Source organism: Platalea leucorodia (genome assembly GCF_965183815.1).
Source record: "Platalea leucorodia genome assembly, chromosome: 5".
Lineage (NCBI taxonomy): Eukaryota > Metazoa > Chordata > Aves > Pelecaniformes > Threskiornithidae > Platalea > Platalea leucorodia.
Genome location: NC_138827.1, coordinates 66,873,504 through 66,995,399, shown reverse-complemented (window position 1 = coordinate 66,995,399; position 121,896 = coordinate 66,873,504). Strand labels below are relative to the sequence as shown.

General features: G+C 38.0%; 1 protein-coding gene across 1 annotated transcript; it reads right to left on the bottom strand.

Annotated features, from left to right (window-relative positions):
• Positions 1-239: 239 nt before the first annotated feature.
• COL3A1 (collagen type III alpha 1 chain) lies at positions 240-53,908 on the bottom strand. Its single transcript, XM_082311442.1, has 51 exons — positions 53,754-53,908; positions 35,103-35,308; positions 33,252-33,290; positions 32,551-32,667; positions 30,325-30,396; positions 26,692-26,757; positions 26,031-26,084; positions 25,756-25,809; positions 24,978-25,031; positions 24,766-24,819; positions 24,268-24,321; positions 23,708-23,752; positions 23,453-23,506; positions 22,419-22,463; positions 21,626-21,679; positions 21,044-21,142; positions 20,880-20,924; positions 20,659-20,757; positions 19,844-19,897; positions 19,595-19,702; positions 18,334-18,387; positions 18,114-18,212; positions 16,867-16,920; positions 16,407-16,505; positions 16,228-16,281; positions 16,042-16,095; positions 15,447-15,500; positions 15,008-15,061; positions 14,751-14,795; positions 14,561-14,659; positions 14,355-14,462; positions 13,752-13,805; positions 12,704-12,757; positions 12,546-12,599; positions 11,871-11,924; positions 11,439-11,546; positions 11,212-11,265; positions 10,649-10,702; positions 9,079-9,240; positions 8,845-8,952; positions 7,887-7,994; positions 7,422-7,475; positions 7,126-7,233; positions 6,437-6,490; positions 6,219-6,326; positions 4,895-4,948; positions 4,539-4,646; positions 3,603-3,882; positions 2,919-3,106; positions 2,485-2,727; positions 240-1,402 (listed from the first exon to the last, which is right to left on the bottom strand). The coding sequence occupies exons 1-51, from the start codon at positions 53,830-53,832 to the stop codon at positions 1,256-1,258; spliced, it is 4,380 nt and encodes a 1,459-aa protein (XP_082167568.1). The 5' UTR covers positions 53,833-53,908; the 3' UTR covers positions 240-1,255.
• Positions 53,909-121,896: the final 67,988 nt, after the last annotated feature.

Sequence of the window (121,896 nt, the reverse complement as noted above, 5' to 3'; positions counted from 1 at the left end):
TCGAAAAAAAGAGCCACTGGATGGAGAGGAGTGGAAAAAGTAAGACACAAAATTTCATAGTATGATGCCATAAACTGCATCCCTTAGGATTACCAAGTTTTCCTTTAAAAAAATGATCTTAGAAAAATCAGCTAAAGTGGTACCAGAGTTGTGTCCTGCCTTATTCGTTCGAAGAAAGAGATACAAATAGTAAAATAAAATTTAAAAAAGTCGGTTTTATGAAACAACAAGGAGTTTTATTAGGATATTTTATTATGTGTCTCTGTAAGGAATAGACCAACGACCGTATGAAAGCTTACAAAGATGGTTAACCTTCAACACTATAAATGTGTTAACGTGACAGAAGTAGTTCACAATTTTGCATCTTTATTGACTTTTACAGAGTGAAGGGAGAAAGTTCTCAACTATGACATGCCAATGACGATCTTTGACAGGAGACATTTACAATTGCTTTAAATCCTTTACCTTTTTTTTTTTTTTTCCCCTCTAAGCAAGTCAATAACCCTGACTTGCAGAGTTAGGAGTGAAAAATACATTAGCACCATCATATTAGTCTTTTACACTTCCCTAATTTTAGTGGTCTTGACCAGCAATGACAGGAAAGTAGAGAAGCACCTTTGATAACAGAATACAATCCAACAATAAAATTATGGTGACTACTGCCATTAAGGTATTAAACTCTTAAAATGCACTGGACTTTTATCACAGCTAATCAATACAGAAATAGACAATTTTGCACCAAATGATTCCACTGAATTGACCAACGGGTCCAATGGGTTTTGATTGATTTGTTTGACTGATTTTTGGTTTGACTCATCAGACACATCCCAGTTTCTGTCCATGTTGAGGTAGTTGAAACAGGGAGGTCTTTCTAGCTTTATGGACTGCATCTTAGAAAGAAGGGTAAACTTTGGTACTGGGAGCAATCAGTGCTTTGTAAATTGGCTAACATTCAACTAATAGAACACAGTGTTGTTTTATTAAGTGTTGAAGTTGTATTATAGCACCACGGAGACATGTTTTGAAGACGGAATTTGGTAACAAAAATAGAGCAAAAAAGCATTTTTACTGTACTTTGTGTAATAGCGAAAAAAATAACCCTTGATATCGAATTGATTTTTTCCCCCAGAAATTTTGTTAATAAATAACTGGGATACAGATGGTCACCTGTACTAGATGACAAGGCTAAAACAAAGGAGCACAGTTGGAGTGTGAATCTGTTTGCTGGGGTTTCGGAAAGAGCAGGATCTTTGATTTATAAGAAGCAGACCGGGCCAATGTCCACGCCAAATTCCTGATCAGGACCACCAATATCTATGGGTGCAATATCAACCACAGGCAACCTCATTGTCTTGCGCGTTCTGTATTCAAAGACTGTTTTACCCCATTCACCAGTGTGTTTCTGTGAAGTTAAAAAGAAAAAAACAAACAAACAAAACACAACATGTTAGAGAAATCGGTGTTGCGCTATGTGAAAGTTATCCCACAGTTTACTGGATTTCATATTTTCTCTTTCCCTATTAACGTGTCCCTCAACACCATGAGAACTGGTTGCAGTCTCTGTAGACACGAACACGTAGATAGCCATTCTTAAGTTCTGGCCCTTTTAGGTGAGGTCCTGTGGGGTTGCAGACCTTGCGGCTCAGAAGGGATGGGATCCCTGATGGACAGTACTCGCTCTGGAGCAGCCCCAGCACCCTGACTTAGGACTGAAATGTGCTCTGCATGCTGGGAGATGTACATTTGGGTGCAAATGGCTACCCTGTTTGGAAAGAGGTTTTGGCCTCAGGAAAAAGTGACAGCAGTAATGAGGTAGCTTTTCATGTTCATGTTAAAGAACTGGTCACAAAGTGGCTGCGAAGTAGATGCGTTCATGCACCCTTAAACGGCAGGTCTGCCACGTGTGTTTGTCGTGCTTTTGGGACCTCAGACAGCAGGAGGGAGAAATTGTGGATGGTGTTACAGTGTTCTGCATTTGTTACTGGAAAGGCTGCAGATGCCGAGAGCCCAGCATGCTCATCGACGTTACTGCTCCTCTCCAGTACTTTCTGCTGCAGTGAGCAAGGCACCGTGAAGCAACGTTGCATCTGCGAAGTGACTCTCTTTGCCCCTTCCCATTATCATAGCACATGGCTTGAATCAGCTAGCCTTGACTTTTTTCTATGACTAAGATGACTCCTACTACTCTTAGTTTTAGAGTTGACATGGGATGGATCAAAACGTGGTCACTGTGACTTCACTGACTCTGCCTCTAAAGCGAGGAGATACCTGTAAAGCACAGATTTAAATGGGAGTGCACCTCACTTTCTACAGTTGCTACAGGAGTGATGCTTCTGGTGTACAGAATCTAAATTTCCCCAGTTAGGTGTAACTGTGTCCTTTGCTGACCCAGGTCATGCAAAGCTCTCTCTTCCTTTATTATGGGTCTAGTCCTCTAGAAGGAATTATTTATGAAACTACCCTACTAAAGTCTTGTTTACTTACAGTACAGCCATCTTCCAGAACAGCATACGTGAACTTGCTGTTTCCTTCAGCCTTGATCTCGCTTTCCATAGAGCTCATCAGTTTCAGAGCTTTTTTAACATTTCCACTGGCTTGATCCATGTAGGCAATGCTGTTCTTGCAATGGTAGGTGATGTTCTGGGAGGCGCGGCTGGAGAGGATGCGGAGGAAGGCCAGCTGAACTTCCGAGACATCCTCTGGAAGCTCAGGATCTCCATAGCTGAACTGCAGAGTGCAACACATAAGCAACAGTTTTTGTCTAATCATGTCTAGGGACAGTCCAAATAGTAACTATTTCACACACTAAATGTTTAGCTTAGTTTAATTTCAGGATTATTTATTAGTACGTTGTCGCGATGTACGTGAGTACAATATGTGTACTACCTTTTGGGCTGTTAACTGTGGTAATTTCTTACCTGGAAGCCTCCATTCATAGATTCTCCAAACCAAACGTGTTTCTTTCCACTGCTTTCGCTGGTCCACCAGTTCTTCCTTGGCACGGTGCTGGGGTTAGCACTGATGCATGTCTCACCAGTTTCCATGTTACAGTATACTTTAATAGCATCCATCTTGCAGCCTTGGTTAGGATCAATCCAGTACTCCCCTAGTGGTTAAAAAAAAAATGTGAAGGGGCTTAATATATTTGGAGAAGAATCTGACTGCATGATGGTGAAGCTTATTTCTATGCCAGATTCCTGACCCAAATTAGGAAGCATATTATTTTTGACAGAAGAGATGCCACAGAAAATAAGATGATATAAAAATACGTTGAATTCATGTGAATACTGTAATATGACTGACATTTGAAATAAATATAGAACTTATACTTTTCATGTTTGCTTTTCCATAAAATTTTTCAAACAAATGTTCATTTAGAAGCATGTAAGGAGTGGAGTTGAAGTCAGTGTATATACTGTGTAAATGCAGAGTAAATTAAAATTTAAAATTATTATTACATTTATCGTTTTTATCATGACATTTGTTTAAGAAAATCAATTTTTTATAGCAGATCTCTCCATTTAAATACTCAAAGACAATAGCATTCATGAAAAAAAAAATTAAGATCTGCTACCATTGGTGAAAATAAAAACCTAACATACCACTCTTGAGTTCAGGATGGCAGAATTTCAGATCTCTGCAGTTACGAGCTGGATTCTTCCGTGACCCATCAGGACTAATGATGTTTTCAATCTGGTTGTTAATTGATTTCATTGAAGATATGATGTCACCCAGATTGATATCGTTTTCTTTTGGCTCATCTCGATATTCATACCCATAGCCCACTGGACCTTTTTCACCAGCACCGAGGCCAGCCACACCACCACAACATGGACCAGGAGGACCAGCAGGACCAGGAAGACCAGGCTGGCCTGGTGGACCCTAAAAAAAATAGTGAACGTAGCACTGAGTAGAGATCACAGGTTCAAACTAAATGTCTGCGTGGGCCCTAATCTTAGAAAATGGGAATTCTCACATAAACGTTTAATTTACTTATTCATTAAATAATGGCATTTGCTATGTGTAAACATCTGTTAGACTTTCCAGGCCTTTATTTTCCTAAAATTGGATTTTTCTTTTCCTGATTTTGTCAAGCTGTGACGGCCCTTCTTCTGTCTGGGCTTTGAGAAGGAGAAGGAGCCTTTTCCACCAAAATCCAGAGAATAACCATTTTTTGGCTTTTGGAGAAGTGACTACGCCAGCGACCTTTGCAGTGCTGGCCTCTCTAGAGGAGTCTAGGAAATCCAAGACACAAAGGGCATCTGTGCTTTGAAGTGGAGACCCCGCCTTCCCGTTGTCCACAGAAAAGTCAATGATTATCTGAGCCTAACACAACGCCCACTGCACCGATAGTTACACTGAACTACAAATGATCTGTATTTTTTTGGATTTAGCCTTGATAGCTGGATACCTCCTACCACAAACTCTGTCAATGAAGTACAGGATTTTCTGAGGGAGATATTTAAATGGGAGAGCACCCTATGTTTCATGAATAATCCCTGAAGATTTGTTTGTTTGAGTGTGTACAATTTACTTACTGCAGGGCCGCTGTCACCTCTGTTACCGCGAGGGCCAGGAGGACCAATTGGACCTGGATAGCCACTTTTACCATCTTTTCCAGGTGGCCCAGATGGTCCTGGGGGACCCTAGAACGTTGTTGAACACAAATAGTATGGTCAAAATAGTTTACCAGATAATCTCAAATTCAGAAATACTCGATGAGAGATTGCAAACATTTCTGTAAGATCTATCAGGTGTCTTTCTTCAGCTGTTGCCTGTTAAGACGGCCAATTAAAAAAATGTGTGGTTTTTTTTTGGTTTTTTTTTTTTTTTTTTTTTTTTTAAACAGTCTGAATCTTCCTTCCAGTTACGCTAAGTAAGGAGTTTTTCTTACCCTTGCACCTGAAGCTCCTGGACTTCCAATTGCACCTTGTGGACCCAGGGGACCCTATGAAGAAAAGGTAGACAAGTCATACACCTCCCAGTAGTATTTTGTATCTAGCTGGATGTACCTTAAATAGAGACATTGAAACATCTTTAAGATGATATGAAACACATCCTTATAAAAAGCCTGTGTCAGATATGAGACAGAATGGTTGCCATTCTTTAACCAGAAAAAATTATCAAATGCTCCCTATAAGAAAAAATATCAGTGATGCAATATCATCCAAAATGCAAGAAAGCTAACAGCCATCAACGAGCTTTGGATGAGATCTTGTATTCATAAGAATACATAGCTATAAGCTCAAAATGCTGCATACTACCATAAAACCACATCACCAGTAAAGCTATTTAAATAATTTGACAAACACTCGGGTTTTCAAGTGCATTAAAAAAATTGCTCTACATATACACCACAAAGAACTAAGCCATATGTTTAAAAATGATTAGTCATCTCGCTGTCATAGGGTAAATGAGAATTTATCAGACTTTTTTTACTCCTGTTATAAGCGAGACAACAGGTTATACTGTGTTGTTAAATAGGTTGGTATTGGTGGCATTTATAGTTAACACTTCCGTCTTTTTGCCATCATTGGTAGCTTAACTAGGTGAATTTTGGTTCCTTGATTCTCACTTGTATCATAAGTGCTATTAATAGTTCTTTCCAATATAAATCCCTCTTAAAATGTTTACTTGTCATAAATACCTAAGGCATGCCTGTCTATTACCCTTCAATTCTTTTAGCCATTAAGAACTGGTCAAAATGGTCACGCATGTTTACAATTCAGTAGTTTACAAAGTTTACAATTTCGTGCCTATTTTGCCCTAATATTAATGACTGCAAAAGATGCATGACAGAAGAGAGGTATTTGGACTCTGAGTAGCTTTTTCATGGATTTAGATGTCTGTCTAGCACAGATTTCTAGCAGACAAATATTTCAACACCTATTTCTACCTTTTACAATTTAATCCGGAATAGCCTATATAAATGAATGGCAGAAGTGTTTGTTCCAGGCAAAGGCAGACATGTAGCTGCAAGGGATTTTAGCAAACCCGGCTTTAGCTCCTAGCAGCTTCTTCCAGTTCTTCATTAACACTTATTTCAGGCTGATTCAGGGAATCTGGACTTTTGAACACGTTCGACAATCAAATTACACAAGTTCTTTATACTTTTTTTTCTTTCCACAGTAAATTAGTTAAGGCTAACTAGTTGCCTGGGACCCAAACCACAGGGACTAAGAACAGCTGTAATTCCCAATCCAATGCAAAATACTCACAGGAGGACCAGGGAGACCGGGGGTACCGGGAAATCCTCTGTGGCCCTTTATGCCAGTGCTGCCTCTTTCACCGGTTTCACCTTTATCACCACGAGGACCTTGAGGACCCTTTAAGAGTAGATTTGCAATAAAAGAAATACATAAAGAAATAAGAAAAATGCCCAAATAACAGGAAATAGTGAATGTATGATATCACAAATACTTTAAATATGACTTACAGCAGGACCTCGAGCACCAGCAGGACCAGCAGAGCCAGGAGGGCCAGGTGGACCCTGTGACACAATAAGAATAAGATGACATGGATCATTTGGAATTGACGAGACCGCCTTTTTATTTCCAGATAAGCAGTGTGTTCAAAGCCAGCAGCTGTTTGGAAAAAAGGGGAAGCTCCACACACACTATATAATCAGCAGGAATTTTGGTCAGTTCCTTTTTCTACCAACGTTAGTCTTACTCAGCTGCTTGTAGGCACTGATACATACCACATGCACTAGACCCCTTCTTCATTTTGTGAGGTGCTCAGTGCTCAAGCTGCGGTGGTGTCAGCACTTCTGAGAAATAACTTGAAGACTTCCAAAGTTACTCCCTTAGTTTAAATAAATAACATTGCTTGTGCTGCATAAGCACCAGATGGGATGGAAATTAAGGTAGGGCCTGGTGGGATGATGTGCTTTTTGGCATCCTAAAGAGTACGTGGATTTTGAGCTTAATTTATATGCAGTTATCAGGAACATAAACTGTGATGTCTTTCCCCTTGATATTCTTATAAAAGAGGTCCTCAATGCCAAGAAACTATGACAGTAACAAACGTATGACTCTTCCAGACTTCCACTTTATTACAGCATGAACTGGACTTTGCATAGGAAAGGTATGTAAATGAGCAGTAAGCTATTTACTTTGGTCTTACCTGAAATCCTCTTTCACCAGCTTTTCCAGGTTCACCATTGCTACCTGCAGGTCCAGGGTGACCAGGAGGTCCCGGAGGGCCAGGAGAGCCACTTTCACCACGGTCACCCTGCAGATAGATAGTCGCAGTTGACAGGATAAGAAATTTAATGTTTTACGGAACTATAATGTAAAGAGTATATTCAGTGGAGCCTAAGAGATTCAAGGAACAAGTTAGATAGCACAGAACTAGCTACGTATATTGTTATCTCTACGTAACATTTGTTTAGCAATCAAAAGATATTGATGATTCCTTACTTTGCCTCCTGGGGATCCATCACGTCCAGGCAAGCCATCTGAGCCAGGATTACCCTGGAAAAAAAAGAGTGGTACAGGTTGTTCATAAGCTGGGTGATGAATAGACAGCTTGTTTTCCAGTAAGCTTAAAAAACGCTCATCAAAGAAAGAGAAAGTTTTCAAGAAGGAAGAGTTCGTGGAGGTGGAGGGGCCCATAAAAGATCTATCGGACCTGCATTATTTTGTAGGCGTACAGGCAGCACAGTCTCTTGTTCAGTTCCAAGTGAGACAGAGACGTGGTCCACGGGTAGTAAAAGGTATAGCAGAGACAGCAGGCTACACCATCATACATGAGGATGAAATCAGCCCGGGACCCTGTGCATCAGGCACTTGAGGGAGACTTTGTGAACCTTAAAGCATATCTAGTCCCCGAGTCTCCTGTTTGTAACTCACAAGCTAGCAGGAAGGTCTAACACATCCACTCACATCTCTGCCAGGCTCTCCAGGTAAGCCTCTTTGTCCAATAGGACCTTGTGGACCAGGAGCACCGCGTTCTCCTGGGATACCATTGGTGCCTGGTTTACCATCTTCACCCTGAACAAAAAGGGAAAAGATTTCATTGCGGATAATGTACTTATGAAATACCATCGTATTATACATCTTTAATTAAATAGGCAGTGATTATGAAGAAGAACTAATAAAGCAAAGGGCCAGTGTGACTTTGATATTGTGAATACTCAAAATAAAGAAAGATAAAAACTTGGCCAAACTTGTTTCTTTTCATCACTAGTAAATTCATGCAAGGCCACTGAACCCAAGGAACTTTCCTTATTGTTTTGTCAACTAAGAAATAATAAACGAGTGTCTCTTCTTATGTGCCCAAAAACAATAGCCAAAGCAGTTAACAAAAAATGCTGGTCTATCACAACCTTAGCAATAAAATACAAACTAAGCCTCACACAGCTTTTTCTGGAGGAAGGTGAAAGTATTTTCCTGTTTGGGTCATAATTTTTAAGCAAGAAACATACTGAGAATTAAGCAAAGATAAACAACTTGTGGAAGGTGAAACTATGACTCAGTTCTTGTCTCAAGGAGAGTTTATAGCCCGTTGCCCTCCTTCAGTGGGTGAAGCTATATAATATATTATATAGCTATATATTATATATAGCTTATATATATAATATATTGTATATATTTTATATATAATCTGATCCAGGACTCTTGGTAATAGAGATTGAAGGCAATCTTGCATCCCACAGCTGCTTGTTACCAGACATTTTAAAGCCTGATCTTACAGGTGTAAACAAAAATAACTGTAAATTCTGTAGTCTCTGGACTAAAAATACATTCAATTACTTTTGGTAACACAAAGCTGGTTTTTAGCAGCTGGATTACAGTTGTTGCGTTAGCTTAGAGGCTATTGCTGCAGTTAAAGCACTCTCACCTTGGCACCCGCCATACCGGGTGGACCGCTCGGGCCACGCAGACCTGGCAAACCTGTGCTACCCCGGCCACCAACGATGCCTTGAGGACCTGGTTCTCCTGGTCCCCCCTGTTTAGGAAAAGGTCAGATCAGTCAATACTGAGGATCTTCAACGTTCAATAGGTGGCTTCTTATTCTTGACAAACATAATCCCTGTCAATTAGTATAATGGTCCCTGGCTGAATATGTACTTACCCTTTCTCCTCGTGCTCCTGGTGCCCCTCTTTCGCCCGGTGGGCCGGGCTCACCTCTTGTTCCAGCAGGTCCTGGACTGCCAGGAGCACCAGCGCTACCAGGGGGTCCGGGAGGCCCATCCTTGCCTGCAGGCCCTGCGTTACCAGGAGGACCGGCGCTACCCTAAAAGGAATTTTAAAGATAAGAGTGTGAGCTGCGTTACCCAGAACAGTAGCACACATTTACTGGTGTTGATCTTTCCTCATGAAAGCCAACCAGACTTGATTCACTGCCTGAAGGTGGATTTAGGGTCCAACCTCTATGCACCCAAATCTGATCTGGTCTTATAAAGAGAATCCTTTTGCCTACCACTTTCAAACCTGATTTTTTCCTTCCTACTGTCCAGGCATATGGTTGGCATAATACAACACCTGCACAGTTTGGATGCCCAGTGTTTGTAATGCATGCAACACAGGATACACGTTCCTTACCCAGGGCTCTGCCACAGAAATTTGAAATAGTTGCAGACCCCACTGATTTCTTGAATCACTCATGCCAGGTACCTTTAAGGTGGTGTCTTGGACACATGCAGAATGAAGTGTCTTTCATTAAAACTCTTAGCTTAGACAATCAATGGAAAGGATTACGTTGACTATTAAAGTACTTTAAATAAAATCCTGCTTTTACTTTTTATTCAGCAATATTCTAATTTGCATCTCTCTCTAACTATAGGACAGAAAATAAACAACTGTTTATTCAAATATAAAAGTTTTCTTACTTTATATCTCAGTTACCATACAACAAAGCTTAACATATAATTTTGATTTTAAAATGGGTAAATCCATTGTATTCTTTGTGTTTTCTTAATTTTTAAAGAATCAAAAATCAGAATCTATTTTGCGAGTCAAAAGTAGGCGCATGTTGAACATGTAAGGATATTACGAAACAGCTTTTCTTCACACACAGATATTGTATAAAATATTGGAATTAGCCGATGCATCGGTATACATTTCTATAATAGGACACTGCAGACTGGTAGATTAAACTTCAGATGTAGGCCATATTATAAGAGACAAAATGTACCACAAGAATCTTTCCAAACTCCTGTGTCCCAAAATAATTAAATCTTATGCCATTCCATTCTACAGGCACTAAAAAAAAAATTCTCAACAGTGATCTACAAAATATAGTTTTGAAAATGCATACCAATTCATGATCCTGAATTGAATATTTCTAGCATCATAAAAGAGCAAGAGAGAAGACGGGCTGTCTGCCACTAACAGAAATACTCAAGGACCTGATCCAGGAGAAGGACTCCCCTAACTCTGATGGGCTTTGGAAAGCAAACCATAATAGAAGAAGGAGTATCAAGACAGTAAGTGAATGAATTGCTATTCCATATGAAATAAGAGGAGAGTAAACTCTCGTTTGCAGAAGTTTTTCCCTAAGTCCAAATATCATATTCAGGATGCTTTTGTTCATGTTATATTCCTGTCAAGGTACATACAGCTTAATATAGTTTAATACATTAATATATGTCCAATATATCCACGAGGTAAGAATAAAAGAAAAGGGGGATAAGATAACTTACAGTGTTGCCAGGGGGACCAGGCAGACCACGAGCACCAGGGAAACCAGCAGCACCCTGTAAGACATCAATACTTTTAGTTGTCATTTTCTGAAGATTGGAAAAAGATGAAAAAATTGATTTTTATACAACAGCTGACTTTGAATTATATTTAGCTGTTTTGCCTAAAACCTGAATTAAATGTCCTGGAACTGAAGAAGTGATTCACTTTTTTCTTTTTCTTTTTTTTTTTTTTAAGGGAAGGTCCCATATGTTGCTCAAAGGTGAACTAATGGGTTCTGACAAACTTGGCAAAGATGGCATGTAAATGTAATAACTGTTGAGATAAGCCATTTTATAGCTTTGGGTCATTGTGCCAAAAGCTATTTTGGCACCTTACTTACATTAAAATCAATGTAATCCAGATCACTAAACACCCCAACTTTAATTACTCCTTCTGGAACACTTTAATTATTCTTGAACTGCAGATATTAAAGTCATTGAAGGTCTTGTTTTTCATTTACATCACGTTTGTTGTTGTAGTAGTTAGAGTCATTTATCAGTGACTAAGTCAAAGAGACACTCACAGGGCCTCCAGGAGATCCACGTTCTCCTTTTATTCCTTGGGGACCAGGTGGACCCTACATGGAAGTAAACAGATAAAGCAAATGATTTGATAAACAAATTAAAATTAGAGGAAGTGTCATTAAGTTTCAGGCAGTTCAAATGCTTGCACTTGGGCCCAGCCACCCTGAGGCTGGGGGAGAACTGAAGAAACCTCTCTTTGCAGCAATAAGGAACAACAAAATCTTACCGGTGCACCAGGACCACCTTGTGGACCTGCAGCTCCAGGGGGTCCAGCCTCTCCTCTTAGACCAGGTGGGCCTCTTTCTCCTTTCCCACCAGGTTCCCCATTTTGTCCCTGTAGAAAAATTATATTGTTATATTATGACTCAAAAAATGCAGATATCACTGTGATGAGAAACCCTATCCAGATACTCTTCTGAAGGGAATTTAAATATTAAATTAAACGCGAATGCAGTTGAACTCTATTGGTCTCCCAGTACAGGAAGGGAGGGATAAAGAAATGTTGCCCTATGTGTGACTGAGTACAGAATGAATCAAATGTATGTAGCAGGTATGTATATTAAAGGGGTTACAGCAAGCCTTTCTGAGATGTGGATGAACTTAGAGAAATTAAAAAACTGACAATCACATTCAATTGCTTTTAAGTACTTATACTTACTGGAGCTCCAGGGAAGCCAGCAGGTCCAGGAAGACCTTGTTCTCCTCGTTCACCCTGTAGAAAACAACATGTCAGCAATCGAAGATGTTTGAAAGATAGGCTTCACTTTACAAGTTAGAGAACACTCCCATGAATACCGCTGAAGTTTCTTTGTCTTATCAGCCTTTGGAGGGAAAAAAACAAACCAAAAAAAAAAAACCAACAGTTGCTCCTGAGCTCTAAAAACAACTGTTCAGAAATTATCCGATAATTATCTGAAGTGTGACAAACTGATCTCAGTTACACATGCATAAGCCCTGAGCACAATCCATGGTGTTCCCCAGATCCAACTGAAATGCAAATGTGTTGTTTTATCAATGTAGAATATAAAGATAGGAACCAAGAGTATTTTTAAAAGTTTACTTAAGTGTAAGACAAGATGGAAACAACTATTGCTCACACTCTTGCCCTGACCTGTCACCACAGCCCTCCGACCCCTTTACAGGGTTAAAAGCACTGATTTTCTGAAGTCCTTAGCACCTATAAATCCCAAGAGTCAACAGGACTCGAACGTGCTTAGTTCATTTTGAACTCAAGCCACATGTGTTTCTTATAGGGTAGGTGCAACACTGATGTCTATACTAGGCTAGAGGAGCCATGATGAAGTTATACTGGAAGAAAAATACTACCACTTACAGGACCACCACGGGAACCCATTGGACCTGGGGCACCTGCTGGACCAGTCTCTCCCTGTAAGGAACAAGAATGGTTACTAGGTGTTTTTCTTCTTCCCATGAGACATCCACCAGTGTGACTGTTTACAGTATCAAATGTCATTACGGAGGATGCTTTACCTTATCTCCAGGTGGGCCGGCAGGACCAGGAGGACCGATGGGACCTACATTACCCTAAAAAATTAGAAAACAATATATTTTGTATCAAAATATGACAATGTTAATCCCTCTATTTTGATCAATAGCATTTATGTTTCAGTGTAAATAGACTGTTAAAGACATTTAAATGGAAGTCTACAATGCCAGTGTGTTGTTGCACACTACGTTTTGGAGTGACACTCTGAGATCACACCATTTTGTGATGCGAGAGATCTACAATTGATTTATCCTCTTTTTTTCCACCATCTAAACCTACTCTAAAATCACCTGAATTTAATGGGTCTCTTTCAATGGTAGAAAATAAGTTACCCATTGCCCTAACTTTTCATATAGATAATTGATCCATATTTCTTCAGTATGTGTTCAACATCTCTTGACCAGCTTCCTGAGTTTTTTCTTTCTTGAGAACTTAATGTGTACCTGATGGTTTGAAATAAATTTTTTTTCTACTTTCTCCAACTCATATAAGCTGCATTTTCATATTTGTTATCCCTCATTATTTTGATGTATATATGCTTGCATGTAGTCATTAGATATATGTATGTATTTCAAATGTCTGTTTTATCTGTATGTGCTCTATAGATGTATAAATATATCATATATAGTAACCTGTAGAAGTATTCTGTATGAGAATACTTACCATTATGAAGTCTTTTTGTGCTTCATTAAAACCAGCATTTTCCTCATCAGTCAGCTAAATTTAGGAAGCTAGTAACATTTTCTCTACTTTTGTATTGGTGCTTTCCCTCCAAAACATTGTCCCAATTAATTGTAATCTTCTGCTCACAAAAAATTCTATTATATCTACCCAAGCAGCTGTAATCACAAAAACTTGTATTAAGTCTAATTTAGTTTACAAAACCAGATTTGCACTGCCGGAATGAAATACAATGGGATTACTACTTTACCTCTCCTAGACAGTATTTATTCACAGTAAGTTTACTCATGCTCTAAGTGTAGACTATGTGAAGCTAATTCAGAAACTGTTAAATGTTTAAGGACTACTTACTCTCTCTCCTCTTGCACCAGGAATGCCATCAGCACCTTTGCCACCAGGTTCTCCCTAGCAAGCATAAGACATAAAAAGCATCAGCAAAAAGCAAGCATAAGACAAGCATAAGGGGGAAAAAAGAAGAAGAATTAAAACATGACTGAGGAGAGGATCTCATACTGAGGGTATCTCAATAACCAGATTTCCTTATTGTGATCCTACAAATCTAAAATTGGGGATGACATTCTGCCCAGTATTCAGCATCAGATACTGAATACTTTGATGGAAAAAACCCCAAATTGATTCAAAATGAAGTCTATGCCAAACTCTTTGCCCATGATATGAACTATTCCCACTGTTTATTAGCTCTATTAGAACTGTTTTGAAGTACCCCTCCCCCAAGAGTTCTAACGTAGCAAAATATCTAGCATATATTAAACCAGGTGAAAAATTGTGTATTTTTAACATATAGGACCCATATCACACTGCTAAATCAACAGTACTGCTACTCAGTCGGTACCTCTGAAATCAGGCCAAAAGTGAAGATGTGAAAAAACCCAGTGCCTTCTGGGAAGCTAACATTGAGCTGGCATTGGCAGAGCGTGTGTATGGGTGGGTTACCTTATCCCCTTTTGGTCCAGGACTTCCAGAAGCTCCTCTTTCTCCTGGCATTCCCTGTAAGCCAGGCAGCCCCGTGCCTCCAGGAGCACCAGGGGGTCCAGGAGGACCCTGAAGAGTAACAAAAAATAATTAGAAAAGATTAAAAAAAAAGAATATGAACCTGAATGATGAACATAACAGCAGGAAGCAAGCAAGTCTGTGGGTACCTTGGCACCTTCTGAGCCAGCAGGACCTGGCCCACCTCTTGTTCCAGGAGGTCCTGGAGGACCCTGTGCACCACGTTCACCTGGGATACCATTTTCACCCTGTGGCAAAGAAATGTGTTATTCTTTGTTGTCAGGCTCGTAGTTCATTAATTCCTTAATGTAATTATAGAACCATTGCTGTATGATTTACCTTAGGGCCTGGGAATCCGGGTCCTCCAATTTCACCTTTTGGCCCCTGTTTATGGGAAAATACATGCAAGTTAGCCATGCATTTTACTTACTAAATTTGCATTGTGGTTGGCACCCCATTTCTCTTGCCTATTATCCCTTAAAACAGACTTCTCTGTTCTGCAGAGTGCTGATAGCTGTCTGAATTTGGAAGCGTAATCTAGGAAGAGCTTTTCATATATTTTTTTGTTGTTTTAAAAAAAAGGAACTACTGCTTACCGGTTCTCCAGGCTTTCCATTCTCTCCAGCTGGTCCTGGTCCACCAGGCAATCCCTATATGAAGGAACAGTATTATCATCTCTGTTACACAGATAAATTATGCATTTTCCTATCTAGCAAAATTTTTTGACATGAAGATGTGTACCCAACTCATTCCAAATCTTTACAAAGTAGGAGGTGCTAATTTGATAGCTAGAGGTTTTATGTGATATAATCTACTGAGCTAACCATCTGCTTTGCAATTATGAAATACTAAGCAATAACTTTTGTCAAGTGATTGATCTGTCTTACTTCAAAATATGATGACATGCACCCTAATGAAAATGTTTAGATGCCTCCTTTTTTTTTTTTATTTTCTTTTTTTTTTTTTTATTTTTTTTTTTTGTGCATTAGTCTATTAAAAAGAATTGGAAACCATGAAACAATTAACACACAGCACCTGGAGGCCAGGTGGACCTGCTGGTCCTGGTTCTCCTCTGTCTCCAGAAGCACCCTAGAATCAAACAAAAGAGAAAAAAAATGAAATTGTCTGAGAACATTTCAACCTATAAACACCTCCACACCACCTCTAATCTATGCCTCCTTATCATGATCTGATGATGACATTGCACAATCCCAAAGACTAATCTATCTTGGTGTTCTGGTATTTGCTCTTTTCATTCCAACCGTTAGATGTAATTCAGCAGACACATTTATACTTGATACTAGTCTGAAATGCTAGCTCTAATAAACATTAAAGGGAGCAATAATATGCTTGAATTTGAAAAGGTGGTAGATACCCAAGAGCTCGAAATTGACTTTTCATTTCAACTTATACCAGGTATACCTGACTCAGGTTTCTCCTAACAAAGCTTTGAGTATTAATTTATTAAAATAATGGCAAAGAAGTGTTCTTTTATTTGTCTTCATAAAAGGAGATTTCTTTATATCATTAAAAATATTTTCCTTCCCCTAAATTCACAGTGTCTATCTGTAGATGCCAGACCACCTTGGCAATAACTGATAATTGCCTCTTATGGGACTACCATACTTACAGTAGGTCCAGGAGGACCTGGGAGGCCAACGTCACCATTCTTCCCAGCAGGACCCTACACAAAGAAAAAATTAGGCTATGGTTATGGGTTGCTACCATTTTTACAAGAGTCACAAAATTATTATTAATTAGTATTATGTCATTATTAAATTATTATATAATTAAACAAAATGTTAATGAAACTTACAGGTGTTCCAGGTGGTCCACCAGGGCCTCTTTCTCCATTTTTACCTGGTGCACCCTAGCAAAAGAAAAAGATCTGGTCAGCATAGAATAACTTAAAGCTGCAGCACCAGACAGCCCCACTATGGAGCAACATAGTTGACTGATCAAGCACAAGCACAGAAGTGGAGAAATCCCACTGACCTCATTGCCCTTAGGACCAGGGAAACCCATTACACCTGGCTGACCACGTGGGCCTGCGGGGCCAGGTGGACCAGCACGGCCAGTTTCACCTTGATTACCCTGGGATAAGCAAAAAAGAAATGAAGACATGGCATTTGTTAGGTGAAATAAATGAATATCCGTGACTCATTAAACAGTGAGGGAGGGTGAGATCAGGCTAGAGACATTGTCATTCAAAATTTATTATGTGTTTTGTATTTCAACTAAGCTTCAGTATACTCTGTATTTTAAATATTATTAAATGACAAGATTTACAGAATGTTATTATAATGAGACAGCATATAAAGTGCTCTGGTAATTAAAACAAACAGAACCAGAGACAATTAATCTGACTGTGATAACAACCTGTCATGGAGATACTGTGTGGTGGGGGTAAGGTCAGTAGGAGGACTAGCATAAAATATTTGCATAATGTACGTACTGGAGGGCCAGGTTTCCCATCGCTTCCAGGGCTTCCTGGAATTCCGGGCAAACCCTGCAATTGAAGAAAAAAAAGTGTTATTCTTCAGTTTAAAATGTGTAGTATTAAGTTACAATACATAAATGTAAATATATAAAAAGAAATTTTAAACTACTTGCTTGATTTTAACCTCTTTAATAAAGATTAAAACTCCTCCTATTTCCTCCCATCCCGTTAAAGGGAAAAATTGGAGAAAGCTAACAAATTCTTTTGTTAGGAGTTTATCGATTTCTCTGAGAGTTGTTGTATATAATCAAGGCATTGGGCATTAATCAATGTGCACAAAAATTGTATTCTTTTGTTATTTGGGAAGAAGACTAATTTCAGACTGTAAAAATCAAGGAATGAAACAATTTTGACTATGTACCTCTACTTAAAAGCAGCACAATTTATAACATATTTCAGTTAACTTGTTTTATATGTTTAAATATTATTTTTGTTATATTTTAAATAATTCATTTTCACTTCCAATAAAATCTTGTTTAGCTCCCAGAAGCCTGCAGTCAGGCTGACTTTTGAATTTCAATGTATTTGTTGTCAGCAGCTGCTCATTCTTAGTACAGCTCACAGAATGTTGTTACATTCTGTACATATTACACAATAGGTTATCTCTGAAAATATTCTTGATATGTGCTATGAAAATCTGACCAACAGCTTATTTGCTTTAATTGCAAATAATCAATAAGTTAAATACTTAAGTATATTGAAATATTTAAATTAATGTACATTTAAATGTTTATTATTTAAATGTTAAATTATTTATGTGTTATTTAAATGATAAATTTAAGCCTATTTAAATTATAATTTAAATATAAATACATTTAAATGCAGTAATCCGAATACCTATTAAGTATAATAAACATAATGTGCTTTATAATAAATTATAAAATTTGCTAAGATGTAAACAGACAATATAGAAAATCATCCAACGCTAATTCACATTAAAGCCATATCTCATGATAGGGCATGGCATACTCTGAGAACTGGGGAGCATGTTCAGCTTCATATAAGCTTCCTCATTCACTTGTGACAGATGTTCTCTGAATGCCCCCTGTACCTTCATGGCTATCTACTGCACTATGAATATATGTACTCTACTTAAAGGAATGAATAGAAAATGTTTCAAATTGGTCTCCTCTATTGTATCAGTTGAGATAAGGCATCTCTAATAGAGTTGATCTCATTTTCTTGGAGACATCCTGTCTTACTCTCATTCCAGGAAGACCTGGGCCTCCATCTTGTCCACGCTCTCCTGCTGGTCCACTGGGGCCAGGAGGACCTGGGCTACCACGTTCACCTGCAGGACCCTAAAAAAGAGATGTTGAAATTCACAGCAAGGAAATCAGCATCACATTGAATCTGAAATTGTCCATTCAAATTTACATGGATTCTCCAGAAGTTTGGGGTTTTTTTTAGAGGAAGACATACCTTTTCACCTGGAAGTCCATTGCTACCGGGTAAACCACGGAAACCAGGGGAGCCCTGCCAAGCAAAAGAATAAAATATGCATCACAGGCAATATGACTTAGGTAATGGCAACTGTTTTTTTTTCCTAAACTATTTACCATTAGACATATTATTATGAAAATTAATGAAAGAAATAGATGGAAATGACATTTCACTGTAGCAAGAAAGTTTACGGAACTATCTTCTCTTTGCATATAACCCTCCAGTTGAAATCATAGCCCATCCTCCATTATTTTTAACCAGCCCTGCATTAGTGACTTTATTCATGAGCTTTCTAAATTCATATAAAAAATAAAACAACAGATGCATTCTTGAACAATTATTTTCTTCTAATTCAACAGTGAAAAGAGCTCTATTGTATTGTTTCAATATTTATATTTACTACTATCTTCATTGCTTACAAGAAATTTGAATTATAAAATTCAATTTGCAGCCCCATTTATATATTTAATATGATTAATTTGTTCACTGTGCATCTTTGGTTTCCTTTTAGCTTCAGCAAATACTGCAATCAATTAGGAGTTATAAACAGATTGGCACAGTTTCCTTTGGTTCAGATGGGAACAGAAATCTAAAATTTGTAAGGGTGTTGCCATTTATTTCGTTGAATAAATCAATTCAGGAATTCATTTGTGAGAATGCTTTTTGGAAAGGTATCAAATCTACTAGCCAAAAAACCTGTTGGCAATAACGATATAACATAGAAGACATCCTGACAGTATCTTTGTTATTGACATTATTGACATTTAAGATCTATTGACAATCAAGATGTTGACATAAGCATATATCCTGAATGTAGAAGAGTTGGCATTAATTTCACTTTCCAGAGCTGAAATTTTGTGATTGTTCATTTTTGTTAATGGGGAAGTAATTTTGAAATTTGTATTTTTTTTCCCCCCGTATAGTTCTCACAATTTATGGTTCCTTTTCAGAACAAATCTTTCAATACAGCTTCCAGGTATATAAGATCACTGCTTCTTCAATATAAAAAAAAAGAAAGAAATTCATTTATTTCAGACTGAGATAGATCCAAGTGCTGGAATTCAGATGAGGAACTAGATAAGAATTCTCCCCAGTTTCGTAACCCAGTTTCACATCCAGAATTTGCTGAGAACAGATATGGAGCCAAATTTCTCCTCAAAGTATTTTGAACACCAGATTTTGCTGTCTCTGTACATACTCAGAATGTACTTTGTGTGCATGGTCATCTACAGCAGCTTACCCTTTCTCCAGGTGTACCAGGTACGCCATTCTGGCCGGGTTCACCATTTGCACCTCTTTTGCCTTCCTCACCAGGAGGTCCAGGAGCACCTGGGGTGCCATTTTCACCCTGGCAACAACAACAAAAAAGCGCACCAGTGAAGTTAGAAGTCTCCAAAAAAAACCCAAACCCCTGGGTTCTGTATGGGGAATGATTCATGGTTAGGACTTCCTTGGAAGAAGTCTCTGAATGCATTTTAAAATCACTTACACGTTCGCCTTTTGGGCCTGGATCTCCCTTTGCACCATTCTTACCAGGTTCTCCCTAAACAGGAGAAAATCCCATTAAAATTATGGATTGCAACAGGGTATTATTCTAGAGCTACTAGATGTACTAAAATACTAACAAGTATACATGATCTTTCAAATTACTGACTCATTATTATTTTACATTCTGCAAAGGAATTAGCATGCACTAGTTGAACCTGGATGGGGAATGCATGGGGCTCCTTAAAAATCCAGTAAAGAAAAGAAGTGATACAATCTTAAACTCCACTGAGTAAAATTTTATGTCTGTTTCTGAGCTATTTCAGACATCATTGCGACTTTTGCTTGAAGTCCCTGAGTATTTTCTCTGACAAAGAACTACGTGTGGTGTAAGGCTGTCAGGAAAGGGTCTGCTGGGGTAAATGACAGTATAAGAGTAGGTACAACTCACTAGGTGGAGTGGACTGTGGACTCAGCCCATGGGAATTTAAACAGGTGAAATTAGGATTTTAAAACAACAGATTTTGTCTAACATCATCATTTTAGACAAGCTATTTTTTTGTTATGTATTTCAGAATTGATAGATAATTTAGGAAAGCAAATAAATATTATCATGTATAATTTTCAATATGTAGCAATATATAAATGTGTGAAAGATAAATATATATTTATAAAAATAATTGCCTATTGTTATTATAAAATAATTTCTTAGACCATCTCAAGTGAACAGGACAAATTAAATGGGCTTTTTTAATGGTATCAGAACTACTTCCATCATATTTGTTTGTACAACCAATATAATGAATATTAGTAACTCACTGGACTGCCTTTTGCTCCAGGGCTTCCACTTGTACCTGGAGGACCAGGAAGACCACGGCCTCCTGGCAGACCAGGAGCACCAGGAATACCAGAAGGTCCCTGTAGAGAGTGAACAGCAGATGGGGATAAAGAGAGCATGACATTGTTGGACTCTACCCAGTCCAAACAGCAACCCTCACCAACGCAGTGCAGCAAAAGACAGTGATACGAAAAGTACCTACCATTTCACCCTTGTTGCCAGGGCTTCCAGCTCTTCCAGGAGGGCCCTGAAAAATAAATGTATAAATAACCAATGCTGCTAACCTAGGACTAAACCAAAGGATGCATAGGGCTTTGTGAAGAGCTGGTGGCACAACACTTCTCAGTTCCGATGTGGTATACACACCTGAGGCCCGGGTGGTCCAGCATGACCCTGAGGACCAGGTTCTCCTCTCTCTCCAGGACTACCACTAGAACCAGCAGGACCAGGAGGACCAGCTTCACCCTATGGAAAAACAGTAAAGGGAGAAAAATGAATGGATTTTAGACTTGTCTCCAGGGCAATCAGTATTAGCTTCATGGCTTCTTCCTCTACTGTGGCATCTTTGCATGATTTGGGAAGAAGGTTAACACCATCATCACCTGAGTGCAAGAGCCAAATCATCATGGCGACCGCAGTGCTGAGGCACAAGGTACCCATGCACTCCAGCCAGAACATACTGCACAGCTCCTCTAGTTGTGGGAAGTTCACTTGAGCCCCTCCCATAATGCAACATAAAGCACTGGATCTATCACTTAATGGTGTTTTGGGGTGGATATTCATGAAGGTAATGAGAATTGGGTTTGTCTCATGCTGCATATGAAAACACATCATTTCTAGGCTTGCAAACAGTGTAATAGCAACCAGAAAAACGAGGATTCTATAGTGACATAAGCTGGCTAACTAAAGGACCAAATCCTATATTAGTATGCATCTTTAGCTGAATACCTTAAAACCTGGAGAGCCTGGAAATCCTGCGGTTCCAGGAGGACCTGGGGGACCCTTAAAAGTGAAAGAAATACTATTAATGCAAAAGGTAAAAGCCATATGGAATTAATCTTAAGTTAAAAAAATGTCTGATTATGAGATTTTTCTCTGAGTAAGGAAACACCTGGCAAAACAGCAAATATAAATCATGCTGCAGAAGATGAAGTTTGGCTAGTCCTAAAATATCACACCTACATCTTCGTTACCCCAACTTTTACACGTTCAGCTAAATTTCTGTGTTGTAAATTTAAAAAAACATGAAAGCTATCATTAAAGAGATTGTTATAAAAAATATTCAAAATTTGTTCTAATTATAAAAAAGGTGTAGGAGAAAAAAAAGCCAAAAAAAAAAAAAAAAGCTGTTACACATACAAGTGGACATGCTCAGGTTTCTAGGCAGATGGAAAAGAAAAATTTTTGCCCAACTCAGACAGCTAAATAACGTATTTGACAAGACCATTCAAAATTTGATCTGCATAGAGAACAGCAATTCTATCCATCTCTATGTTCTCTGAGAATAATCTGGTTTGGGACTTATGCATTTTCTGATTTACAGTGTTAAAGCTCTCCTATTGCACTGTATGCTTCAAGTATCTTAACCAACACAGTTATGAAATATAATTAAATAAAATGCTCATTCTTAAACCAGTGCACTGCCAGTCTCGGGTTTGCTGGCACTGCAGAACATCAGCTAGAAGTAACTAGACTTGAGCCATAGAAGTACGTAAAGTCAAACATATGTAAGTTGACTTACAGGTGGGCCTGCTGCTCCTGGAGATCCGTCTTTGCCATGGGCACCCTACAGAAAGGAGAGAGGTGTTGGGTACAGAGCACTACCCTGGACACAGAACCCACGTGCTTTAATGCCCATGACTCACAGACCATCTTTGTGTGTCTGTACATTCCCACTTAGTTGACCAAGACTTAAGGATTCCTCAACTGAAATTCTAAAATAATAATTAACTAAATATTTTGCAAAGGAATATCCAACACTTTACGTGACTTGTACTGTAATGATGAGACAGCAAGATGCAAAACTGTAATCCTATTCTATTTCTTAAGGAAATAACAGTAATAAAGCATCATCTGTGTGGACAGTTCTTAAGGTTAAATAAATAAGATAGCAACAGATGTATATTTCAAAGTAACAGTTACTCCTGATTCACATAAAACACTAAAATTTCGCTCCAAAAGCCTAACAAACAGGGGTATGATTTAAATCCTGTTGCCTGTCTTGTAGACATGTTAGACCAGGTCCGCTGCTCAGATTTTATAGTGTTTGTACGAAAAAGTTGCTGGTTATTATACTTTAGGTATGCTTTGTTGATTGTGTTGGACGCTATGAACGATGACTTCCTTCAGAGCAAAGAATGTACCCCATAATCTCAGTCAAAGAGTAATTTTATCATTTTCCTGCAAGTTACTTCTGAGATTGCAGTTTTTCCTCTCTCTGCCTTCTGCTGCTGCCCTTTGCTTCCACTCCTCCTCCCTATTCCTCTTTGCTGAACCTGAGCTTATGCTGAAACACTGAACTCTCTCTCAATGTGTAATCTACTCATTTTAAAAAAAGGAAATAGAGAATAAGATGGTGAACATGTTGTGAGTTAATGGTATGTCTTTAATTGGGGACTGAAAAGTTTTTGTCTATGATTTTACAGATGCTATATAGTTTTCTAATCCTTTGCATTACAACTGTTTTAAGGTGAATCTATGAAGTAGGGAATTCTCAATATATCGAAACAAAATATATGCTGCTTCTGGATAAGAACAACAGCTGCAACTACTTACAGGACCACCAGGATTCCCAGGTCTTCCTCTTTCGCCAGCTGGACCTCTTGGTCCCTTGAAAACATAAGAAAACAAGTCTGTTAAATGGCTGCCAAAATAATATGGCCGAGCAAAGAGACACTGCTCTTATTTGCATATCTCAGTATTCAATGCATGTGGTGGGGTAATTAAAGTTAAAAGAAAGATGAGTAACTCAGTTAACTGGGACGTGCCATTGGCACTTCCATTTAAATACTACAGGATACACATATTTACCGGTTGGCCCGGTGATCCATTTGCTCCAGGAAGACCAGTTTCACCCTGTTATGGAAATAAAACACTAGTGACAGAATGAACTTTGGTGAGAACATTTTTTTGGTTTATCCAAGGGGAAGAGACATAGAAACGAGAAAGCCCAATCTGTTGCCCCTTTCTGTGTGGTGCTGACTGTCCTCAGCATGAACTGAGGTCTGTCAGGTCTGAGAAGTCTAAACAAGTGCCAGAACAAAATATTTAAATAGAAAAAAAAAAAAAAAAAAGAAAATCAAAGAGTCGGTCCTTTAATAATTTAATATTATACAATAAAGTCAGATGACCCAGGCATGGTCATTTCGTTTTGGAATCTCATCTTTGTTACAGCTGGTAAATCAGGACACATTGTGGTTCAGAAAGTCTAACTCCTTTGGAATGATTCTCATTCTTTTCAGAAGATATTTAATGAGTTTCTTTAATGCTTAATGGATTTTTATAATTGCATAATATGCAAGGCATAGCTATATAACAAATGATGGAGGGTATTACTCTACCTATTACAAAGATACACTACAGTTTTTTACCTTTGGACCAGGAGCACCGCTGTCACCTTTGGCACCATCTTTTCCATCAAAACCCTGTGGGAAAGGAAAACCATATCTGTGAATAATATTCCTTTTGCATTCTGGAAAACTTGATTCCTCTTGGCAAAATATGAAGCTTCATGACAAACCCAAATAAAGGGGCATATTTTTAATAACGAGTCTATCATCTATTGGAACACTTTTTGAAAGAAAATTCTGAACCCTCCATCTCTCCATGGCCATTAGTTAAGAGAGGATGCTTTTCTGGAAAGCATGCTTCAGCCCCGCATTCAGGATGGAGCTCTACAATTGAGGCAACAAGATAAAATTTAACAGTGTTTCTTACGGAAGGTCAGATTATGTTGTCTAGAAATTGATCTTTAATTCTATGATTCAGTCTTTTTAGCTGGCAATTCATGACTGAAAGAGCACAACAGTGCAACACTGTAATTCAAGTAGAGTAACCGACTCAGTGTACTCAATATACTGCGTACTTACTCGTTGACCTTTCATCCCAGGCATCCCAGGCATTCCAGGGTGTCCCTTGTGACCCTAAACACACAAATATAGAAAGATGAATAAATCCCATACTTACTGCATGAAGGGCACAAGCCAATGTTTATTATGTGTCATGTTCACTTGGCTAAGTTAAAATAGGAAAACAAAACCTTTGATTAGAAGACCATTGTTATTGGGGCCTTATTTCATACCGGTAATCCAGGCATTCCACGGTCTCCATTTCTGCCTGGTCTTCCTGGTTCTCCCTATTAAAAGAAAGTAAATTTTTTGATTACTTTGCTATTGCTTCAGTTACTGGCAAAGAATTACTCCTAGTAGATGAAGGTGAGTCAGAATGAGCAGGTGAAAATTCTACCAAATACAAAGGGGAGAATTATAGCAGGTGGTTCAGTATATGACTGCCTGCTGAAAAACAGTTGCCAGAATTTATAAACTCAATTTTTAACAGGATTTCGGTTAACATTAAATTATTTCAAGCCAACTTTTAGGAAGAGATGATCACAGAAAACTTATTTTTCATAATGAAACACTCAAAATGGACAAAAACTTTAGCTGATTGTCTTGGCTTGTACTATGCTTATTCAGGACTCCCAGCTGTGACACAAAAGATGGTTTTAACAGCCTTAACTCTCAAAGTAAGACTCAAAGGGAGCAGACAACTACCACTACTGTCTGCTTTTCTTTATAACTGCTAACTCATTTTGCACCAGATCAAAAGAGGGTATTTCATGCCTAGGTTTTGTTTTTATTTTTAAATTGTGTCAATCAAATTGCCTGTTAAAACTCAAACTTTTTTGGAATGGACATTTAAACCTAATGTAAGCCAAATCTAGTTTCTTACAGTCATGCTGTCAAATTGAGAAACAGGGAGAGGTTACAAATTCTTATGGAATGGTATGCTATCTTACCATTTAATGAACTAACTTTTTTCCCATTTATTAATCACTGGATGAATAATAGTGAACTTACATCTTTTCCTGGTGGACCAGCTGGGCCTATCATTCCAATAGGGCCTGGAGGTCCCTGTAGAAAAATAATTAATATTAACTATAATAATAAATATTAAGTCTCTTTCAAATAACAAATGCATTAGATGTCATAAAATACTTTTTGTACATTTGACATACGTGATAGTAAACAGACAGGATGAACTGTAAAATTTCAGTCCACTCCAGTGATGACACAGATTCACACTTGTAAGATCATGCCTTTAGCACATATAGTGATAGGTAATGTATACGTACAGGAGGGCCAGCTTGTCCTGGTTCTCCTGGGGAACCTTGGTATCCAGCAGAGCCCTATAATGCAGTAAAAAAAAACAGTTAAGAAGCGAACAGTTACATGCATCATTCCATGGTGCTACTATATTTTATAATAATCTCATAATCATAAGGAAAACATTAGTCAGAACTGTCGTCAAATGATCAAAGGTGAAATTAGCAGAATCAAGCAGAATACACCTCTATGAAAACAGAATTAAAACTACTGCTTTAAAAGGACACATACATCAAAAAACTCAGAGCCTTTGTGTGTTCATGGAACATGGATTAGGATTCCCACTTTCCTTTATCTCCTGCAAAATTTTTGTATGAATAAACATTTGGGAACTTTAACAGAGGATGATGGGCAGTGGCATGTCTTAAGACAACCTTAGCTGACACCCCACAGAATTGCAGAAAGTGCAGGGGACCACAGGGACCTAAGCAAGCACAATATGTAGCACTCAGCCATTGAGACTTGGTGGTGCATAGATGATACAGTCCAGTTAATAGAAGGTGACATTTATCCATAAAATTCTTCAGCATAGATTTAATCAGTTGAAAATGTACCTAATATTTATGACAGAGAAAATGAGAGGCTCGTATAAAAGAATGAGGTGATAATGAAAAGATTGATTTTACTTACAGGGGGACCTGGATGACCAGGTGGGCCAGGGGGGCCACTGGGGCCAGGGGGTCCTGGAAAGCCAGTCTATAGTGTAGATTAAAAAATAGTCATTATATTAATGTAATACAGCTATAAAGCTTAATGTAGTTGCAAGAGTCACCAATAACTGTGAAATAAAGTTTTACATATTAGCACAGGGAAAAATCCATGGTGACATGCACTTGGTGCAGTAAAAAAGACGAAACAGTATGTATATATACATTCCTAAAAACATTGTCTGGTACCTACAGTTCCTTCAGAAAAGGCTTCTCTTTGCAGCGTTAGCTAACATACTGAACAAGATCTTTTCAAAGCTGTAATTTTTTTCTTTTGAGTCACTATTCCACTTCTCTAGACCCCAGAAGTATGCTTGCAGCTTAGCTTTTCAGCTACCTAAACTGGCAGGATAGATAACTGGAACTCTTAATTTGTTAAACAGTGTAAATAAGCTTCAGCTTCTCTGCCATGTAACTGAGCTTTATTAGCCTAACCCTACATTTTCAGTGGTGGAGCCAAAGTGTACTAATAAACTTGCTTGCTAGTCTATTGATGCCAGATTTTGCTTCCTAGAACTAATTTTAAAATTTCTCACCTACTTTCAGGAGCTTTATTGCATATATGTATATAACCCACTAAAAGAACTCTGTATGATAAACTCTGTTTCTGACCCTTGACATCTTAGGACTTACAGGTATACTGAATTAAGGCCATATTTTTGTTACTTGTCAGTAAGGCAAGCATTTTCACCACTGAAACCTTTTCCGAACTTTTAACAGTACTAAGCCATATAAAATAAATGATGTCTGGACTAGCCAAAGGACTCAGAGGATGAAATCTCAATATACGTATGTTTCAACTCAAATCAGTAATACTATTCCTTATTTTAATTGGTAAAAAGGTAGTAAAATATTAAGAAAATTCTCAATTTGGCAAGAATGCTAATATTACTACTTCCTGTAGCAACAAGCACAAAAGCATTTGATACTGCAAAACAGAAAACATTTGAAAATTAGCACAGCGGTTTACTACCGCTATATGTGGTTCTTTAAAAAAAGCTTTTGTTGAATTAAACTCTTCATGGGTTTGATATAGCCAAAACAATTGCAATATATGAATTACATGAGAATCACTGTGTGCTGCAGTACTGGCAGTATATTCCATTGCTTAATATTGCACATGATGTGTTTCATGGGATATTGTCATATGGTGACAGAATAGGTCAGGTATTATAGATGTTACAGGAACACAATTTTGACAATACAAGATTCATAGTATAGCTATACTATACTGCTATACGTAGTATACTACTACACTACACATATACTACATTAATATTAGTTCACAGATTGTGTTTTGTCTAAAAAAGAGAATCATTGTAATATTTGCTATTTTCTAAGACAAGAAGTATACCAAGTGGCAGAGCAGTTAGCGTCTGGGTAAATCAGATTGCCTTCAATGTGTGAATACCATGAGCAATCCCTCACTGTTAATCATTAGAACTCATTTGGTACAAGAGAAGCTTGCACTTAGCATGAATTGGAACCATCAACTCATCAATTGCAATCAATCGATTAGACTTATGGCTATAAACAAACAAGATGTTATTTTTTTCAAGGTGCACACTGAGGAGATAAACTGATAGTTAGGTATAGCATTTGCTTGCTGCCAGCATCTCCAGACTGTGAACAAATGAGCATATTTTAGTTAGAATACGTGCACTGGTGGAAAGAGACAAAGACAATGTGTGGAGATAATATGAGCAAGTAAAGAGAAACTGAGATGTAAAGTACAACATCAGTCTACAAGCAGTAGAAAGCCACCGGGAAGACAGTAGTGGAGAGATGCGTGACTGAGGAAATACCAGGCACGGTAACCACCCGTGGACAAATGGTGGTGCTATAGCTGGCATTTTAAATTTTATTACTCTTCCAAATTATTTCAGTTTGGATATTTATTTAAATTGAAAGTTTAAGTTGAAAATCGATAAATTAAATTTATAAATTACTAAATAAATTAATCTATGGAATGTTAGTGATAAACATTATTTAGTTCTAGTGAGTTTAGTCACATCCACCTGTAACTGCTCTGTTACTGGCTTTACAGTCATGCATTGCATGATGCAATATAAAAGAACATATGACCTGAAAGCATACAGACAATTCTGGCTGAAAACATTCTAGGGTGCCCAATTAAATTATTTTTTTAACCCAAGTCAGGGATCAGAGTGCAAGAAATCACTAAGCACCTCAAGGAAAAATGCCAAAACCCATGTTTGTTAGCTGAAAGGTATCTCGGTTATCTGCCTGGTTCAGCACATCCCGTACTAAGACATCAAGTAGCAAAATATAGATGATGTGATAAGCTGTGGGCAACAACTGTGAGGAGCTGAAAACAAATAAAGAATAAAGAAATACAAAAACAGATGGTTGAAGAAGACCAATGCATGGATGATCATATTAGCAAATGAACAAGCAATAATGAACAATAATGAACAAGCAAATAAACAAATGAAAATAAAGGTGAGAAAATAATGAACTGGATTTCTGGAAAAACAGCTGTCATGATTAGTAAAATTTATTTCACAAGATGATCTGATGAAACCCTGAGAAATAACCCTGAGAAATAACACGTTTGGTTGGAACTGCCTTGATATGTTACAACACATGATACTCAAACCTTGTTATGCGGCATTGGACTGAAAATAATGATTACGCTTAATGAAGCAGCAGCCAATTTCAAATAATAGCAATTCACCACATCCTCTATATAGCACATTGCCTGAATCAAGAACACTCCATGTCATTGGTGACGAATATCTCTAAATCCTAGTGCCTAAAAGGAAAATCATGAGGTGCAACATTTAACTTTATTTTATACAGGAAGCATAGCTCATGCATAACTCTTTGAGGCAATCCATGCTTTATCTCACTAAAAAAACTGTGAAAAGCTTGGGCCAGGCCTAGCAGGCAGATACAGCATCCTTAGTACACAGTCTGAATAGCTGCGGGTAAAAAAATTACAATTGTAAAAAGAAAAAGTGAAAAGTTTTTCACTGCTTCTGGGATGAAAAAAAGATTATAAGAGGGGTTTACCCACTCGTTATCAGGCAAATTTGAGTTGTGGAAAAGTAAACAAGTATGGAGCATCATACTGAGTAAAGACAGGATCCTGCTGAATGGATAAAGGAAGATTAGGGACAGTGGAAGATGTAAAGAAGTGGCAGAAGGGGTGGAAGCAATTAGCAGCAGAATACCAAAGCAGATAAATGAGCAGGGTATGGAAGGGAGAAAGGGATAAATGCTTAGGTAGTGTAAGAAAGTGAATCAGAGAGAGATTAGGAAAAAGAAGGTAAGAAAAGGAAAGAGGGTAAGAAAAGGAAGAAAGAGAGAGAAAAGGCAAAAACCCCAGATAATCTCTAGTTACTTTCTAGAATGATATTGCCAAGTAAACTGCTGCCTTACATCTCATTCCACTTGCAGGCAACAATTAAATTAAAACTTATCTTGTTAAATTAAAATCAGGGTACATACACATCCAAGGTATAATCTACAAGCAGAAAATTTGTTCTTTAAAAAAAAAAGAAAGGACAGAAAAAAGGCTATATCATCTTACAATGGCCTGTGGGTAAGCGATACCACCTGGACCGGCCTTCACATCATAGGAGTCATACTGTGGAGAAAAACTCTGTAAAAGAAATAGAGAAGAACAGAAAGAAACAAAAAAAAAAAAAGAAAAAAGAAAGAAAAAGAAAAACAGGTGATTGCTACAAATCAAATAAGTCTTTTCTTACATTGGTATGGCAAATGTATGGAAATAACTCATTTGTATCTATTGAGTAGTACTTGTTTGACACATAGCTGCCATATTTTTAAATCATCCATAAGAGAAGCCCAGCCAATATCTTTCTTTTATGGTCATGGTAACGTTAGCTCCCTATGTTGTGTGCATCCAGTTTTCATCTTGACAGCTGGGCCTCAGCTGAGCCAAAAAATTGCCTTTCTCTCTCCTTTTTTCATTCCTGTTTGACTCCTTTTAAGCTTTCCCCCCCATTTTCTTTATCAGCCTCTTTTCTGTTGGCCTTAGTTGTCACTCAAGGAAATTGATGAAATATTTTCTGTTGCACAGTTCTTCATTTCTGAATGCAACAGCTTAACAGCTTATTATTAGTCTCCTCATTTCTTTTACCTGTGACTAATGAATGTCTCAGAGTATTTTATAGCAAAAAATCTCTTACATATAATACATATAAGTCTGTCCTTCCCTGAATTACAAATAATTTTTTTTTACCTCATGCATGGGAACTTACACATCTCAGAAAACTGAGTGTTACACTTTTTTCCTAATGCCATTTTCCATCTTTCCCTTTCTCCCTTCCCGTTCACTATGTCACTCCAAATAATTCAAATACAATCATCACTTTTGAGCCCAAGCAGCCAAGCCTCAATGCTTTTGACAATTTATCTTGAAACAAATGGAAGCTCAGTCCAAGGCATGGAGTGAAAACATGTCCTGTGGGCCTTTCTGAGAGCAGATAGCTTCTTTGACACACACATTTACTTAAAATGCTGTTTAAAAAAAAGAAAACTATAAAAGTCAGTTTTTCAAGGAATTCCCATGTAAACCTCTTAACTGGCATGTGTTGATTTTATTATGCAGATGTTAGCAAACTTAGTTGAATAACATGGCATTAATGTAGTTTATGCATTAATGGCACAGAGGTGATTGAGCAGGAAAGGTCGAATACATGCAGTGTTCTACCTGATAACCCAAGCCACTGTGGACCCAGCTCCTTTGCTGACCAGGTACCAGAAGATTCCTGTGCTACCGATACCAATTTTCTCGTCAGGATTCAACAGCGCATCTTTGATACTGTGTTGGAGTGGGTGACTAATTCAGCCTGTCATCCCCTCCTGTGTCTGCATCTGCCAACCCAAACCCAGTAGCTCTCTTGGTATGTTATTGTGATGTCCATAGAGACTGGTTAACTGATCCGTGGGTACCTCTCCCAGAAGCTCAGTCCTTCACATGCAATTCCCTTTCAGAATTAAATAAGACCAAGGCATCTTTCCTTAGTTTTTGGCTTACCTGGGAGTGGGAAACATACATGGAAGCTACAAACAGTGGCCTATGTTCAAAAGTAGCAATTGTATTAGCATAGAATTTTTAACAGTTTTGTGCTAATGCAATCCCATCTTGTAAAGCTAGGCTTGCTCGATTGCATGGGAGACAATGCCATCTCTAAGCACTAGCTGTGGCTCAGCTCCCTTAACAAATCCAACTGCACAGAAACTTTAGTTAAAATTAGTTCTCTTGCTGAGTCCGCCCAACGCTTCAGAAGAGAATTCACAATTCAGTCGTCCAGAAATAAAGCAGGAGCATGACAAATAGTACTTACATGGCACTTCTCTGCAAGCAGAGGACCTGTGTTTCAATCTAGTCTCCTGGGAATGTTTCTTTATTAAACATGCATTGGGTAAAATATAGGAAAGCAAGAGAGTTCCCTAACCATTGAGCCTGAGGGGACATACTTCCTCCTGCACTCTTTCTGGTCAGATTATTTCTGAGTTATGTAAGTCCTTCATCAGATTTGGCTCCAAAAGTTTTAAAAAATAAGATAAGGCAGAGATTTAATTGCACTCCAGCCAAATTTTGTGGACAAAACCCCAAAACAACAACAAAACCCCACCTACTACTCAGCTGTGTTTTTCAAAGGCACAAATGAGAGACAGATGCCACTGAAAGCAAAGCACGTGTGAAGGTGCAAAGGCTAGGTGCCTACAGTTCTGCTTTCTATGCTTATGAACAACAAGGTAGAAGCTGAACGTAATGATGACTTACACCTCCGTTTATACTGGGACACGACTGGCAGATCCCGGGGGGGCCAGGAGCTCCAGGACTACCTGGCTGTCCTGGAGGGCCAGGGGCACCGTTTCTGCCTGGAACTCCAGGAGAACCCTGCAAAGACACAAACAGAGCAGATACAGACATCAGCACTTGCCTCCAACTGCAAGGGCATTGCAGGACAAATCCTTCCATTTGTAACAAAGTCTGTGTCATTGTGATGGGAAACGTTCTCTGTTAAACATAGCTAAGACCGCAACTGAACATTCAGGAAAGACATAGTAGACAAAATTCACACATGGAAATACATCTTAGTTGCTGGAGTCTTATTGCAGCGGGTATTTGATCGAACACACTAGAAATATTAAACAGGTCAATTCCCGAATCTAAAATTAATACTGCTAGTGCAGTCCATATTTTTTTTTTTTGCCTACTGGGAAGAAAAATAACAAACGTAATACAATTTGGACTAAACTCTCTCTCTCTCTCTCTCTCTCTCTGTTTTTCCAGTTTAAATTTCTGAGAGTTTTGTTGAAGCGAAAGGGCTACCTGAAAATAAGTACATGGCACAGTCCTGCAGACAGTGCAGACATCAATGAAAGCTGGATATCTCAGCAGCTTGAATGGGATATATAGCACTACAGGAATTGGCTCTTGATTTGGTTAGTTTCCTTGGGAAAAAAAAAAGCCACACTTACAGGGTCTCCTTTGGGGCCTCGGGCAACTGCTGAAGGAGTCTAGAAAAAAAGGAAAAGTAATTAAATTAAGAAAGAAAATCAAAATAAAACTGAAAACTGAATATATATATATATAAACAAGAGGAAAGCACATTTAAACATTGGAATATAGTTTTATCAAATGAATTCCATTTATTCTTATACAGTATATTTAAAAGCTGTGGGGTTTTTGGTCAGTCTTTCGTCTGTATTTTCATGGTTCATCCATAAAGCTACACCTCTCCTGTAGGCAAAAACATGGCACTAATGAAGTCAGTAGAGCTTTGCCATTGAGTACAATGGAGACAGAAGTCCACCGTGGAAAGCTGTAAGGGGCAGTTTTCTTGTATCCTTCTCAATCCAGCATGTTAAGTGTGATAATGTAGCTAATTTTAATTTCTCAGATTTACTCCTCCAATTTATTTATTTTGCAAATAATAATTCAGTTACATGTTACTATCTGGATTCTCAGTTAAAGTTCAAATCAGTTTTTATGTATTCAGCTGCTAGTGGCAGCAAAGAATATTCAGCTGAAATTACCTTGGATCTTTCAAGGCCACATTTCCCTATACACCATCCAAGGTCAGCAGGACAGCTTCCAGTGGGCTGACCAAACTCTTAGATATCTAAGACAGAGGATGGAGGAAGTAGTCGACATGTTGTTTATTACCAGGAACCACAGAACTGCTAAGAGTCTCTAGACTCAACAAGAAAGGGAGCTGTGCTTAAAACTCCAGCATGCTTGTATGCATCACTTGTTTATACCTCTAAAACTGTCCAGTGAAGTAGCTCAGGTAATCCTGGAAGCAGTACAGTTGTGCTAGTGTGGTGAAACTAAAACTAGGTGACGTATTTCTATATGACATTTCATGTTTAAGCAGATATACCATAGAGCTGCAGAAGTACATCTCCCTTTCTTTTCCATATACACATCTCTCTCACTCTCTTATCTTCTGGATAAGAATCTTCAATGTGCCTGTGGGAATCTGTGTACTTTAACAGAATCTCATGGATCTTGAACAAAGATGAAATGTTCAGATAACCTTAGAGCTCAGTATAGCTGGCTCACCCACTGAAGCAGTTTAGGCAGGGGACTTGGCATGCACTAACATTCTTGATTTTCCTGAGGTTAAGTTGCTGCAACTGGTTTAGATAATGTTGGTGGCTATAAACAAGATGGTGATAAATTAGAGATATAGGGCTTGAATCACCTTTCCTTTACACGGCATTAAGTCAGCAATAACTCTGCAAAAGGAAATTTACTCTGCGATGATGTGGAATTGAGTTGATAAGAAATGCACACTTGCAGTATGCTGTGAAAATTGTCTAACTTTCTTTAACTCTGTGTTGGCATTAGTTTCATGGATACAGATGGAGCATGCAGTCAACAAATAAGCTGTTTGCATTATTCCTATGCTTCTCTGTAAAATGAAAAATGTAATGGCTAATTGCTGCCCTCTGTCCCTTTGTACTATTTATCTGTGCTTGTTGTCTACGTAAAACTGGACTTCATGCTTTCAGCTGCATAGCCCAAAGCACTAACAAGTATTTTATCAGATCTGGGACCAATTCTCTGACAGAATACAGAAGTATTCTTGAATTTCACAAAAAAAAAAAAAAAAAAAAAAAGATAAAACTCTGTGAAAGTTCAAGCTGTTTTTTTATTTGATTTGGCAAAATTTGCCCATCCTAAGTATTTGCTTAGCATCAGAAAGTGACAAGCTTAGCATTTAAATCAAAAGTGTTTAAAAGCATCTAAAAGAAAATGAATTGAGGTTGACATGGACCAAGAAGACAACAACACCAAAGTAACGACATTGAGAACAAACTTACTGTTGTAGGTTGTGGTGTTATTTGTGGACAAACTGGACAGCACTCTCCAAAGGGAATCTCTGGGTTGGGACAGTCCAGCTCCTGATCGTCACAGAGGATGTCATCGCAGAGAACAGATCCCGAGTCGCACACGCAGATTTGGCATGGCTCTGGTTTCCAAACATCCCTGTCAGCATAAACCTGCCCAAGATGGGTACATCCTGCGACTGGAAAGAAAGACAAAATAGTGTTCAATATTATTTCAAATGTGTTTTCCAAATCAAAGATGAATAACGTGAAAGCTGTTGGATAGTCTGTTTTGTTTTCTACTGTAATATAGTTTATGCACGTGAAGTAAAAGACTAAATAGTTCTCTTCAGACACTGGGAGGATCTGTTACATTAGTTGCAGAGTCTGCTCTGAATCTATAAATAGACATCAATGGAAACCTCCTGGAGCTGATCCAAAGCCCAATTAAATATGTGATAATCTTCTGTCTCGACTAATTTTAGTGTCAGACTGAGTTACTCTGTAATTAGCAATTGAATTCTCTGCTGCAGCTAAAAAGCAACCGTGCCAAGTCTCTCAAACAAGTGTATCATTGGCCCCCCTGTGCCAACATGAGCACTTACACATGGATGTGGAATAAGCCGTCTGTCCAGCATGAACTCTTGTCGCTAGCATCTTGCATTAACAGCTAGCACCAAGTGTTTTCAGAGTGTTTTTTGAAAGCCAATGTATGCAATAGATCTAAAAGAATGTTCACATTAATTGCCCAAATGGTTTGCAACTAATGTGTCATCTGGCCCGCTCAGATGTTACAAGTGTCTGTATTTTCAGAAAAAAACATTGTTCATCTGTAATATTCATGGCTTTGTGAATTCCTTCCAACAGCTATTCTACTGATCAAATTTGTTGTAGATAATGAATTTGAAGAGACTGATGAAAGCCAGCTTCAAACATTACATTTTGGATTTGTATTTTCTTAGAGAAACAAGATCCAGAAAGCCCAGTCATTTAAGCAACCAGTAGCAAAATAACACTACAAAGTTAGACAAGCTCCTTGCAAGTTTTGTAGAAGTTATTAGAAGTCTCAGATTGCAAATATAAGTATCAGTGAATGTCTTGAATAATGGAATAAGATTTTTTCCCATCAATAATTCAAAATAATTCGGTTTACAAACACAAAATTCCAGAGAAAGAGCTATTTGTGTACCTACATCATCCTTAAATCTTTAATATCAGAATAAGTTACCTATTACACATGACCTGTCAAAAAGAAAAAAAAAATTCCAAAAGATGTAATTCGAAGCTCTGACATTAAAATTACCACTGGCTCCAGGCAGAAAATTCTGAATGTCATCAAATTGTTGTAATTGTCATAACTATGTAGTACAAGACTGAGTCCAAATTTACAGTGCAGTCCATTCCTATGGGTTATGCAGTCCCTTTTTCTTGTCTCACATGTGGCATCTTTCATCTCCATTTTTTCTCTTTTCCACTACTGCGTTAGCACACTGGTCTCTTTTTTCTCTTTACATTCTTTGTTTTTCTTTCTCTCTGTATTTGTGGGTATCTGTTTCCATACAAACACCCATGCTCTTTAGCATGGTACACACTTGGACGTGTTTCCTCTTTTCTCATGCTGCTTCTGCTTCAGTCCCTTTTTTCTCTATTTGGTTTCATCTTTCCCATAACACATAACATCCCTTTTCATCTCCCCTGAATCCTCTTGTCTTTTGTACCTGAACCGTTCACCGTCTTTACTGCCATGTACTCAACTGAGCTTAGTTTTTCAGGCTCTGTTCCCTTCCCAGTGTCTCACTCAGGTGCTTTTCCTTGTCCATATTAACCCAACTTCTTCCTCTATGTCATCCATGAAATTCATCACCTCCGTGTACGAGCTTTGTCAGGGCAATGGGGAAGACATCCAAGACCTCCTGGCTCACTGAGTGGAGAACCAGAGTGGGGATCTCGGAGCAGGGCACTGCATGGGACAGGAGGCTTCTTTTCCCAATTCCAACCCTACCACAGGCTTTCTGTGTACACCAACTTGTGTTATTTCTGCACTTCAATTATAAAAGAAGCAAACAGGAAAATGTTGACTTGTCAAGGCTGACATTACTTATGGTTAAGAGTTGGTTTTGACCACCAGCTTGATTAGAACAACAACAAGATGCAAAAAGCTTCAAAAATCCTTTTCAGACACTTTCAAGCCAACATTTTTTCCTGTGCCTGATATCAGGCTGGGAGCTAGTATTTTACCTTTCTTTGACAACACAAAAAAATCTTAAAATCTAAAACATTCCAGTGGCATATGAAAACTAATCCCCCACAGACATTTTCTATCACTTGGAAATTCACTTTTTCCTTTTCCCTTCGCTTCTCCACCTTTTGGGCCTCACCAGAAACTTCAGATCCTGCACAAGAGAGGTGGAGAAGAACTTCTTATTTCCAGGACAGCATCTTCCTCACACCCACCATGACACTGGGTCACGACATCAGATGCTGCTTCAAAGGACACCGCCTAACAGCCACCACCTCTGAAGAGGATCTCGACATCCCTTCTTAGTCTGCCAACCTAGATTTAGTTTCTAAAAAAGTTGCTTGGTTTCCCAGCTCTCACGCCACAGAATCATGTCAGTGGATCCAAGGTAAATAAGCTGATTCTCTGCTTAATTAATTGCTGACTGTTTCTGCAAGAAACATTCTCCTCCTTTATCAAACCAGGCACTTAGGAAAAAACCAAACTGCCCAGCCTTGACAAGAGTAATGACAAATGTTTCCTGACAAACAAAAAGGCTGAAATGTATTTTAAAAATGAGAAGTGCAGTGTTATGAATGAAATCTTGTTTATAGTCTCTCTAATGACTCATGAAAAAACCTGAATTATAAAGTGGCAAAAGCCGAGTAGCTCAGTGTACGAGTGGTTTGCTGTATACACAAAGACCTCGAAAGCAGTATACTGTGGGAGGCAGAATACCATCAAAGCTACCAAGGAGGTTAGAGCTTGTTATCCGTCTAAAAGGAGCTGGCTGGATACACGCTAGAGAGCATGGGTGGGGGTAGGTCCACTTCACCTGAGAGTGATGTACTCAGCTGTCTCTCTGCTTAAGCGCTTCCCAGATCCACAGGTTAAAACGTCCTTCTCATTTACAAACATAATGAGGACGGGAAGAGATGATTTTTCTTTAGTTTAGTGCAAAACATAGTTTATACATAATTGTTAAATAAAGGTACCATGATACAGATCTAAAAGAATTAATACTGTTACTGTGTGCATATGTAATGTACAGTTATATGAATTGCATACACATATAAAAAAGGCATAGTGTAGACACACTTCTGTACCTGTAAGATATGTTTGATTATTTTTAATATTCAGAGTTTCAGCTCTCGGTATCACTCTCTTATCCTTTCAAAACCACAATTTTTTTTAATTATGTGTTTAAGACAGCAGGGTTCTTATTCACTAGGAAATTCATATCCAAGAATTTGCATTTTCATATGTCATTTTTTTCTTCATCCTCGCTTCATTTCTTTAATTTTTTTTTTGTTGTTTTGTTATTTCCAGAGATGTGATCCTGCTGCCTTACAGTGAAGAGGACAGCTCAAATGGGGAACAGAAAAGGGCCATCTTTCCCATATTTTTGCACTGCTGGTTAGAAAAGATTCTGTTTTCAAGACAGCTGTTCTTTTCTGAAGCAGAGGCTTTTCTCAGTGACCAATTTTTCACATGGCGAATACTCACCTTTCCATATTTTAGTCAACAATATTGATGAAAATCATGGAAATTTAAAATGTGTCACAAAATGACTGACATAATTTTACAGTAATAAGAAAATAAAGCAGATTTCTCTGCATTTTCACAAGATTGTCATTCAGTTATTCTACAGTAGATGGCAACATTTAACAGAAAGAAAAGAAAAAATTGCAGACATCTGGATATAACGACACTCATATTTGCTTCTAACTTTCTGGACATTGTTAAATGGATTAAGAAATAAGCTAGGAGAGCTGCAATGAAAATCGTTGCGGCCTTTGGCAGAATGAAAGTATTAAATAGGCTTCCAAAGGAAACTTACATCTGGGAAGATTTAGTCTGTTCGAGACACCCCCTCTGTGCTCAGATGTAGATCTGTGTGTCAGCATGTTATGACATAATGCATTTTGCAATGCTCATAAAGATTAACTGTTAGTTCCAAAATCCTTTGGAAAGCTGATTTGTGCTAAGTAACATATAGGAATAATAAGGCTGTAAAAAAGCTGACTTGCCTATTTCTAGACTTGCAATAAAACAGTCACATACTTGCCTTAGCCAGCTTTTCTTATTGATTCCTAAACATATATATTAGCCTAAGATTTAAAAAAATATTAAAACTCAACAGTATTCGCCTGTGGCAATGCAAAATCTTCTTCTTCTTCCCAAAGCCCTAAATATGGTGGCTATACAGCACTTCACTTCTATGGCAGTTATTGCAATAGTTTGTTGGAAGCTGCGTCAATCTCCAATTCATTGTACAAAACATTAAAGTTTAATATTTGAAAGCCTCAATAACTTTGCATTTATGCTGTTTACTGAGCATTCACATTTTTAAAGATTTTCCTGTGAGCAGCATTTCCCTGGACCAGCCTAAAAAGTGAAGAAAAGTAAAAAAGGCAACACAATCTTTGTCATATGCTGGTTTTGAATTATTTCCCATTTTCTAAGCAGACTAGCAGCTGTATGTAAGCAGACCAATAGGGAAAGCTGAAAGGAAAATCACCATCTAGTCTCAAAGGACCTATAAGTGTGGTACATAAAAGAGCCCAAATGTGTACAGGGGAAAACAAATATGGTCATTGTGGGCCTGAAGGATGACAGATGTCATATGGGACATAATCCCGATTCCAGTAAGGTGAATGGGAATTTGTTATCGAGTTGAGAAGCTGACCTGTTTTGCAATTGCTTTTGGCTTTGCATTTGTGCAAGCACTGTGATCATGACTTAATCACAGTTATATTGCAAAAGGAAAAAATCTCCTAACAGTATCCTCAAAAACCACAGGCTTTTCCACTTTGGACAAAGCAAATGTCCAGCTATTCCATTAGTAGCAGGCTCATATATCCCATTTGCAGATGTGACTAAACGGTTTGAAATTCAAGAACATCTTGAACTTGTCTTGTTCTGCCTCAGAAAGGGCAATAGTCCACACAGAGGTGACTCACAATCCTCCAGCAGCCGCTTGATGATGGCATGGGAAGCAAAACTGAGGAGCTTTGATCTGTGAGAATCTGATCACAAACAAAATGAGTCAAGCAAACAGTTTTTGCTCTTATTTAAAGTGAATCTGGTAAAGGCTAAAGCACTGAGATGAAGGAGGCCTTCCCTCTAACTTTGACTGGATCCAAAGTCTGCTGAAGCTAAGAAGGGTCTTTCTGTTGCTTTTTATGGATTTTTAACTGTACAAAGCTTGTGCTTTCTTATTCTGACCTGGTTTTGGTCATTTGCTTTACAGGATGGTTACTTCAAAAAGTGTTTTTACATTTCTTCTATAGCAAATACATCTATTTATTGTGTATTCCAGCACTGTTTTATACATTGTTTAACCAAAGGACAAAGTAGAAAGGAGATCTGTTGTTCATTTGCAATGGAAATGCTACAATTCTCCCTTACGCTGGAGTAGATGGAGGAATCCATCCCAGCGTCTGCAGCGTTGCTGCTTTCCATTTACTGAGCAGAAAAGAATGCCACAGCGTCTACCTTGAAGCAAATGGTTTGGGCTCCCTGCCTGGTACTATGATGATGTTTATAAGAAAATCAAACATGCTCGTTCCATCCTGTGAACAGTAATGGAAACAAACGGACTCTCATAATGAAGTAATTGGCTTGCTGAGCCAGAATGGCCTGGTTTGTCCGCATGTTCTTCTGTCAGGTAAGTGCTGAGTACTCGAAAAGTCTGAAATAGTGTCTGTTTCATAAGAGTCAGGAAAAAAAAATGAAAATGTAAGAAAAGAAATGGTTTAACAAGATTTTTTTTTCAACTGCAAGGCCTACAGACATTCTTTCAGCTGGAACTGTCTTAAAACAACCAGCTAATTAATCGAATCCATTTCACACGGTGCATGAAGACACAAGGGCCAGTTTGGGCATACTTACCTATTAGGACATTTTCAGATTTAATGGCACTGATGTAATATTTTGTAAGGCTTGACACCTCAATTGATAAAACACTTAAATGCAGGCTTTGAAAAATCAGAGTGGGTCCATCTTAAAAATCCTTTCCTACTCCATGTCCTGTAGGAGGAAGAACTGCTATTGGGTGGAATGGAAAAGGAGTATGAATGAATGGTTCACAGATCTCCCAAGTTTCACACCAAAAAGGATGCATGCATCCTGTGCTTTCAGACTGAAACTGAAGCTTTCTTACTTCTAGGGATGCTCATCTGCCAAAAAACCTGGCATTTGAACAGTTCTGCCACTGCGCTAGTCCTAGACGTTTTCCTCTTCACTCAGATGCACAGCAAGAAAGAGAAAGCAGCATGAAAGAATGCTAGTTAATCATAATACTGTACTTCTCTGGCAGAGTTATTGTGGAAAGGAGACATGCACTGTTTCACTGGCAATGTATAGAAGAGACTGGATTCTCAGGCAAAGGATCATTATGCCATGTAGCCAAACTGTCCTTGCTCTGAGACTCACCCAATCTGTCTTTCAGATTACAAAATGGAAAATACTCCAGGCCTGCACTGGTACAAAGAAGTATTTGCATTTTAAACAAATCATTGCTTGTTCCCTTCATTCATCTTTATAAGCTCCAAATGCTGCAACCTTTCTGCAGCTTTTAGAAATTTTAGAAATATCAGGATTAAAAAATATCCTTATAGCATATTTGCTATCAAGTAAAACACAAAATGCCTCTATTTTCCTTGTAGATTATTGGCTTTTTCCTAATCTTTCAAAGTGTGATTTATGTTAATTTTTCTCCTTTATCTTCAGAGGGCTATTGTTCTTCTCAAAGGTAATGTGGTCTAAAGTGGCTGAATCTGTCACATTGTTCTGTCTCACCATTTATGTTTCTCTATTCAGGCACGCATGGTGACATCCTTGAATGATGTTCTTCATGCAGCTTCTAAAGGTCACCCTGCCACATAAGCGTTGCTTTGAAATAGGGATCAGCGATATCCCATCAGCGATGTTACACAACAGCCCCACTGGCTTCAGCTGGTGTCCAGCATGAAAAACAATGGCAGAAGAGTTTTCTTGTTTCAAAATTGTTAACAGGAAAACAAAGTGCAAGAAGGGGTTTTTTGTTTGTTTAGTTGGTGGGGGTTGTTTTTGGCAGAACTTTCATTTCAAACTGAGTCATACAAGGGGCAGGATAGAGCAGATGGCTGTATGTCTGTCACCTTGATTCTTTTTTGGGGTTGCCTAGACAATTGTTATACCTGTTTCTGAACTTATAAAAGTCATTTTGAGAAAAAACATCTGATAGATGCAAGGGATGGTTATACTCCTTTTGTTGTTAGCTATTCCTCAGCAACATCATGGCCTAAATTGTTTTTTTAAGGGAGGAAGATATTCCTGAATGACCATCTCTACTGAGATGTTATTCTGGGTCTTCCTCTCCAAAGACCTCTCTCAACAGGTTGACTCTGTAACTCAGACAATTATATTTATACTTCTGTCTTTTTAGTAGCGATAGACCTCTTTTGCTATAACCTGCAGAATGTGCATAATTTATTCCTGATGAAGGTTAAGCACTGCCTGATCAGAACTTCCCTTGATTTTGCTGGGCTTTGGATCAGACCTAAAGAACATCAACTTCTAATTATTCTGGTGGGAACTGAAGGTCTTCAGTGCCTGACAGGCCAAACCTTTTAATAAGGGTAACCATTTGCATTAGAGCAGGACACACAGTAAGTATTTAATCTTAATTCAGTGCATTCAATGCCTTTTAGAGGGACCATTGCATAATTTTTCAGTCACTATTCCTATTATTGGTAAAATGCCTATGAGATTTTTCCATTCCCTCTGTTCTTACATTACAGTATTTTTTGGCACATCACCTTTTGTGCCATTTGGTGTCACTCTAAAAATAAGCAGCAGGCTGCAATCACTTTATTTGTGGCTATTTAGTTGTAGCACTGGCATAAATTCTCACTACTCTGCACTAACCTGATTTTAATGTGCTTCTTGTCTTCAGAGTGAATGATGCCAAATGGCACAAAGACTTGTGTCTTAAACCAAGCAGAAACTGACATAAATTCAAGGTCTGATGTGATTACTGATGATTTTATGAATTTATTAGTTTCTTTAAACATACATCCTGCCCACTCCTTGGGCAGTCAATGAAGACTTCTACAGCCAGAGTCCAAGTGTCAAAGTAATCTTAATTTTGAACACTTGAACATATGAACACTGCCAATTTTATTCCATAAGAAGTCGGCCTAACATATTTCTAAAGAAAAATAATAGCTTCATGGTCAATATTATTAGGATCAATTAAGTGGAAAAATTTACCAAAATCCAGCACATTTTGTCAGAACTTTTAAAAAAAATATCCCTAAGGTATATCTCAAAGACATACTTCTGCATTTCTGATTTTAGCAAGGACCAGGAATAGTTTATAACATTGGAGAGTTCTTTGCAACATTTCTTGCAGTAGATCTGTCCTGGCAAGAATAAAGAAAAACTGGAAAAGTCATTGTGTACAAGCAGGTTTCCCAGACTGTACAACCAGTCTGACAGATCCAAAGCATCATGAAAGAGAGATTCAGCTTCTGAGCCACTAAGTGAAAAGGAACCATTGAAACTGGTAATTGGTACAGCTTGCTCTACATAGCACCTCGTGTAAAACACTGAACTATAACTACTTAATTCAGGATACTTTAAGCTTCTCACAAGACAAAACCCAAAGGCTGCGAGGGGAAAAAATGTATGATTTTTGGTTTTCATTGCCTAACTTTGTAATTAAAACAATTTTTATCAGGTGATTAAAGATTCAAGTGGGACATGATCTTATCTTTCCCCTTAGCTCAGTGAGAGGGCTAACAATTTTATGCAATGCCATTTCTGTGGTTTGTCTTGGAAGAAATCAGCTTGATTCAATGCTTCTCTCCTGCGACTGAAACAGATGGGAAATGTTACAATGCAGTATAGTACGTATGGTAATATCCTTTATATTTTCAGATATGTTGGACAAAGTCAGCCCCAATATAACTCCATGGCCATAGCGAATCTACATCAGAGATGAGTAAAGCAGCAGGGGGTCAAATTCTACACTAACACAACTCCCTGCACAATTTTACTGATTTCCCTGTAATTTCAGAAGTTGGAAGTAAATGAAGGGTTTGGTTCTTGTATTTCATATTCCAGTGATGGATTAAAGAACTCTGGCGTATTGTCTAAAGAAAAGAATCATATCTTTGGCTGCCAATAAATTAAAGGTATTTGTAATTCAGAAGGGGGGGCGGATTCTGAATGCACAGAGCATTGTTAGCCTAGTTGCATCTGCAAAACAGTTTGTATTCATTCACTCCTTATTCCAGTTTGTACTAATTCACCCCACATCCATTTTGGACAGTTTGTTGGATACAGATGGCAGTATTTGAAATTCTTCTTAATCTGCCTCATAGAGGATATTAAATGGCTATTTGTACACTGGATACAACGTTCTTATTGTCAACTTCCTAAGGCTACTAAAATGACTACTGTGAGGGTTTTCTCAGGGTACCAAAGACAACTTTCTTAATTTTTGGGCCACTTTTGAGTATCAAGTTCTATGCCTATTTTTCAAGCATGAAGACCTAAGGATCTTCCTAACTAATTCCCGTGTCAGGTGGAAATCCACACTTTCGGTGTGGTAAAGAGCCTGCAAGCACAGAGCTGACTTTTTATTAATATCAGAGGTCAGAAGCATTGCTACTGAAGTGGCTGCCTGAAGCCTGGCACACAGTTAGCTCTCCCTGCTCTGTGCAGCAACAACGCCTGCTGGCACAGGGTGAGAATAAACAGCGCCGCGTAGCAGAAGAGGGCAAGAACATCTTCAGCAGACACAGCCAGATCTACCAGAGTTTATCTGCCAGAGTCCTTAAAAGGTATGAGTGGAAGAGCCTGAGCCAGAGAACACCTGATAAATGAAGAGGCTCCGTACTTTTTTTTGATTCTTCACTGAAAGAAGTTTACACTGCTCTTTCTCTCTTCAGCTGGTCTAACAGGAAAAGAATCAGTTGAACTTGAATGCCTCTCCTTTCCTTTTTCTTTTTTTTTTCCCCCCTCCATATTTATGCTATTCTGTTCATACAAAAAAGAGAGATCTACAAAGAGGACCACCCTGCTAATGACTAAGCCACCAACAGTCTTAGAATATTGTGCAAAGAATCTTCGAAATGTCTGAGCAGATTTCAATTACTCTTTTCAAAGATCTGCAATTCCCACTACACAGCCTATTGTTTGCTTTCACTAGGACATTCTTCTCTTAAATAGCTGGCACAGAATGACTACTGCTCTGCAGGGAAACAAGCAAACACCATACAGTGGATTTAAAGCCAAACACACAAAAAATATAAATTTTTTTAAAAGAGCCTCTCACGAACATAGAAGTGTTTTCCAAGATATTCTATTTTTGCTGCTTATAGCCAAAGGAAAGCATAGGGATGTAGTTCATTCTCTTTTGATTCTCAGCGTGGCTATTAGACTGAACATCAAAGGAACAATGAGCAATGCTTCCCATATTTTCCATTAGCTGTGTTCGGGTGAGCAATTGTTTCTCCTGTGTCTGTTTGAAAAAGGAGCTGCAGTTTTGCCCTTGCCTCTCTTCCTAAAAGAAAATGGAGAGAAGGAAAAGAGAGAGAAGAAGACAGAAGAAAAGAGAGAGAAGAAGCAGCACAAAGGGAAAGAGAGGTAAAGAGATGCTTGCAGCAGACAGTCTGCTAATGCACTGATTGGTCACTGGGCATGAATTGCGGGGAATTTCAGTGGGAACTACTTATGTCCAGAAGTTTTCCAAGAACTGCCAGTGTTGAATTGCTGCAAATGTGCATGGGGTGTTCCTGTGATTCTGCTGCCCTTCACAGTGCTGGGGCTGGGAATAAAGCGGTGCCTGAAGCCACCATAGCAGCCCACAGAAGTTTTGCACATGGAAGGAAATCTTTTGTGGCCTGGCAGGAGAGCAGAGGTGCCTGTGCCACCCTCCAGGGTGGGATACACAGTGACTGAAAGAGAAAACCAGCAGCCGAAAGGGATGGGTTTCCTGTGGCCATGGATAGCTTTGTGTTATGCTGAAGGCCATTCTGGTACAAACTCAGCTAAAGTCTTAAATCTAAAAGTCACGTCCTCCATTTCTTGAGAGTCATTTGGGTGCCCCTTTAGCTGTAAGAGAAAGCCTAGGCTTTCAAAATAACAAAACACATTCAGCCTTAAAATATATATCTTTCCATTATCATCACATTCTTCCTGTTCAATGTCCTGTGCATGCTTTCTCCTCCCTGGCAAACATTTCTTCATGGAGTACTTGTGTGAATCAAAGCAAGACAAAAATATGCAGACATTGTTAAAGGAGGTACCGTTCCTATTCTGATAGTTCATGTTTAAATGAAGGGTTTGACGTAAATGAGGGAAAATGGAAGTAGTCTCTTAGCTAATCTGAAAGGAATCTCTTTTGCTGTACTTTCACTAAACAAAGCCAGAAGTCCCAGAGCTGAAGTTTATCCAAACTAAAGCCAACAAACGGTTGTTGTTGGAGGGGGTTATATCATGTTTTCCATTGTCATTTTGACATGAAACAGGCAGAGCCTTCAGCTTTGCAAACTCAGAGACAAGAATATTGGCTCTGAAGTGAAAATAAATAAATAAAAGCAGTGGTTGGAAGTAGGCTTTCTCAAAGCGAAATGGAGGGAACCTTTCCTATGAAATACAAGGTGAGAAAAAATAATGACTGCTTGAAACTATAAATGCAAAATATAATTTAGTATGCCTCGGTGTGAAAGATGTATTGCTCTACAGTCACCAATGGAACTCATTCCTCCTTGCACTCTTCCGGCATTTGAGATAGGGTAAGTATACCTCTCTATCTCTGTTACACTTACAGAAGAGACTTTCTGACTCTTGTAAAATGTAATATTTTACTGCCTGTAGAGATGACCAGTTCATCAGCCACAGCCAGGAGCAACGTAAGGGCTAATCTTTGAAATTGTTATACAGTCTCAAAGCAATGTGAGAAATATTAATGGCATGGTCTCTACACATAAATATGGGAATCCTATTTCCCTGAAACACAAAGTGTCTGGCTGTACTGAATGGAGAAAGATTAGGAAATTCTATGGGAATTCCTTATAGATTTTTCCAGGGACAAAGCATCTCTTGTCAGGGAAGCCATGGAGAGGACAGAAAGCAAAGCTTCACAAACCCTGTGCATCAAAATGTTCAATGGAAGAAAGAAAATCCATAGAGGAGTAGCTGTCCTGCAGCAGTAACTAAGCAAGAGCACTGGATCCCATATCTAGCAGCAGCATGGCCATGGGAAGCCAACTGCAGTGAGTCACCACACGGCATCTCTGTAACAGAAATAACATCACTGTGAGCAGCACAGCCCCAAACAGCCTTCTCTCCTGGAGGAATCCACTGGATCCCCTGGGCTGGAGATGGGCAGCATGCTTAGGGCCAGGAGCTGTAGCATTCTTCTGCACCCATCCACACTCCTCTCCACAGCCTGACCTGAAGGTACAGAAGCAAAATAACACTTCTTGCGTCACTCATGGAGAAGGAATCACATCTGTGCCCAGTTCTCCTTCTGTACAGGGTATATTATCATGGATGTGTTGAAGGAGGGGTAGGCTGCTAAAGTATTGCAGCAGGTAAAACGATGACACTAAAATTTTTGTTCCATTTTGGGTTGAAGGTTACTTATCATCTGCCAAAAACAAACTCAGAACATCTCACAACTGTAGACGTACAAGTAGTAGGTACTGAACTCTAAACCAAGTTAAAGTTGTGCAATCTACAATTTACAAAGCTACCACAAGGAGAATGAGCTAACAGTTGTCATGTTGAATCAGAAAAGATTTTATTATACCCTTTTCAAGTTTGAGTTTTATTTTTTTGGCTGTTGCCAATAATAAATTGAATTTTGCTCCATCACATCAAACTTCTGCAATGATGTGGGAATCTAATCCAGTTACTTCAAGGCCAAGAAAACTCATTTTGTTAACAACATATCTTTACCATGGACAACAGTTTTCCTTTTCTTAGCTGAGATCTTTTGCCTAGTTTCTTAAACAAGCATGACTAAAGGACAGCATAATCTGGAGTATTAATGGACATGACCATTGCACTAATTTCCACTTCTGTGGGTTATGACAAATTATTACTTCTGTGCTGGTTTTGGCTGGGATAGAGTTAGTTTTCTTCATAGTAGCTAGTATGGGGCTATGTTTTGGATTTGTGCTGAAAAAAGCATTGATAATACAGTGATGTTTTCAGTATTGCAGAGCAGTGCTTAGACAGAGTTGAGGCCTTTTCTGCTTCTCACCCCACCACACCAGCGAGCAGGCTGGGGGCGCACAAGAAGCTGGGAGGGGGCACAGCTGGGACAGCTGACCCCAGCTGATGAAAGGGCTATTCCACACCATATGACATCATGTTCAGCATATAAAGCTGGGGGAAGAAGAAGGAAGGGGAGGACGTCCAGAGTGATGCTGTTTGTCTTAAGTAACCGTTATGCATGATGGAGCCCTGCTTTCCTGGAAATGGCTGAACACCTGCCTGCCAATGGGAAGGAGTGAATGAGTTCCTTGTTTTGCTTTGGTTGCGTGTGCGGCTTTTGCTTTACCTGTTAAACTGTCTTTATCTCAACCCACAAGTTTTCTCACTTTTACCCTTCCGATTCTCTCCCCCATCCCACCATGGGGGAGTGAGTGAGTGGCTGTGTGGTGCTTAGTTGCTGGCTGGGGTTAAACCACGAAAATTTCAAAACAACAAATTAAAACTTGCAACTGTTAGAGCAGTTGTGGCTTGTGATCTTCTCCAGACTACTAACTTACCATAAAAACATCAAGAGCAATATGGTTTTCATGGTTCCTGCTAGCCTGGTAAAGCATGGTTCGTTATTGTTTCCCCCTACTGGTAGGCTGAATCTTTGAATTCTGAAGAGATTGCTTTTAATCCAAAATGCTAAATAGCAGTCTGCATCATTTCCGTTACTGACCTACAGCATACCTTCCCAATTCTGAATCCAGGTATGTCCCATTTTCTGCATATTTCTGATTAAAACAAGATTTGAACAACATTAGCACATAACTGGGACAATGACTAATAGATCCATGTCAGTCTGGTTTATCAGCCAGTCTGTGAAACAAAGAAGTGATAGTAATTCATTCCTTTCTTACTCTTGAATAGCATTAATTAAAACTAACACCCAGCTGTTGTGTAAGGTTGGCATCAGCTAAGATTTTGCAAGTGACACCTGGCTGCCTATTGCAACCCTCAAAACTTTGGCAGAAACTGGAAGAGAAAATAGGATCTGCTTGTAATCTGCAGCACTAAGAAGGGAGCAAATGTAATGACTCTGATTGAGGCATCAACAGTAATGTTCATGCCAGAGACAACGCTCTTCTGCCTCTGCCTCTTCCCCCTGTAATAAAGCAGTGGATGTTTCCAATTCCACCTCCTCTTTTAAAAAATCAGTCTACATAGATTTGGTCTCAAATCAAAAACTAATCTGGAAAATAACGAAGGGGATATATAATGGTCTCATTTTCCTATGGCTAATGTCTTCCAGTGATGTGTGATCTAAAATGTGTTTATGAAATTTGTCATATTTCCAAGAACATTATATATAATGTTTAGAGGGGGTGGATTCCCCAGGCTTTCATTTAGCATGAATTTTCCAGACCAGAAAGGAATGTTTCAATTTTCCTAAGCATAACCTTGCCTGCCATGTGCTTGGTAAAAAACAGTTAGGAAAAATGGAAGAAGAGCAGTAGGCCCCTGATCTTTCATACCTTCACACAGTCCAGGTTACTTATGATGGTGTAATTATCTGTTGGCACACAGACATGCATCATCTGGTTTTACCTTCAAAACTCTGGCGGCCAACTTTTCTGTGTTACCAAAACCTTTGAGGAAAGATAGTTCTGACTGTCATTAGCATTACCCTTAAACTAGCTAATTTATCAACAAAGAATGCATATGTGCAACGTTGCATATAGGTAAGTGTTAAAAATGTCAGTCTGGCAGTCTCACAAATATACTGCATCTGTGCAGTACCCATCTACTTCATTACCTATCTAATTCTTTCCAATTAATCAAAGAAGAAAGCAAAATGGCTAAACCAAGCTGTTTATCAGTTTTCCTAAAATACCATCCTTCTTTTCTGGGGGATCAGAAGTGGGTGCTCAGCATAAACGGTTCTTTGCATGCTGCCTCCTGAAACCTGCGTGTAATGGTTATATTTCATTTTAAAACTGTAATTTGGGACTGAAAGTAATATGAAAGGTCAATAAGTCTTCTCAGAGATATTTTAGGATTCAGTCATTACCTCAGAAATTAGCTTCCTGACCAAACATCCAAGATAATACTTACATTACAAGGAAAACACTAGACTACATTAGAGCAAAAAATTATTTGGAATAATAATGAAGGGTTTCTGGCTCTGCTCTCACACTGCTTTTAGAGTAGTAGAGTTTTCCTGATGACCTCAGTGAAGTTCCTCAAGGACTATGGGGTGTACATATGAGAAGTGTCATGCTCCAGGTGACTGAGATGTCCTTTACCCATCTCAGATGCAGCTGAGACAGGCCCAAATCCATCTGACCTCCCTTTTGGCACTGATGTGAACGGGACTGTGCATGTGCTGAATACCTCCAGTCTGTCTAGCTAAAATTTATGCTGTCTTCTGGAAGTAGTTGTCTTGATTGACTCTACAAACTCAAGATAAATGGGATGAATGCAAGCTGTAAGACTAACAAATGCTTGCACAAATCGTGCTGGCTGGGTAGAGGATGGATTTCTTTCCTAAATAAGCATGTAAAGTTCTTACACTTTTTGGTAGTTTAATATGCAGGATGTAAAGGTGCCTTCAAGTGGTGGAACTGAACATATATTGCTGGAATCTGAATCATCTGTCATGTCTGAAGCACCAGCTTCATGTCATGTCAGGCACCAGGAGGCATTTTATCTTGAACACAGTCAGGGCTTGCAAACGCCTTACATTAACTTGACATACATCAGAAAACCTGAATTGTGTCAAGACGATTTAATTTGCAGGCTAAAAGCATCCTAGGGGGTTACCAGGACATACAGCTTTTATTCATGGAAGTCACAGACAACTTCTTGTTCCACAATATCCAGACCCGGAGCTTTTGAAGAGGCTCAACCTGAGGCTGTACTAAAATCTCCATTCCTAGCTATTATAGCAAGACAAAGAAACACATAGCCCAGAAGTACCTCTGACTATCCTAAACTTAGTGTATACCGAGCAGTTTCCTTTATATCTTGCCAAGTCTTGTCTCCTGGCAGGCTTTCCCAAGGAAAATTTTATATTGACTTACATTTGATACTAACCATATAAATGTTTTTCTTGACAAGAGAGAGCATTTTAGCATGTCTGGAAATTCTCTTTTGAATCGTGGAAAATTTGGCTTCCCAGTCTATCACTGCCCTGCACATGAATTAGTGATACTAATAATCAACTCCTTCAATTGTTGTTTTCTTTGAGAAAAGCATATTCAAATGTGTGGAAAGGAACATTCCAAAGAGAGGACAGAACTCAATATTTTAACGGATAACTAGTGTTTCATCAGTCCCTCTGTGTAACCTCATCCCTGTAAGTAGTGTGGAAGTTAGCCCAGTAAGGAAATGTTACTACACCATGAAACAGGAATGTGGCAGAGAAATGAGAATACTCCCTCACACTTTGTTCGTATATTGTTCTTCCACCTGAAATTTACCATTTCTTGAGTCTAATATATATTGCACCTCAGAAATGTCCAGGGATATGACCAGAGTGAGGGGAAGAGACCTGGCACTCAGGGGGTATTTGTTTATTGGGAGAAATAAAGCTGATGTTCCTTCTTTTTATATGGGATAGTGCCTTCGTCCTTATCCCTCTGAAGATATATATATATATATATATATATATAAAATTACACATATTGCATATTAAATATATGCAATATGTATATTATTTGCTGCTGTAAGCAGGGAAAACTCACAGCACATGTTTGCTCAAATTTTGTATTTTCTTCACTGAGGATTACTGAAGAGACAGTTTATATACTAGAAAAGCAGAAACAGAAAAGCATCAGTTCACAGTATGTTATGTTTATTCTCTACAGAATACCTTTATATGCACTGGTTTTTTTCAGATACTTTACTTTAAAAGGCTCAGCCTGTGTCTGTGCTTGGTGAGGGAGGCTGGTATTTGGGCACGCTGCTGTTGCAGATGATGTTACCTGATGTGCTCATGCACAGAGCCCCCTGAGCTCCAACTGCTCCATTGCCAGCAGCCTGCTGGTGGACTCACAGTCACCCCCACGGCAGAGGTGCCTTTCCAGGTCTGCTGAGGCAGACAGATTTGCCATGAAATGGCATCGTTTTCATGATTTGTATCACACAGACTAGGGTGGGGTGTGGTTTTAAAGGCATTTGGCTTTCCTTTACCGCACTACATTTTATTTGGCTGCTGCTTATCAAGTTATTTGTAAAGTTATTCGTTGCCTCAATGCAGGAATATATACTTTGCAGATCTTTTATATTTACAAGAAAGAAAAATGTTTTATCTTAAGGAAGGTCTGGTTTACAATGTCTGGCAAGCAGGAACAGAGCACATCCAAAAAAGGTCAGCTGTACTTGTGGAATGTCATCTGTTTAACTTAAATACTCATACCACACTTATCTTCGCTCTAAGTTGAATTATTGTACACAAAGTAATTTTTTTCCCCTCCAAATTCCATGTTCCTTTGGTTTTTGGTGTTCTCGCTCTCTGAAAACATGCACACACATACTCCCATGGACTCCCAGATACCATCAGCTGCGAATCAGTCTCGTGAGGGACCGAAACAGCTTGCAGATGCACAATTCAAACTGTTTCAGCCGAGGGAATTAATTTACCCTCCTACTTTATGTCAAAGTAAAAATCCCATAAGCTGACATATTTTCATATATCAGTTTTAAAAACTGTTTCGTCAAAACTGGTTAGAATTTTAAGGCTGTTTTCTGCACACAAATTGTTTAAACAAACCCCCACGCTGCCTGTGGAAAACACACAAGTACAAAGGAGAACTCCAAGTAAAAAAGCTGGAAGCAAAGACTTATTTCTTGTGACAACTTCCAGGCAGCACAGAGCTAACAGTTAAAATGTTATTCCAAGAGTTAAAAGAAATAGTTTAAAAACTCTCTGGTGTCTGTAATAGAAAACAAGTAAGAACAAGAACAAATGCAGCTAAGGCAGACAGCACTGTACAGTCCTTTTAACCACAGAAGCAAGCAAAGCGAAGAGAAACCTTTGGGATGGTAAGGCAAACGCCTGCAGCTTTCAGCTTCAGCATTAAATATCTGACTCTGCTGATTTAGTGAAGGAAAAGTGTCCTGGTGAGATTTGTGAATACACATTTCTTACAAGCGATTAAAATCATTGGTGAAAATAAAAATAAAATAAAAACATTAAATCATAAGAAGCTTGAATTACTCACCGTCTTGTTGTGCCAAAATAACTGAGGGTTGAAACACGGCAAGAATGAGCAAAGTTACTTTTTGCACAAAGCTCATCATGTCTAAATATTAGACATGAGACTCTCTGTGCAAAAATAAAAATGGGGGGGGAAGAAAAATCTATTCAAAATAGCAACATCGGTTGTTCCCTGCCCTTCCAGCACCGGGCCATGTACAGAACTCAGCCACAAGCATTCCCCAGCTTTGGCCTTAAATAGGAAAAAAATTGGCTTACTTTACTTTTCCACCCCCTTTACTGAAACATGAGAAGAAGACCCATCCCCTAACAGTCAATGAATGATTAATATTTCTCTTGGCTTTACAGTAGAATAAAGTCAACTAAACAAGATACACAGCACATCTGGAACTTTCGTGTGTGTACGAAATGCACGCTGAGACTGTATATGAATAGTTAGTGTGCGCTGTATGTGAGATATATGCACGTGAAAAAAGAAGTCCTGTGGTAAAGCATTTTTTCATGTTAATTAGGAGTCAATGGGTACAGCCCAAAGAGGATTTTTAATTCTTAGTTCTCCCTAAGAAAGATAAAAGGTAAGTACCTGATGTGGATGCACAAACTGAAAGAATCCCAGAAGTGGAGGAGCTAACCTGGGTATTTCTGCTGATGTGCAATCAGAGTTAATGAAAGGGAGGCCTGAAAATTGCAACACTTCTGTTCCATCACTTTTCTCACCATCTCTGCCTCACACCATGATTTTGTGTGATCTGGGGAAAAAGCAAACATTAAAAAAAACATGAAGAAAAGATCCCAAATCAGAAGCACCAATCTCCCAAACTAAAACTTTTCAAATAATTCAATTTGATGCTGTCATTACAAGATTTGAAAGGAATGCAGAACAAGTATGACCTTTTTCTTTACTGTTTGCTCCTCAAACAAGAAGGTATAGCAGACAAAAAAAAAAAAGAAATTTTGGGACTACTAATCCCTTTTAAGCCTAGTTCTTTCTTTATACCATGCAAAACTTCACTGAGAATAGGGTCAGAACACACAAACTTATTTTCCAAATCTGATGGCTTAAGCAGGTTTTGTTATGAATGTAGTTTTGCTGGGAATGCAGCTTTAAGTACAAGTTTGGGAGACTCCAAAGTGAATGCAGAAAGCTGTTACAGTGTGCATCTCTGCTAAGACAATGACCAAACTAATTGCCACTCTCAGTCGATTAATTTGATCCAGATCATTAACTGCAGGAGTGCTCATTCATTTGTTCTTAAGTGTTGCTGAGATTACAGTGACCCAGGGAACTATCCCTCCTATCAATAATTCACTAACGTCATGAGCTGTCACCCCAAAAAAGGGACCCATGTCTCTGCATGCATAACAAAATAAGAGCAGCTTGAGGTTACCTTTTAATCTAATAGGTATTGGGCCTCATTTCAAAACCAATTTATCTGAAATATATTTGCACTTAAACTGGAAGGCCCTCTTCTGCTGGGGTCACCTGAGGTGGAAGAGGTAGAAGCAAGCATGAAGAGGTCTTAAATAATTTGATGCCACTTTCTACGTACCCTGAGGGTCTCTTCTGTGTCTTATACACTCATAAGGTATGAACGTCTTGATACATTTCAAAGGAATTACACACCACTTTTGTGCATGAATTAAATAACCCCTAATTTTCCACGGTATCTGTGTTGGGATGGCAGAATTATTTCACGCAGTTTTGGGTTTTCATATCCAGTATCATATTACTTAACAGGTTAGGTTATTTGGTGTATAAACTTCAAGTAGCTACAATCAACAGACAACCACCTCCTGTTGCGCTATCCTAGAACCTAAGACAAAATGCTTCAAATTTTTATGCACGAGCCTGTAAGGTTTTCTTCACTTTTGGAGTTATGCTCAGGACATAAGTTAGAACCACAATATCTAATAATACCTGGACTGATTTGTCTGGCTCTCTTCAACAGAAATGTAGAAACAGACCAAACACTGGATCCAAACCCTTCTCAGCCATGGAATGAGAATTAAACTAAATCAACTGTTTATCAAAGTTGCATGCAGATAATATTTTATTGCCGCTCTCTTTTCTGTATTAATGCCTACATGTTCATCACAGTAATTGTTTAATTTACATGAAACTTAATAAATTTTACATGGTAAGTGTTCACATTTAAATAGCCAAGGAAAAAATAAGAGAAATTTGATCACGGTCTTTGACTTGAAGCCACTTTCATATTGAATTCTACAAATTTTTGAGCCCATTTGACCACAATAAACATTTCTCTGTATTTCTTAAGTTTATCCTTTCAAAAAAAGAGAACACCCTTGATGACTCCCTTATTTTCACTAACGCTTCCCTTCAATTTCTACAGAACGCCACCTGATTGTTCAAGGAAAATTTCAATTCTAAGAACATTTCTGGAATGTTCACCTTGGATATTAAACCAGCATCTAACTAGATTATGAAGCCAGATTTATCCATGGCACGTACTATTTCCCATAGGTATTGGAGTATCAATCTGTGTGCTTGAATTTGTACAGAAATAAATTCTGAGGTTTTTGTATAGAAGTATAACCGATATCATTTAATGATTGCATCCCATAAAAAACAAAATAACCTATGGACTTTACCTTCCTTGGGTTCTGCAGCATATTTGATGTAATTCAGCAAATAATGAATGGCAATGCTCAGCTACACTGGAATTTCTCATTAGTGCTATCTTCACATAACAGTGGTTGTAGAATTGATTTTATAATTCTAGTGTAAAACCACGAGGCAATTGCCTTTTACCGTCATGAGGCAATTCCTTTTAACTAGGCATTCACCGTTTTGTTTTAATTTCCCAGTCTGAACAGACTGTGGAACAACAACTTTCCTTGAACATCCATGGACACTTTATGATCAAAGGCTTAATTTTCACATCCTCTGCACAGAAACAGGCCCCCTAGAAACCCAGCTGGCTTGATTCTTGAGTCTTGCAGGCAGTTTTGGAGTATTTAGTAAGTAGCTCTTGGTTAACACTCACCTTCGCAGGGATGTAATGACTTGGCATCTGGACTGAACTGAAAGAAGGTACTTACATCAGAATCAGAGCATTTTTGCATGGGGGGGACCTGGAATAATTACTTGTAAAAGTTATTGAACGTATTTGTGCTTTACTGCAGATACCATGAAAGATGTGTAGACCAAAACTATTGACCAACCTGTAAATCAGGTGACTGGAGTGCTCGTGCTGCTTCTGCAATTTGAGATTCCTTCTGTATGTTTGAGTCTTGTGGTTAGTGACATTCTGCCTCAGAAAGACAAATGAGATACACGCTCTTACATATTTATCAGGTGACCCCAGTTCCACCTCCCTAAAAGGTCAGTTCTTAAGCAAATTATCTAAGTGTTATTTTAAAAGTTCCCCAAAGTTCTGACCTGTAGAGCAGGCTCTCAGCTATCCCTTGTTTCCAAGAGAGCTTAATCTGAACTAAGAATCTTCAGTTTCTGTTGTTGCAATTACCCCTATGTCAGGAATACAACATGGTGTTTTTTTTCTCTGTGTGGATTTTAATTATAGTGAAGAATCTCTGAACTTAAAAAGGAGCGTGTAGTTTCACAGAAATAAACCACTGCAAATAGTGACCAAAAGCACAAAGTGGGGAAAGAGAAAAAAAAAAGCCTGCATTAAGAAATTTTTTTTTTTTGGCCCAAATTGTACTTAGTGAATCAACACATGCTGCTAAGATGTATCTATGAGATTGTTTTCTCTTAAAGCCCACTTTTTAAAAACACTTGACCTACAGGAAATGCTGAATCTAGAGCCACTAAACAACAAAACCCCCCCCGTGCACTTCTTTAACCATTCCTGTTTATGAGCTAGAAGTAATGCAAATTATGACTGATGTCTTAACGGACGATTACAGGAACTAAGGTGGCCAAGTCAATGAAATTGTTTCTTTCTTCTCCCATCCTTCCATTTCCACTGAAATTATTTCCTAAGACAATGGGAAATCAGCTTTTGAGAGACAGCCTCCTGTTTACATGAGCTCTGTTTTCAGCTTCACACAGCTTCAATGGTTTTCACAAACGAAAATTCTCTTTTTTTGCAACAGTCCTGTGCAGATTAAATAAAATCCTTCATCTGAGTCATGCTGGGAACTAACTGTGTTACAGCACAGCTGTGAAGGCTCTTAAGGCAGAGCCAACATTATGACTGCATATGGGTGAAGCAGGCAGCACCCACAGCATTTTCTCTTCACAGCAGGAGGGACACAAGCCAGACCAGTTTAATGACCTGTGGGTGTACCGAATTCAAAATCTACGGCCAGGGCGTGGTTTTTCTGTACTGAACACGCACCTACTCTTGTCGCCAATGATGGAATCTGTTAATTTAGAACATTGGCCCAACGCCTTTGTGAGGATGCTCCTCTTTTTCTCTGAGGTGTCAAAATTATTTTGCAAGGAATCCTTTCTTCTTGTCTCTAGTTCAGATTTCCACTGTACAACTGACAAAAGGCAGACTTTCACTTTTTAAAGAAATACCACAGTCCTATCCACCTAAGGAAGTAGTTAATGAAATGGCTAAAAGACTTTGTGGCACGAGAGTATCCTGTAAAGGCTTTTGTGCTCTACAACTTGTGGTTGTTGGACATCAAAATAACATGAAATGGCAGAAAATATTTATAAATTTAAGAATAAACTTGGTTGTGAATGTGTCTGGTTTTACACAATCACAAAAAATCATGTTTCTCTATATGTCTGAGTAACAAAATCCTGTTAAATCCATCAGAGTCTGTGAATGAATTATCATAAAAAGCAGGTTATCCTTTCTACCATGGGGTTTGTGTAGAAAGAGGGGGTGCATCATGCAAATCAAACAGTCGGCTCTGTTGTCGGCTCTGCTCAGGGACCGGTTGCTGTCTCTGTTGTCTCTGCTGAAATCACTGTTGCTCCAGACAGTACATGTAGTTCCCAGAAGGGCTCAAGTGTACAGTACTTCAGCTATTGGGTCATATGGGACCTCAGTATAGAAAGGTTCCAGGTTTAGGCTTCAGCACTAGCAATCCAGCATATCTTATGAACGCCTTTTTTTTTTTTTTTTATCTTTTTAAATAAAAAAAAAGAACAATAACTGTAAGATACAGCCAAGATTTTTTAAAAATTATTGTTTCACATTTTTCTGTTTGCTGATTTATTGTTTTTCTAATGAGGGAATAAATATTCTTGTTTGAGTTTACTAAAGAATAACAAAAGGCCATCCGTACTCATATGACTCATTCTTTAGAAAAAACAGAAAACAGAAGAACACAGGATTAAATGTTTTAACTCTTGATCTGTTCAGTATTAACATGATTGGAAGCAAAAGAAATTACCAAGGCAAAACAATCGAATTTTTGAAAAAAAAGGTATTCTAAATTAAGGCCACTGGAGATGTGCAAGTAGGTCAGAGAACATGGCAATACAAGAGTCTTCCACTAACAATGAAATCCCATTCTGAAAAAAAAAAAATGAAATAGCTGTCTTCAGGAGTAGTGTCAGATCAGTTTTCACTGGTCGATGGTATGAGGCAGGTATGACGTGCTCTTCTGGACTGTGAGTGCTCCACGTGTCCCAAAGAGCACACTAATTTCCTAGAACGGAGGAACAGCATCCAGCTGCTTTTCTGGAAAGAGGGGAAGTGTACCACGCTGGGGCCAGCCCTGCTGCTGCTGGCGCCGATGGGTGGGTGGCCTGGGAGGCTGACTGCAAGGATTCTCTTGACATCTATTTTATGGGATTTATTCTGATCCATGACCTTGTCACATTCTTTTCTCTGCTGTTAACTCTAGTATATTGTCATAGAGCTCATCATACATCTGCTATTGAAAAGTGGCAGCACTTACAAATTAATCTGTCCAATGTCATGCATAGAAGAACAACTCGAGACCTTAGTTTGGATATATGGTTGGTCTGTTCTGCTTTTCAAAGGCAGCTTTAAAACTACCTTTCCTTTCAAGATGAATCCTGTCCTAAGAACATTAAATCGCCACCTTGTATTTGACAGCCTCAAAGTCTGTACTAATAACACCAGGTATAATGGCAGATAAAGAACATAGAAAAATTATAAATAGGTATGTAGTTATACTACTGATCCAAACTCATTTTATGGCTAAGCTTTATATGGGCTTGCACGTTTTGTTTTAGTATTACAGAACAGAAAACCCTAGTTCAAACATATCAACTGTATGTCGGTAAGAACTGTTTGGGCTATGATAGGCAAGTCTGGGAAAGTCTTGTTAGATACTCTGAGTAAAAAGATACCACAAAACCACCTCACAGTAGTAACAACAAAGTTGTGGTGGACTCTGGTGACCAAGTTAAATAGTTAGGAAGAATTATCTGGAAAAGAGAATGAAAATACCACACATTCATACTTTTTCATCCCCACAAACTCTGTGGCATGAAGAGTGGTAATAATATAATTATTTTTATATTTTTACTTGAAGCACTTACGTTAATGAATTGGATTTAAACTATTCTGTGAATCAAAAAATTCTTATGCCTCATTTGAGATCCATCTACTTTTTGTTTCTTAAAGACAAGAGATGCTTTCTATCTCCTTTCCTAACAATTGTGTCTCATGGAAAAGTGGAAATTAATATAATAGAAAAAACTATTTTTTTATTGGAACAATATAACATTTTCTTTTAATAAACAGCTTTGAGGTGTGAAATCTTATTCCTTAATATAGGAATGTATTCTTCTCAGCAGATCATCTACACACATGGAAAATTCAGAAAAGTGTCTACTCTAATTAATTAAATCCATATTTGAATGTATTAAACATCCTTTTTTCAAATGGCAGAACAGTGAGTAGCCTAGTATGAACATACTGAAAAACAAGACTACAAGGCTAGTATTGTGGTTACAGAAGAGTACCATGGTCATGATTTTGAGAGCGAAGAATTAAGAGTGTGCCTTTAAATGAAAACACACATAACCCCACCTTCCCAGCCCCAGCTGAACTCCCTGTCCTCAAAGGAATATTTCACCAAACTCTTGCTAGAGATCAGTCAAGCTCCAGGATCCACACTATCGAAGAAATCTTGCTTGCAGAAAATTAAAAGCAGCAGCAGTGGAAAGAATATCTCAGTGAATGCCACTATATCTGATTAGTATTTATTTTAAGATTAGAGATCTGGTCTGGGTCATTCTTTCCTGATAGTGGCAGTACATTTTTTACTGCAGTGGCAGTGTTCAGCCAGTTCAGCAGACATTGTAGGAGAGAAGGAGGGTCTCGACTGCAAAGAGATCCCCCAGTGGGAACTGAGGAGTATTCAAATCCCCCCTCTCCTGGGTGACTCTGCATCTCATTGGCATGGAAAGGGTGCCAAACCCCAGCCACCCACCCTGCATCTACCCCACTGGCTTCTGCTTGTTCCCAAGGCCAGCCGAACACACAGCTGTCAGGAATTTATGAAACGAGCAGACACATACACAGGACTGAAAATCTGACCTGCTGTTATGGAAATCTTGGGTTCTGTGCACAACAGAGAATTAAGCCTGTTTCCATTCCCAGAGCTTCTGGTGCTGTTTTTGATTTAGAAATTGCACTTCCTAATTTATAAACGTCAGGAGGTCAGTGTTGTTATTGTACTATCTTTCCCATAGCTGCCTTACTGTGCCTCTTTATGTTTTGCCACTGTGAATAAAACCACTGCATACTGTTATTTTTCCAGCTCCTAAGATATCACGCATGACCATTTTAATTACTCAGAAAGCGGAGGAACGATTTTCCTTTGGAAGAGTAATGAAATTTGAAAATGACTAACTGCTTTACATATACCATCTCTAGATCTCTGAGAACTTTATCAAGTGTCATCTTTGCATTAACCAAATGGTTAAACATAAAGGAGAGAGAATATTTTCTAAAAATACAAACTAAAGATATGAACAGAATCCTGGTCTTGATCCAGTGTCATATTTAATGAATTATAATTTATGGAAGTTTTCATGTACCTCAAATGTGGTCCTCACCAGCCAAATGACACTCACCATTAATCCTCAGAAACATAACTGGCATTCCCATCAAACTCTCGCTACCTTTGGAACCAGAGTTGTGCCACCAGTGAGTGAAACAGTAAATCCTTTTGAACCTTTATGCCCCTGAACTGTTAGTCCTCTACCAATGTCCAGATAGTGCAGATCACCAGATTCACCTTCTATGCTTTTGGCTGCATTTCTGAAGAAAAAAAAAAAAAAATTTCTTAAATACAGGCACAGTGTAGAACAAATCTCTGAGGAAGCATTTAATTAACATTCTTATAACGATTAACATCTGTAAGAATTTGCATGAATACAATCTATAGAGAGCTGTACAGCTGTTAATGTTTATGTTCCGAGCTAAATCAGGCATTGCAATACAAAAGCTATCAACAAACTAACAGATTTCACTAAGTGATAAAAAAAATTTCAATAAAAATAAAAATAAAATTGATTTTTTGCCCCATGCCTGTTCTTCTCAGTAAGTGGAGTCCCTTCCATTTTGATGATTCAAGGTCACTGCCTTAGGGAAACAACAAAAAAAGAGGCATTTTGGTTGATGCTTTCTATCAGTGTCTGCTCTATTACTTTTTAGCCTGGGGCAAACTCAAGATGAAGTTTTATAGTAGCCTTCTGCGAGTGCATGCATGCACATTTGCCTGGGTGCGACATATATTTTGGAGAACAGTATGATACAAAACAAGCACATGGTAGGTTATTAATTATGAAAAATAATACTGACAAGCATATTTACTTGTTCCACCTCGCAAAACAGAATAAAAGATCATTCCCTTTTAAACAGCCTTGCAGCTTTCTCTTACACACCCTTCACACGCACAGCCAAGTGGCAAGCTGCCTGGCTCTGGGACCTGGGCGCTGGAAAGCAAAAGACCCGTTGAGGGCTGCTGCACGGGTGCAGGAACGCACAACAGCACTTTCAAATGTTAGCAGAAAAAAAAGTAGCAAATTTGCCACATGTTGCAACAGGTTGTCACACGATACAGCGTTGTTGCCAGACTTTTGTACTATTTTATAGTCACCTTCTGTTGTAAAATGGTGAAAAGTGCGTGTGTGTTATGCTACTACTGCATGTCAGTGTTAAAACTTGACAAAGAAAGATCAAGGAAAGGCTTATGAGCTTCTACTGGGATAGATCCCGACTGTCCTCAAGTTAGAGCTGCCCCTGCTTTCTGTGTTAGCAGCTGCCTCGAAGACAGTTACCCCCTCCTGCCACGCCAGACTCCTGGCTGCTGCAGGGGTCATGCACTTCAACAGAACCAACTGCAAGGGCACAAATCATCAAGAAATGTCAATAAAATGGAAGTTGCATGATATATTTGCTAATAATTTATAACAACTACACTGTATAGTCTAAAAACTGATGCATGGGGATGTTAACACAAAAGAGTTTTGAATGTCAGTACCTCCCATTTAAAATAAAATCCCACAAAATATATCATAGAATCATAGAATGCTTTGGGATTTACATATACCATCTCTAGATCTCTGAGAACTTTATCAAGTGTCATCTTTGCATTAACCAAATGGGAAACTACAACATAAAGAAGAGAGAATATTTTCTAAAAATACAAACTAAAGATATGAACAGAATCCTGGTCCTGATCCAGTGCCATATTTAATGAATTATAGTTTGACCTTTAGAGGTCATCTAGTCCAACCCCCCTGCAATTGACAGGGACATCTACAACTAAATCAGGTTGCTCAGAGCCCCGTCCAGCCTGACCTTGAATGTTTCCAAGGATGTGGCATCTACCACCTCTCTGGGCAACCTGTTCCAGTGGTTCACCACCCTCATTGTAAAAAAGTTCTTCCTTATATCCAATCTGAATCTACCCTCTTTTAGCTTAAAACCATTACCCCTTGTCTTATCGCTACTTGCCCTGCTAAAAAGTCTGTCACCATCTTTCTTATAAGCCCCCTTTAAGTACTGGAAGGCTCCAATAAGGTCACCCCACAGCCTTCTCTTCTCCAGGCTGAACAGCCCCAGCTCTTTCAGCCTTTCCTCATAGCAGAGGTGCTCCATCCTTCTGATCATTTTTGTGGCCCTCTGCTGGGCCCTCTCCAACAGGTCCATGTCTTCTTCTATTGAGGACTCCAGAGCTGGAAGCAGCACTCCAGGTGGGGTCTCACCAGAGCAGAGTAGAGGGGCAGAATCACCTCCCTCGACCTGCTGGCCACGCTGCTTTTGATGCAGCCCAGGATACGGTTGGCCTTCTGGGCTGCGAGAGCACATTGCTGGCTCATGTCCAGCTTTTTGTCTATGAAAAGACATTTATCATAGTAAAAAAAAAAGACATTTATCATAGTAAAGCCTGGCTGTACCTGCCCCTCAATGCAGATGACATTATGATACAAATAAAACATCAGTTACAGCATTATTCTTGTTTGTGCTGAGGTAGGTACTCAGATCCCAGAGAACTTGCCATCCAGTAAGATGGCAAGCTATATAAAGTGACATATGATCTGAACACGACTCTGCAAAGACTCAGAGTTGCAGCATACAGGTATTATTCAACATACTTACCATAGGCTCATGATAAAGAGCAGTATGAACAAGCTTACTTAGCTATGCCCTTTAGTACAAGGTGTGTACATGTTAAGTGCAAACTTACGGCACCATCATTTTAGTGATTGAGGATTCTCGGATTTTAGCTTAAAGCAGGTTCTAATGAAGATGAATGGACAGCATTCAAAACTTTGACACTGGATTTTGGTAATATTCTTTTTTGTTAACGTGTGAATAAAATGTCATGGAGGTGAAAAAACATATATTTAAATCAAACACCTATTAGCAAGCATGGGAGGAGGGGGGAATGGGGTCTTTCCTATTTATTTTTTTTAAAACCTTTTCAGAGTTAGAACGAGGTGTCTTTTCAGAGCTTTTCTTTAAAACCTTATTGAAACACTGTTTTCAAATAAATGACAGTTAGGAAAATTCACTTCATCAGTATCTTTGGAAAACTGCAAAGCTGTCAGCAGCAATACTTTAATATTCATGAGATGTTTCTAATGTGGTACTTGTAAAAAATATGCAAGTAGTGTGGATTGCAATTTCTGCTAGGCAAAGACTGAAAAATAATTCAAACCATAAGAATTCAAAGAATTTGACCTTGAATAAATTCTAATGTTATCAATCTAACAATGTGTGCTAGTTTTCCTTTTGACCTAGTGCATTGGCTATTTTGGAGTACAATGAGCAAGACAGTTTTAATCTATTTGTGCAGAGCTAGTAGCCCCGCAAAAGGGAAAAATAGCTATCAGTCCTTCCCAGAAACACTGCATCTGGTTCTTTCTGGAACTGATATTGATGTCTGATAGTCTGATAGGTTTCAAGCTGAAAGGAAATTTTGAAGATTCTTTTTAGAATAAATCAGAAGTCCAAAACATATAGATGCTCACTATACAAGTGTTAAAGTAGATATGAATTACATTTATAGACACATCAAGGTCTTTTTAATGAACTGAACAGTGGAAAGAAAGCATAAACAAGCAAGAATGTTGCTCTGTTTTCTTTTTCTGTGGAAGAATCAGGCAAAAATGGCACATGAAAGAAATAATATTCTCTCACTGTAGAGTTATTCCTTCCACTTCAGGAATGACTGTGGGAAATGATATTGGATGTAGAAGAAAATGAGAAGAGACTGTGTTCCGCAATTTTTAAATGCAGTGTATTCTTTTCAATGAGCTGAATAACACATAAGCCAGACCCCTGAATACATCAAGCACAGTATAAACATTACAGCCCTATCATGTCAACACAGAGACTTACCACATTCCTTACTGTTGAAGCACTTTTGACTTCCCAAAAGTTACACTTATGCACTTATGTATCTAGGCTGGCTTGACCTCCTTGGGAATCCAGGTTCAAACCCATCCAAATTGTGCCTTGCCAGGCACAAAATAGATTTTTTAAAAAAAATTACTATCAATTTATCTCAGGAGACCTCCTACTAGGAGGCAGAAATAGGACCCCTATACATATTAATGTATTTCCGACAGTAGGAATCTGTGGCCACCTCTAAGAGATAAGGCTCCCAACAGCATTTGGATGGTGTATATACCTGCCGTTTTCACTCACTGCATTTTCTTTTTTGGAGCTTCTCATCTGGTTCTCACTCCAATTACACATCATTTGATTAACAGAGCGCACCACTAACATCTGGAGTCAAGTTGGACAAAAGGAAAAACCCCAACAATAAAGTTTAAGACGAGCTATTCGGACCTGTGATAGCTGAAGAGCCTGGCTTCCAACCTCCTCACCCCCTGTCCCCGGAGAGCTATAAAGCAATCCCAGAGTCAGCCAGCAAGGCACAATCTAGACACTTTGCATCAACGAGTCACTACTTGGCTGACCCTGCAGGCTCTCAGCTATCTTGAGGGAATCGAGAGCTAGAAGCTGCTCTTTCTTTTACCATTTTAGAGTTTCACAGTCATCACACTAATGATTTTTTTTTTAACCGCTTAACACAATAAAAAAATAAGGACATCTAAATCGGTGCTTCCTTGTGTGCTGCTATTTCACTGCAAGTACATTTGTAGCATGAACAGAAAAGTTTGCCCTGAAGAGCTTACAGTATTTCTTTGCCTTTTGCTTTGACAATTAGGTCAAATTCAAATTAACTACGCAAGTTTCATGTTTTTAGCGTTAATTTCAGATATAAGAAATATCTGTGTTTTTAAGGACGCCTGGTAATTTTTAAGACATAAGTATTGTAAAATGGTCTTCACATGTGTGAGATTGTAAAGTATTGTAAAATGCTCCTATTACATGTGATATATTCACACATTTAATACAGATATTTCGAATATTTTCACTAGTGATCTTGATCTTTAGACAGCTTTGTTTCCATGAAAGAATGTTTGTCTGCAATGAGTTACCACCTAACCTCTGTTAACTGGGCAGTTCTGCCTTTTTGTTGTCCCTTCAAACATGACTAATGATCACTATCAAAACAATTACCTGTCAAAACAGATAACCAAAACGTACAGAGAGAGTCAGCTACTCAAGGAATGAGCTAGCAACGTGCGTAGGATGGGTCTTGCTGGAGCGACCAGGAAAAGGGATGCAGGGACTATGAGACTCTTAGGTTTTGGTAGGAAGCAGGCCAGACAGTTATGTAGGCAAAGGTTGACATCTGAACCATGGATTCAGTGAACGGAAGAAAACTAGGACCTCAGATCACACTAGGACAGAGCAGAAATGCAGAAGGGCTGACACCTCAGCCCTGCCAGCCCCCTTGGACCCCTTCTGCTCTGCGAACGGAGAGGCATGGTGGAAGCATGCAGGAGGGCAGGAGCAGCTCTGCTGCTGTCTCCTGTCTCCAAACTCATGGGGCAAAGCCAGCAACAACAGAGCAGCCACATTTTCTTTAGCACATGACAATATCCACCCATGGAACTGAGCTGGAGTCAGACATTTTGACAAATTAATAAATGAAATGTATCATGTCTGAAATATATTAATATAAGGACTGACCCATTTGTGCTCCGGAACACACTCTGCAATGAGATAACTCTACAACAAAAACAGTTCCTGGAGCTTTAGCCTTTGCAATTTAGTGCATCCAGAAGTTCAGGGATGTACAAGTTTTGAGCTTTTAAAAATTTTCTTGATAAAAGGACCCTGCAAATCAGGTGTGGTTTTTAATTCCATTGATTTTTGTAATGATAAAATTATATATTTGAATATCAGACAAATAACTCATTTTCTTAATGAACAGGACAGTAACAGTTATATTTCTCTGCAATCTTGAAAGCCTATTTATACCATTTTATGTTTTTAGCATATTCTCTTGGACCAGATCTTTTTTCTTAATTGTCTTTGACTCATCTACCTGAACATAAAATTCCTTATCTGAAAACATTAACTCCCACTCTGTTTATCCTAATGACACAAACCAACTTTTTTTAAAAAATGTAGCTTAAGGTCTACCTGCCCTTTCTGCTTTTTAGAAGTCTTTTTATACATAATATATTGTAAAACAATATGTTTTTATATAACATATTTTATTATAAACTGGCCTTGCTTTTCAAAGGTTTGGTCTGTTTCATGAGATGACTGCCTCGGAAAGCATATTTGGATGTCCAAGTTATTTTCACAGTTGCTAGTTATCCATTCCCCAATCTCTGTGTACTTTGGGAAGTACAAGGCCTGGACAGAATCATAGCTATTCAGCTGAGATTTTGAAAAGCAAAAGAACCACCCACAAAATGACCAGCCAGTTACTTCAGACATTGCTGCAGCAGAAGCAGGGAGATACTGATCTGTCTGCTAACCTTTCACTGATGCACTCACATAAGCAAATTTCTGGCATGTCTAGGAATAAAATGACCTTACAGTGAATCTGTTTTTCTGGATATGATCTTCCTGAAGGACACATTTATTTAAAAGCTGCTTTGATGTTTTTGGAAAATTTATGGCCAATGTCTTGACTGAAAAACTGCCTGGAGATTTCTTTTATAGGGCATGTATTTTTTGCAACATTTTTTCATAAATTTATCAAGAGCAAAAATTATGTGGGTGCACTCAGGGATTATTCTAACTCACCTGGATAAATTGGTATTTTTGGTGCTGCAGACATATGCATATGTAGTAATGGGGAGAAACTTTTATGTTATGCAATAGGTGGACGTTAGTTTATCTGAAAACCTACATTGATTAGTTACTGAGTGCCTAACTAAAATCAGGGTGAAAGCAGGTTAGGAATTTGCATCAGGATTGAATGTCTTTGAATTCTCAACTTTGAAAATCCCTCTGATGATGAAAACACACAGAACTGAGCACTAATTATGTTGGGGAGTGTTTGCAAAAGCTGTTGTGCATTTCTCTGGAATGTTTGGATTGCCGTTCCTTTATCCTGGCCACATCTGCCTTTTCCATTCTGGGCTGAGTTTTACACCTCTGCCCTGTTCACTGCACTGCATTGTTTTATTTCTCTCTTCTGTGTTCCTATTTTATATTTTTTATTCAGATAACCCAAGCAAAAATGTAACTGATATTTTTTAAGAAAATACTACTAATGCACCGTTTCCTGCAACCTTTTCAATAAAAATATTCCTGGTATTTTCTAATTAGAAAATTTCAGACTATAGTTGACTGAGTTTTCTGAGCCAGTTAAAAAATCCAGGTAACTAGATACCTACATTGCATCTGCAAAATTAGCTTCTGCCTATTCTGGCATATATAAAATTATGGTTTTGTTTACTATGCTTAAGATTTTTTTTTTTTTTTTTTTCCCTAAAAACACCTGTAGTAGTATCTGGACATAAAGTTAGTCATAACTCCTCAGTTTTTGGTTTCATACTTCATCACTTTGGTCTTCCGTAATACCATAATCTTCAACTGGCCAAGCATCCTTTTTCTTACAAAACATTTCACTGTCTTCCTCTACAATGTTAATTTTCAAATGCTCTTTAAGTACCTTTACCCAGCTCATTAAAAAAAACACTTTCCAGGCTTTTTTCTTAGCTTCTGTGAATTTAAGCAAAAGAGCAATGTTTAGACACAACTTTTTCTGCATGTCTACAAAAGTTCTCACTAACACTCCTCTCTTTTGTGGAAGTCTTAATGTCAGAGAAGCATGAAAGTTTTACAAAAATCATACAAAAGCTCTCACAAAAGTCAAGACACTTCTCTTAAAGCATTTTTTTTTTTCTTTTTCTGGAAGAAGTGAAAAAAATTTTCTTCTTGACCTCTGCATTACATAATAAACATTTTGTTATTGTACACAGCACCTCTTTTACTTTCTGAATTCACATCTGCTGAAAGTATCATCAAAGCCTCTGTACAGTCAGCAAAACTGTAGACTTCATCAAAGAAAACAATGCAAAGTTTATAAAGTCCCATGAAAATTGATACATATGGAAAGTTTGCTATAAATTAAGTTGGAAAGACTTGTGTAGAAAAAAATTTGAATCTTCAGTGTTCTATCTGATACTGAGGCTTCAGTGTTTACTTTACATCAGTCTGTGTTTACAATGGGTTTGTGGACATTAGATTAGATAGCAATAAGATCTGTAAAAGCCTGGGAAAAAATGAACAGTTGACTTCTTATTTCTAGAAAACACTTAAACTGTCAGGAACTTTCGATACTGTAATGACTACTAAATGTGTGTTATAAATAAGGTGAGGCAAAAAAGTTTCAGCTGTTTCAGCTGCTGAACAAAATAAATCAATTCAGAATGAATCACATTGAGTTTTTTGCGGTTATTTATTTTTTTTTCAGCTATAGGGTATTCTTTTTAAGGGACTCACATCCAGAAGAGCTCCTGCCCCTTTTCCCACAGCCTGAAAAAAATGGACTAGAATTTGCAGTTTGATGTCTTAGATTTACGTCCTAACTCAAATATAAAAATAAGACATTTTTATTATTATAACTAATATATTAGAAGATCAAAGTTCAAAACTACTTTCTTGATTCAGTGCAATGATTTGAACTAAGGTCTCCTGCATTCTGGGTACACGTCCTCCAAGGCTAACAAGGTATTTTGAAGTAAGTACCTCTCAGTTCCTGTTGTGGAATCTGTTTCACTTGCTCTCATGGAGACCAAGCAACCAAGGCAACCTAGAAATTAGCGTTAGGAGAGGTTGTGAGCGATTGAATTAAAAATGTAACTGTTTGTGGAAATACTGTGTTTATAAATGTCACAAACAATTACTTCTGTGTATAAAGTATATTTTAGCATAAACATCTTTTGACATTTAACGTGTTTTCTAACCATGTGTAGAAAGTGTGTTCAATTCTGTAACTGTGCTTTATATAATTATGCATTTATGCTGAGTCTTTTTCTTTTCCTCCAAGGCTTTTACAATAGTTAAAGACAACTGAAATATAAGATACAAGCTGTTAATAGTACACAGTATGTGTCCACGTTAGGCAACTGATTTGGTGGATAAACAGCAAAACTTAGAGGAGAGCAGTTTCTGAGGTCTTATATCCTAACTGAGTCTTGAAATAAGAAAAAGTTGCTCAGAATCCCCAAAGACACTGAACAGTTACTTATAGAACTAACTTAGTGTTTTCTCCATTTTGGAACAGATCAGTAGCAGTTTGTTTACAAATGCCTTAAAAGATGCAGGAAAGATGAAAGAGCAGACCCTGGATACCTATGCAGATATTAATATACCAAAGCATTTGTGTTTCCTCTACAACTTTGGAAGCATAGCAGCAGAAACTTTGGACCTACTATGTACATCCAGCTAGGAAAAGACATTCATACAATCATAGAATCATTTAGGATGGAAAGGCCTTTAAGATCATCAAGTCCAGCCCTTAACCTCGCACTGCCAAGTCTACCACTAAACCACGTCCCTAAGCACCACATCTACACGTCTTTTAAATACCCCCAGGGACGGGGACACAACCACTTCCCTGGGCAGCCTGTTCCAGTGCCTGACCACCCTTTCGGTGAAGAAATTTTTCCTAATATCCAATCTAAACCTCCCCTGGCGCAACTTGAGGCCATTTCCTCTTATTCTATCGCTATCATCAAGATTCCACTGACAGGAACACAGTAATTGTAAGTCAGTCAAAATCCAAAAACCATCAGCCCTTGTGCAGGAAAAGAGAGCTGAATCAGGATTGAGATAGTAGTGTGGGAGATGGCCCATAGAGCCTCATCACCACATTGTTATGACTTCTTGAAGACAAGAAAAGCTCTGGTCTAGATACTATGTCAATAAAGGCATTAGAGACTATGTCAATAAAGGCAAAGCTCTGCTAAAAAAAAAAAAAAAAAAAAAAGAAGAGAGAGAAAACTTTGTGTTTCTGAACAGTTTAAATTGTTAATTTTACCCTTTCCCTTATTCTACCACCTAAAACCTAAAGAGCGAACTATGAAAGTTCTGGTGCAAATGAATTAGATGAACAATTGAAGAATAAGCTTCAAAAATTTTTTTTCAGTTTTGATGTAATTTTAAGCCAAAAATACTGGTTGTGGTCTCAGTCTGAAAGAAGAACATGCAAAATCTCCCAGTTTTTATATTGGCTAAGGTAAACAAGACACGTAGAATCTGCAAATGAAAGGACTTTCTCCATAGAATTTTTGTCTCAACTGATAAATCCTGGTACATGGCACAAAGTGCCGATAGCCAAAGAATGAAAAACTGCACTGTAGTGCATAGCCATGCACTGGCAGAAGGGTAAACTAGATGACCTAATAAGCCCTTTCCACTGCTAGCCTCCAAGATTATGTGACTATACTCAAGAGAGTAGTCTTTTTATTAAAATGCCAACTGAAGGTGAACTTGTTTGGAAAATTATCAGTTTTTGTAAGAGAGAGGAATAATTCTCCATGCAGGCTTGTAAGCTGTTGACACAGCGTTTGATGGCATCCAGAGCAGTAGGCAATGTCCACAGGCAGGCCAAACTAGAGAGCTGTTTTGACTACAGCATTTAGCAAACTTAATAAATACTTCCCCCATATATGCCAGGGTTGGAACAACGGAGAACAGCATGACACATCATCTTTTTCAGTTTTCAGTAATCTGGGTAACATTTTGTAACGGTTCACATAATATTTGATACAAATGCAATGCTCTCCTTCACTTTTCTACTTTTATTAGAAATTTAGACTTTTAGCATACCGTTACATGTGAAGACCAGTCAAAATAATCCTTTGCTAAAGTACTTGCCAAATTCTATTAAAATGTTTCTTTCTGCACCTCGTCTTTGTAGCATACTAACAAGATGAAAATGAAAAAGTGTCAGAAGACCTTACAGGGATTTGTGGACTATTTAGATTTGGAGTGTAAAATCAAATTAAACTATCTGGTTACATCTAGCTTAATTGTTTTACTGGAGCTCTTGAGCAACTGTACTATTCCAACTGACATCTCCACTCAGGAGGGCTGCTGGTCGTGTTCTCATTGCCTGGATTAGAATCCACCAATTTAATAATTTCAGGAACTATTACATGGTAGATGCAAAGTCTGTTTCTTGCATGGTACATATTTTGCTCCTCAAAAGAAATGTGCCTTCCTGGGAAATTGGCTAATGCTTACTTTGGATGATTTTCATTGCAAATAAATGATGTGAAAATCTTTGTTAAATGATTTTGAAATTTTCTTAGATAAAATTCCTTCAGTCTTCGCGTGCTCCCTGATTTCTGAGTAGTGCGAACCACTACCGTGTGCTGATGCGAGCTGGCTAACACTCAAGGAAGGCTCTGCCTGGCACATATCTCTATGTGAAGTGGAAACACAAGACTTGAGTGAAAGCAATGAAAGTTTGATGGACATGAGCAGACCATAGAAAGATGTGAATACTGTTACCATACTCTAAGAATGATAATCACTTTTAGGTAAACATGCTCTAATTCAGTCAAACTTTGTGCCATAGATGTTTTGGTTCCCTGAAGACTTCCTATCCGCTTCCTACCTGGACTGCATGGCTGTTGAGAAAATAGTGCAACAATTTTTGTTCCAAATGTCCAGAGTTTTAATAAAATGGGATGCTTAAAAACTGCTCGTGTCCAGTATGTTCCACTGATAATACTTCCACTTTCTACTGCCTATGTAGTACTTGAAATATGAACTGAATGTAATGGTACTCCGAGGTGCAACAGTCAGAAGTCTGATCTTTCCACAAAGAGTGGGCAAGAAAAGAGGTACTAATATTAGGATACACTAGAGCTCATTCTGTACATGATTTGGCTCAAAAGGAGTGAATAAATTATTCAGTATTACCATTTCCAGTTCCTACTTGCTACTTTTTTTCATAATACTGTAAACCAAAAGTCCAGTGGCATTTTTCACATGCAAGCTTTATGACATTCAGTTACAACACCATATGCTGCTGGCAAGAAAAATAATCTTCACCAGAGACAATGAATGGGTTCCTTTTGTTTTACAGATCCTAACACACAACTGTCTTGTTATTGGTTTGGTTTTTTTATTTTTTTTTTTTTTTAATTTTTTTTTTTATTTCTGTGCCATCATTGGGCCCCATGGAACAGATTCTGGATTGGAAGATGTCTATGTAAAGCCAGTCTTCTCAGATGGGACCGTTCTGCAGCTGTGAGCAGCTACGGATGATGATAATGTATAGTGTGGAAGTGTCCTTCCACTGAGGGTTGAGTTTTCAACACTGAAAACCATGAAGGAAGCAGCTGCTGCTGCTTGGTTTGGCACGAAACACATTTACCAACTTAAAAGATTTCTGAAAGACGTTGATTTAGAAATAAAGACTCAAAGCTTCAAAGTAACAGGACTACGTTACAAACTTGTGTAGCCTATAAATATAAACAGTTAAACTAGGGCTGGTCTTGATGAATTTAAGGCAACATGATGTGGTCTTAAAGGATTGTAGTTTTTAGACCACATGTTTTCTTACGGGATGTGAGATGCTACCTAAGGGAAAACATATTTCCTCTCGGCGTGGGTAGCATTAAATTTTATATTGAACCTTTTGTAAAGCTCTGTGTCATAGAAGCCAGTAAAAACCATACAACTCTCAGCTTTGCTGGAGGGTACTGCTCCTTGAATTGGTGTTGCTTTCCTTGTTAGAGAAGAATTCTCCGCAAGGATGGTCAAGGAATAAGATTTTAGTAAACGTATGTTTTACACCAGAGACCATCTCAGTATTTGTTTATGATCACTTAGGATGTAAGAGTTGCTTATAAAACACACACAGATATTCACTGTGTGAGTACCTTCATATTCACACTTCATAGTTCAGGAATCAGGAATTAAAAGTAAATAAACATTGTTCCACATTATTACGTGGGTACTTACGTATCCTAATCTTCATAGTGGGGTAAAAAGACATGAACTAATCCAACGGGTGACATTGCAAAGCATTAAACTGAGTATCAGTATAACAGAAAATGAAAGGAGATACCTTGTCTCACTTTTGATGCTTGACTCCACATAGCATCACAGCACATGTGGGTAGGTTGGGAGTAGATTTAAGCAACTCTAAACCAGAGGTGACGGTGAAAGGACAACGGGAGAACAGAATATGTAACCAGCAGGGAACGTTGGACTATGCAAAACGCATTCCCTTAAAAAACAGCTGTTGTCACAACTCAGTATTAACTAGTCGTAAAGCTTATATCAGTCTATCAAAAGAAAGGGACCTAATTTTAAAACACAGACTTGACATAAACAACAAAAATTGCCAATTCAGAATCTTCTCCTCAGGCAGAGTAGATAAAAGTTTTAAATCAAAAGGTACCAATCAATTAATTGGTAAGGAAACAGAATAGGACTCTAACTCAGAAAACAAAGGGTATGAGATCTACGAGTGGTTGACTACTAGCTTAACTGCTTTTTGGAGCAGGATTACTCTACTGTGAAAATTGCAGGGGCTTAACACTTCCATATTCTCAACTGCACGTCATTTAACCAAAGACTTGGTTAGAAACAAAGAAAACAAATAAAAGAAATCATCATTAGCCCTTTAGTCTTGTACAGAATGAAGAAAAGTATGAAATGGGTCTACTCAGTAAATTAAAAGAACAGGCTGAAAATCTTTTCTGAATTACAGCCTTTGGAGTGAATTAAAAAAACATACTGTGCATATTTGCGTGGTCTGCGTCTTGCTCTCTCTGTCTCCATAGCAAATTTCATCTGATGTTTGCTTCTATGCAGGCAAACAACTTCATGTCTTAAGCTGATGACATAAACTCATTACTAAAAATCAGTCTCCTCTTTTCTCCAAGAGCTTCAATTTTATTCTGTTTTTACGTATTCTGATTTCTGCAAATTCCTGTAATTGTGAAAAACAATACGATGTGTTATTGCTATCTAAATACACTGATAACAGTAACAGCAGCCTTTTAAATACCCTGGTCTTGTTCTTGTCACCATTAACTGTGATTTACACAAAGCCCTACAAAACCTATGAACTCAGTGCACATTTTATTTCTGCAATCATAGATATATGGTTACTACATTATATACTTATGTATCCTCTATAGTATGTAAATAATTTGCTTTATTCCCTCCCCATTTTCCTCCCTGTATTCCCTGAAATAATCTGCTGTCCTGAGACTTCAATTTCAATTTTAAGAACTCAGTAGTGAGAGGGACTGCTTCACTGTGCTTCAGGCAGTCATCCAAAATCTTGAATGCTTTTTGTTATAATAACTATTGAGTATTTATATTTCCATGTAGTCCTATAGTTGCCCAATGAGGTTATTAACACTTGCAAATTTAAATGAGCTGTAAATACTAGATGCCTGGAGATTTACAAGAGAAGTCACCTGCATCATAAATATTTCTAGCCATTTAAGGCTAACACACAGACTAGCATTCTCAGTGTGGCCTTATTTCATGAAGAAACAAACATAAAAGGAAATCTAGGTCACAGATAACCATCACTCTCCTAGGCAAAACATCTTTGTAAATATGTAATGTGATATGTCCAGCTCATGCCTTATGTTAAGAGATGTTTCTACACAATTATCAGGCAGTTGCAATTTAGCACTGAGATAATTAGTCTGACCGCTGATTCACTGTTCCATACCTTCATTGAATGTGTTCTTTCCTTCATTGAATGTGTTACATGGTCAGAAGCATATTTAACTTCACTTAATACTGCTCTTTTAATGATGAACCACTGTGTATCAGGGATTTTTCTGCAAAATACATTATGCACCACTTAAAACAAGAAGCTGGTGAAGGGTCTAGAGCACAAGTCTTATGAGGAGCGGCTGAGGGAGCTGGGGTTGTTTAGCCTGGAAAAAAGGAGGCTGAGGGGAGACCTTATTGCTCTCTACAACTACCTGAAAGGAGGTTGTAGCGAGGTGGGGGTCGGTCTCTTCTGCCAAGTAACAAGTGATAGGACAAGAGGAAACGGCCTCAAGCTGCGCCAGGGGAGGCTTAGATTAGGAAAAATTTCTTCACCGAAAGGGTGGTCAGGCACTGGAACAGGCTGCCCAGGGAAGTGGTTGTGTCCCCGTCCCTGGAGGTATTTAAAAGACATGTAGATGTGGTGCTTAGGGACGTGGTTTAGTGGTAGACTTGGCAGTGCTAGGTTAAGGGCTGGACTTGATGATCTTAAAGGCCTTTCCATCCTAAACGATTCTATGATTCTATGGTTATTTTCCCTGTATTGGATCAGACTAAAGGCCCTTTTAGCCCTATATTCTAGTTTGAGCAGTGACCAACAGCTGATCCCTCTGGAAGAGTGTTAGAGCAGGGCAATTACAAACTGATACTCTCCCAGAGTAAAATTGCTTCTAGCTATTTACAGCAAAGGCATTTCCTAAGCCACAAGTGATGTTTTGTGTTTAATAGCTTCCAAATGTGATTTTCTCCCTCCCCCGCCCCCACCGGCCCCGAGAGTCCTCCGGGAGCATTCTGAACCTATATAAACAGCATTCAGAGCATCCCATGGCAAGGCCCACAGCCTTGGCAATTTGAACTGTGTTGTGTTGTGTGAAGAAATAATCCTTTTGTGTAGTTTGATTCCGTATTTATCTCTTTCATTCTTCTCGTTATTTTATAAACCACTACAAAAGCTTCCTCCAAACATTTGCCGTTCAGGCTGAGGAGTGTTGGTCAAATCGTTGTCCTCTAGACAATGTGTGATCTCAATGCCTCCTCTGGCAACTGGGAGACAAAGGTATGAAATTGCTCTGTGCTCACGCAACAGGGATCTGGAGAGAAACAGAAAGTTTCCCTTCCCTTTTTTTTTCCCCAAAAAAGTTCAGCTTGTGACCTGTATGGTCACTATTTGGTGGACAGCACATTGGTCATCAAGCCAGGAATGAGAATTACCATCTGACTTTTGAGATAAACTTAGAACTTACCCAAAGCAACAGTGAAGGCTCAGTCAGAAATGGGCAGAGAAGTACCAGAATATTTCATATAAACTCTACCTGAACTTGTTCTTTTCAGAATTGTTTCAGTTGTTCCTTGTGACTTTTTTGGGTGATTTCTTTTTTTTTTTTTTTTAATCTTTAAAAATTATAATGTAAGATTGCATTAACCATAAAGGTTACATGACTGTTCGAAACCTTTATGTCGCATAAAGGTTCCAAGCCTTTAAAAAACAGAATGAGCAGTTTGGTACTATGGACAACAATCACTAGAAAGTCCAGAATATTTTCTTTTGCAAACATTAGCTAGTTTGGTTATGGTTGTTGGAAATAATTGGGCTGAAAAGGAATCATCTGACACACTCATCAGAAGATACTAAAACAAAAACAATTTTCTGAAAAGAAAACCTAACAAGATACATTTAATTGTTGCTTGCTGTGTATTTCAACATCATATAACCAATTCTTTCACTCTGTTCATTCAAAATACTTCCTAACTTTTCATTTATTGCTCAACACTGAAACTTCAGGCCAGTCATCAGCTAGAGGTTCAGCAAACTTTATTCACACTGAGTGACAAAGGTGGGGTGACATCCCTTCCGTCTGTGTGCTGCCTCAGCTAAACTTCATCCTTTAGTTTAAAGTGCTGTGTTCATAAAGGGAGATGGACATTTCACATCCAAGCCTTACCTGTTTCAACTCAGTTCTCCATTTCAGGCTCTGCTGCATATGCTGGCTAACTTCTTTGAGAAGTTTAAACACCAAAATGATATTTAATGCCATAAAAATGGCCAATTTTAAGGAAGCAGAGAATCACCACAGGCTGCAAAAGCATGACTTACCACAAACAAGTCAGCCAGCACCACCTTGGTTGAGCTATATTTTTCTACATTTGGCAAATTAGAAATCAGGATATACAGGAAGAACAAGGATTTCAAAATGCTGAATGAATAATCAGGCTCAGATATCTGTTGGTACATGGATTTATTTACTTATAACTTAAACACTAAGAAATGTGTAGCTTTAGAATTGCTTGTTCTTCCAAGGTTGTCAAAAGTTCAAAATTGTTTAAATGAGCCAGTGCTCCTGCATTTTTTGCTGAGATTGCCTACAGTAAATGCAACAGAAAACTATGCTTATTGTTCTCAAAACTGAAAAATAAGATAGGAGATTATTTATGGCTGAGATTAGGAAAAGATGCTATGGGAGTCTTATGGATTACAGAAGACTTGAGCCTTGCCTTCCAAAATTGGAAATAAAAGATTATGATACTACTAAAACGACACGGGAAAGAAAATATACAGAAGTCCCACACAGGAAAGGCATCATAACACCAACCTTCCAGTTTCATGTGTCTTAAATGCAGGGAATTTATTTGCAGGAGCAAAAAAAAAACATTCAAAATTACTATGGATTATTTTAAAATTAAGAGCACATCACCAGAGGATACTGTGGCAGCCTTAACTACTTCTTTTTTTAGAAACACTTACTCTGTGTCTGCAAAGAATTTCAGCCTCACAGGCTTAAGCCTTAGTTGCAATGTGGGTAAATAGGGGCAGGGAGATTTTTGAAGCTTGTAATGCTAAAATAACAACAATAAAAAAAATATTAAACCATCTTTTTATTCTATATGGGCTATTGGGATTTAATGTTAATTAGAAACACAAAAAATGTCTCTGGCTTAAACATATTCAAAAGATTTCTGTGTCATCTTTCAAGAGAAGCCTTTTACTCACATTCGCCTTGAATTCCATTTCTCAGGTGTTGCTTCTGGTTTTGTTTCTCTTCTTTGTCTACAGATTAATATATCATGGAAGTTGCATAGATCCTATTTGAGGTTGTCTTGTTTAGTTTTCCCATATTTCTCCATAATTCTGTAAAAGCAAGAAAGGTATTATGGTTAAACAATGTCCTAGTTCAGCAAAGCTTTTACACTTAATGTTAAATACCTGAATAATCCTAGTTCGGTCAGGACAACATTTCACAAAAGCACTCTGCATGGTCTAAAGCCCTACCTTCTGCATTTTCACCTAACCTGTTTAGCCTAAATTTAACATAATCTATTAGGCTAAACTTAATACTCTAAATTAAATACTCTAAATTGAATCTTTATTAGGATATGAACAGTTCTATGCAAAGAAAAAAACGTGTACTGAAAGAATGGAATTAAAATACTGGCATCATGATGTGGTTTCACTAAATGTTTTGTTAGATGTATCAGTAACAAAACATGCAAGAAGAAATATGGTATCCTACAGGAATATTCTTCCTTTTGTGTGCAGATAGCACTCAACAGGCAACAGTGCTGGAGTATAACACAGATTATCAAGAAAGTTATCCTTTAGAGCTCATGCAGACATTGTTCACTATGTATAACACAACTAGCAGTAAAATACAAGCACATGATCTAACCAGTAAAAGGTGTCCTTTCACAGTATTATTATTTATTGTGTATCCTGACAAGAGGCTAAAAAGAGGGCTAGGATGAAGGACTGTGATAACTATCAGTATGGTAATTCATAAATGCACAGCAGATAGCACGGTCTAAGGGTCTTAAGGACTTCCCTGCTGTTCCAGTTTGGTAAGTACTTGAAAGAGAAAAAGAATTTGTGGCAAAGAAGAAATTAAACTCTATGGATTTCTGAATGGCAAATGAACACCTGAAGCAAAAAGCCTGCATACAGTAGAAAAAATTTTTTTCCTCTCCACTTAGTCCAAGATTTTTTGGAAGTATGTTTTGTGAAGACCGAGATGCTATTAGCAGAGACTAGAAGGAATGAATGGAAAGATCAGTCATGCGCAGCAGCAATAGTTTCTTCTGAGAGCCTCCTGTTTTGGAGGACTTATTTGCTTTCTCCAATCACAGTCTTTTAAATCAACCTATGTCAGCTGCATGGCTGCCTTCCATGCATTCTGGCTCCATAGGAACAGGAGTTGGTTGACTTGCCAGAGACGTGAGCTGAAGTGTGGGAAGGTTTGTGTCCTATAAAATAATTCAACTACGCCAGAGAAAATAGCCAAAATCAGAGGAGTCTGTATTTTTTAAGGTGAATAAAGCATTGAAATACCTATTGGAGAGGCTAAGAGTACTTTATAGCCTCGTTCATACAGAACTGCAAGGCTGTGATATGAGAAGCTCTAGCCACAACAGTGGTGCTCCAAGCAATATTGAGCTACTATCCTTATTCCCTACAGAGATGCTCCTTGCATGATTTTTATGCAGTGCAGATAACAGCTAAAATTAATCAACTCAAAAATATATTTTAATAATGAACTGAAAACTTTGCAGTATCATTAGCCTTCTATGCTTTATTAGAGGCTAACGTGGAAAGGCTGGAACTGCCATAGTGATCTTGCATTGTCTTTCAACATGCCTTCACTGCAGTATCTCAAAGTGTGTGTGTGTATATATATACACAGACACACACGTATATATATGCACACAATTCTTCCAAACATCTATGTTAGAGGTGTGCTAATGGAAGAACCAGGTTTTAAATGGCATACCTACGTTAACACAAAATGCCAGGCAGAACAATAGTCATAGATGCCAGAGCTCCTTCCTCTCAGTCACGTGCTTTGTTCCTGGTCCTCGTTATACAAAAAAGATGTGGACAGGCTGGAGGGGGTCCAGAGAAGGGCCACCAAGATGATCAGGGGTCTGGGAAGCCTGCCGTATGGGGATAGGCTGAGAGAGCTGGGCTTGTTCAGCCTTGAGAAAAGGAGGCTTAGAGGTGATCTCATCACCATGTACCAGTGCTTAAAGGGGAGCTACAAAGAAGACGGAGACTCCCTTTTTACAAGGAGTCACATGGTGAGGACAAGGGGTAATGGGTACAAGTTACTTGCAGGGAGATTCCGATTGGACACGAGAGGTAAATTTTTCACAATGAGAACAGTCAGTCATTGGAATAATCTCCCCAGGGAAGTGGTTGACTTTGCTATGCTGAACACGTTTAAGACTCAGCTGGACATGGTGCTGGGCCATCTCATCTAGATTGTGCTAGAAAGGTTGGACCAGGTGATTCTTGAGGTCCCTTCCAACCTGGTATTGTATGATTCTATGATGATTCCTAGCCAACTCTATACTAAGTAATGAAAGTACTTAAGATATTATCGTGGAATTCAGTTGAATGTACATACAAATGCAACAAATGGAATTTAGGGCAATCAGTTGTTTCACATATAGATATTAATACAGGCTGAAATTTATCCGACTATATTTATAATCAAAATGACTGGTGGCTGTTAGCTATTACCGGAACCAAGAGACGATGAGTGGGAAATTCTACGAGTGCAAAGGCAAGACAAAATAAAACAAAATCATAAGGATATAAGAAACAAGAATGTATTTAAACTAGTCACAGGGAGACTTCAGAAAAACTTTCAGGTAACTGCTGTTAACAGAGCGGCTTACTTTTTTCTTTCTGCCTACCTGAAAGTCAAGGCAGAAACCTTGGGTCTTCAATTTGCACTCAGTATGAATTTTGTCTTTGCAACCTTGGAAAATATAAAGTATATACATATATGGATTCTTAAAGCATTTGAAGAACAAAGCTTATGTACCTCCTGAACAACTTCACAAACTCCGAATTTTTACAGGATACCAGAACAAGATTTATAAATAAAAATAATTTACTTCAGAAAACCAGCCAATTCCTTCTACTCTTTACTAAGTATGCCAGTTTTCTCAGCTAGAACTCTGTCAAGACTCTTTTAGGATGGCGTTTACCAAGAGGATTAGCTTCTGAAATTAATAACTAGGATCTGAACCTGACAGATACATTATACATTTTAGAGAAAAGTTTGTGTGTTCAGTATCATTTAGGTTTGGTCCATCAAAAGGTAGTATAAACTAGCTTAGGTTCCTGAGAGAAAATACTTTCAGAAGAGCATTCTGAACATAGGGAGCAAAAGATGATTTTAAGGAGAACAAGGGTCTAAAGAAAATAACAGAAGCAAAGATAGAGTGAAGGAAGAGAGACAAGGAAGTCTGAATTATTCAGAGGACTTCTGTTTTTTCCTCTAAAGACTTCTGAGAGTAAATGCAGTCTTCTACATTAGTAATCAATGGGATATCTGTTACTTTTTGACTCAGGACAGGAGAAAGCAAGTAGCGTCAATAAGAGGAAACAAAACTAAAAATATTTACAAAACACGTATCTAAGTTTGGAATAACAACACTGCGGAATAAATGAATAACACACATTTCTTCTGTATTTCATAAGTGATGAGTGGATTATAACAAAGTATGCACAGAAGATACCTTTAACATTTATAAACTGGCATAAAGAACTTAGTCGTGAAAAAAATTTTCTGATGAAAGCACAAAAGTTATAGCATCGTTGTTTTGAGTTAGTTACATAATAGTCAACTATCCCATGAAACTCTGCTAGAAGTCCAATTTCATATTTTCTTTTTGTCTCCTCAGGCATGACCAAAAACTGGGCAAAACTGAATAAAGCTTTGTTGCGTGGAAAGAAAATGGATATTACAATAGGATGAAAAATCTTTTTTCCACTCATACCCTTGTCCAAGATATGGAGCTAACTTCCCAGTAATGAGGGATGAACACAGTACCCAGCTCAGCCTGACAGCCAGCAATTCTGAGTGGCTTGAACTGAATCATGCTCTACTGTAAAATAATGTAATGGCAGCAAGCATCTAGTGTTTGTCTCACTTTACAAAGAAACGGAATACCTGAACAGCTTCCCTAACCTGAGCAGAGCCAAGCTTCTGCCCACAAATCCTTACCTCTGCATGGATTTCCACTGACATCATTGGACTGTGTAGGTAATTGTCCATGCAAACAGATTTATCTGCAGTTTATGGTCCAGAGTTCATGTCTGCTGGGTTGTCTGGTTTGCTCTATTCACCTGGGAGTCTTTTCAGTTTTGGATATTAAACTTTGCTGCTCAGTCCCCAGAAATTTTCCCTTCTCATTCCTCTCTCCAACTGACTGCTGAATTCTTGGGATGGAAAATACCAGAGAGAACAAGATTTCTGAAAATCATACTTTGTGAAGCAAGACTTTGGCCTTATCCTATGCCCACTGAAATCTTGCTACGTATATGAAGGAAGACAAATACATGAACACAGAGAACTAAATTCAGATTTAGACTTAAAAAAAAAAAAAAAAAAAAGGAGAGAGATGATAAATGCTACAAAGACTGTTTCAATACCTAGGCTTCACCTCTGTTAAAAGGGAGCCCTGAAAGAAATTCTAGTCCTATTGTTCCTTCCTGTGTTTCCAGCAAAGCAGTAAATCAGAATGTGCTCCTTGGAAAGTTAGTTATACAAGTCCAGGTTATTTGATGGCATTTACAGAGATTTGGCTTATACTTAAATTATATACTGTATTTAAGTACTTAAGAAAGGGAGATTCATGCCACGATACATGATAATTATAAGCAGTATTAAAAGGAAAAGGTATTTTAAAACAAGAATTCATTATGATTTTCATAAATTTGGAAAACAGTCTCCTAAATGACAAAATAATGCATCAAGAAACGTATTTCATTTATGCTTAAAAAAACGCACAACCAAAAAAAAAATCCCATTAAAAGCAACTCTTCAGGCATGCTTACTTATATTACTTGCAGACAGTATCCTAATGAGAGAAAAGGGAATAGAAATGTTTGCCTTTGAAGATTTGACCAGTTTTACATTCCTGAGCATTTTGCATTTGATCCTGATTTATGATTTCAGAAGGTAGGATGATTCCTAAGTATTTTCTTCAAGTGCTTCATTTCTACTCTAGTGGCATATCACGACAGAGTGTTTCTGGTTTCTCATTATGAGACTGATAATTTTAAGTAGGAAATCAGTGAGCAGTAAAACTAATGATACATTTCTGTTATGGCTGTACTTTTAGAGAGACAGAGAAAAAACACTAGGAGATAACCAGAATCTAGTACTGAGCGTGACTTCTGCTGTAGCACAGATCCTTGTACATTCCTTGAATAAATACCCAGGTCAAACCAAATACTTGCCTGGAAGCTATGACACTTTTGGCATTCATGGATACTCTGAATGATTTTTCACAATCTCTCAAGTATTATGCTGTGTAGACCACTTCGAAGCACGACAGGCTACCGTGCAAGAGCTGAAGTTTGCCTCTTGGAGACGGAGCAAACAGTACTTACACGTCTCCTTGCTCTGGACTGCACCCAGAGCATTCTGGGTGCGTGACTTTGAATGAGGTTTGTGCTCCCTACGACCATACTGTCAAGGGCTGCTGAAGTAGTGCATGCCTGCCCTGCTAGTGCTCTCCTTCTGGCATAGCTGCTCTTCTGCAAGTGCTGCTGTTTCTGTCTCACTCCCGTTTGGCCTACAAGTCATGGAGACTCAGCTTGCCAGATTAGAACTCTGTGCTGTAAAAGTGTGGTTTTTACATTTGGGTTACTTGGCTAACTGTGTCTGTCATTCTCCAATCACGATAACTGTTAAAGGTTGAAAAACCAGAGAATAGAGCTGATGGTTATACTTGGCTGATATAAGAGCTTTCCTATACCTCTGCAATGGTCACTTTTAATAGAAAAAAAACAATAAAAGATGCAGCGACTGAGAAATCACATGTAGATGTGGACTTAAGCCTGTGTTATATTTCAGTTCCTTCCCATACAAATTTGAGAATGTTTAGCTCTGTGATTCAGCTCATGGTAAAGCGGAGGAGAACCACGACTTTCAGCTGAAAATACAGTAGTCCATGTGAAGATGAAAACCAGGGTTTGATCTCTTCTCCTTTGCAGTAAAAAGGCTTAATGCAAATTAAAGTGGTGCTGAGCATGAAGGCATTGTAAAGGCTGAAATTAATGTTCACATCTGTCCGTTCCCACTTACGTGGAAGTGCAAAACTGTCTCAGAACTCCAGATCTGACAGAACTATGTTGTCATGAGGCAGCACATCAAAGCAGCAGCTGTAGCTTCAGCCTGGTTTCCCCTTCTGTTTACTTCTGATGTAAATTGGGGGGTGGTGGTGGTCATGACTGAAATCAGAGTAGTATGAAATCTTAAGAGAAATGTGTGATATTTGTTTGGGATATTCCCAGAAAAAAGAATGTTTTTAAAGTAATGGAACCTCAGACTATCCTTTTTCCTTCCCAGATGCCTATTTTCATCCAAATATTTAAAAATTTTTGCTTTGTCTTCCATCTTGCTTCAGAGGAATTTCATGGGGCCTGCCTAGAGCCAACATACATCAAGAAGCCTCATTTCAAAGCATCACTGTCATACCACGGGAGACTGGCTACTGCAAGGAAGTACAGCTGTTTGTTAGTGTGCATTAAAAACAAAACAAAACCAAACAAAACCCAAAAAAAACCCCAACAGATAGTCAGAGAAAATTTTAAATTGGGTTTCACTGGACATAAGCTCTGAGTATTTAGGACAAAGTCCTATTGGTTTCCGTCAAATCTGGCCGCCTAAGTAAGACTGAAGTACTGAAAGGATGTGAATCAAAATCCTTTTATTCCTTTCTCAACTACTTATCAAGAAAAGATAAGGTAAATCAGAACAGATGCGTGCACCTGTTCAAGTGCTAGAAGCAATGACACATTTGGGAAGCGAAAATGAGAGAGAAGCTTGATCACAGTATCCAAATACACAATTATATATGCCAAAAATCCAAAAATTTGAACAAAAGTACTGAGACAAGTAATTTAACTGTAAACATCATATTATGTAAATAGATAAGAGAAAAAGAAGAAACGAAGAAAAGTACAGAGAGGAGGGAAGGAAACCAAGTACACTTAGCCAATGATCTAAACTAAGTAGTAGTTATGCCTGGTTATGTCTGAAATTATAAACCCTTCTGTAATATTAAAGTACACTTAAAATAATGCAGTGAAATTAACTTTTGTTCCAGGTAGAAAGCTATGAAATATTTAAATGTAAACAAATAGGAAATTATTTTAATTTATTAAAAATTTGCAGAATATGAGAATGAACCTTTGTCTCCTAGATGGCAGCTTTGAAACATATACTTAGACCAGACAGACTTCATTTCAAGGGGAATAAGAAACAAAATAACCTAAACAGATTTAAAGTATTATTAATTCCAAGAATAAATACATTAATTTTATTTTGTGCCCCTGAATAAATCTTTTCCAAGTTAAAGTATAAAAATGTGCTTTTTTCTCATTACTTGATTACCTAACATAGACTTCAGAGAAAAAAAAATTCAGGCAAAAACATTAAAAAAAAGCAGAAAGAGAACATGCATCACTCGAGGGAAATGAGTTGATTCTGTAACTCAGATCAAGTAACATAAAAAGTTACAAAGGATCTAGGCAGTCATTTCTTTCACTGCTGAGTAAGAAAAACTCTCAGTGAAATTGTTTGTATCTTGCAGTGGGAACCCGGGTCTTAGGCACTTTGAATCTTATTTTTATGTAAATTTTACTTCAGCCACTCATAAAAGATTTCATTGGATTTCATTAGAGTCCATTGACACCACTGAGGGCAAAATTGGACTAAAGACAGACTGTGCAAACAAAATCCATCGAAGAGCTTGAGAGCTGTAGCAAACAAAGTATGATAATTGAGTTTCGATGGTAATATCCTTTACAAAAAGGATTGCTTGCTATATATGGACTGCATCAGTATTTCTTTTAAAGCAAACAAATTTTCTGAAAACCAAATTCGCTCACAAAGCACTGTCTCTATATTAGACTGATTTTGTCTATTGCCATTTTAAATGCCTGTCAGGTGGACCACGATAAAATTTTCAGTGCTTTTATTTTAAATAATGACTTATGTAACTTCAGATATCATTGCAGTGACTTAATGTTCTTTCTATAACTGTTATATATATATATAACACTACTTTTCCAGATCTGATTACATCTAAAAAATACCATTTTATGCTAATGAACATTAGTGTCTCAGTAAAGGTGTCCTCCTACTTGCCCAAATAGCAAAGTTGTGGAGATTGCAGTAGGAATAAACCAAGAACCTCTGGTATATAGTGGTGCTAATGAAAGCACTAAAAAGGCCCAAGGCAACCCAAGGTAAAAGTTTCTTCCTGGAGAAATGAAAACATAAGTCCTTTCAGGCTGATAAGGGAATGGAAATCTCATCTGCATCCACTTACAGCAGAGCATTCCTTAGAGCTTTTAAAATAAACCTGTATGAACAGAAGTCAAAAGTGGTCCCCTTCAGTACTTGTACTTCTGCATGCATGTTCCATATAGCAATAGGTAACTCTCTACAACAACTATTAAAACTGGAAAGTTATCTACTTCCGAAGAATATGTAATACATGCTCCTAGAGCACATCCTGCACTGGGGCTACCTTGTGTTTAGTTGTTCAGCTGTCTAGTTCTTGGATCCAAATCAAGTCTGGGTAGAAATCAGGCTCCGAGTTATCCAGATAAAGGCAGTTCTGGAAATGCCCTGGGTACATACGGAATTGTAATGTCAAACAAGAAGGTGCCTAGGTGATAGCTGGCAGCAGCTTTTACTCTCTCTTTTTTTTTTTTTTTCCCCCTCTTTTTTTTTCCTCTCCTTTTTTTTTTTTTTTTTTTTTTTCTTCCCAGTAGAGTTCTGGTCTTAGAAGGCTCAGTTTACCTAGGTCTTTCTTAGGGTGCTCAGTAGTACTTAATGTGAGACTTACATTCTGATGCATATGACCCTAAGCCATCAGCATGGTTAGTCAAGCAATGCTTGAGAAAAGTATAGCACCAGGAGAAGAAGCAATTTGAATTTCGGGCACTGTTTCTATCTTGCTGATTTGGTGAAACTTTGGCCTCCTCTAGTCCTGCCAGCCAGCAGGATTCAGTACCCAAAAGTCTTTCATCTTCCTCCTGGCAGCAGCAGGCTAGGTACTGCGCAACTGTTCCTAATGAATAAGTATTTCCTTCCTATTTCATATAAAACTCTCATTTTTTAATCTGAGCACTGAAAAATTAATTGCTTCACCATCTGTTACAGGGTCATACAGGTTTTTGACATTTTTGCGTGCTTTTCCAAATGCCTTCTAAAGTATGCCTGCCATTTTAACTAGTATTAGATATATGAGTATATATAATACACAAATTAAAGAGGTGAAACAGTCTACATTTATTAAATGTTTTAGAAATGTTGATGTGATATTATCATATGACTCTGAAAGAACTCTTGCGCATACTCCAAATAGCTTATGCAACTGGAACACATGAACAGAGGAAAGTCCAGTGTCATGCTTAAGGTTTGCTCATACCCAGAGCTGACCTTGCAGTGAAACTGAAAAACAGACAACTTTCTCTCAGATCAGCCCTCCTATAAATCATACAAACCTCTCAAACTCTGTAACAAGAGTTGCTTGTTCAGGAAGCTAAAGTGTTTATTTAAAGCTGCATGCACATACATGAAAAATTCAGACCATAATAGGATACCCTATTTTACATCCTGCTTTGCTAATCAGTTATCTACCTTGGATAAAAATAAGTGTTGATTTATTTGTTCAACTTTGCTTAAGACATTCCAGACTGAAGCTAATACCACAACTAATATCAAATATGAAAGGCAAACTAAACAGACTTAAAAAAAAAAAAAAAAAAAAAAAAAAAAGTGCTCAAGACTTTGCTCTTGCTTCTCAGAATTAGTCATGCAGAAAGTGGTATGATTCTTGAACCGTGTTTTTACTACTGCTAGCCAAATCAACAATTTGCATTATTTCTAGTGTTCAGCATGTGAAGCAGAGCACACAGATGTATGCCTGTCAGCTTTTCCAGTGCAACACACAAATATTTTCCTTCCACAGAGAACTAGGTCCTTGACTCAGTGTCTTAGTAAGCAGACGTTATTCATTATAACACAACACAGCTGTAATTCAGATTTCATTTACATTACTTTCTTTCAATGAGACAAGATGCACATGGAGATGAACAGAATACCATACCCATAATACGTTTTATGGAAAAGAATGGAAAATTACTCATGCTTTTTAAGGGGTTCAAAGGGTTACAGAGATGGCTTTCTCAGCATGCCTAACCTAACTGCACTTCATTTAAAGATACTAATAATGCTGTTTACGTGTATGCCTAACACTGTCGTGGCATATTGATCATAATGTTGAAGATTTAAGTGTGTTACCCCACACAACCTTTACTATCACTGTGCAAACAGCAAGACTATTTTCTTTCTCTTGCCTCAAGAACATGGAATATACTGGGTGGGGAACTATTTTGGTTTTACTTCTTTTGCCAAAGGGTTATAATAATAATGGATAAAATGAAAACAGCAGAATTAGTAGAGACATAAGTATAAAAGCTAAATCAATCTTTGCCTATTAGGTAAAATTCCCTGTGTCCAGCAGAACACTGGGGATAGGTTTGCTAATGTTTTCAGTACCTCCTGTTACTTCTACAGCATAATGTGCTGATATCAAATAGTGGGTTCAAGATATTTTTTAGCTATGGCTTTGAATAAAACTAGGGCTTCAGCTATATTAAAGTCAAACTAAACACCACACCCACCTCCCATTATTTTCAGTTTTGATTCAGTATGTGTTTAATCAAAGTCTCCTTGAAGTAAAAGACGACTTTAAGTAAAGTTGCAAAATCTGAATGAATTCAATAACTTGCCCTATTTGATTTGTGCCTAACGTGACATCAGTGTGTAACATTAAATAATACAGATCGTTCTTAACTTTCAGTGATTTTAAAAGGTTTATGTGTTTCCACTTGCAAGTGTCAGAGGATCAACATTACAATAATGAAAGACATAAAAGGAAAACGGGTTTGAAAATGATGCTCCAAAAATGGTTCTGAGAAGGCTGACTACAGAACCCAACATCAACCTTAAAATGTGCACAGCAGGGAGCACATATGCAGTGTGAGCCACAGCTGTTCTAGAAAACGCAGAAAGAGTTATAGCTTCTATGGACATTACTTAAACCTCCTATAGGTTCAAGATACTGCATATCATCTGTAACACAGCAGCCATCACAGATGGTCAAGACTATCTGAAAGTCCTTCTGGTATGAAAGACACTTACTGCTTTCAACAGGGAATTTGGAGGTGAGGACCAGGCAGCCTCACCTTGCTGCAGCTCCCAAAAGCATGCTGCATTTGCTTGCCCTTCACCTCCCACCACTACTGAAGGTGGCAGGTCTGGCTCGAAGCTGCCCACAAAATATATTCCCGCCCTCCAGCACAGTTAGGGCTCCCATACTGCACAAAACTCTCTGTGAGATGGGCACAGTACAATGGCAAACTTACCTACGATTCAAGACAAAATGCAATTTTCATTCTATTTCATGCAATACATGTTCAGGCAACTTCAGGAGGGGATAGAAGCCCAGAACAGGCCAGAGCAGGTTGCAAGGTGAGCTCTATAAATGCTATACTGTACTGGTCTGAAGCATGAAAAAAGGGGATTTTGGCTGGGCAAGGGCTAGGCAGTGTCAACTTTTCCACAGTATATCAGGCATCTCTCTGACTCAATAGCTATAGTATAGCACCTATACTGAAGCTCTAACAGCCTCTACCGCTGGTCTGGTAGACACCTATTAGGAAATGTAACCCTGAGGTCAAGCAGTTCACCTAAGTATCAAAGATCCTTCATTTAAACCAAGGGGCATAAAGGTACATTTTTTTAATCTCCTTATGCCAAGGACAGTGGCTGCAGGCTGCAGATTTGAGTGGTGCTTCAAAATTGTTCTGAAAAGTGAAAACCTGCCACAGGTTATCACCTTCAACTGTGTACAAATGTGAGCAATGCATACAATGCAACAGATGTTCCTTCAGCTGTTCCAGGTGAGGGAAAGACAGGATTTAACCAAGTATTCATTACACCCAGAGGCTGAAGATGCTGTGATCATCTCAAGCATAGCACTTCCCACAAATGTGAAGGCTCAGTATTATTCTCAGGAGGGACTTGGATGGCTGATACTATCAGAAAGGATGTGGGAAGTGTGCATGATAATGGTAATACTCCACAGGATTTAGGAGAGACAGTAACTCAGACATGGTGAAGCACCTGGGTTACAAATCCATATGGCATCATAACTCTAGATCAGTGAACAATATACGGAACTTCCAGCTGAAACCCAATTCATAAATGCATGAGAATGGAAAAGATAACCAAACCCACAAGTAAAATTCCCCAAGCTTCATAATAAAACAAATCAGTTAATGAATTTATTTATTACTTCTGAAAAAAAAAAAAATCTTTAAAGAGATCTTTTATCAATTTCCAGTTTCAGAGGCAGTCTACCCTACCTTATTTCAGTTTTACAGTTTTACCTATTTTAAACAGCATTAATATTATAAGTTCTGGTTATCTAAACAGATGCAGTTACCCATAAACTGTTAAAACTGACTTTATGAAGTCCCTACTTTTTGTCTTAAATCAGCAAAAGAAAACTAAACTTTTAAAAGACAAAGGATTTTGGCATTAAAATTGCTAATCTGAATAATATTCGACACTGAGTCTGTCCAAACTCAAGTGTAATTCATGCAATTATTTCATATACAGTTAGCTTAAACATATGTAAAACAAATCCTGTGCAGCAAAACTCTGTATTAATGCCCCTCAGGAGCTCAAATAGACTATCCATCCCATCTCCACTTGGACCTTATTTTAATTTAAACCTTCAAAAAATGAGAAGCTAATGAAGAAGGGCTATAACTAGGAAGACCAGCCTAAATCATACCGACAGTCTTTGCAAAAAAATGTGCTACCCTTTGAAATCATTAGGAAGACTATTTAAGAGTTCTATTTTCACAGACTAAGATGGAACCTGTAAACACTTAAGGTTATTTTCAGGGAAATGTTTTGATGTGATGCTACTCTTCAGTCTCTCCTGGCACATACTGTGTAATGTAAGCCTAGAACCCAGCCTTATGGATTGCCAGGCAGATGTTAAGCATGCTGTTACCTTTTAAAATTTAATCTTACACACCCTAGTAGAAAGGATTTTTTCCTCCTTTATATCTCAGGACTGTTTATCTTCTCTCAGGCAGCTTCTGCAAACATGAGATTGCGATGGCAGAAGAAGTTCCAAACTTAGATTGTGTTTACTTTTCATTGTGCAACTAATTAGTCTATGGATTAGTCACAAACCGTAGGGGATCTTCTATCACTCCAGAAATCTGCATGTTCAGGAAGATCTTTGGAGGTTTTTTAATTATAAAAACTAAACAAGCTTAAGATTTCTCAATATTCATTCACTGAAATTATTTGGGTTAAGTGGTAACCATCTGCCTTTTTGTGTAATGTAACCTTTAGGTTTCATTCATGAAGATATATTGCCCTCCCGTTGTACTCTTGCAGAAATTGTACATTTGGCCAATGGGTCACAGCTAAACATTGTATCCAAGATATGAGAAAATGGGGAAGAACGGGTTTCGGTCATACAATGAAACTGCTGTATTGGATCAGAACTCTGACTATTCTGACCTCCATCTCCCATAGTAGCTGGCATCACTTGCTTCCAAGAAAAGCATAAAACATTCTTGCAGAGCAGCTACAGAATAACAAACCATAAAATTAATCTTTCCTCCTGATCTGTCATTGCCAAAGGTTTATATACTACTGTATATAATTCCTTCCAAACCTTGTTTCTTTTTGTGCTGTACTGTAAATATTTTGATATCTGTAATTTACTTCTGAGACTATCAATTAAAATCTATGAAAAGTTGTTTATGATTCTTCAGTATGCATTTTTATTGAAATTTGTAGTAGAATATTTTGGGAAGCAAATCAAAAATTTAAATTCAGCATCTTGGAAATTGTCTATGGCAAAACACCATTAGTGGCTCTTTCTGCATGCCATGCATATACAGCTGAACAGCATGGATGTGGGTGTTCCTAACTCCCATTTCAAGCATTGCCTGTTACTACGTTAAGCAAAGCAATTCATTCACTAAGAAGAGCCTACTTCTAGTACTTTGTACATAATTATTTACTTGTGTTTCTAGAATGTTTAGAGCATGTGCTGAACACTAGAAAAGGTAAAAAAATGAATATTTTTATTTTTGTAAATATATCAGACAATTCTCTATGATAACGTAACATTAAATAACCCACTAAAATTCCCAGGTCTCCTTTCAACTGCTTCTCTTCTATTACAATAACCTGAGCAAACATGTTGGTTTTAACTCCACTCTATCCACCCCAGTTATAATTCCACTGCCTTCAGTGGGCACTCCAGACAGGGCTCTGTCCTGCCACTTGCACTAAAGATGTTAGGCTCGGTGATGTCATTTTTCCCCAGTTATATGTAAAAAAATCTAATTTCCCCGGACTTCTTATTCTGTAACAGAGAAAGATACTACTGCAACACTCTTTTAGATTAAATGTACATACCAAAGGAAAGGATGAAAAAGAAATAAAAAATAATTAGTAGCAGAGTACAGCAGCGCATATCTACCTTTGTATGTAATAGTGCAATACATACTGACTGAACTAATTTACTTTTGGAGTTAACAATCCAAAGGAACCTATGAAGGCTATCAGAATTACACACCTGCATCTTTCAAGCAGATTCCTGACCTAAAAGTTGTACCATCAATTATGTTATAGAAATGTTTGGGCCAAGGACTCACATAGCAGGCAGGTAGGGAGAAGGGAAAGGGTAGAAAATCAGAAGTGGAAATTAGTAGAAGCAAAAAAAAAATCTGTTATATTCATTGCAGAACAGCCTCTCACAGAACTGCAGATCTCAAAGGCAAACCACTCTGAGTTCCAGATACTCATTTTGGGTCTGATTTGAATCAGACCCACAGGTACCCTCCCGCTTAAGATTGTTGAAAGCTACAGAAATGTATGGACAGACATATATTCCTAAAGCTGCACAGTATGCTGAGAACTTGGTGTTTTTGCAGATTTTATTTCAAACCATTACTATTTTAAACTAAAAATAATCATTAAATTTCTCATGGATTTTCCTTCATTAAGAAAGAAATCTGAATAATCTCAATACTTAGAGATAGGTATTAAGGGAAGAGGGTGACTCACTGCAATGGCATAATGGTTAGCTGCAGTAATTTTGAAGCTCAGGAGCTCTTAATAATAGGCATCTGAGTGCTACTTAGTTTTTCTTTCAACATAAATAGATGGGATAAAATATAACATGTTTGGTTTTACTCTTGTGAAATCACCGATTCTCTCTTTAAAGATCTTTTTCTACAGAGTGCCATGTTTGTTTCTGTTCACTTGTTACGACCTTTCTTTTCTTTGATTGGGTCATTTTTGTTTTGTTCATTTTTTTCCAATCAAATTCAGCTTTTTTCTCGTTAATACTAAAATGCTATGAACGTACTCTCTCCTGATGTTCTAACCTGGGCTCTACTTATTCCAACATTTCATTTTTTGCCAAACTCTGTTTAGGCTAAAATGGAGTTGTAAGAAAAGAGTCTGGAGAAGCAGGGAATACATGTAGAAGGCCACCAGAAAGAAAGAGTCCCAATGACAGGTCACCCAGTCTATACTTTTATCACAGTATCCTGAGGGGCAGTCAGTGTGCATCACATAACGACTGGAAAGGAACAGGCTCCATTCCTCCTCCTCTCCTAGTGATTCTTAGGGACACTAAATCCGACACGCCTCTTCCCTTATTTCCTACTGTTTAACATTAACACTCTCTTCCAAATTTCTCAAAACATTCTTCAGAGAAAACTCTTCTGCACTCCTCACTAAAAAGTTAAGCAAAAGCTTTCAGCTGCATTTCGTGGTTTTGCCCTTGTTTCGCCATACTTCAGAGCGAAACATCTCATCGCATGTACTACACAAGTGTGAACAGCACTTAGCTGGCCTGCCAGAAAGCTTCTAATCTAAGTGGTTTTGGATCCACTAGTAAAAAGAAAAAGGAAAAACCACTCATAATATTTTGTTGATTATTGCTTCCTTTTTTTCTTTTTAGTGGACTTGTTCTTAGAATCCAGAGAATACCTATTTATCCATGTATTTTGCTGTGAAATATGATTGCTGCTACAGTATGCACAGCATGTATAGCATGTTCCTAAATCATCTAGGAGATCATGAGAACTTTCAGCTCTAAAAGGAAAGCAGACAAATTCTGAGCAGTGTTTCTGCTTTGCCATGTGAAACAGAAATTGTTTTGCTCAACAATTCTAGGAAATTATTTTAATGATTAAGCCAGAAAAATTTGCAGTTTTTTGCTTAATTTTATTAAGTACTCTTAATAGTCTCCAAAATTAACTAACAAAAAATGGAGACACTGATAGAGTTTCTGAAAGCTAATTTTAATCCAATAGTTACATAATATGACTCACAGAGTTGAACTGAAACATAAATGGAACCAATCACCCACACTGGCCAATGGTCTGACTCCATTGACCTCAAGAGAGTACAATATGCTCTAAAAATTGGTCTTTTAGGAAAAAGGGGTTTAGCCTATGAGAAGATTAATTAGACTTCAGAAGAAAATAAATTGATAGTAATAATTTCCTCTTCTAAAAAGGTAGATATTCTCCTTTACACATGATTGTTCCTTGGTGAAAAAGTTTGAATACATTTTTGTTAATAAATTACGGCCCCACGGAAGCACTAGATTTGATATAAAAGAAAGGAAAACAGAGTCCCCAGGGAAAGATAAATGTTTATATTGCAGAAGAGTTGCATGTCTGGTACAGTAGCATTTCCTTATCAGGATGAGACATTGCTAAATTGATGCTTTGTTCTCGTCTGGCATTTTTATCCCCTCCTCCCTGGCTTTGTCTTTTAGAAACTATAGGTACATTTCAGGTTTTAAGACCATATTATGACATCCAAAACTGATAGGACTTAAATATAACTATTCTATATAACTATGCCTTCAAAATAATTCCAAATATTTCTCATTTTACATTTGTAAAATAAAACCATTGCTTATGGCATTAATTTTTTGCAGAGGACCCTTTCAAGTGAAGTAGATTTTTATGATCGATATTAACATGTATTAATAGGAATACTCATGCTCCCTAAAACCAGTTGTGGAACAGCCCCTAGTACAAAATAAGAATTAGAATGCATGATCGCATTAACTAAGAATTCCTATTAAGCCTTGTTTTGCTCTGCCTATTTTAGGACTTAACTATTTTTATAGCTGTTTAAAAATATACACTGCTTGTTTTCTATAATAAAGAGAAATAAAGTAACCCAGAATAAAATAGTAATAAAACAAGCTGGACAATTTGGATTTAAATGTGTAACACTGGCATACCAACCTCTGGACAGTCGGTTTTTCTTTTCCAAATTCCAACTTGTGTGCTGGAGAAGCATATCAACATACTATCTTATACACGATTACTCAGAGCAACGGAAATCATATCAGGTAGGACAAAAATAAACAAATGTCTATTAGATCTTTTGCACTCTGGATTTGTATTTATGTAGAGTGACGGTTGCTCCTTGCACCTGTAGATATTTATATGATTCATGCTGCCCAGTAGACAGCTGGGATTTAATTTTTCTTTTCCTTCACTTAGTTTCTAAGCATCACTGGCTGCATTCTCATAAGCTTTTGTGACTAAAGAGACTAGGATCAGTCTCCAGTTTCGCTGAACTACTTTGCTTTCTTTGTTTGCGTATGTGTGTCTGTTTTGGCCCACTTTTTCCATTCAAGGCTGTTACAGACCATTTAGACTCTACATTGTTATATTGCAGTTTCCTGATGAAAAATTTAATGCTCTGTCATCGTTACTGTAATTTCACTAGTTATATGATTTTTTTTAAGTAGCAATTTGCAACTGTGACCATGAAAAGATTGCTGTATATCCAAATGCCTGCAGACAAAGACACATGACTATCTGAGAGGACGAAGCCCTGAATTCCAAAGACACGTACCGCAACAAATAAAACGGAGACAGAGGTTTTAAACATCTCTTTCTTTGGTTCATGCTTGCACAACGCTTACGTATAACGGTAATATGAACCATGCTGATGCATACGTGTGTGTAAGACCAGTCCTTTGGAAATATTCAAAATTCCTAATGGTCCATTATCTGAAATGATATCATCACAAAACTACTTCAGCTGCTTTTGGCTTAGGCAGAAATGAGCCAGAGCTTTGACTAATACGTGGCTTAGTTAAGATAGTTCTGAAAAGATGACTGTGATCATCATTAGCACCAATGCTTTATTAGTTGGACTAAGTGAGTTGCTACCTGCTTCCAGCCACTGCTATATGCAAGAGGAACTCTTCTAAGCTGTTCTCAGTTATGCTGTGGTTCTTTGCACAGATGTCACAGTCCCATCACATTTACATTATTTATCCTTTCTTGGGTGCCAAATAAATGGAATTTCTGACTCATTTTTACACAATACGTTCCCCAGCTGTCTTTCATGAATCTTTTTCATAAGATCTGTGTATGTTTGCTTCGAAATCATTATTTTCTCCTAAACTCCCATTTGACTTTCCTTCAGGTCAATGTATCATAACTTTTCTAGAAGCTGTGTCAGTTTGATCATCCTTTAGAAAATTCATGTTGCTGTACATTTCTTTGACTGTTTTTACAAACTTAAAAATAGTGGTAAATTTTGAAAAGCTGACCCATTTCTCCACTCTCGCATCCTATCTTTTGATGAATCTATGTAAGAGGTTTATACAGATTGTCATTCTACCATTATTTACTGATTTTTACATCTACTCTCCCTTCCCTCTGTATTTTCACATCTACTCTTCACTCCCTCTGCTTCCTCCTGAGCACTGTCTGTAGTTTACACTTGTAGAGAGGTTGTGATGCCTGGCAATCTCTTGTATAATACAAAGTCTTAAAGACAGGGCAATGACATTAGCTCATTTAAAAGTTCTTTGGGGAAGTTAAAAATTTTGGTTTATTTTAATCACATCTGAAGAATTCTGAGATAGGATCAAAGAGCTTCGCTGAGTGACACAGACACATAGAGAAGATGAAAGTCTACAGGCACCTGTATCCATCCATTTTCTGACTGCTGTCCTGCTCATGGCTGTGTGGTCCTGCTACCTCTTAGCTCTGGATCCCCACTGACGAGGTGTGAGTCTTTCTTGACTTAGTACAAGATCCAACTAGCTTGTGAGAAATCTTGGAGGAAGGATTTCTCAGAAATAGGGATGAGAGCAGAAGCACAGTAGCCAGCAGTTAGACTGACCCAGCTTTAAAAAACTTGCATTTTACTTGTGGAGAAGCTGTGTGAGTTCAGCTGTATGCTGACTATCAGCTGGATGTAAACCATCATCTATCCACAATGTAAACAGATGTTGTGGGTGCTCTGCATCTACCTCTATAAATTCAGAGTGACTCAGCTTAAGTCACTCATGGTTTTTAATTTATATTTCTTAACCTAATGTGCCCTGTATCCCACAAATATTGCTCCTACCATTTATAATATCTTGCAACAACACTCTTCAGAAAGTATGTTAAGCCAGAGAAGATTTTGATGCTTGTGGTATTTGCAATCTATACTAACTTTAATGACATTGTGTTGTTTCTTAGCAGCATTTGAGCTATGTAAAGAATGCCTTTCTGTATGTCATGCTTCCTTGTTGGAATATATTACAAACAGCCAGTGGATGCAAAAAGCTCTTTCTCTTCACCAGGGAACTGATGTTATGGATGGAATACTGTAGGTAGCCAAATCCAGGGCCAGATTATTCTCAGCAGTACTTTAACCAGCTTTTTTTATTTCATTCTTTAAGTATCTCAAGTGATGACCCTTCCATCACTTCCTGATGACCATTCCACCATCACAAAAACAACCCAAAACTGTGCTTTAAAAGGCTATAAAAATCAGTTTGTTATTCGTAAGTTTTTTATTTGATCCTGAGATCGAATCATTGATTATGAAAGCTCACAACACTTCCGTAGCACCCATTTTATCCTTTAAGCAACCAGACAAGAACTTATAGATTGTGGTTTTTGGCTGACCTTGTGAAGTTTAAAAGTCTAGCCCATTTCTCCTCTTGTCTTTCTTTTGGCAAACTGCATTCCAAGAAGCATAGCAATGCTGTGATAACTTCAAGGAAGCAATCAAGGAAGCATAGTAGAATTTTTCAAAACACACACAAAAACAAGTAACCTGGAAATGAAGCTAATGCTAAAGAAACTTTTCTTTCATGCATTTGTGTTACAGTAGACAGTCAATTTTAATTGATGTGCTTCTCGCTACTGTTGTAAAAAACTGCACATAAACACCAGCTTTGTCAAACATCTCTAATCTATAAACATAAACACCATAAACATAAACACCATAAACATAAACACCATAAACATAAACACCATAAACATAAACAATGAACTTCATTAATGTCAGACATGTACATTTCATTTTGTTGACAGTCTTCTGAATATTTTTTTCCTCCTAGAACAAACAAGCTTTTTTTTAAGCAAAAGCCTCTTTTGCATCTAAGATTTTCTCATGTATGGAGTTAAAACAAAACCCAAAACAACAACAAGACTCCAGATGTCCACATTTAAACTCAGATTTAAAGGCCAATTTAATCCCCATTCCCCTTTGTGGTTCTCCTCACACTGCGAGTTGAATGAAACACTGATGCTTCATTTTCTAAGGGCTGTCTAGAGCTATTTTTCTCCTATTTCAGTCTATGCCTACGTGGAATTTGCTCTGCATTTTGAAATCAAAAGGCCTGACTAAATCCAAAGAAAAAAAATCTATCAGAATAACTTAAGCAAGGCACACCATTTCTGTGCTGCCCTTTGCAAAATTGAAACCAGCTGTGCTGACCACTGAAGAACATTTGCAGGCTGCTCTCTGCTATGGGGAAGTAAGCTTAACTGCACTACTCCCACCCCCATCTTCAGCACAGTCAAGACAAAATGTAAGAGAGAGCCAGCAGCTCGCTGCAAACCCTCATATGGTGTCATCCAGGTCACAGCTCTGCCTGTTCCCCTTGCAAAGCTGAAGAGGGGGCAGCGTCTAGTGTGCATGGTGAGGAAAAAGTGGGTGGCCAGAGGTTAGAATCTGAAGTTCACCACTATGTGACATGAATTCAGAGAAGTTTTATGTGGTTTGCTTGGGAAAGGTTAGGCAGCCACACCTTCCCTAGTTAGTAGGGCTTTTTTCTCTTCTTTTTTTTTTTTTTGTTTTCCCCCTCTGATGAGCTAAAACAGTGTCTTACAATATCAGTTCTCAGTTTGCAACCTCAGTAGGATGAATTCAAAGAGCAGCTGCCAGCAGTTTTACTTCATGCTGGCCCACACCTAATCACTTTTTCATACCAGTCTGCAGGAAATATCTCAGCCAAGAACTTCAGGCTCAAACCTGTTTACTTGAGCTACTTCAAAGGTGATTACGCTTGTGTTTACACAATGGCTTCAGAAAAAAAGTTATGCTTCCTAATGTTATTGTTCTTCAAAAATGTATTCCAGCCTGCATCGCCTTTGCACTGAATTTCAATGGACTGATTAGTAAGTGGCGAGTGATGCCTGGCCACCACAGCAGCCAATGGCTATGCAAAGCTGCAAGTTAAACTTGAAGGGTCTTGTTTGACAGAGATTTAATCATCAGCCAACAGCTCTCAGAAGCTCTAATCTACATAAATTAGAATTATATATGTAGTACTGCAGAGTTTCTTGAACACTCTTAACTCCTTAGTTCAAGGATATTTTTCTGACAATATAATAGTGGAAAAAGAGCAGTGGAAAGCATAATGCATTTACAATGCTGATGCAGAGGTATACATACTGCTCTGAACACAGACTCACACACACACACTAGACCATACTGGTAGCATCATCTTTATCACAATTGCCCCAAGTGTGTCATCACATAGTTCCACTTTCGGAGCTTTGTACAGCTCTAGCTCCTTACGCTGAAATATCTAAGACCAAACTCTCTATTGCACACTGATGTGGAAGCAGTGGAAGAAGAAGGAAGAACCTTAGACAAAACAATTCTGCCACTTCTGAAAACGATGCAAAGGAGAAGAATAATGCTTTTTATTTGAAACCCTTTCACATCTCCAAGCTAGGGAGCAAAGTGTTGAAATTTGACGTGGCCTGACATGTTTCACTTTTCCTCTGAAAACCCACCAAAATCTGCCAAACACATAAACATTTGAAACACTAAGCCTGCACATGCTTACTGGGATTTGCCTCATCGTCATTACTCCAGAGACTCCATCTGTCCTGGAATCTGGCCAAGGATTCAGCAGGGATCCTCTGCAACTGGAGCTCTGGGTTGCACTTGTCTCTGCAAAGTCGGGGCACTGGAATGAAGTTCTCGCTCTCCTGTATTTTCAGTTATTCATATTAGTGCAGTCTTTAGTTGCTGAACTGTTATTCCTAATAATTATAGTTATAAACCTTATTAAGCTGTTATCAACACCTCTGCAAGCACCACGGTGCTCAGCTTGACCTGATTGATCTTAATCTGTGCAGAAACCCGATGAAGGGAGTTCCCATGTGCTTGAAAGTTCTTGTTGTACAAAGAAAACAAGAACTATTGAAGATGTAAGCACAGCCCTGTCCGCTGTTCTTCAGGCAAGTATGGGAAGATTTACGGAGACATCTGGACCTACTTTGGTTCTTATCAAGCAGCAGAGGTTTCCCCCCCCCCCTTCTTTCCAGTTCTCTTTAAGTGACTCACCTACTAATGTTGTTTAGCCACAGCTTTCCGTCTTTGCCAGAATGCGTTTCCATTGAGCAGTACACCAATGGGGGGAAAACGAGCTTTAATTGCATCTCCAGCTTTGTATGTTTCATGCAAGAAACCTCACTGTTTTAATAATGGGTATTTCAAAACACCTTCATTTAGTTCTTCTAAATAATATTTGTCCAGGTTTCAAAAGCCAGAGAGATCATTCAGGAAGGACAGACATGGGTCATGCAAAGTTATTTAAGTAAAATGGACTGCACCTTCTTAGCACCTTTTTTTTTGTGGGGAAAAGGGAAGATTCATTTGAAAAAAGGAATGGATAAAATCTGAAATTTCATCACCTTGATGAGGTCACACTTGATGAGAATCACAGGAAGAAAGATTTTGGCTAGAAATGCACAGGAAGGGAAAAGGAATAAAAAAATTAACTAGAAAGTGACCAAGTTAAAGTTAGACGACATTTGCTCAGTGGAAAATACTGTATTAATGGAAAAACTTTCCTATCCTCATACACAGGAAGAGTCAAAATGTCAAAACATCTGATGTTTTAAATGCTCCTGCATCTCCCCAGTTAATAAAGTATTTTGTGCAACAATCACAGTAAATAGATGGAAGATGATAAAAAAAATAAGGCAATTTATACTGTATCACATACATAACAGGCTAGAAAGCAACAGACTAATATGCTAGGTAGTTAAATTTCTGTAATAAATGTTTACTAAAAGCTATAAATAATAGTTATTGATGTCAGCTACCATCATGCAGAACATTGCAAAGGAAGGAAAGTTTGAAGCACTTAAGAATTTGCCTAGTGACAGCTAAAGAAATCAACCCATTCCAACAATATATCTGCATATAGCTACAGACTTTGGTCTGTCATGAAAAGAGGGTCATTCACGTGCAGAGACAGGATGCATCATTCTCAACAGAGGGGTACACAAGATATATCCCTGTAGCTCCATTCACATTATACAGTGATAGTTACAGATGTGGATGGACAAAATGTTTGATATGGATGAATATTTTATATAGCAGCAAACTACGGAGGGAGCACGGTGAGTAATTCTGTACAGCTGAACTGTTGATCCAAAACATGTATTATTTGCATTTTAAAAATAATTAATAAAAAGCACATTGAATATAGTACAAGATTTTTCTTGTCAAGCTTGAGAGCAAACACATAAGTCAATGCTACGTGGCCAAGATATTCCAAACTAAATGATCATTTTAGGTGCCAAAGCGGACATGAATAAAAGACCTTATTTACAGGAGATACTGCCTACCAACCTCCTGAAGGTCAAATTGCATAAAACGTGAACTTAATTTTCTTTTTTCTGTATTTTGGCTTTAGAAATGCTTGCAGTATTAACAATATTCTGGACTTTGATTGGTTCTGTTTGCAATGATTGGTCTTTATGACAATCAATACACAAATATTGATATCTTAAATCTTAATATTTTACTGAGAAGAATCAGGCGGATTTCTTCTGTTCAAGACAAGGGTAGGTGATGTAGTCCAGACATGTCTGACACAACCAAATCAATCAGAAAACATTTCCATACAATACATTATCAAGCTTTATCCTTCATGAATATATTTATAGCAGTAGCATATATTATTTGCCTTCCAAATAGTAGACAAACTCTACAGTCCTTCCAAATATTCCCAGTGTCCCCTTCTTACCTTTTTACAGCTTATCCCTCTCACTCTCCAGCTTGATTTTCTGCTAAATATTTAACTTGTAATATTTTTCCAGTTCAAATTCCCTTGACTGTAGCACGTAGCTTTTTCAAGCCTAGTGAGAATGGCATCCATACAGAATACCAACAATACAGATGCTCCCTACATCTGAAATACCCACCTAACATGTAAGTGAGACTCTCTTTCATCATGTTTTCTGGTGTAGTTAGATCATCTACAGCCAAAATACCTGATTATAGGCCACTTTCAGGAACAGTGCAGAACTTCCTGGTATTAACACCAGAGAAAAGAGGCTCCATGCATGTTAAAGCCCCACAGTACTCGGGCTCTATTTCTACCCTAATCCCTCAGTATGGAATCACAGCCATAACCCTAAGATTTCCATTCCAATCTAATCTCATATTTTTAACTTATCTTGATTTTCCCATAGAGATGTATTTTCACACACATAAACCACCACAAAAAACCCTGTGGTGCTGCAGCAGCACTGCTTTGCAGCAGTCATGGAACTGTTTTGGAGAAAACTGGAATTAAGCCAAGCCATTTGAGTCAGGAAGTTTGAAAATTAACATCTTTCTGACTGTTCATGAAGTGGCTTGTGCACTGGTAGCTTTGGTAAGAAGAGCTTGCTAAAAGCTCTTAAATTGTGAAGCCTTTATTCACAAATTACTTGGCAACGTTTGTTCACAGCCTCTAAAACTCTAGGATTTCCCATTTTGCAGGATGTGTGAGAACACAGGAGCTCCCCCTCTACTGTTAGAGTTAAAAATAAGAGCCTTTATCTACCTTAACTTGCACCTGTGCAGTCCAGCCCATGCCAGTGCAAACTGAGGGGACCTGTTGACATGCTCAGGAGCAAAGCTGTTGATCTGAATAACAACACAACAGACCTAGACAGGCTGGAGGAGTGGGCTCACTGGGCTGTATCAACAGAAGCATAGCCAGCAGGTCAAGGAAGTGATTATTTCCCTTTATTCAGCATTTATTAGACTGCATCTAGAATACTGCATCCAGTTTTGGGCCCTTCCGTTCAGGAAAGACATTGGTAAACTTGAGTGAGTTCAGCAGACGGCCACCACAATGGTCAGGAACTGGAGCACTTGCCCTGTGAGGAGAGGCTGAGGGAACTGGGCTTGTTTAGCCTGGAGAAGGAGCACCTCCAGATAAGTCACAAGATGGAGCCAGGCTCTTTGCAGTGGTGTATGGTGGAAGGATGAGGGGAAATGGGTGTAAACTGAGAAAAAGAGAAAGTCAGATTGGGTAAAAGGAAAAGCTTTTTCATCATGAGGATGGAAACATTGGAACAGGGTGTCCAGTCTGGTTATACAGTCTCCATCATCGACAGTTTTCAAAACCTGTCTGGATAAAGCCCCGAGTGATTGGGTCTGACATCATAGCTGTCCCTACTTTGAGCAGATGGTTGGACTACAGACCTCTTATGATCCTAAATGTACATATTAGCATACATTTGTCTGGAAGTGCTTGGCCATAAACTCTGTGCAAGAACATGCAGGCAGTGTAAATGATAAACTACACAGCATTAGACTTTGGCTGGCCTTGCATAAAACCCAAGCCATGGGCTTCTCATTCCTCAGTTCACCTCAGTGTTGCAAACGTATAGGATATTTTTACGTATGGTTAGAAAGGATGGAAATCTCCAAAAACATTATATAAGGAAAGTTAAAAACCAGCCCACTGATCAAACAAAACCTAGATAAGCTATTTCAATATTTTCCACTGCTATTACCATGCCATTTATGTTGTGATACATGCAAGACTGACACGTTACGAGAGCAAATGACTTTGCAAGGTAAAGTAGAATTCTCTTAAGCCACATGCCCCTGTAGTTGGCCTTTTTATGTTTCTCAAAGGACTTTCCAACTAACAGATGGTAATAGTTTAACAATAGGCATGTGACTGGGCAGATAAAAGGAACTGGCTGTATCTACAGTTGACAAAGGATCCTATGCAACTATGACTTCTGTGGTTGGGAAGACCTCTGCCTGGCACTGACTGTGCTTGCCTAACTCTCCATATTGCCCATTACTTCTTGCCACTGCCAGGGCCTCATTCTGCCTGGACTATACTAATATGTACTGGGGACATGTATTGGAAACTCCTGGAGAGTTAGCTATTCATCTCTGCAAACATTATGCTACCACTACCACAGGGATTTGAAACACTCCATTTAAATTTGCCATTTATACACACAATGCACCATCTCTCAAAACAAAAACAAAAAACAAATGGTGAAACAGCCCATTGGGACTAAACTGATGCCTCTGCTGGGAGCAGGTCTTAGAGTTTTGGAGACAAGTGCTTTGCTGGCGATCAAACCTCTGGGAACTGCAAAGCAGTCTGCACAGTAAACCGTTGTTTGGAAGGAGAAGTGTTGCAGTTTTCATGATGATAAGGTCTCTTTAAATCAGTAGGACCTAACAGCGCTCACTTACACTGGAGAGGTTAGAGCCCTCACTCAACGTAGCAGCTGTTCCTAGGAATGACTTGTTATTCTTTATCAGCTGTGTGATGACTCTGCCCAGGTCACAGCACACATTTTTTTAATCCAAAGACTCTGGCCTAGTACACCGCAGCTGGCTTGAGAACACTTCATCTTTTACTGCAATCACAGAGAAGGAAAATAGTCCTCAGTTTGGCTGATGCCTATAAAACATTGGTTCCAGATAACTTCCCTTGCTTGGATAAAAATTCGTGTTTGGCTTTTATAAAATTTGTTCAGAAATGTACAAAGTTGGCCCGGCAAAATCACAACGTCGTGCAACTCTATTTCTGCACAGCATCCAGTTGCGGCCTCCCTGTGTTGGGACACAGATGTTATAGAGGCATGGACATGCTGCATGGGTATTTATAGGGTCACAGAACTCATCTTAGGCATTATCAGAAGATAAGAACTTCAGCTACCCATGTAGTGGAAAAGTATGAATAGATAGTATTGTTTAGTCACCATGGTGGCCAAGCAGACAATGCACAGGCTGCAGTGAATTATTTTGTTTTCTCCCAGTTTCCATAACTCATCTTTCCTACTTTTGACTTCTCTCTCCAAATTGAACTGTGTGTCCCGCCCTGTTCCTCCCCCCCCATTTTGGAGAGCTTCTTTATTACATGTACTATTGTTCTGTAGAAAGATTGTGATTAGATTTGTCATGCTTACAAACTCCTAAATTTAAGCATAATCTTAAATGACCCATGCTTATATATTATTTTCAAAATTGTACAAGTTACATGTAAACTTAATTTAAAAAAAAAAATTGTTTTCCTTGCCTTTGGCTATTTTGTAAGGAATATTTGTCAGGATTTTTTGACATGAAGTGTTACAGTGAGGTACTTTTTTCCTTTTAGAAACTGTTATTTTCAGACAGGTTTTGAAAGGATTCTACAGATGAGATTCATATAACTATGCTATTGATTTTAAAGGTAGGTAAACATGAAAATTGAAGCTCACTTTTTCTACCCATACCAGATATAGTAGTAAAATATTTTAAATGTACATAGAAGAGAAATGTTTTTGACCCAGAGTGGTTCCACAGAGAAGGAGAATTTGGTTTGGCCTTTGAGCAAGAGCTACTTTAAAGGGTTTCAGTGATTCTCTGTTCACTTATTGACTCATTAACAAACCACCACTTCATCTAACTGACCAGCCAGTATAAAGGAAACTATAATTTTATTAAGTCCTAACATAACCTTTTCCATAAAACTGTACTAAATAATATATGTCACAATAAATAATGATAATTTAGGTGCCTCTCTCTGTATGTTCCTGATGAGAACCACCGCAAAGTCTCTTGAATCTGAAACGCAAAATACAGCTGCTTTCATTCCTGGTAATGATTCATCGTTGAATAGCTCCCAAGAGGAAGAACTATAGTACAGTGGAATCAGGAGTTACCAGTGTAATCATGAAAGATCACTGTCAGGATGGAATTACTGTACTCCATGTACTCTCTCACATTAAAGGGAAGACAGTATGTTTTACTAGCTGCAAGCATCTTGCCAACAGATCCTTTGCAATATTTTGTGGCACTGTCTTAAGAACTGCTCTACTACAGAGCCTGTGCTTAATCCCACAGGCATAAATCCTGAGTCCTCAGGCAAGTATTTGCCTGATTTGACAAATTTGCAATGGTTTGAAACAAGATGTTCACAAAACAGTCTTCTGAGATTCTGAATGTGTTTTAAAATTGAACTAGATAATTAATTGGTGACTGTCCTCTCTGGAGAGCTTGTTCTTATAGGTAAGAGTCAGTCAATGTGCTTAGTCCCACCCTGAGTATCTCCTACGAGATGCGTCCCACTCTCCCACTGTGTTCTCAGCGACCACGTGACCACCATTACTTGGTGCCTGCAGTAAATAGTCATAAAGGCTATGAAATTGCATTAGTGTTCAAACAATGACCCTCTATTATATGAGAATATTGGAGAAAGAATCTAAATTCTCCTGCTTTTAAGATATTTGTAAGTTATTAGCAGTGCTTAAATCTGCTCATTGTAGTTGAACATAAGAAATGTTCACTAGTCTATTTGTTCACTATTTGCACTTATTTCCAGAGCGATGCAATTTTGCAGAACTTCATTTATTGGTTTATATCCACTTTAGGCAAAATCACCATCATCAGATTGTTATTACCACTGCTGAACACAAAGACCTTCTCTTAATGTTGTTATTCTGTTCAAGGGATGGAGCATCAGGTTCATTCTGGTGAATGTAAATGCCTTCTCCTGTCATCCAATGCCTATCCCAGTGAAGAAATAGACAAAACTTCTATTTGTGCATTTTATGTAGGGATGCAGATTTTGTGGCTTAGGAAGAACAGAGTTTTTTGGGGGGGCAAAGAGGCTTTAAATTTAAATTTGTCCCTCAATATTTTAGAAATTCAGAAACATAGAAAGCTTACCATTTATTTCCAAAACTGGATGTTTAAAAATAACAATTAAAAATAATTACCCATTCATTTAGAAAGGAAATTTATGAATATACACAATTTCCTCTCTAATTTTGTCTGTATTTAGGACTCCAGGTCATTAGATTAGTTAAGACCATGTTGCTGTGGCAATTTGCAAAATGGACAAATACAGGTCTTAGAAGAAAAAGAAAGAGTGATGATATAGCAGACTGGATAATATTATAGGATATTTTAAGCCCTTTAAAAAAAAAAAAAAAGAAAAAAGGAAAATTTTATGTTCTGAATATTAACATGAGTAAAAGTTGCTGCTGGCAGAGACAGAACACAAGAGGAGGAATAACAATATAAGAAGGTATTATTTCACTTACAAATCTTTTTAGATGCTGCTAAACACTTAGAGTGTAGAACCCCAGGCAAGATTAATGTCTTATGCCAAGCACTAGACAAGCCCTAAGATACCATCCTGAAGAACTCACAGCATGGATTAATGTAACTGAACAATTTTGGTTTTAGACAAAATACTGCAATGTCCATTCTGCACAAATACGAGACAGAGAAACAACTCAAACCTCCCCAAATACTTAAATCTATTTTTTCTCCTCTGTGGTTCTTCTGTTTTATCTCTTGCTTGGAAGATATAACCCCTACAGCAACTGCATAATTAGAAGGTGCTTTCAAGAACTGTTGGAAAACTGTGTTAATTTTTTTTTAAATAACAAATATACAATGGAGTTACCAAATTGCAGACAACCCATTACATCAGATGGGAAAGTCTCAAGCAAGAAGCTGAATTCCCCGAAGAGTTACTGGAAAACACAAGAGCCATATACCCATTTCAGATATGAAAGGGTTTGCAGTCCTTTCCACTGCCAGAAAGCGACTATCTGACAGAATGAATGAGGTGTTCCCTAGCGAAGATGACCACAGTTAGTCACTAAAATATTTTCCTGACTATGAAAGACTAATGTGGTTTTTAAAATGTCCAACTGATAATAGTAATAGCAGTTTGCTATTTGGAATATGCATTTTTTTCATGGGAACAAGCACAATAATTCTATATAGATCTTTAATTTCATACCACAGATGTTACTTGAGCAATTGTGTAGCAACTTCACAGAAAAACATCAGCAGTACTTGAATAAAAAAAAAAAAAAACCAAACCAAAAACCAAACCCAAACCAAACCACAAAATCCCAAAACTATATTTAAGACCCTGAAAGCTTACAAGAAGATGTTAAAAGTAATCTTGACTGGACAAAAATCTTTCTGTAGCGTGGTTTGAGCAGAGCGAACAGAAACTGCTGCCTTGAGAGACAGAAGGCATAAGCTGCTAATACCAACTTAATGTTTTATACACTTGACACTATTCCTGTTGTATCTAGGTATTCCTCTTATTGGCATCCTTGCAGTTTGCCTGCTGTTCCTTTCCTTTTCTGCCCCCAAGTCTGACCTGGCCCTAGCAGTTTTAGTGAGAGCTTTGCCACTGAATTTAGTAACCACCTGGTTTTTCTCCCTTTACAATATTTAATAATTTCAGCAACAACTTTTACTACTAGTGTTTCTGGTATCTATTACTGCCCGTCTTACATTTCTATGTAGCAGTTCTGTCCTTAGCTAATTCTCTTTAAAATGAACTTCCAGTAAGGCCACTCCCACCTTTTTAAAAAATAAAGATTTAATAAATAAATAAATAAACAAACATACCCCACACCCCAACCAAAAAAAAGAACAACCCCCAAAACCCAAACCTTACTTCCCTATTCTTCCCTGCTCCCAGGATCATAATTTTCATGGAATCGAGGAGTCTTCTCCTTTTCTCCTTTAGTCTTTCACTGTAAACTGTACATACTCTTCAGTCCTCATGTGTTTCTCACTGTCTTCACTCTCTAAGTCTCAGCCAGTTTGCAGACACCTTCTCCTCCGATTACAGTTTCTCAGTCTCACTGCAACTGAGCCTCTGCAGAATGTCCAAGATGAAACTGTTAAAATTCATTTCTCTGTCTCAACATCGCTAACATTTGTCTCTTTCTAAATCCATCTACCTTGTGTATTCCAACTCCAGAGTTAAGCTCCTTATGCTTGTACACAAAGCATGTAGAACGTGCCGTTTTCTCATTACAGCATTCATTACTGCATTTCTGAAATACTAACATTGATCTAGCAGTTTACAATTTCAAGTTGTCCACATTTCACATTAGCCATCTCATTTCATATTTGTTTTAGAAGTCTTTATTGTTTTGGTTAATCTGTTCTAAAGAACAGCTCTTCTATAAAAATTCATTGCAAGGCTACTGTGAGATTTTGTTTGGTTTTGACTGTGTCTCTACAGTTTGGCATCCATTTGGATACATATGCAGGAATTATTAGAGCATTGATGATCAGCTACATCTCTCTCAAACATACTTCACTTTACTGAACAACATTCTGTTCTTTCACCAAATCCTAATTATGCTTCCCTTAGTCTTTGCTTTTGACTGCTGAAAATTACCCATCTGACAAATACTAAAAGTACACAGAAAAAGATAACACGCAAGTCTTCTGTTTTTGTTTCTTTCCCTGATGTTGAGGTTTTGTAGCATTAATTCCCATGTTCAATCCCATGGGGAAGACCGGCTTTTCATTCTATTTATGTTATCATCTCTTGGGGACAGTTATATTTGTTATTTAGAAAAGGTCAATTAAATCTATAAATCCCCTGGAACTACAGTATTAAGTCTTAGATCCATTTAGCCCACTATGTTTTCAGCTCTGCAGGAAGCCCACAGGAATAGCTGGCATATTTTCCCAGCAAAATCCTGAGCGTTGAAGTCTTGAACTTCAGTCTTATTTTGTTGCTGCAGAACATCATTTCAGGTTTATACAAAGAAAGTCTAAAATGTTTACAGTCTCGGCAGTCATTTCTTACGAACAGCTATTACCAGAACAGGTGACTTAAATTTAGATGCATTAAAAAACCTGAAAGTGAGGTTGCTCTTTCCCCAATACTGCAACTAATTTGTAGTTTGTAGCTCCTTTTTTTCTTGACTGAAGCCATAGTTTGCTTGATGTTAAAGACAACACTTTTACAGAAAAGTAAATTGAGTATCTCAGCAAAACTCTCAGCTAGGCAGCTGTCCCTTTGCTTTCCCAAGAAACATAGGAAGAGGAGGAACCACACACTTGGTACTTTCAGCAGGGAGCTGACTAACAAGCCAAACTACAACTTACTCAACTGTTCTAAGCAAACATTTAGCACAAAATACCAGTGATAGAATTCATAAGAGTCCTTGAATCCTACATTAATAATAAAAAGACGTTTCCACCGTCTAAGTCATTGGCAAAAGAGATATAGAGAACCTGTTCCCCTGAATCAACAAGTATTAGAAAAGTATGTAAGCTGTGCAACAACATGATCTACGCAACAACATTGACACTGTCTTTACATTGATCTCAAGTCTGCCTCATGCAGGACCAATTCCATGTCAGAAATCTGTTTAAATGGTGATATTGTTATCCTCACTTCCCACCATGCTGGGGCTGTTTGCAGGAAGTTACCAGTATGGTATGGTAATATCACAGAACAACCACATTATCTTCAGTAAGAACCACCAGAAAGACGGTATCTGGCACTGGATTATTTTCTTGTCCTATATGTATGTTAATCCTCACAGCAAGCTGGCTCATTCGCTGCAACAAACTCCAATACAGAAGCTCTACAGCTGCATTAGCATAATGCTGTAGCTGAGATAAGACCACCCGCCAGGAGCATCACACAACACCAGAGAGCTTCTGGCCAAAGCCAAGCTCTGACAGCCAGTTCGAGTAAGGAGAGAGGAGTTCATGTCTGTATTTGCTAGTGTTGACATCCCTGTGCCTGGCATAACAAGACTTAATGATTTTTTCAATCTGTGGAATACTTCTATCCTCATTTCTCTGTGCAGAATTTTCAAAGAAGGCTCAGAATATGCAAAATGTTATTTGAACAGGTACCTAAAACCATGCTGGGTTGCTTCTCAGTAAGGAGACCTGAAGTATTCTGGAAATAGGAACGTCAATGTTCATTTCAAGATATGTCCATACTGAATCTCCTTTCTTCCATTTTCTTCCTTTTCTCTCTACCTTTGTCCCACCTCTGATGTATGACTCATGTTTAGATTGACTGCGCAGCATGTTCGTGACTTATTTTCCTTTCAATGATACCACCACAATAATCTTTTCTCCCCCAAAATAGGTACTAAATCTTATATACAACTCATAATACTCAGTTACACATCTACTTAATTAGTGCTGCAGAGCAACAGTGAAAATGGGGTAAAATGAAATATTAAAAACAATGGCTTTTACAGATATGCATATAAGTGACACAAACTCCTTGTTTTTTATTGGCAGAGGTGTTATTTGCAATAGCCTCATTTTGCCCTGCATATTAAGACTGTGGTTAGGACAGACATCGGATGACTGCTGCATAATAGTGTCAGACACGTCAAGGACTATAAAGAACTTCTCATGGTCTTTTAAAAGAATTTTCTCATGATCTTTTGAAAGAACATCTGGGCTTGCTTATGCAGAGATGTTCAGGAAAGACTCAATTAGCTATGTGAAGCTAATGAGCATAAGTTAAAGCATATTCAAAATCCAAATAGGATCATCTGCAAAGGAATTTAAGATGCTGCAGCTCATGACCACTAATCCTCCACCAATCATTGAGGTAATCCATAGCTGTCCTAAATATTTCCACACAGAGCTAGCTACATTAAGAGGAATCCTGTATTTCCCCTCTGGATTCTACTGATTTCCATTAAACAAGAGCTAAAGTCTCATCAATTGCAGTATTCAAACCACAGAATTTCACTTTTTACACTGGAAAGACTTACTCTTCCCTCTTTTGTAAATGAAAGATGACTCACCAAAAGTCTGTATAATACTATCAGAAAGTGAGTAACAAGACATTGTTTATTGTTGCACTAATATATCTAGTTGTGACCCACATCAAAACCATTTCACATTTTCTCCAGCAAGGCTAAACTTCCAAAACAGGGGATAGAGCAGTGTTTACTTATATAAAACAACTGTTTAACAAAAGAAAAATACATATCCAAAACCACTCGAACACCAAGCTTGTTGGCCTGCATTTTTAGTACTTCAAGGACATTTTTTTTCCATGTTTTTCCTCAGCACAGCAATCCCAACAAGCTGGGTTCAACAGGATCCACTGAAATATAATATTCATTTAATTATTTAAAAAAGGTCTTGCGTTTTCAGGGCCAGAAAGAAAACCAAAAGGCAGTATCACAATGCCATTCAGCAATGGAAAATTTTGTATGTGATTACCTAACAATAAATTTCAGCTTTACAGAGGTAGGCATGTCCCACAAAACGTAAAAGAAATCCAAGTCCTAATAAATGAAATACCTCTTACAGGTGGTGGACTTTTGGGTTCAGAAAAAAAAAAGGGTGGTGGTTTCAAGAACTCGCTATCCACAAAAAATAAATATAATGAACTTTTTTGACTTCAGTTGCCGGTTTTCTTACATCTTTTTCTATTGTATTCTCAGATTGTATATGTAATTTTCATTTCTGCATTTAATACATCTCTTGCTTGTAGTATTTTCATGAAACCTTGTGTCAAAGCCTATGCTTCATATAGCTATACTAAAGTTTGTGAAAAGATGAAGGATAAATAAGCCACTGAGGTCTACCTCTCTAAAATGAATGGGATCTTGGAAATACATGCTTATTCTTCCTGGTAAGGGAAATGCACATTCTGTTAGCAATAGTTGTTTGACTAACCAGATGTAGAAAAAGTTAAAGCATCAATGGGCAGCATTGTCTCTCCATATAGGATGATACAGGGAGTACCAGGAGACTGACTACAGAATAAAATATTTGACATGAAAAATGCCAAAGATGATGAAAACCCCACATTTTTTCCAAGACTTGCTGCTTGTTTTTTCTCAGCATGATGGTAATGCCACAAAAGGTGGCCTTTTTTAAAAAAAAAAAAAAAAACAAAAAACCAAAACCAACAAAAACCAAACAGCATGACTAAACTTTTCAGAGTTTTGCAGCAGACATAGAAGAATAAATTTCCAAACCTAGAATATTACTTTTCCAAACTGGAATGGAAAAACAATTGCTCCAACAGACACCTACAGTCTTATTAGACTGACCTCAGCAGTACGAGAGATTCAGGATGCATTTTAAGAGAATATTTTAAAACATGGACATAACTGGAAAATGAGGCAGAATGAAATATAGATCTCACAAAGATATATTGCACCAGATTAAGTGGGTATCTTTTGTAAGACAAATGGCATTCAAAACAAAGGAAATTAAGTAGATCTACTCTTTCTAGATTTTATTAAAGTATTTAGTATCACATCACATAGTATACTGCTAGTTGTCCTGGATTTCATATACAAAAGTAGTTAGGAGGAGGGAAGTTCGGCTAAATGAGAGGTAACTAGCGGTACTGTTGAAGGAGGAAACAGGACTTTCTAAATGGTTAGTTATGAGGCACATTTTTAATGTTAGCCCTTAGTAAATGATGGAACTTGATGAGTTAAAGCTGGGAACATTGTCAGCAAATACGCAGCAAAGTGACCTATCAAATTTGAGATCTCAACAACAGGTACAATAGAAATGGAACTAAGCTAAGAAAACGCGAACTCATGCGCTTCAGGAATAATAACAAGAACAATCTCATTAGTTAAAACCAAAGGAGGATAAAAACCTGGATGCAACAGGCAATCACAGTAGGAATATGAACCATCAACACCAGTTGATGCAGTGTTGGAAACTTCCCCATAATATTGAACAAGCAGAGTGTGGGTTGCTCCTGTTTAAGAAAGATTAATTCCAATAAGGATAGACTGAAAGAGTGCTCTTCCAGCCCTGTGCTACATGTAAACAGCAGCACATGGGAGTGCAGAATTTCAAAACCAAAATGTGCGTTTTCAAATTGGGAAGAGGTCCTGCGTACAGGAACAAGGAAGATGCAGATAAGTTTCCTGGTTTGTTTTGTCAGGAAAGATCCATCCATTCTTATTCCAGTGTTGGCAGATGCTTAAGTCTGTCACTGTCGTGTTCCAGATCACTTTTCTATGTGTTAAATCATAAATCTCCAGAGGAAGTTTTGTACTTCCCAGACTAAGTATCTTCTAAAACAAATTCTTAATGAAAACAGCGCTCTCTGCAGAATGCCCAGTTCTGACAAAAGGTGAATATTTTACTAAAATGAAAGTATATTGAAGATATTTTGGCTAGCTTTACAAGTCAAACATCTAAATTAAAAGGCTAAACACATTTCAGAACTTATGATGATGGTCAGGATCAAACCATGAAATGACATCTTACGAACAGTTTACCAACTTTCACACAATGAATCTGCTCTACCTTTGGATTGGTGAGATGGCAAAATTGAGGTTATTGTATTGACCACTCTTTGTAGTTATAAGAAGCTGAGTTTGTTAGTTTACAGAACCTTCATTTTTACTGGTTTCAGCTGAAAAAAGTTGCACATATTTGACTAATTAAATAACAAGAAGATATTACTGCTGGTTCACAAAGTGACCACAACATATTTGGTTAATTAACTCAGAGGGGCAATGTTTCGTTTTGTATTTGGGGGGCTGAAGAAACTTGGAGTCATTATGCTGAATATTATTTGCCAGATTCCTTGTTATTATATATCACCCTTGTTATGTTGAAGTCAATAAACTGCTCTTAACTTACACGAGCCAAAGATCTAATCATCATATAAGAAAAAAAAAAAAAAGATTAATATGTATAATTATAGAACATCAAGCTGCTTTTTCAGAATAAACCATTCACATTTGTTCTCTTTGTTCCTGACTAAAATCTCTTCCCACTTTCTGTCTTACAGTGTTAATTGCCTATGCTCTTTATTTTTAGCCTTTTATTATTTTCATCTATGTTTACATGGAAAATCTGAAGATTTTGTGCTTTGGATGATGGGTGAAAACCAAACACAATTTTCATTATGAGGCAGAATCCCGCAAAGCCATAAATGGAAATCAAAACAGCTAAACATATCTATTAACAAAACAGCATTCCCCAAGCTCTTACTGTTGACTTAATTCTTCTCCCATCAGAAATCACTGGAGGACAATGACTTCCCTGCAATTAAACTAAGTCCACAGCAAGTGCTTCTGTTTGCACTGAACGATAACACAGAGGTGTCTATTCTTTCTGTGTTTATCCTGTAGCACTGGTGCATTCTTTTATGTTTGTTTACCTGTTCTTTTCCTTGTTAAGGCTAGGTTTTTTAACAGCAACTATTTCTCTACACCTCAAGATATATTTTCATTACTTAGAACTCAATGGTTGACATTATATTAGCCCTGTTACTGTTTCTTAGATATTTCAGAGAAATTCAGATGCTGTCCTAAGTAAAAAACATGCAGCTGCTGTTCTAGTTCCACAACTGTCAGCTTTTTCCAATAACACTGGCATCAACTGCACAGTTATTAGGCCAGCCTTTCCTAGGAATTGCAAGTATCATTTCACTGTCTGTCTTACAAACACGCATAGTATGTTTTTCTTTTCTAACAAATACTATGATACTATACTACCTTACCGATATGTAGTCTTTAAGAGGTAAAAACTTCATTTTCTCCAGTCACCTCTATATAAACCCAGTAACTACACTTTTTTTTTTTTTTTTTTTTTTCCCAGCTGGTCAGTCATTATTTTTGCATTCAGAAAGCATGACAATAGTCATTAATAATGTGCTACTTCTTAACCTCTTCCTCTTGGGAGGTATGCCAGTGCTACCAATGAACAGAAACTATTCTGAAGTCACATAACACCAAAGTGAAGGAATAAATCGATGATTATTTCTGCATTGGATTGTATCACCAAGTACTTGGACTTTTTTATTTAGCAACTATTTATATTAATAATCAGTCAGTCTTAAGAAAAGGGTGACAATGATGTAGGCATCTCCCAGAGCGGTATATGCCCCATGGCACTACTCAGTCATAGCAGTGACTCATTTTATGGCTTCTTCCAGTCACAAGAAGTATGAAAATTATGACCACATTCACTTAATTTAAAAGCATTCCCTCTCCTCAGTCTAATCTTTTGACTACCCTAAACAAATGAAACTTGATAAGGATCAGTACTGTCGGAAACTGAAATTCCTGAAGCAATTAAAGAAGCACACTAACATTTAGTACTCATGAAAGCAGCGACTCTGCCTTATTTGTAATGAGAATGAGCAGTGTGTTTTGGTACTGAACCCAAGGACAGCACAGCCAGAGGGCTTTTGTGTAACTATCAAAGAAGTGACAGCCAAGAAGCGATAGTGCTAGCCCAACCTAGCAAAGACTTCCAGTATGCTATTCTTAAGGTTAATTGACTTGGTTCATGCCTTAAGAACTCTCCTGATTTGGAGACTTCACGTAAATTTTGTGCAAGAGCCTCGAAATTGCATTTGGGCATGAAAACACTCATTGGGAATGGAAGATGAGCATTTGCTATGATAGCCAGCTTAAGGGGCAAAAATCAAAGCCAAAAATGGATACCTTGATTTATGCTAGTCATGCTGACAGCCTGGCAGAGCATACATGAAGGAATTTTAGAAAGACCAGCACCCATGCTTTGCTTCAGTCAACACCAATAGTTTTGGTTCCTTGGAACCATGGTACCACAGAGTTCAAGTTTTGGTGCATGCAAGATAACTCTACTAAGGCGTAAAACATATGAGAGAAAGCAACTATAAAGATTTTAGAACAGCTGGAGTCTAGTCTATGTTTTGCTTCAAAAATAGGCTTACACAACATGAAACAAACCAAATATTTAATGTGGTGGAATGCAATAAATTCAAAGTGATTGCACCATTCCTTATTTATTAGCTCTCTCTGAACTAATAATATGCAATTAGTTAATTCTATAAACAGTCAGTCATTATCTAAGTATTTCATGGGAGGACAGCATTCATGTATCATTTATCTATTATTGAGCCATTGATGGAAACGACTGCATTAATACTATTCTGCAGCTGTTAGTGGATGTACAAGAAAATGCCACATCAACAAGAACGTGACTGAAGATTCGAAGCATTAGAAAATGTTTGCCTTAGAGCAGGGAGAGGAGTGAGGCTTAAGAACTTCTCATCAGTGGTAGGTTAAAAGAGAGCTGTATACTTCTGGGTTGCCTAAGTAGCTATGTATGAGCTTAATCATCATTTTGTAAGCAAAGAAAAAAACTTTGGCTACTGATCCAGAACCTCACTTTCATACAATGCCTTAACTACAATAGTAGGTTCCTTTATTATATAGGCTATTATCGATATTCCACAGTCTTTTGGGGTTCCTGTAAGTCTACTAACAAGTGTTTCTTGAACATTGCCAGTAGGGTGGACTAGGATATTATTATGCAATTCAGAACAAAATGGTAGACTAGAGTATTAACATGGATAAACTGAAGCCTAAATAGAATTCACAGAGTTTATACATGTTGTATGTTTGGTAATAATACTCATGTGATCATGGAATCCCATTAATCGAGGTGCTGAATCCTCACAGATACAAGAATTACGTTGCTACTTGAGAAACAAGTTTCCTGCTTGACTATCACCTGAAACCAAAATTCTGGCATGTAAATGTAACCGTGAAATGCTAATACTTCTTAAACGAAGACTTCTTCTCAAGGCCTATTTACGTTAGTCACTGTAAAAGTCATTCTCCCTTATCTGCAAGGGACAAAGAATACTTTGCTGATAACCGTGCCGAAGAAGAAGAAAATCCTGTAAAAAGTTGCCAAATACCACAGTATACTAGTGTGGAACCCTCACATCCCATTGGATTACCTTTGAACAGTATTACAAAGCTTTCTGATGATCAAGTTCAGCACTGCAGTCCACTGAAACTTAAATGTAATCTACAATCAATCTTTTAAAAAATATTATCTCTGCATAGCTTTTTCTAGTGGCTTCCAAAACAGTAAACAAAATGTTAACAGCTGTAATGAAATAAGCAGATTTTTTTTTCTATTCTCTGTTTTTATTTTTAATCAGGCAATGAATTAAAAAAATCCAGTATTTTCCAGAAACATCACAACTTCCCATATTTATGCTTTCTTTAAGCCTCCTGTATCCTTCTGTATTTTTACAGCATAACTTCTCTTTATGTAAAATGTGCCGAATAGTGCATAATTACTTCTCTGTATAGAATATTTTGCTTTATATCTACTTCTGTCAACTTTTATGTTTGCACAAAAATGTGATTCCAGTTATTTACATTAGAATTCACCATATTGCATGGAATGAAGTTGATTATTTTACTTTTTAAGTTGCCAACGTACTCTTTTGTTATTGCAGATTTATCTTCAAAGAAATATAAATAACATTTCATAAGTATTTTTCTCCTTATCCTCTTTTTTTTTTTTTTTTTTTTTTTTTAATAAGTATAGCTGCTCTTGCACTTCAGGAAGCCAAACCCACTTCCCTGTGTTTAGCTTCCCTGATCATTATTTCACAACTCCACTGGGGCCACTGTACCACAACCTCAGTTGTGCCAGGTCTCTCTCAATAAAATACTTTACCAAAATGCTAATGCGGGTTAGGTACAGGTTTAGGTGGTATGTATTAGCTGCAAGTTGTTTCTTCCTTGACTTCTTCCAGTATTTGTCCTTTCTCCCAAATGGGCACAGGAGCATAGAAAATGAACACCAAAGTGAGGTGAGGTGACAAGATGATATGGTTCAACTTCTGCCTTATGCAGAGGAGAAAGAACTCAAGTACACAAAATCCCTTCTCCATAAACACCCAACCTAAACATGTTGAATATATGGTGGTATATCCCATCAGATTCTTCATAGACTGCAAGCCTCGGCTTAATACTTTAAATTTATTAATCTTGGCTTTCCTGAACAGAATTAAATTTGTGCAACACAATACTTTTACAACCCATGCAGAATCTACTTGCAGTCTAGGATGAACTGTATTTTACCAGTATCCTCATGGTTTATGTACCCCTCTGTGATTTCAAAATTGTCTTGCAACTCTACTTAACGTGATGCTCTGCTCCCACAGCAGAGTGGCAAATGCATGAGCATCATGCATTGAAGTTCTCAAGTAAGATTCAATATCTCAATAGGAAAGATTATCCACTAAGGAAAAGCAGATATATGGTTCCACTACTCCAACTTCAGTGATTGTGAAATGCAGCTACCAAGCTGACATCACCATAATCCAGTCTTGAATTGAGCTTGGGGTGGACAGAGAGCTTGCTGGAGCACAGTCAGCTCTAACAAAATACAGCAATCTGGCCTTGGAGCTGGCTGTGTTGGACACAATAATAGCATGCAACTACTGCAGATCTTTTCCTTCCTTTTTAGAGCTTTCATTAGTCAAAACTTCATCAGAAATAAAGAGACAGACCCCATGTCCAAAGAGATGACATCTGGAATACCACAGATTTTGTTTCAGAAGAGAGGGGTGCAAAAGAAGAGCACATTAAAACATTGATTGTTTTTTCCCTTGGTGTAGAGATTTATACCCTGCATCAAAATGTTTATTGATGAATAGGTTGCCTCCTCGTCACTTTTCTTCCCACTTTTTTCATTTTTAATATACAGCCCAGAATTCATTTTTACATCATGCATCCAAAATTACTTGCAAAATCTAATATTACTGAGACGTTGCCAGTTTGAATAATCCTGTTTAATTAAAGACGTATTTCCTCACAACAAGAAAGGTAATCTTAATGTCTGGAGAGAAACTAATCGAAGAGACAAGGAGCTTGATAATGCGTTAAAAAAAAAATTAAAGTTTTGAACTACTGAACAGAATGGGTGGCAAGGAAAGAAAAAGCTATTATTAAAAAACTTATAATGATAATTGACCTATACATAAACAAAAATGGAAGAGTAAAAACAAGCATAAAATTAGGTGATATGTAAGTAGGTTTTGCTTCTTTCTTTAACATATGGGACTAAAAAAGCTGCCGTGATTCTCTGCTTGTTGAGCTATAAAGTTGCTGGAGGAATCAATCTTATTTGTATGAGTGGTCTTGATTTACAGGTGCACTCATACTAGATTTCTGTTATCATGAAAAAATGTTTCAAAGCACATAATAAATTATTTCTGTATCTTTAGAAAGTGACCTGGACAAAATGGGCCTCCCAGTCTACCTCACTAGTGATGCGATACAATACAGGTTTTGTTTTGGTTTAGTGGAATAAGAGGATTGGAGGGAAAGCAGTAAGGTTAATGTGTCTT

Bases quoted from the DNA above. Each gene is read 5' to 3' on its own strand.
- COL3A1 (XM_082311442.1), bottom strand. From the start codon at position 53,832: ATGATGAGCTTTGTGCAAAAAGTAACTTTGCTCATTCTTGCCGTGTTT. The intron at 23,507-23,707 runs GTAAATATGTGT...TATGTTTTCAAG, and splicing joins ATGGATCACCGGGCCAACCG to GGACCAAGAGGTCCAGCTGG. The intron at 14,463-14,560 runs GTACCCACAGAC...GTTACTCTTCAG, and splicing joins CTGGCTCAGAAGGTGCCAAG to GGTCCTCCTGGACCCCCTGG.